The 108,812-nt window shown below is 42.7% G+C and overlaps 5 protein-coding genes, 1 long non-coding RNA gene, 1 other non-coding gene and 1 pseudogene across 20 annotated transcripts; 5 read left to right on the top strand and 3 right to left on the bottom strand.

Annotated features, from left to right (window-relative positions):
* Window positions 1–3,319: 3,319 nt before the first annotated feature.
* LOC144390872 (histone H3) lies at window positions 3,320–6,131 on the bottom strand. The gene has a single exon (XM_078097341.1). It carries the CDS (start codon window positions 3,746–3,748, stop codon window positions 3,338–3,340), a length of 411 nt encoding a protein of 136 aa, XP_077953467.1. The 5' UTR covers window positions 3,749–6,131; the 3' UTR covers window positions 3,320–3,337.
* Window positions 6,132–12,706: 6,575 nt separating this feature from the next.
* Window positions 12,707–12,778, top strand: trnap-agg (transfer RNA proline (anticodon AGG)). The gene has a single exon. It is a non-coding gene; the product is annotated as a tRNA-Pro (tRNA).
* Window positions 12,779–16,853: 4,075 nt separating this feature from the next.
* On the top strand, window positions 16,854–17,558 carry LOC120809745 (histone H1 pseudogene; annotated as a pseudogene). Its single transcript, XR_013454662.1, has one exon. The product of XR_013454662.1 is annotated as a histone H1 pseudogene (transcript).
* Window positions 17,559–20,183: 2,625 nt separating this feature from the next.
* Window positions 20,184–26,875, top strand: LOC120809573 (PSME3-interacting protein). Of its 2 annotated transcripts, XM_040163477.2 has the most exons (8): window positions 20,184–20,300; window positions 21,587–21,718; window positions 21,814–21,912; window positions 22,796–22,917; window positions 24,540–24,676; window positions 25,073–25,152; window positions 25,745–25,948; window positions 26,409–26,875. In XM_040163477.2, the coding sequence occupies exons 2-8, from the start codon at window positions 21,592–21,594 to the stop codon at window positions 26,411–26,413; spliced, it is 774 nt and encodes a 257-aa protein (XP_040019411.1). In that variant the 5' UTR covers window positions 20,184–20,300; window positions 21,587–21,591; the 3' UTR covers window positions 26,414–26,875. The 2 variants fall into 2 exon arrangements, with proteins under 2 accessions (XP_040019411.1, XP_040019408.1); XM_040163474.2 differs by lacking the exon at window positions 26,409–26,875 and having other exon boundaries at window positions 25,745–26,304.
* Window positions 26,876–30,167: 3,292 nt separating this feature from the next.
* Window positions 30,168–64,605, bottom strand: LOC120812454 (copine-2). 3 transcript variants are annotated; one of them, XM_078097342.1, is made up of 17 exons: window positions 64,365–64,593; window positions 63,826–64,006; window positions 62,405–62,605; window positions 52,463–52,642; window positions 52,234–52,308; window positions 51,936–52,007; window positions 51,342–51,425; window positions 51,089–51,178; window positions 50,609–50,707; window positions 49,438–49,524; window positions 47,810–47,869; window positions 41,406–41,539; window positions 39,952–40,006; window positions 39,477–39,528; window positions 37,398–37,531; window positions 32,633–32,869; window positions 30,168–31,400 (listed from the first exon to the last, which is right to left on the bottom strand). In XM_078097342.1, the coding sequence occupies exons 3-17, from the start codon at window positions 62,579–62,581 to the stop codon at window positions 31,293–31,295; spliced, it is 1,644 nt and encodes a 547-aa protein (XP_077953468.1). In that variant the 5' UTR covers window positions 62,582–62,605; window positions 63,826–64,006; window positions 64,365–64,593; the 3' UTR covers window positions 30,168–31,292. The 3 variants fall into 3 exon arrangements, with proteins under 3 accessions (XP_077953468.1, XP_040024355.1, XP_077953469.1); XM_040168421.2 differs by lacking the exon at window positions 63,826–64,006 and having other exon boundaries at window positions 64,365–64,605; XM_078097343.1 differs by lacking the exons at window positions 63,826–64,006; window positions 64,365–64,593 and having other exon boundaries at window positions 62,405–62,728.
* LOC120812457 (uncharacterized) lies at window positions 60,630–62,868 on the top strand. The gene is made up of 2 exons (XR_005710621.2): window positions 60,630–60,940; window positions 62,384–62,868. It is a non-coding gene; the product is annotated as an uncharacterized LOC120812457 (long non-coding RNA).
* A 1,240-nt stretch (window positions 64,606–65,845) lies between the features above and the next one.
* LOC120812456 (uncharacterized) lies at window positions 65,846–104,699 on the bottom strand. 10 transcript variants are annotated; one of them, XR_013454671.1, is made up of 9 exons: window positions 104,274–104,699; window positions 89,993–90,099; window positions 89,520–89,852; window positions 82,396–89,240; window positions 82,214–82,243; window positions 68,730–78,655; window positions 67,166–67,249; window positions 66,801–66,884; window positions 65,846–66,648 (listed from the first exon to the last, which is right to left on the bottom strand). XR_013454671.1 is itself a non-coding variant. In XM_078097344.1 (6 exons), exons 3-4 carry the CDS (start codon window positions 68,959–68,961, stop codon window positions 67,176–67,178), a joined length of 306 nt encoding a protein of 101 aa, XP_077953470.1. In that variant the 5' UTR covers window positions 68,962–78,655; window positions 82,214–82,243; window positions 82,396–84,490; the 3' UTR covers window positions 65,846–66,648; window positions 66,801–66,884; window positions 67,166–67,175. The 10 variants fall into 10 exon arrangements, 1 of the variants encoding a protein (XP_077953470.1); XR_013454669.1 differs by having other exon boundaries at window positions 82,396–89,852; XR_013454670.1 differs by lacking the exon at window positions 104,274–104,699 and having other exon boundaries at window positions 89,993–102,861.
* An 11-nt stretch (window positions 104,700–104,710) lies between these two features.
* On the top strand, window positions 104,711–108,612 carry LOC120812631 (cyclin-dependent kinase inhibitor 1B-like). The gene is made up of 2 exons (XM_040168761.2): window positions 104,711–105,589; window positions 106,878–108,612. The coding sequence occupies exons 1-2, from the start codon at window positions 105,145–105,147 to the stop codon at window positions 107,036–107,038; spliced, it is 606 nt and encodes a 201-aa protein (XP_040024695.1). The 5' UTR covers window positions 104,711–105,144; the 3' UTR covers window positions 107,039–108,612.
* Window positions 108,613–108,812: the final 200 nt, after the last annotated feature.

Genomic DNA, 108,812 nt, shown 5'->3' on the forward strand with positions numbered 1-108,812 from the left:
GTCTTGCTGGCCTATCACTGTAAGGAGCAAAAAGTATCACCACTTCAGCTTAAAAATGTGAAAAAGAAAACATAGGATTAAGGAGACAGTCTGTAAATACAGTAGCATGCTAGGCACACAAAGACAAAGCTTTTTCATTTAATATATGATGATCTTATAGAACATGATGCTTTGCTATACACAAAATTACCCAACAGTATGTACAGAAGTTAACATAAGCACAACCTTAAACATCTTATTTTATAAATGCAAAATACACATGAATGCAGCAAGAATATTCATCCCGAAATATTAGATATTAGATAAGATAACACTAACTGGGAACATTTAAATGTACAAGCAATGCTTTTAGCTGCCTATTTAACATTAGCTGATGATACTTGCAAACTTTTATTCAAGTAATGCTTGAATAAATGCTTTACTTTTGGAGAAGTATCACAGTGTAGAATTAGCACCTTTACTGCAGTAATATTGCAGGATCTGAATACTTCTTTCCCCACTGCTAGAAATTTCGTGTAACGCTAACATTAGTTTATCTTTGGTTGTGAGATCAGCGTTTGCAACTCATACTGTAACAATGTTATATCAAAACCTAGACTTTCAAACATCAATATGTAATTTATTAATATGTATTTGTGTCTAAATGACATAAAGCATATTTTCCTATTCTATTTTGCCTGGAAACGCTCGCGTCTCGCGTGAAAAATAGACGTCAGATTTATTTCAGGCAAAAGTGGATCTGTACCGTTATCGGCCTGAGGGGTTCTGACCCGTTTTAAATAGTTTATAACGTCATACAGACACATAGAAAAAACACACAAAGTTACTTGATTTAAACAGGCCGAGTAACGTGACGTTTACTATGCAGCCGCAAATGAGCTTGCTGAAAGTGTCTTGGATATCATTAATATTACTGGGAAAATCCTTAGCGCAAGCTAATAGCATAACGTTGTATAAAATGACTTTACTGTTTTTTCTGACAGTACCACTTTCACCTGCCGTTAAACTGTGCCGGGGAAACACAAGCAATCTCGGCGTCACTCGTGAAAATGGTAATAGCTAGCTGGTTGAAGTAACGTTAGCTCGCTATGTTAATGATACCACAATGTTTTGGACGTGTTTCTATTCTCTTCTTCTAACATACCCTTATATTTATAATTGAAATGTGTCAACCACACCCACATTTGACTTAGTACAATACTTCTATACTGAATATCCATGGACATTAAACTAGCTAGGCTAACGCTAATGTTAATTGTGTTAGCTACTTTCACCCTTTAACTTCGACTTTGTTTAACGTTACCTTGGACAGGGGTTATTGTGCTTGCGGTTCCCACTTCGGCAGCTCTAGGTGGTGTTTGGTTGTAGGTGGTGGTGGTGGTTTCCATCCCATCGAGGCGGTTGGCAGCCGCTCTCAATAAGTCTGAGATACTTTTCTCAGACATGAATGAACCAGTACCTTATTTGCTACTTTCACAGCCCTTTCACTGCCAGCCTTTGTTTGCACACGGCTCTGTTGTCTGTTCTGAATGTTAGATGTAGCCACGCCCCCTGATTTGCATATAAGAATGTGAAATGTAAAACGGCATTATGAAATAAGTCTCTGGAAATGAAAAACGGCATTATGTAATAAAAGTCTCTGGAAATGTAAAACGGCATTATGAAATAAAAGTCTCTGCAAATGTAAAACGGCATTAAAAATAAAAGACTCTGGAAATGAAAAGTGGCATTGTGAAATAAAGGTACCATGAAATGAAAAGTGGCATTATGAAATAAAAGACTGTGGAAATGAAAAGTGGCCTTATAAAATAAAAGTACCATGAAATGAAAAGTGGATATTTCATGTATTTATTCATTTATTTATGTATTTATTCATTTTTGACTAAAGAGCAGAAGCGCGTTCATTCCTTTTTAAACTCCCCGACGATAGATGGCGCTAAAGAGCGCATCCGTAAACCTCTTTACCCCAAAGAGTCGCGTTCATTCCTTTTTAAACTCCCCGACGATAGATGGCGCTAAAGAGCGCATCCGTAAACCTCTTTACCCCAAAGAGTCCCAAAGTTGGCAACGGAAGATTTTCAAACTGACAACCGCGGGAGAAACTCAGGAGGAGCAAAGATTAAGGTATGTTAATGACATGTGGTTCAATTTAGTACTCACTCTCTTAAACTTTAAATCTTGAAATATGTAGGGCAAGCAGGTTATGTCAGGACAAGATCATTGGTCAGCTGCCAGTGATGTGCTCATTGTACAAGTACGTTGGTATTGTATTCATATGGACACGTGGTAACAATTTGATCATAGCGTTCTGGTCACTGGTTATTTACAAGGAAGTCAGCCGTTTATAGAGAACGTGGGTGGCCCTTAAAAGGACCGTTTGTGTGTTGGTAACAGAAGTCGGGGTTTATCCTCCGAAGCCGTACAGGGTGCGTCCCTGTCTCTTCAGGGCATAGACCACATCCATGGCGGTCACCGTCTTCCTCTTGGCGTGCTCGGTGTAGGTGACGGCATCGCGGATCACGTTCTCCAGGAAGACCTTCAGCACACCGCGGGTCTCCTCGTAGATCAGACCGGAGATGCGTTTCACTCCGCCGCGGCGAGCCAGACGGCGGATGGCGGGCTTGGTGATTCCCTGGATGTTATCACGGAGGACTTTACGGTGACGCTTGGCGCCTCCTTTGCCGAGTCCTTTTCCTCCCTTCCCTCTTCCGCTCATGTTCACTGGTCGGTTTGGTACAAAGATGATGAACACGAGTCAGTTCACAGATATTTAAAGCCAGTCTGAGGACGTGATGGAAGACGAAGGCGGGGCTATAACGTGGTTCTGCAGCGCCTCCTGCTGAACGAATGTCTGTGTTTTGTTGTCTTCTGCAGGACCAAATAAATGCTGTAAAGATCAATATCTGAGTAGACTTTTGTGAATTTTGTGAACGGCAAGTTTTCAAAATTGCTTTTGAATAAAATATCGATGATGATCTTGATTTAACTCAAATCCATCAGCAGATATTCATTTGGAATTATGTTTATTCTTATTCGGTCTGATGATTTGTCGACTGGTTCACTGTAGTAACGTTAATGTAAATCAATCAATGTAAATGTAATGTAAATCAGACAACGGTCTTCTTCGCCAGAATACATACAACTTATTGTACAATGTGTTTAATCACATGTCACTTTGCACTGTGTCTTGACTGAGACAATTTACCAAAATCTAATCAATAGTGACTATTGTCACTATTATCATGAATTGATTATGGTCACGTTAAGGAATGAGTTCTTTACAGAGAGTGAGGTGGCTCTTAAAAGAGCCGTTGTGGTGTTAGTAGGAGCAGACTTTTCAAGCTCGCTCCCCGCGGATGCGACGGGCCAGCTGGATGTCTTTGGGCATGATGGTGACCCTCTTGGCGTGGATGGCGCACAGGTTGGTGTCCTCGAACAGGCCCACCAGGTAAGCCTCGCTGGACTCCTGCAGAGCCATAACAGCGGAGCTCTGGAAGCGCAGGTCGGTCTTGAAGTCCTGAGCGATTTCTCTCACCAGACGCTGGAAGGGCAGCTTGCGGATTAGCAGCTCCGTGGACTTCTGGTAGCGACGGATCTCCCTCAGGGCCACGGTACCGGGCCTGTAACGGTGAGGCTTCTTCACGCCGCCGGTGGCCGGGGCGCTCTTACGGGCGGCCTTGGTGGCCAGCTGCTTCCTTGGGGCTTTGCCTCCGGTGGACTTACGGGCGGTCTGCTTGGTTCGTGCCATGATTCACTAGTATCTCTGGTCGGAAGAAGTATGCAGGTCGGGAGGAGACGCGCTGCTATTTAAGCGGGGACCGGCTGTGGAGGGGTGACGCAGCTTCAGACCTCGGCTCCTGATTGGTGGAGGACTCCTCCTGGAGCTCAGCCGCGCCTCCACAAGAGAGTCTGCAATGCTCATTGGTGGAAATCTATTTCAAACTGTCCGCTGCGGGGCGGATTTCCTTCCTTTTTTGTTGAAAGAGCGAAATGAGTGACTGTCTCTCTCAATGCGTGACACTAGAGAGCCCTCTAGTAGTAAGATAAATACGGGCAAATCTATCACCCCACCACTTGGTGGAAGTGGAGACCCAGATAACAGTGTAATACCTCCATTTCATTTGTTTTACGATGGCTTCTAATATCTGGGAATCCAGTTTGATATTACCTCAAACATATGGTTGAGTTGAATCTGATTCTTATCCTTAAACTGGTTCAATTTGATCTATACAGTTAGAAACATGGCACGAGAAAGACAATATGCTTTGGTTTTGAATCATAAGGATGTTGGTCGTTGTCATTATCAAGTACAATGTTTTTAAACTGGGTGTTACACTGCAAATTCATTCAGCAAAATAAGAGCAAATCAACTTGATTTGTGAAGTATTGGAAGATTATCTAGCTATCTGACATCTTTGAGCTGTATTGTTAGTTTCAGGTTGAGCCCTGAAATGTCACCATGCTGTGGCCCTTCTCAAGCTTGACTAAGCAACAGCCAAACAGATATTTATTTATATACTTACATTTTGCAAAATGGTAATATGAAGAATAACGCAAAACAAGGGTTAATGGGTCAAATGGTTAACGGGTGTTTGAAAGTAAGCTGCAGAGTGATTGGACGAGGACGAGCATCAGGAGGACGAGCATCGGGAGGACGAGCATCGGGAGGACGAGCATCAGGAGGACGAGCACTAGCCCTCGGTGACTTGCTGCTGCTTGGAGGCATCCTGAGCCCAGTTCACATCGTGGTTCACGCAAATCTGCCTCCCTATGGCAGTTGTGCAAAAAAAACAAAGAAATCCATGGAAACAGTCATACATTCTTCCTTGAAATGTGATCAGTATTCACTGTTGTGGTGAGCTCGAGTAACAGAAACCAATGTCCAACATACACAAATGCCTTTACACCACAGCTGCTGTGGGTCTCCATGAAGGAGGCGATTTGTTTGTCCGGCACCCTTCCTGTAAAGTTTTCAAAGCAGAACGACGCAGGTGACATTTGTTATACTAGCTGGGCTGCAAAGACAAGAGAAAACCAGGATTGGTGTCAGAACACATGGAGACACATTTAATCAGGCTGCAACTACATCCATATTTATTACTTTTAATATCACTGGGTAGACATCTAGGAATGTATGTTACAACTATATACTATTCAAAAAAAAGTTCGTATGGTTTTTATGTAATCGTGTGTTCTAGTGAACGCTCTAAATTGCGTACTTTGACTTCACCTACAGTTAGAAAATTCAGTAACCCAAATGTATCTCAAAGAACTTGTTTAAGTCGTGATGGCAAAATAACTGTTTTTCTAAATACATTTTTTTTCTTTGAGGACAGAACAGAAGCGAGTTCAGCAGAGGTAATGGAGAAAAAAAATATTTGATTATATCTTTTCTCTGTTTAATAAAAAACAAACAAATTTCTGCATAGTAAATTAGCTAAATATTTAAGCCATTTGTCATAGACGTTAAATCCCACCGATGACATGTCCACTCTGTCTTTTGAGAGTTTTGGGGTTTTACCTATTTGGGTTATTATTATTATTCTCCCTATTGTATATTAGATATAAATACGCAGCATATCTAAATAGTATTTATTCAGTGTATTCTTATTAAGTGTGATCTAATATATTGGGTTAATTTATATATAATATAAACTTTATAAACTTTTTACTTGAAAGTGACATTAAAAGCAACGGATTTACAATAGAAATGTATGACACCATTAATAAATAAGAATGTAAATTGTTATTAAAATTACCGTTAACAGGATGGAAACCATTGGATAAGAGTCAACACTAAAATGCATTAATTAAATGATGGTTGTAGCTGGTTGTCATCTACGGTCCACTACGATTAGAGAGGTGTCGTTTGTGTTTTGACAACGTTTTATCTCATAATTTAGACCTTTTATCCCCTTTCTTCAGGGCGGAAATGGGCTTCTATAGTTCTGTGAACTCCAGCCAATCCAAAGACGGGGTTTGTTACCAATTAAATGTAGAGACCATGGTGACTGTCTCCGCCCCCTTACTGTCAAAAAGAACAACAGCAGAAAACACCTTCAAGCGCGAGACGGAGATTTGCTCACGGATGTTTGATTTACGCGTGAGCATCAACCTGATTTGGGCTCTCGAATTTTGACAGTGATTTGCCGCCATAGTTTAAGGATTCAAGTCTCTTTTGCTTCACTGGCACTAAGAAACGGCAAGAGCTAAAGCAAGCTAGCAATCAAGTTATCTTAAAACAGTAGAATCAACAACACATTTAGCAGACTTGCTTGGTTTAAAGAAAAGATACTTAGTCTTATTTCAGGTCGCCTGGATGTCTGAAGGCCTAATAGTCGAGATGAAGCCTTCAGAGCGATAAAGGAGAAACAAGGAGAGACCAGAGATGCACCAACGCAACTTGTGCCCAAGAGAGGAGCTGTGTCTGTTTGGAGGCTCTTTTGGAAAACCCGACGTAAGTTAGATCAGAAAACGATTTCTTGCAAAGCCTCTGGTGGCAACACTAGCAGCCACAACAAGCTATACCATACCGCACATCCCTACGTCCAGGACCCTGAAGCGAGCTAAAAAGAGCTTAACCGACCCCTCTCACCGCGGACAGAACCTGTTTGTGTCTCTTCCATCTGGCAGGAGGCTGAGGTCCATCAAGACTAAGACCTCCCGCCACACCAACAGTTTCTTCCCATCGGCAGTCGGGCTCATCAACAGAGCCGGTCCCCCACTGACTGACTCTGACATCCCACCGGTCACTCCCTTCAGACCCCACATGCACACACACACTTGTGACGTTCTATTTGCTGGTGCACCTTATTTCTAACTTTTTAAAACTTTATTTTTTAATTTAAATTCCTCTTGCACCACGTTGTCTTGTTATCATTGTCTTATTCTCCTATGTTGTGCACCAACCACCAAGTCAAATTCCTTGCATGTCTGATATAAATTGGTAATAAATGTTCCTGATTCCTGATAATATGAACCATATAGTTTGAGATTAAATTCCTCTCTACTGCCAGTCATTGACTTGAGCTTATTTGAATTTACGTTAAATAGACTGTTTTCAGCAGATGGAACAAAGCTGACGCCAAGTGGAGCTGATTGGCTGTTGCCCTGCGGACACGTAGTAACTATTCACTGTGTAATATCATTAATTACTATTTACTGTGTAACATCGTTGACTACTATTACTATAAGACATGCCAAAAATCTCAGATATTATTAAATGTTCTGTCTGTCCTTTAGCGATTGAAGTAGAACAATTATCAGATGTTGTCGACTAGTTACGTTAACGTGTGAGGTTAATAAAAAAGGGTTGGTTTTACGATGGTGTCTCTTGAGGTTCATCAATTAAGTCTGTGCAGAGCTGAGCCTTTTGCAACGCGACATACAACACAACAAATTATCACTCAAAATAAAGATGAATTATAACAAGTGTGTAAATGAAGTAGGAAATCATAACATTTTCATAGTGTGTGTAAAATACAAGGGACCATCTCAACCTAGGTGTCCACTCTTGCCAAGCATTAATATGAATGAGTAAATGCATATTTTGATTATACAAACCCTACAGGGAAGGAAAACTAAGCTTAACAAACCAAGGTAGTGGGAAATTTGTATCAATGGACCGAATATCTTTTGTGGGTTTTTTTAATGATGTTTTACGGCGATCGTCAACTGCAAATGCAGCTCTGCCCCTCTAAAGAGAGGGGAAGAGCTGTCAACTGATCACCGTCTGGTGGTGAGTCAGGTGAGACCTGGTAAACTCTTCGGCCATCTGCACAAACATTTAATAACTGGGTACATTCTAGATCCAAACAAAAGGGTTTGGTTACATTGGTCAAATTATTCATATGTGCTCTGAAAATTAAAAACAATTTATCGTTTCAAGTTCTGAGATTCGTTAGCTTGTCTTATGGCACTATAGTTGTTGAAAGCAGACTGTGTTGCTGAAATAAAAAATCAGCAAACTAAAAACTTATAACCCAGAAAACTAAGCCCTTAACTATAAAATCAAAAATTGTCATTTAATTAAATTAGTTAAAAAATAAGAATTTACATTCAAACTAAACAATAAAATCAATAAACTTAAAACATTAAACATTAAAAAAAAAGAAAAAGTTGATGCTGTCACTCCCTCTGTGACATCATCGGAATTGTCACTGACCAGAAGATCTGAGCCAGCAGGCGTAACCATGGAGATGATGATGTCAATGACATCAACGCCATCTGATTGGCTGGCACAGAGCTCACATCTTTCTAAGGTACAAGGTAACAGTCAGTTGGAGACCAGACAGCAAGAGATAAGGCTGCACCAGAGAGGCACTCCACACCAAATTGAAATACAATGGTCAAACTGGAGAAAAGTACTAAAGAAATGCCCCAGACTTCTACAGGGAGAGCATTTTCCAGTGCAATGGCTTTTTGGAAGAAGCCTCGTGCCAACAAAAAGGAAGATGAGCCAGGACCTTCCAAGCCAAGGGTGAGAAGTCTGCAGGAAGAGATTGCCATGGATAAACAGAAAGAAATCGCCATATCTGAGCAGCAGCAGATGGCCATGGCTGAACAGACCATCAAGAGTCCAGGGTCAGAAATCTCTGGTCTGAAGGAGAGTCTCAAGGAAATGTTTAAAGATCATGAGGCAAACATTCCGCTTCTGGTTAGTAAGGAGCTTGAGGTCCACTTCGCAGAGAAGACAGCCAAACTCTTCCAGGACCAGACAAAATGTAAGGAAGAGTACGAGATTCTCATGGGAGAACACAAGAACCTGCTTATTGCCCTCCACGCTGAGCAGGCCAAGACAAAGCAGCTGGAGGAAGATAAGAAGATCCTGGAGCAGAAAAATAGGGTTCTAGCGGCGGAAAACGTGGTTCTTGATGAGGCAAAGATGCTCCTGGGCCAGGAAAAGAGGGTTCTGGAGGGAGAAAAAATGGTCCTGGCCCAGGAAAAATGGGCTCTGGAGGAAGAAAAGATTGTCCTGGGGCAGGAAAAATGGGTTCTGGAGGAAGAAAAGATTGTCCTGGAGCAGGAAAAGATGGTCCTGGAGCAGGAAAAGATGGTCCTGGAGGAGGATAAGAACCTTCTGGTCGAGGATCAGAGGCTCCTGGAGGATATTTGCCTCCGAATGAAGAAAAGAATCCTAGGATTCTTTGGGAGGAGGATGGAAGACAGAGTCACAGAGATGGCAAAGATGAGGAGGAAGGCTTCTGGCGGTGGATTTTTCCACAGGCCCTTCAGGAGGTAGTTTCTCTGCCTCTGTTTTTCTCCCGGTACTCGGGTTTTTAAAAAAAGATGGTGAGAAGGAGGAGGTGGTGGTAGGAGGTGGTGGTAGCGGGTAGACGGAGTATCTGCCTCTATGTGTTTTTTTCTCCCGGTGCTCGGGTTTTTTTTTAAAAATGGTGGAGGAGACAGGGAGTGGGTTTGGCGTCAGGAGGTAGACGCCCTTGTGTTTCTCTATATGGTTTTCTCCCGGTGCTCGGGTTTTTAAAAAAAGATGGTGAGAAGGAGGAGGTGGTGGTAGGAGGTGGTGGTAGGAGGTAGACTTCTTATGTGTTTTTTTCTCCCGGTGCTCGGGTTTTTTTATGAAAGTGGTGGAGGAGACAGGGAGTGGGTTTGGCGTCAGGAGGTAGACGCCCTTGTGTTCCTCTAAGTGGTTTTCTCCCGGTGCTCGGGTTTAAAAAAAAAGAAAAGGCTGTCGTGAAGTGGAAAACATTAAATGAACGATGTCTGATCTGGTGCATATGTGTGTGATAAAACTCCTGGACTTGACCAATATCTATGTTGTAAATGGTTGTCTGAATGAAGGTCTACATGTTGTGGAGCATCTGGTTGTACATGGTACCAAATACAAAGTGTGCTTTAAAGAGTTCGTCAAAAGCTCCTAGGGTACTGGTTGACTTGCAAAGTATGACCTGCTTGTCCAGAATAATGAAGAACTCATGGATGGTGCTCCTCTTCATCCCAACAGCTAGAAGATACGGTTGAGTGGTGCATTTGATTGCATCAACATGTTCTTGAATACTTGTTCCGCTCTGAAGATAAAGAATAAGTCAAAATTAAAAATTGGAAAGTCACAGATTACAACGGTCCCAACGTCTTGTTGCCATCTGTAAAGATAATCCTCATAAGCAATGACATAAACCTTCTTGAACACGACAAGATGTTTCTCAGCATGGGCTGCAGGACACCTTGCCTGGTCTTCTCACACCTTGGCCAGTATTTGAGGTATTTAATGTATCACCGGCCCCTTTTTCAAATGACTTTTCAAGCTCGCTCCCCGCTGATACGGCGGGCCAGCTGGATGTCTTTGGGCATGATGGGCAACTACTCGTCCCTCCCTAACTGAGAGCAAAACACTCGACTAGATCTCGACTCTTTGCTGTCCTTGCGCCGAAATGGTGGAACGAGCTCTCTGAAGACACCAGGACCGCAGAGAGCCTTCACATCTTCCGCCGCAAACTAAAGACACACCTCTTCAGACTCTACCTCGACTAAAGACTAACAAATTATAGCACTTAAATTGTACTTGTAACGTCACTCATCTATAGCTAACTGTAAATTGGCTTATTTGAGGAAATTGCACTTTCTTGTTTCTTGTTCTCCTGAGTTTGTACCCTATGGTTGAATGCACTTATTGTACGTCGCTTTGGATAAAAGCGTCCGCTAAATGACATCCACTGAGAGATGTCAGTTAGACAGGCAGAGATCCGAGCCACCACCTGGGTGTCCGAGTGAGGGAAGGAGAGAATTAGTTGGGTGTCATCGGCATAGCTGTGGTAAGAGAAGCCATGCGAGCGAATGACAGCGCCAAGAGAGTTGGTGTAAAGCGAAAACAGGAGGGGACCCAGCACGGAACCCTGAGGAACTCCAGTAGTAAGAGGACAAGGTTCCGACACAGATCCTCGCCAGGTTACCCGGTAGGTGCGGCCGTCGAGATAGGACGAGAGAAGGGAGAGTGACCGGTCTGTAGTTGTTTTCTTCAGAAGGGTTGAGGGTAGGTTTCTTCAGGAGGGGGTTGACTCGTGCCTCCTACAGAGAATTGGGAAAACAGCCAGATAACAGAGCGTTGTTGATGAGACAGGTGAGGAACGGAAGAAGGTCAGGTGCGATAGATTGTAGAAGATGTGATGGAATGGGGTCAAGAGGGCAGGTGGTCGGACGGGCAGAGGTTACTAGGGTAAGAATTTGGTTGGGAGAGAGGGCAGTGAAAGAGGAAAGTGAGGGCGAAAGAGGTGAGGTCGGTGCGACGCGAGAAGTAGGAGGTGGGTTTGAGAAGGAGGAGCGTATGTCAGCTATTTTCTTGGTGAAGTAGTTGACAAAGTCTCCCGGAAGAAGGGTGGAGGGGGGAGGAGGGGTAGGGGGTTCGAGGAGATTGGGGAAGATCGAGAAGAGTTTTTTGGGGTTAGAAAATGACGATTCGATTTTGGATTGGTAGAAAGCGCTTTTGGCAGCAGAGATAGAAGCAGAAAACGAGGAGAGGAGAGATTGAAATTTAAGCAGGTCGTCAGGTCGTTTATATTTACGCCATCTCCTTTCCGATGCTCGCATGGTGGCTCTCATGGCACGGACCGGTTGAGACAGCCACGGAGCCGGAGGGGATTTGCCAGTCCGTCGTGTCGTAAGAGGGCAGAGAGAGTCTAGAGAGGAGGAAAGAGTTGAGAGGAGAGTCTCTGCAGCAGCGTTCGGATGCAAGAGTGTGAAGGAATCAGTTGAAGGGAGAGCTGATAGAACAGAGGATGCCAGCGAGGAGGGAGAGAGGGAGCGAATATTGCGACGAGCCGGTATAGAGTTAGTCAATGAGGGAGGTTTGTTAGTTATAGAGAGTGGAAGGGAGTAAGAGATGAAGAAGTGATCAGACACATGAAGTGGAGTTACAGAGAGGTTAGTGGTAGAGCAGTTTCTAGTAAAGATGTAGTCAAGGTGATTGCCGGCTTTGTGAGTAGGAGGAGAGGGACTGAGTGACAGAGCGAAGGAAGAAAGTAGGTGTAAGAGGTCAGATGACTTCTCCGTCTGGATGTTGAAGTCACCCAGGAGGATGAGCGGAGGTCCATTTTCGGGGAAGTTGGACAGGAGAATGTCCAGTTCTTCCAAGAAATGACCTAAGGAGGCTGGCGGACGGTAGAGGACAACGATGGTTAATTGTACCGGGTGAGTGACTGTTACAGCATGGAATTCAAAGGACAATGGGGTGGATGGTGCTAGAGGGTAGAAAGAAAAGCTCCATTTGGGTGAAATGAGTAGACCTGTGCCACCACCCCTACCAGTGGGCCTGGGAGTGTGGCTGAAGGAGAAGGCGGAGGAGAGAGCGGCTGGGGTGGATGTGTTCTCAGGTGTGATCCAGGTCTCGGTTAAGCTATCGTTTGAGTACACAGGCTGATGGAAAACAATGGAAACAGCAAGACTAATAACACAAAACATCGGGGACAGCCAGCAGGCCTATCAAACTCCCAAATATGTGATTTTTTTGACTTGACGTGTGTTTGAGTCACTCAAACACACTCACACTATGAGCTACGCATTTCATTTTATGACAATTTACAGGTAATAACCTCAGATTTGAGGCACCGCTCTACACGTGAAGTGCTGATGGTTAATTAAAAATGACCAGCAGAGGGAGCTCAATGACCTGATAAGATGTGCTTCTAAAAAATGCCACATCAGCACAGCAGAAGCTGAGTTTTTTCATCTGTAGGCTGTGACCAGTTTGCATGGCTCGTTGGTCTAGGGGTATGATTCTCGCTTAGGGTGCGAGAGGTCCCGGGTTCAAATCCCGGACGAGCCCTTACTTTTTTACTCATCTTTGTTTGTGCAGCCCAAAATTGTACATTACAAATTTGTCTCAGAGGGCTTTAGAGTCTGTACACATGCAACATCCTCTGTCCAGAAACCCTCACATTGGCACACTCCCTCAAAAAAAAAAAAAACAATGGTGGGGGAAAAAAACAAAACCTCAGGGAGAACAGCAGAGGATGGGATCCCTCTCCTGGGACAGACTACAAGGGATGTCCATCCATCTTCACACCGCTTATCCTGCACACAGGGTCGCTGGGGGGGCTGGAGTCTATCGCAGCCAACTTTGGGGCGAGAGACAGGGTACACCCTGGTCGCCAGCCAATTGCAGTGCTAACACAGGGACATACAACCATCCACACTGACACAGGGAATTTAGAGTTACCAATTAACGTCATCCCATGTCTTCAGACTGTGGGAGGAAGCCAGAGTACCTGGAGAAAACCCACGCAGACACAGGGTGAACATACAGCCTCCACACAGAAAGGCCACTGGGCAAAGTCAAACCCAGGACCTTCTTTCTGCAAGGTGATAGTGCTAACCACCACACCACCCAAATGTCATGAACAACATAAAATATTTACAATGCATTCAATTCCTAAGACATAAAAAAAACTCAAAATAATTTCAATCACAGGTCATACACCGATGTGAAATGAAGGGAAGACTTAACATCTATTGAATCTTGATGATTTTTTGGCATTAGCCAGAGCCAGGATGGAGCGAAATCAATCCAGCTGTACACAGCTGGAATAACTGCGCGTCCACGGGTTTCTTAAATAGACCACGGTATCGATCACAGATTTACTGATGAAATGGAGAAGCACGGCATATTTTTCACCGGCTGAGCAGCAACTAAGTATGGAAACTTATAGAGCTCCAAACTTTTCAAAAAAATCTTTTAGTGAGATTTTGTCGGGAGTGACCAAAATTTTGCCGCGCTCGCAGTCACGTGACTCAAATATCAGGGAATATGGAATTCATTTGGCGTTGTAGCCATGTTGTGCCCTGCAATCTAGTCGAATCGTTGATGAGGGCGGCCTACTGGAGATGGACAACATTGGTTACATTCTGAGAAGCAAAGACACAGCTGAAGGTAAAGCCCCAGGACATTTTGGTTTCAGTAGATGTTATTTCCTACATTCTAGTCGATTTTTGGGTGGTATGCTAAAGAATTGATTCTGATTCATCTGATCATGACTTGTAGGGCCTTCTAGACTTGAGCTGAACCTTCAGACAACTATTGTTGCGCCTTAATGACTGTCTATGTGCCACAATATGGCCTAATTATTAGACCTGTGTTTGAGATTTGACCCAGGTAAAAATGATTCAAGTAGGAAGTAAATAGGATTTGGGAACTTGGGAAATGGGAAAAACCATGTGGATACTTGTCTGATGCGGAACAATTTGGTATTGGATATTTTCAATTTCAATTTACAAATTAGGAAATATATATTGTGAAATATGTAGAAGGCAGTGTTGAGAAAGAAGTTCTTCAGAGGTAGTGAGGTGGCTCTTAAAAGAGCCGTTGTGTGAAAATCAGGCGGTTTAAGCTCGTTCCCCACCGATGCGACGGGCCAGCTGGATGTCTTTGGGCATGATGGTGACCCTCTAGGCGTGAATGGCGCACAGGTTGGTGTCCTCGAACAGGCAAAGACCCGCTCCTCTCGTGCTGGACTCCAGTTCCCAGTCGGTCGCGTCCACAGACATCTGCGCAAAGGGAACTATGCGCAGCGTGTCGGCGCAGGAGCCCCCGTCTACCTGGTGGCCGTGCTGGAGTACCTGACCGCTGAGATCCTGGAGCTGGCTGGAAACGCCGCCCGCGACAACAAGAAGACCCGCATCATCCCCCGTCACCTGCAGCTGGCTGTCCGCAACGACGAGGAGCTCAACAAGCTGCTGGGCGGAGTGACCATCGCTCAGGGCGGCGTGCTGCCCAACATCCAGGCGGTGCTGCTGCCCAAGAAGACCGAGAAGCCCGCCAAGAAGTAAAGCCGGAGACCTCCATCTACCACAAAGGCTCTTTTAAGAGCCAGCCACATGTCTGTAGAGAGCTTTGTTTCGTGTGTCTAATGGTATTGTGTATAACACTGGCCTGGTGAACCAGTAGTTATTTGCACATGTGGTAACATGTTAACTGGCTCCCTTGATGACCCTGATGTCATCAACGTGAGTGGTGTGAACCACAGATCCTTTTTAAAGTACTGATTACTGAAGAGTTCCACAGTCACGGTCCAAGATAACGTGTTTGTGGGCACCAACACATAACTCCCACATGAATATATCTATTCAAACAACTTATTCATGTAACCCAATATCTGAAATCAGCATAGGCTCAGAGGGTTTTGGAACTCGAGGTGTGTTTTTTGATGAGGCCTGTCCATGTGAGATGAGATATGCACTATTGTGTTGGTGTAATGTGTATTGGGACATAATAGTTGATTAGCAGAAATATTTTTTGACAAAATAAGATTTGGTACCAGAAGATGAGATGACCAGAGCAGAATCTGTATGTCAAGACTGAAGAGAGCGAAATAATCCGCTCCATCACCTTCTAAATCTATATAAATAAGGCCTGCTGGTTAAAATCCTGGACGATGTCAATAATACTTTGAGCCATCAGTCCGCTAAATATTTTTTTCAAAGTGAAATTGCAGATGCCGTTTGTCCTGTTCTCTTAAAGAAGCAATATGTACAGTAAACACATTGCAAGTACAGTCTCAATAACTGAAACTGAGAATTTGTAATTAAACATTTCATTTTCGGCAAATCATTGCACTTTATGTGTGAGAGAGAAACCTGACTTAATGTCAGTTTTTGTGTCTTTCTAAAACACTGTCATTGCAAACTTTACATGGAGCAATTTAATGTCATGTATTGATGAATAAGGATTTGAGTACAATATCAACGGAAGCCAACATCCACAAATTTAAAAAAAATAGGTTTTTTCTACGAAAATGAATTAGCATCATCTATTTAACATTTACAGTTCACTGTTTGGATTGACAGTGACAAATGAAACCTTTGGAAATGATTTAACGTATTGACAGAAAAATAAATGTTTTTATGTGCAGTAGTATAGTCTTGTTTGTAATGCTCAAATCCTTGACTATTCAAATCCAGTCAAAGTTGAAAAGGTTCTAGATTTAGTATAGTATGTGTTACTGGTTTGAACAGAATCAGTAGCAGTGTCATACAAAACTATTATTTTAAATTATTGTATAGTTGTAAATGATTGATTTTACTGCATCTTCTGTATGTATGCGAATTGTGTTGATGGTGCAACTATTGTGCTTATGTAATAAAAATAGAGGTCAAAAACACTTACAGGATTCTTAATAAAGCTCACAAGAACATCATGAAATTGATGATCCGAAATTTTTATCTCTAATATATGCTGACTTCATTCACCAACACAATATTGGTAATAGCTGTTACAATAACAATTACAACATTAAGCTTCTCAAGATTTTTCAGTATCAAAGCTTCAACATTTTCCGGTGTGTTTGATGATTAAAAGTTGTAAATATTCAAAATAAAACTTGTCAGCAGAGGACAAGTCCACGGTGAGCGGATCTCATTGGAAGTCTGAATGAACTGAATCATAAGCCACCATCATCAGTGTGTTTGCTGCTCCCGGAATAACTGCAGTTTATTACAAACTGATCAACATCCGATGGTTGTTTTCACCTTGAGACCCTGAATAAACATGTGGATCAGATGGAAAACGACTTTTGATGGCGATATGATGTTATTTAAATACTTTAAAGAGAGAAATGAGTGGGAAAAGCCGCTGATCACTGCTGTCCACGGCGCTGAGTAGGTGAGGTTTGGAGGCTCCTCAAACAAAACGCATCGATCATCAGAGCTCTACGTGACCTGAACACGAAGAGAAACTAGTCCGCTATCGGCTCCTCCACCTTCAGCCTCCAGCACCTGATGCACATTTAGTTTTTAGTCTTTAATCAGTGGAGAGAAAACACAAGTGACTCGACTTTCAGACTGCACGAGGAGCTCCGGGCTGGGTTGAGTCTCTACGGTTCTCATGGTGCGTTTAAGTGCAGTCCGCTGCTTTGAGCTCTTCATCAGTCTCACTCTCTCGAGTCCTCGACGATACAAACGCACAACAACGGGACAACATGGCAGAAGTAGCTCCAGCTCCAGCCGCCGCCGCGCCCAAAGCAGCCAAGAAGAAGGCGTCCAAGCCGAAGAAGGTCGGCCCCAGCGTCTCTGACCTCATCGTGAAAACTGTGGCCGCATCCAAGGAGCGGAGCGGCGTGTCTGCTGCCGCCGTCAAGAAGGCTCTGACCGCCGGAGGATACGATGTGGACAAGAACAAGGCCCGCGTCAAGACCGCCATCAAGAGCCTGGTGGCCAAGGGGACTCTGGTCCAGGTCAAGGGGATCGGGGCCTCCGGCTCCTTCAAGATGAGCAAGACCACCGCCGACAAACCGGCAAAGAAAGCCGCTCCTAAAGCCAAGAAGCCCGCGGCGAAGAAACCCGCAGCTGCCAAAAAGCCCAAAGCAGCGGCAGTGAAGAAAGTTGTAGCCGCTAAGTCACCGAAGAAGGCCAAGAAACCCGCAGCGGCCAAGAAGGTGGCCAAGAGCCCCAAGAAGGTAGCAAAGAGCCCCAAAAAGGTGGCCAAGAGCCCCAAGAAGGTGGTGAAAAAGGCCCCTGCAGCCAAGAAAACTCCAGTGAAGAAGGTCGCTAAGCCCAAAGCCAAGAAAGCAGCACCCAAGAAGAAGTAAACTGACCTCAGTCTGAAGAACCAACACCTCTATAAAAGGCTCTTTTAAGAGCCACCCACTCCTTCCTCAAAGAGCTTTTCCTTTATTAATACACAGCCACCCATGATTATTTTTGTTTTACCTTATTGGGAACAGTCCTAATAGTTACTTAGCTGAGCTTATTTTGCGGCTGTATGACTTTCATTTTAAATGTACAGGAAAAAGTTAATGTGAGAATCCACCTCAAGTAGAAAAATTCTTACTGGTCCAAAATAATTATAAACCAGTATAACTAATACTCTTGTATGAGCAAAGTCTAATCATGTACACACAAGTTGCTGCTCTGAGGTCTGTTTTAGGCTGTTAATTCTGAAAACATCACGGTCAAATTTAGTCAGTTATGCATTCACAGCTCTGCAAATGTTTGTGTTCTCTCAACTTGACTGACCAAGTTACACATCAAGGCTTCAGTGCTGGGACATCACAGGCTCCATGGGATTCTAAAGTAATATGGAATATACTGACAAAAAAAATATTTCCCAACAGACAAAAAAGCATGTCAATATTTACCTGCTGTGTTCTGTAATTTGTGTTAGCCATATAGACGTTCCTTTTGTGCGTTAAACATTTCAGTATTAAACTACTAAAATCCAAATGAAAGATTGCAGAGCAGTTATTTAATGTCCATTCACAATTACTGGCATTTTCTCATTTTCAACAGATGTTGAGGGGTAAACAATTGTGCTCTAATGGCGTTTGACAGTATAACAAACAAATATTTTGTGGACACATCGAAATGGTCTTTAGAAGAAGTGGGTGGCTCTTAAAAGAGCCTTTGTGTTGGTGGTCTACATCAGGTTTACTTGGAGCTGGTGTACTTGGTCACGGCCTTGGTTCCCTCAGACACGGCGTGCTTGGCCAGCTCGCCGGGCAGCAGCAGGCGCACAGCGGTCTGGATCTCCCTGGAGGTGATGGTGGAGCGCTTGTTGTAGTGAGCCAGGCGAGAGGCCTCACCGGCGATGCGCTCAAAGATGTCGCTCACGAACGAGTTCATGATGCCCATGGCCTTGGAGGAGATGCCGGTATCGGGGTGCACCTGCTTCATCACCTTGTACACGTAGATGGCGTAGCTCTCTTTCCTGGTCTTCCTCTTCTTCTTGCCGCTCTTGCTGACGGCCTTGGACACGGCTTTCTTGGAGCCCTTCTTGGGCGCTTTCACAACTTCAGGCATGATTGCTCGACTTTCACAAGCAGCTGATAAACCCCTGACATTTGGACAGTGGTTTTATATAGTATCTTTATGCAAATTAGACTGTGCTGTAGCTCAAACTGGATTGGTTGCCATGTGGGTACTGCGCCTGTGTCACAAACCTTGTCGCCAATCCGATTTCTTTACTCTCTGAGTGACTCAATTATTATACATAATAGAAGGTTTCGCAAAACATACTTCAGAAAACTAGTGGTAATCATTCAGAAATGGTCAGATGAGTGACGAGGGATTGACTGAAGGATAAAATAGATCCATACATAATTCTGACCTTCTCTTCAACTTCTCTGACTTATTTTTTTATCACATTAAATTCCCTTATATTAACAATAATAATCTTAATTGTTGGCCATGCTACATACAGATTAAAAACATGATTTGCCTTATAATGTGGGGTTCAATTGCTCTTGTATTGTTTCCTTTTTTGTAATATTCTTATTTTAATCTGATATACAAATTATTGATTTCATAAGTTTCTTATTTAACTGTGCAATGTTTCCTTGCTTCCTTCCACGCTTACATTCCCCTGGGGACAACTAACTTCTCCAACCTTGTTTTGGAAGACCGCTTTATTCTCTTTTAAGACTTCATGAACGCCTTTGATTTTAAAACAACAAAACAAAAACAGGAGTGTATCGTCAAAGACTTCCACCAGTTCAATTTTTCTACAGGAATACATAAGAGATATCATGTCTGATCACCGTCTCTTCTTGGTAAACCTATATGTCGCTTAGTCTTAAATATGATTAGAAACGGTCTATGGAAAAAAAATTAAACCCATACATTGATAGCAGCTTAAACTTGATACATTTTGGATCCTTAAATAAACATTACAACATAAATTCCCGAAGTTGTATAATGGTAGTGTCGTGGTTATTCAAATTCAATGGCAAAGTCACTCCAGTTATACTGGTATACGGCAGGAGATGTTTCTGTTTTTAGTGCTGTGCCATCTGAATGTTGAGGGTTTATGGAGTCGCTTTTTGTGATCCGAGGTCTGTTTGGCAAGATTGTTTTTTCCGTCACCAAGATGAAGAAATACTGAAAGGTTTTAGGTTTTGTTCAACCGTAGACGTTGTATTCTGTGAATATGTTCTGTTGTGTTATTTCTGTAGATTGCAACCCCAAAGTCTCTCTCACTATTTTTGGCCTAATCACTCATAAAATGTTCATAGCTAATGCAATGCAAAAAAACGTTTTTAACGACAAAGAAATATGCATTGTATTTCCTTGTTACATTAAAAGTAATACTATCTTGAAATTATTAATAATATTTTAAATGCCGTTATTTTTTGTTATTTATGTGTTTGAATATTCTTTCTGTAATCACAGGCCTTTTTTAAATATTCATCACTCGATGCCACTACCGCCGTCTTTGGCGACCACTGCGTTCACATTCAGCTGAAGAAAAGCAGGTAGGAACTAAAGCCGCGGTGCAAAAAGCGCGACGGTGTGTTTTCACCGTGACACAAAACGTCATCGATTTGGAGCATTGACATCATATCAACTAGCCGAGCTCGGTGAGTTGTTGTGAGACACAAATGATCCCGCTTGGTGTGAAATGGCCCCGCTGTGGAGCTCTAGCGTGCTCGGTCGTGCAGCAGGAACCGAATATCGTGTCGGGCCCCGGACGCGACGCGATATTCGGCTCTTGACCACGGTGACAGCCGTCAAACGTTAAAGAAGCTAAAGCTAGCCGGGCTCACCGGGCTCCTCCGGGGTGCACCGCTCGCGCCTCCACACGGAGCCAACAAGCCCGCCTGTCGTACCGCACAACGGTCGCTGTGTCGACGAGCCATAGCGGCGTCGTTAGCCGAGTGCGTCCTTGAATGGATCGACTTTAGCTGCCAGCGTTGTTCCCGTCGCCGTGGCTCGGCGGCGGGTTGAATCGGCAGGGCCGCCGATTGGAGCGGGACGCGTTGTTCCGTTTAACGTTCCCCGGATCGAACTCGACCGGCAGCTCGCGGTGAACCGGTGGCGCCGTCCTCGGTTTTTTTTTTCCTTCAGTCGTCGCCGTTGACGAAAAGTTCTTTTCAATTTCGATCGTCTCGGTTACTTGTGATGCTTAAAGATGACCACCAGAGAGAGACAAACCCTTAGCGTTGCATGTTGACTGTTTGGTCCAAAACGGATTTGAATCTCACGTTGCGTTGTGGTTCAGTAAAGTTTGACGTCACGTTGGATCTTTTACAAAGTCGCTCAAAAGAAAATCGCAACATAAACCCTAAATCGGTTTCCATGTCCATCTCAAAACACTGACACATTTATGACAAAGTGGCAGTTGGGGTCAGCAATTTGAGGAAATCAGGCTCTAATGGGGCGATTGTGTTTTTATTTAAAAAAAAATGCATACAAAGAAACATTACAGGGGCACCTGTGACATAAAAAGAAATTAATATGGCATTCACGAATAATACACTCCACTTGCAGTGATTAATTCACTCTATGTACAGTGCTGTCATAAATGATATGCTCCCTTCTGGTTTTTCCCCTTTTTTTTGCATATTTGTCATGCACAAATATTTCAGATCATCAATCTAATTTCTACGTTGGACCAAGATTATCCAATAAAATACCAACTGCATTTTTTTTTTTTTTACATGATTTCCTTTTTATTAAGAGAAAAAAAAAATGTTTTACTTTACTGGACAACATTGAAAAAAAGACATCCAGCGATAATGCAGATGCCCAGAGAAAAAAGCAACCAGTACACTATAAACGCTCAAAAGAAATAGACGTTGCAACAGCGCAACGGCTTTCTGCAGTCACACACTCAATAAGGTGTGTTCTTGTTTCTTTTGGTCAGTTGTAATGGAAGCAGGAGCTGTAACGGGCGTCGACCTCAGCAGGAAGTTCGTGTCGGAATCGGAGCTTGATGAGAAGAGGAAGAAGAGACAGGAGGAATGGGACAAAGTGAGGAAACCTGACGACCCAGAGGGTAAGACGAGCACACCACACACACACACACACACACACACACACGTTTTCATAACTTGGAAAGGTGCATGCACATTCTACTTTTTTACTCCTCAGAGGCCCCAGAGGAGGTGTATGACTCACGTTCCCTCTTTGAGCGATTGCAGGAGCAGAAAGACAAGAAACAGGAGGAATACGATGAGCAATTTAAATTCAGTAAGTTTTGTCTTTGTTATTTCTTTTATCGGGACCTTTGTCATCTGCTTTTGAATGAAGACATGTACCGTATATGTCCCACGAAAATCAGACGTACTAATAAGTATAATGAACGAAAAGTCAAATAATCCTTTTTTAAATGCACAATAGTCCAATTCAACATACTTCATATTCATGGATGGGTGCACGACATTCATTACGTAATTATGTTTTCTCACGATTAAAGACTTATATCCACCAATTTCTTACATTAAGGTCCATTCTATCGTAATGGTTAGCAGCATCCGCCTGCAAGAGCAGCGGTGAGGTGTCTTTCTGTCTTTTTACCTAAATAAGATTTTAAAGGATGGATTTTAACTTCTAATGGAGGATTAGAATGTACCTCACTGGTACATTAATGTAACACTGAGGCCATTTTTAAATATACCAGTAAGACTATAAGCATATATAATATTGTATATACTTATACCCCATTGGATGGAATTGTATTGACTTGTAAATAAAGAGCAAACGGGCAATTTCTGTGTAACATTCAATAATACCATCGTCTTTGCCACCGATCCGGATTTCCCGTGAGAGATGCAGCGAACGGTTTCATCATTCAATTGAAGCATTCGTAGTGGATTTTTTTCATATGGTACATACCAGTTGTCAGTACGTTTACCAATGTTTGACGCTCTCTGTGGGTGGAATCTACAGTAACATCCGTCGTAAGTCCCACCCCCTTTTGTCTTTAACCACAAAGCCCGGTTAGATTTCGTCTTGCTCAAAAGGTTGTTTTTTTGCGTGTGGATTTAAAGAAAGACTCTTTTGAATAATTTTCTGAAAAATGCAATCACTTTACACTCGCGTGTTGAGAGCCTGTTTGTTTCCATGGTGACAGGAAACATGGTTAGGGGATTGGACGAGGAGGAGACCAGCTTCCTGGACGAGGTCTCCCGGCAACAGTGCCTGGTGGAGAAGCAACGCAGAGATGAGGAGAAACAGGAACTGTTGGAATACAGAATATCCTTTTAATGTTTCGGTTTGAAACATAACATTTTAATTAGCAAGTATCGATTTTGTCATTAAATTAACACGTTGTATCCCAATTTAGTGAACATTCAGTGATTTTATTTTTTAGGTCAAAACGAGTATTAAGGATTATTTTGACGCATGGTCAAGTCTGGGAGATGTCGGTGCTACAACTTTTACCTTTTCAGTTTTTCTTTTTCAGTTCAAGACCTTCTGTTCCAGTTGTACTGAGCTCTACTAAGCTTTACTAACCCTCTAGAGTGAATTCGCAAAAAAGCAAGGCAACAACAGCCAAAGTGTCAAAATTGAGGGTTTAAAAAAAAAGAGTAAACAAACCTCTGTAACTGCATCCACTACTTATTTGCAGGCTTTAGCATGAATATATGAAGTATGTATAACTGAGTACTTTGCAGTCGCTAAAAGGGCTGCAGCGTAATTCTTTGGGCACTTACGCACCATCAATGTACATCCCCCTCAAACGCTCTGCTGAGGCACCTTCTGAGTAGTAAACCATTTACTTTACTTTTTTCTTGGATCCGGTGTGTTGGTTATTGTTTTCTGTTGAGCTTTTCATTTCCTTGTTTGTTGTAAGCTGATATATTTGCAATAAGCTAATATCAACAAATCTGTCCGCCTGGGCAACTCATCGGTCCATCTCTGCTGGCTAGATATGTGGGATGATTGCATTCTTAACAGTAGGATCTGATTAGCCAGTTGATTTGCCAACTGGAGAAAGCAGCTATGAGTGGGCACAATTGCTGAACAAGTCTTGGATGTGGTCAACGGGTTAAAAGTCAGCAACCAGCCTATTTTGTGCGGCCAATCCAATCTGGATCACTTCGCTGCATTACATAACCTCACGTTTTAGCCCCTAAAAGCAATATTGCGCGTATTTACCGAGGCCGCACTACCTAACTGCAAAGGTACTGTGCTTTACGACACTGTGTCTGTACCACATTATCTGAAGTGGCGTCCAGCCGTTAAGCTTGCTGGTTCGTGCTCTTTGTGCTTTTCTTCTGTTCCTCTCTGTCCTTGCGGACAGAAAGGTTTATGACGGACAGGTTTGTCTGCCGATGAAGAGAAAGGGTTGTCGTGGAAACTGCATCATAGGCTGGTAACTACGGTGACCATTTAATGGAGTTGCTGTGAACACAAAATACATGGACATACACACACACACATTAGGCATTAGTTATTGCAGTGCAAATTCATGACGGCTTGTCTATGCACCTCACGCATGTCTAATGCCTGATGTTTCCTGTTCATCTGACCCTTTTGTCTTGTCCCCTTGTGTCCTTAGTCTTTGTCTTTTTTGGTCCATTTTCCTCTGTCCCCGCATCTCGGCCCAATTTCATGTCTCCTGAGCTCCGTCCGTCCCCTGGTTTACCTTTGGGCTTCATATCTGTGCCACCTCCCTCTGCTTCTCTATATAAGTGCTTTTTTTTTTTTAAGCCTCTCAGAACTGTGTCGCTCCGTCCTGCACACCGATGTAGAGATGTAATGGCTCCCCCCTGAAGGGAGGAGATAACAGACCTGTTGAATAGACTACTCTGCTTGCCCCACCCTTTGCTCCACAACGCGCCCTCATTCTTTTATTCACCTTGACGTTGTACTGTCACAGCGCTGTGGTGAAGCAGGTGGCCACCAGAGAGCCTGAAAAGAAGGTGGCATCCAAACCTTCGGCAGCGGAGCAAAAGACCAGCCATCTGTCTCAGGCCCATTTATTGGCCGGAGCTGTCAAGAGACGCAGGTAGTCAGAAGTTAGAAGCTGGTTTTGTTTTGGAATAAATTCAGCACCGACGTGTGTCGTCTATATGAAATTTGTCGGTTGCCTATTTACACATCTACAAGACATTACCATCCATTTGAAGTTGTAAGAATGTTTGATATTCAGCATGTGGAATCTAATTTATAACAATTGTGAGCTCTTAGAAAAACACTGTTTGCATCTCTACGTCTAGCTATTATTGTGTTAAAGAGGAGCAGGACTTGCATAATGCGCCATAGTGAGTCAAATGTAATGTATAATGACAATATTGATGATAATTCTGTGTGTTTTGTGTATGCGATCCTGTTCACGTTGTACTCTGTCATTAGATCCATCCAGACCTAAAACTTCAATATCTCTTTGTTCTGTTTCACCCAGTTCCTCCCAGTCTTCAGACAGCAATAAGAAACAGAAGGTGGAAATCTCAAAAACAGCAGGAAATGGAGACAGACACACAGGTGGGTTGCAGCCTGAAGCTTGAAAGGTAGGAATTTGTGTCAGAAGTGGACAAATATTCACTTTCGCAGTTCATTGACAACTTGTGTAATGGCTCGATGATAGAGCTGCACAGCAGGAGGCTCCGGTAAGTCAAGGCTGACAAGCAGGGGACGACGTTGCAAAAATAAGTCAGATTTGTGGAAGACTGAGAAAATTACCCTAGTTTTCTTTTGGACTGCCCCCCAAATCCCTCTTCCAACATTGGCCAGTTCTAAATGAGTAAAAATCTGTATTTTTGTAGCTCCGCAGGTAACGGTTCAGCTATCTTTACGTTTGACTCTCTTTGCAGTGGAGGTGGTCGGGCTTTTCATGTGTTGACCAGCTAGCTGTTGGTTTGTCTGACGGCAATTTGGTGCAGGTAACATGTAGTATTACGGAGAGGTTCTGAAAGCAGTTTGACTGAAAATCCTGCTGGAAACAAGGCTGAAGAGAACGCTGAGTGGATGAAAATGTTGAGGGCGACGAATCACAAACGTTACATCTCTGACCGTCTTTAAAAGGACTCGCGCGGCGTGCGGGCCGCTGAGTCTGACACTATCTTGTGTTGTTCAGAACAGGAGGATGGAGCAGGCGCTGCAGGAGGAGCTAAAGATCCACAAACCGCCCCCTGCTTGACGGCGAAGACCACCTCGGATCCCCCGAGCGCCGGCCAAGGCGTGTTACACCTGCCGTCGGCAGCCGTGTGCGTGGGCGTCTTACCGGGACTCTGGGTTTATTCCGCCAGCAGCGACTCGGACAGCAGCTCGGACAGCGAAGGTAGCGTGGACGCAATCATGTTGCCGTATCCCCGGAACAGCAGGGCCTACAGATAGACAAACACCAGCATCCGCACACACACACACACACACAGTGAAGTACGTCTGTGCAGCTGCAGAATCGCTTGCAAATAGTCTGGAACGGTATCCTTACACAAGATATACACACACACACACAGATATATTCAAACTGCTACAAACATACCTGCAGGTCGCACAAGTTCTCTGTTATAGTCACACACTAGCCACCTGCACACTAAGCAAAGAGGATTCTATTTCCAGTTGTTTCAACCGGGGATTTGAAAGGTTGTTTTTGTCATCAGGCAAAGTTCAACCAGGAAATCTAATCTTGATAAATAGTAACATTAAGAACTGCTTGTATCTAATTGTTTTTTTCTTGGTATTGTGGCACTCAAACGTTATACCTCCACCCTTCCTTCCCTCGATCACGTCTCACACAGTTTAAGCCGAGCAACCAATCCCGCACTGACTACCCTGACGACATCCTGCCCCCCCCCCCTCACCCCACCCTCCCCTCCCTCCCCATCACCAAACCCTCCTCCCCACCCAACGCCGCAGCGGCTGCACGCTGTGCGGTTGGCTGAGGGGAACGTGATTGACATCTGTGGAGCACGGAAGAGGCGGCTTTAGACTGTGTGTCAAATGACTCGACGCCTTTTTTAGAAATCCACGACCAGGAGAGAGCCGACGCAGGACGCGCTTCGCTCTCCGTTTGGGTTAAATGCAAAGTCCGAATGGTTTGAAAAAAATCAACCTTTTAGTTGTGTGATGTAATGTCTTTTGTCACCAGTAGTTTGTTTTAAAGTCGCGTCGTGCTGGAAAGATGCAGGACTTTTTGCTCAGACATTGGAGCTTTATTTTGTTTGTTGAAGTCTGAGCAACGTGGAATAAAGATCTGTCCCTTGTACTGTGTTTGCCCTCTTTATTTGTGTCTATGTGAGACAGAAAAGCAAAGAATGTTAAACTATAGTGAAACCTTTACTGAATTAACAATTACGGATTCAAAATTGAATGCAGTTTTCATGTTTCTATTTGGTTTAGTTCTCACTAGGGGTCACGTCCCTTGGTTTCGGCGTGTGCTTTCTGCATCTCGTCACATTTACGGCATTTGGACACCAGTAACGAGCACCAGGAATGACTTCTTTTCATTTAAATGCACGCGGAACAGCTCGTCCAGGTGTTTGTGGTTTCACAGGTCTGATGTGTGGTTCAGAGCTACATGGATCACAAATTGGAATCAAACGTCAAAAGTGACGTGTGTGATTTGATTCTGGGATGTTTAGATTTTATTAAACCCGTAGTGATAGAAATTTGCGTCTGAAGCTTACTTTGGTAGTTGATTGAAATAGAAAAATATGGAGGCAATCCAGGTAAGATGATGAGATATTCAAGTCTGCACTGCTCAGGTAAATAATCACTGACAATGTTCGTAATCTTTAGCGGAGAAAATGTGTCAAAGCATCTTGCTAAAGCAATGAGAGTAATGAGCCTGGGAGATAATCTCAATCTGTGTGTATGGAGAGAAACATTTAGTTGGTTTGTCTGAGACGGTTCACTGACATCAGCAAGAGAGCCGTGGGTTGTTTGTGTTCCAAACTAGCGTTTTACATTATATTATTATTAACTTTCAAGCTGTTTTTTTTAGTCCTGTGCTATAATTGACATACCCTTCCAAAAGGTAAAAGATACAAGTAAACTAATAATAGTTACATTATTTATTATTAGTAATACACGAATGCCCAAAAACAACTACGATTATTTAAATATGAAATGATACAAACAGTAAAATTCTTTTGCTTCTCCTTGTGGTCGTTCTGCGCGTCTTTTTGTGTCAGTAAGTTTTTTTTATGAAGCTCGTTTCGGAAGCAAACCTGTTAAAGGGTCTTTACATGAAAAGTCGAGACACGTCTGGCACCTTGTGGATATTATCCAAGTCAGCTGTAGCTCTAGTAAATGGCAAAGAACTGCACGTTAAACATTTAACGGTCCACTGTGTCTCCTCACTCAAGTGTTTCTTGGAAACCATGTATTGTGTCCCTGACTCGGCAGGAACAGCCGACCCATGAACCTACTTTATAAAGAGGTAGTGATGTAAAAGGGTAGAAGGACCACCAGAGGCTCAACAGCCACACAAACAAGGTCACTGTTACTTCGGCCTACGTCTTTGTCACGAGGCTTTTTATACTTTAGTACTCTTGTCCTTCAGTCCGTCCCTAATAAAGGATGCACAGGTTAGTTACCGTACATTATATGCAGTTGGTTATAGTCAGTGGCAGCAAAGCCTCTGCTGGCCTAAACATCACAATATTGGTATTTCAATCAGGAGAGACTCATTTAATAGAATAATACTTTATTACACATCAAATACGAATTGTGCAACGTCTTTGTCGATTGGACTCCATCATGAAGTACTATCACCGAAGGCAGAAGGCAGGGATACTGAGGTCCAATAGGCCAAACTCCAGGGGGATTTGGGGTGATGGTGGTGGTGGTTAAAGGAATAGCAGCAACCTGATGATGAACCAGGAACAACGCCGACGCCGACTGGAGGTGACTGGTGTGGAGGAAGGTCGCATCAGCGACACACTGAAATGACAGCTGACAGCCAACAGAGAGGAGGACACTTTTAAACGTTTGACAGCAACTACGTGATTGGCTCCCGGGAAACCGTGTGTAGACTCTGATTGGTTACTAAAATGTGCCCCGCCCCTCGATCAGCTGATAGAGTAATTACCTGGGAGGCAACCAGAGTCCGACAGATTGTTAACGTCCCATGTTTCAGGGTTCGTGTGTTGCCAGGGTAACGAAGGCCAACGACCCGGTGGGGACTGGATGTCTCGGCTTAAGTAGCGTTGTAGGCGATGATCAGGGCCAGATGTGGATCAGGTGGGAGCGGTGCGCCGGTGATCCTGGAGTTCCCGCCTTGTACTCGTTGCCCAGCAACCGGAACAGGTACCAAACACAAACAGACATAAACAAGCAGGGAAAACCTACTCAAGGAGCTGGGATCGTGACAGCTACATTATAGCTTTTTCTGACGCGCTACTCAACGCCTTGTTTTCATTTTTGTTAACACAGTACCAACATCCTTGTTTGACTCTCTGTACTTTAATTTCTTGAGCTTTTAACTTTAAAAAATATATAAACTTCAAAATTACCGTTTCACTTTTTCTCACATGTTATAATGTGACTTGAAACCATATTTGAAATACTATTCTATGCGACAAACCAAAGTAGATAAATTCTTCAGGATTTTGACTTTTAATTTATCACATTAAAGTCTGAATTACAGCGGTGGAATCCATATATAAATGATCCGTCACTAAACATTTACGTGGCATAATACTTTATGATGTTTGTGTCTTTGTTTTCTCAGCCTTTTAGTGTTTGGCATTCTCACACACTGAGACCGCTCCAAAATGGATAATTTTGATAAATGTTAACACAAAATCATAATATGTCCTTGAGCATGCAGCCGTAACCACAAACTCCAAATATTATTATGTAGTTTCCTGCAGCCTATTTCTTTTTTTTTAGATTAGCTATAGACAACACAGACACCCACGATGCCACTAAGGCAGATTAACACAGCAAAGTGAGATATTACAGCAGTAGCAATTATCGATAAACACACACACACACACACAAGGAGCATCGAAAGATCCTCCAGGATTACCATAAAAACATAAAGGCCTTTCACACAGAACGATGTACCAAGCACATCCAATTTCATGGGTAGGAAACATTTAACCAGAGGTGTGCGATATACCCAAAAGACAAATAATACACACATAATTGTAAAAAAGAATATTCATTCAGCGCTAACTACAATCTAAATGCTGGTTTATTAAAGTATACGCTGTTACGATTCACATTTAATAAAATTATATAGTGTTTTTATTATTTGTTGAGGATGTTGCCAACTCATTTTTAGGGGAAGTTGTTACAGGCCGGTTGATTTGCTGCTAAATGACGTTGGGCTGCTATGTTTCATTACACATTCTGAGACCTGTGCCACTGCAGAAGAACATGTTCTATATTTCCACCTGTGAGAGACGCATCTTCCAGCAAATTCCACAAACAGATTTCTTTGCTTCGTGGTCGTTTGTGTCACCCGTGGTCATTTCACATCTCATTAAGGTTGTGTGTGCGTGCATTTGTGGTGTGCCGCTCTTATATCTACTGACGCAGAGAGAACATGAGCATTCCTTCAGTTTATTAACCTGAGTGTGCACATGGACACAACTTTAGAAAATGAACTGCAACACAATTAGTACAAAGATGCACAACAATACATATTAAAGTAGTTTAGATACATAATTCGGCACTGCATAAAAAGTACATTAAAACATGTCAGAAACATTGGCTTGAGAACATGAACAGCATCATATAAATATACATTTGATATGCATATATATATATATATATATATATATATATATATATATATATATATATATATATGTATATATATATGCATATCAGAAACTCCTCTTATGCCTCCAATCCTTAAAACGTAAACATCCTTCTCTGACACGACTGTCGTTGCTGTGATACACTTCCCTCCCTTCCCTCCAATCTCCTTAAATATTTACAAAATCTAATAAATACATCATTTGAAAAAACAAACATGCATCGGTGAACATCAGTTTGTAAACGGTGCGTAGATATCGGCATCATGCGGGATGGACTGAATCATGACAAACAGAAGGAAGCAAAATGGCCCCATTATCTAAAAGCCTGACGAGTTCACAAAGAGTCCCGAGTCCAAGTCAGTGCTACAGCCGCCAGCACGGCCTCGTCCTCCTCCGGTTCTCTCCTCTTGAATCAAACAAGCACAGTGGAGCGTTGAAACTCGCCCTTCACACAATTGGCTTTTTGACACTTGAAGAAATAGTGCTTAGTGTGTGTGTGTGTGTGTGTGTGTGTGTTTCTGCCACACGTGAACACAATAGCAAACAGCCTGAAACGGTGACCGTGAGACAAAGGGAAGGGATTCAACCGCTGACACGTTTCAGCTGAGAAGAGGATCTACACCAATAAGTTGTATGCATCACATGGTATCCATCACAACACACACATGCAAAAAAAGCGACAAAAAGAAAATCGTAAACAACTCGTAAACAAGATATTTGTAATTTCTCTTAGAAAAAGGCCAGTTCATAAACTTCCACATCACTCGGAGACACCTGCCCTCACTATAGACATGAAAGGTCTTTTAAACGTTATTTTTATGATGTCTTGGAAAGCTTTAAGAAACAGAGAACATCCTTCCCAATGGATCCAAACTGCATACTGACCAAACAACCTGTGACAACTTTGCATCACTTTGCCGCTGTGTTGGTGGGCGGTAGATTCCGCTGTTTAAAGTACTGGACGACCTGCTGAGGCAGCTCGGCTAGAACGGATTTAGCGAGGGTCTCCTTGGGTGCCTGCAAGAGAAAAAGGGCAAGACAGCAGATGTCTTTTATGTGCATTTTCATTTATACAAGAGTTAAGTAAAAATTAAGGCGGACAAATTGGTCAGTTTGTTGTCACTGTGGGGTATTTTGGTTCTGCTTTGAATGGCTTCTTCTGACCGTCTGTTTTTGTTTAGTCTTTACTGCAGTTGTGTAGTTCATGAACACTCATACACGGATTTGCGAATGATTGATTGCGTCTCGTCGTGATCTGGTCTAATGCATTCTACGTCAATAATTACTACCAACTTCACGAAGGGGATAACTCTGTTTCTGTGTTTCACTCTTCCTCCAACCTCCCACTACAAAGGAAGTCAGCTCGCCCACCCACGCACACACGATGTATACTAAAATGAACAGAAATGCAAAGTGAGTCCTTTGGTGCACTGACAACAAATGTGCACTTCCAACCTGCGTGCTTAGCTACAGCTTTTGAAATGCGCGTTATGTGCGCTCATGCTGACAGTGTCTCTGCGGCGTGTGAGATAACGAGGCACCTCTGCTCATCCAGCAGACCCTGTGTGGCGTCGTGTGAGCAGTTACAATTCGAGCAGCAACGGCCTGCCGTTGGGTAACACATTCGCACTCGGACAGCAGGACATTGTGTCATCTGGTGAAGCCTCCGGCGCAGAACTAAGATGGAGTCAAAATGACACTACAGCTGTAGGTAAATCCCGGCCACTGGCGACTGAAAGGTGTTCGAACTTCTGCTGAGGGCTGCATGGTTTTTAAACTGACTATCAGAAACCCTTATCTACGTTAACAGACAATTCCAAGCTGACCAGACTGGAGCAAATAAATATATAATATTTAGGAGCACTTGAATCAGAGTCTGGCACGGTTGTTTGCTTAAGTTGCTAGGCAACTGTAAATCAGATCAGATCTAACCACACTCACACAGTTGTGATGTATCAAAGATCGAACCCCATATCAGATTTGAGAAGAACAGAGAAAACACAACACCCCAGTTGTGTGTCTGTATATGTACAGTGTATTATAGTATAGGTGCTTTCTGTTAAAAAAGTTTTACATTTAAAGTTATGCACGGCATTTGGAAAGAAAAGACTTGACCAACAATTCAACTTCGTAATTGTTCCCTTAAAGTAAACTTCAACCGTGAATTGAAGCCGTTGTATTTCTTGTGCATGAGTGCATGATGGTTCCATGGAACATGCTGGGGTTTTTTTTTAGAGATCAGTACTCACATTTCGGAAATCTCTGAACGGGACAAACTGCACAATGTCGCGGACAGCCTCTTCTCCCGTGTTGGACCTTAAAACGCTGGCGTCTCCATCTAAGAACTCCATAGCAGCAAAGTCTGCGTTGCCCACACCGATGATGATGATGGACATGGGAAGCTTAGACGCCTGTACGATGGCGTGACGCGTCTCGTCCATATCGCTGATGACACCGTCGGTTATAATGAGGAGAGTGAAGTACTGCTGCAGAAAGAGAGAGAGAGAGAGGGAAATGAGGGTGAGAAGACACAAAAGGTTGTGACAAATGACCTGGAGGCGCCTGAATAGACTTGAGGAGAAATCTGCATGAAGAAAATAGACTGGGATAACAAGTGGCAATCATTGTAATTATGCTGTCAATAAGTGACATGCGGTTTTTTGGAGGCGGAGAAGGAGAGCTCGGTCAAAAGGGCGAGACAAAGGAGAAACGAAAAAGAAAAATACAATGGGGGACATTTCAGAGATTGTTAGTGACGGAGAAGAAGTGACAGAAAGTATTCAAGAACAAGAGAGAGCTTGATGAAGCTGAACGAGCAATGAAAAAATATATATATATATATATGCAGAATGAAAGCTTTTCTGCATCACGGCATGATGGGTTCCATTCATATAACAAAACGCACCATCTGCTCCTGGAAAAAAATGCCAGATGAATAAAAGAAAGGTGAAAAAAGAAAAAAGAAATATCGAATCATTTGCAGTGATGGGAAAGGGAGAGAGAGTATGCTTTGGCATAAGACAGAAATGTCCTGTTGCATGTTGGATCAATAAATCAGTGGCACCTCATGAATGCATAAAGGGGATCGGTCGCCACAACCTGGCAAAGTCTGGAGGTGGACTGTGCACATACTGTATATCAACCCAATGTCTATCAAATACACATAAATAAGATACATAACTGCGTGCATGAGATAGCAGGATTGTTACAATTGAACGTGTCGCTTGTCCAAATCAACAAATTTGACTCGTCAAAACATTCGCCAAGTGGGAAGCAGATCAGATCCAATTCTTAAAGCCAATTCCTTGCTTTATAGTACGATTGTTAAAGTAGTAATAATTTACTTTTGTCAATTTTGGGGAAGAAAAACACATATATTAGACATATTTTCTAGTTGTATGGTTTGCTTTTTAGCAAACACGATTCCTATTTTGTGTCCAATCAGCATGGAGCAGCATCGGCATCCGTCACAATGTTTCTGAACAGCTGTCACAACACGAGAGGTGAGGATGTTAACCTCCACATCTCCGCCTCAGAAGTATATATAAAATAAAATGTATAAAAGACAATGTGCAGTCTAGAGAGCACAAAAAATGAATTTTCATACATATAAGCAAACGGTACATTGTTCATACAGTATATTGATCAATATCTTTACAAAATGCACAGGCAATTATAAAGCTGCAGCCCTTCTGGAGAATCATTTTGATCCTTAAAAGTTTTCTGGAGTTGTTATAAATGGAAAAAAGCAATTTAGATACATATTATTTTTACATATAATCTTGACTTTAAAGAAAAAGAATCACAAATACATCCAACATTATCTACATATACATATATATATATATATACGTAGATACATTTTGCCACCTCTAATGATATTTTGAGCATAAACACAACAGGGGCATGAAGCAAGTTTAATTCAACGCAATAGTGAAAATTAACAGGGAAAACCAATTTTATACCCGATCCCAGAGGTGTGAAGTGAGTGGGTTAACCAGCTATCTGTCAGTATAGAGATGCACCATGACAAAGTCCCGCCCACACTGGAGGCAAAAACAATGAACAGCTCCTGACTTTGAATTATGCGAAGACTCCTTTTCACTTTTTGTCTGCTGGCGAACAACAGAATAATGCATGGAGGTCGCTATGGTGGCGCAAATCTCCATGAATATAATATGACTTCACTGGCCACGCAGTGTTCAATCAGCCAATCATTGCAAAGGAATTTGATATTGATCAGCTTATAAAAGACTTCACTGTACCAATGTTGCGCTTATTTCTGACCAGTTCCTTCCTGCGGCCACGTAAGGACATCGATAGCAAAGGGTTAAAAAGTTTTGTCGTAAAAAAGGCTGAACTAGTTATGTGGTCCGTCTCACAGGAGGCACACAAACACGTGCGCACACGCGCACAAAGGAGGTGCCTTGGTTACTGCTCACTAGAATGCGAATTGTCATCCTATGATAACAACAACAAACACCAGGACACACGCTGACATTAATCGGAACATAATCACACTTTTGTGTTACACACACACCGACACACAACACACAGGGAGGGCTCTAATGCCTGTCTCTTTAATGTGCTAACGGCTCTTCGGAGAATTATTATAACGCGGATAGAGAGGGTCGCTCGCACACTGGAACGCGCTCTGACTGCACGGACGGTGTTTGTACACAGCGACACATTGTGCCGTCCCAGGTTCCCTCATTATCTGAGGAACAAGACGATCGAGGCTGAGCAACCGCCGATTTGTGCTGCCTTCCTACCTAACCACTTGGCCCAACACACACACACACACACACACACACACACACACACACACACACCTGTCTAACGACCACCACAGCATGTGGTCCACACACTCTTTCACATCTCCTTCCTATGTTCCACCGCTGTTTGAACTCACTGTAATATGAAACGAGAAAGACGACTGCAATCATCCCCTTACAGAAACAAAGGATTCTGGCACACCAACACACAGACGGGCACAATCCTTTGTGTATTTCGCTCATGTGTTTGTTCTCCATCGAGTGACAGGATACAATTAGGGACAAAAAGCCCCGTGGGAGCATAATGATACCCAGCCACGGCGCTCTCTGTGGACGTGTCACTGGATACGGCACATACGAGAGGGCAAAATGTAGCATGTGCTAAAAGTTTGGAATGTCGGAAGCTCGTTGCCGATTTCACACATCTGTGCATTTTTTGGCATGGAAAACTCGGCAAAATGGCTGCTGTTTGAAGGGCCTATCGTCCATTTGAGACTTTATTTCAATGGGGACGCTGCTTATGATTATTACCAACAGCCACGCTGGGGTCTACGTGAACGCGTCAGACCGTTTGAAACATTCTTGGCCACAATATGATAAAACCGTTTGAAAATACTCCAAACACAAATTGTGCACACGGCGGGGCATTTGTAATATTTTTCAGCAAACGGCCACCCGCCTTCTTACATTGGCTCCCACAGCTTCTTGTCGCTTTTGAATGACGTTGGGGGGATTTAGGGGGGTTGAATTTCAAGGGCAGACGTCATTCTCGAGCGTCATTTACCCTCTACCCATTTTGGCTCCTGAGAGGCCGAGGACCATGTCGATCAATTCGGCCTGGCTTTAGTCGTATCCCAATGCGATCAGACGATTCAACAAAGTGGTTGAAAGGGGATTGAATGGAGTTAATGTGAAAGAGAAATAGTAAGTATGAGACAGAGGATGCTCTTCCGTTATGCTGTTTAGCCCAATAATGCGGGAGATGCCTGTTCAGTGACTCAGCGGAGGTGTGATGGAGAAGAAGAGAGGACAGAAGTTGTCACTCCAGTCTGTCACCTTGCTGCCTGCCACTCTGGTCAATATAACAGGACTCAGAGCCAACAGATGCACACACTTCTTTCTCCAGTCAGTCATCAGAGTGGATTATTTTAGTAATGAGTGAGAACTGGCCTGCCAGGCACACACTGCTCACTACTTGACGTGTAGGTGAACAACAACCATAAAGAGCAGTGATGAAAGAAAAAACAGAATCCTCAATGGAAATGCTTGGGTGAAAGTACACAATAGGAACAGCAAAACACTGTTCGAAAGTGGCCACTGGACAGGTTCATGCTACAGCGTATAACCGAGTAAGCTAAATATCAGGAAATGGAAGCGAATACATAAGTGGGGGGACCAGGTAAAGCTGTAGGAGCTGTTCGATTGCATTGAGAAAGGCAGCGAATCCTGTGAACAGATGAAATGAAAGAGCGGAATGAAGTATTAAATAATATGCAAAATGTCAGATCATTGTTTGAGGAGCTGTAGTCTTTGAGCAACAAGAGCAGTAGGTGAATTATAACTATAGGGATATAGAATAGTCTTAAGATGCTGTAATGATATTTAGAAATAATTTGATGAATCCTGCTATAAGTCAGACAAACTTGTAGATACAAGCCTATCTCGTGTATTGTAGGTACATGCGTTAAATTAATTCATTTATTTGTGTGAATAAAATCAGGTAGCAGCCAAGTAACAAATACACCTTACAGCAGCTCCATTAATCGGCTACTATTTTCACTATTGATTAATTTGTCTTTTCTTGCAGAAAAAAAATGTGATATCAGGCACTTAAATGACCGTTTTGGACTTCTTTAAATAAAAACTGTAATTTTTTCTGATTGGTGGAAAAAAAACGAATGGAAAAAGTGCAACACATTATACAAAAAAATAGATACCCCCATCAAGAAGCAGCTGTACAAATGAATGAATCCAATGTTTAGCTAAATGGAAAACGGATATATATTCCCATCCATCTTTGGACTTTTGCAACCACGCTATCACAGCGAGGCTGACAGATTGCGATAAATGGCTTAAGTTTAAGCATTCAATACGGGTTGTAGCGAGGACTGGAATAAAGCCAGCAGATTTGCAAAATGTTTTACACGCCGCATTTTCCCCTTTTGTCTCGTGATTCTTGTCTGTAGTACACAGATTTGACTGAAGAATAATTAAAACTTGGAAAGTTATGGCCACCTACCGCTGCTTTCTCTTGTTGAAGTGCCTGCGCAGCAAAACGTGCTACATGGCTGATGATCGGCGCAAAGTTGGTCGGGCCGTAGAAACGAATGTGAGGGAGACAGGCGGAGTAGGCCTCGGCGATACCCTCCACACCTGCACAGAGAAACGCACAGATTGAATATGAATGTCCATGAAAATGGATGAGATGTGATGAGGGCAGATGAGAAACATCTCCAAACTCACGTGAGATATTTTCCACCGACTAATGCAAATCATTGTTTCACATCAGCAGTTCTATTTTCCATTCTGATCAGCTTAGCCAGACAACCAGACAATTAGACGCGTGAATGAGTCTATTTTCCTCCTTATTCAGTCAAGTGTGTGTTTTATTGTTCTTGTTTTGAAGGGAACTGGGAAGCAGACATTTCAGCTTCAATATTGGTTCCAGTTATTTTATTTTAATTTGAAACATGTTCTCTTCATTATGTAGCTGTAATGCTGTCTTACGTATTTTGTAGAGGAGCAGTTTAAAAAGCTTAAAAAGAAAGGACGTTTGTGGAGGCACATGCTTTAATAACAACATGCTGTACATCTACGAAGCATAAACTCCTGCCTCCGTCAGGCTGAAATATGTGTGGCACATCTATTTTCCGGGTCTCACAGTTGTTCGAGTCATTTGCATTCGTCAATTAACACATTTGCGCATTTCAAATGCTTATGTTGCGTTAACTGAATTAAAAGGGAGTGCTCACTTTGTGGTTTCTTTGAAATAAGGTGTAAGATACTGTTGATTTACAGATCTGTTGAAATGCAGAGAGGATGTAGGAAAATAAATATTTGTCACAGTATATATTTAAAAGTGACTTTTTACCTCCAAGCCGCTAAGTGAGGCTCCTCATCATAACAAAGGTAACATCTAATTAGCCTACAATCTTTTCCAACATGGCTACATTTGTTAAGCATGCTGGCGTCTTCATTTGCTAGATCACGAAACAAAACATACAGACATACAGTCTTTTTTTCACTTCATCAGGTGAATGTTATTTAATGGAATGTTGTAAGACTCACGCAACAATATCATTTAATCTCTTTACTCCCACCCCAGTTTTCTATAAAGACAGATCAATGCTGCTGGGGTGATATATGTTGTAGGCCAACCCAGATGTACTTATTCCCTCAAATAAAAAAAGCTAGTGGGATTTGGAGAGTTACAAAAAGTCAGCCATGTGGGAAGTTTCTGTACACTTTGAAAAAAATATAATTGCCAGACATAAAAAGCTAATGTTGGACTAGAAAATTGTATAAGAGTAGGTTCAATGTAGGGACGTCCCCACAAAGCTAAAGGCAGACCAGTGTTCAACGTGTTAATGTGTCCCTGCAGCCCCAGTACTCCCATTTAGTCGTTTGCTAGGGACCACCTTTCTTAAGACAAGTAAAAGCTTCAAAATTCCCAAGAGGGGTATTCTGGGTACTGGAGCATTTCATATCATAGATATGAAAACCATAAAATCAAGTTGTGTTAAACAGAGACCTTATTTCGGTCTTTTCACTAAACACGTAAAAAGAAACCCATTAACAGAAGTCAAAATATGCAAATCTTTTTCTGGGTTTTGGGACTCATTCCTGCAGCACTTTAGTGGACCATGTTGTGTTATTGGAATGTGCATCTGGATATAAAGTGAACATGCACTCTGGCAAGCAAGAAGGTCCTGGGTTCGATTCCGCCCAGTGGCCTTTCTGTGTGGAGTCTGCATGTTCTCCCCGTGTCTGCGTGGGTTCTCTCCGGGTTCTCCGGCTTCCTCCCACAGTCCAAAGACATGCTCTGGGGATCAGGTTAATTGGGGACTTTAAATTGCCCGTAGATGTGTGAATGTGAGTGTGAATGGTTGTTTGTCTCTGTGTTGCCCTGCGATTGGCTGGCGACCAATCCAGGATGTACCCTGTCTATCGCCCGAAGTTGGCTGGGATGGACTCCAGCCCCCCCGCGACCCTGTGTGCAGGATAAGCGGTTTGACAATGGATGGATGGATGGATGTACTCTGGATACAGTGCATTCATATTTTCACCTATAGCTGCAAGGTCCTGTGCACTAACTCACCTGAGCAGAAGGGGTTGGTGGGGTCAAAGTTGATGGCAAATTCGTGTGACACCTGAAAAGACAAGAAACCCATTAAACAAATGGTATATTCTTCTTTCACTACACTGTAGAATATTGTTCGCGGAGATACTCTCCACCGCTCCAAAACTCTCGTTCTCTCTCTCTCTGTGTAATGTTCTCTTTCCTTTGTCCTTTTCATCAGCTCATTGCCATGGCAACACAGATGGGTTGACAATTGCGTAATCATGTGAATATGCATGTGTAATGCTTGCAGTTTTACCCGTGTGTGTGTGTGTGTGTTTAAGTTCACACACAACAAACCATCCACCTCTCTCTGTGTCACACACATACATAAAGTACTGTACACATGTATATGTATCACTATACTATACATATTTGTGTCTAGCACACATGCATAGACACACACAACATTAACAACACTAACAACAACACAAACAAACATATACACACATACCTTCCAGTCCGGAGGGAGTTGAGCTCCGAATCCCAGGGCAGGAAACATTTTGTCGCTGAGGTAGAAACCATGACAACAGATGAAAACGTTAGTTAAACCATTTTCCCTTTTTTCTCATCCAAATTCAACCAGCTGGATTTAGATGGCAGAGGAAATCCAGTGACCTTTTGAACAAAGAAGCGAGCAAAAAAAAAATAGCTAAGAGCTGTGAGTAAGAGCTGTCAGCGATGATGTCATATTGCTTCTCACTAAGAGAAGCGCCCTCTTTCTCAAGGGAAGGATACAGAAAAAAGGATGTTATCTTGTTTTACTCTCTGTTAGGACGAGAACATATTTACATTACCTCACAAAACGCCATAAAAATCTAATGTGGTCGTCAGTATGTTCTCAGAGACACAAACTTGGACTTCATTTTGAACAAAAATTAAAAATAGATGGCTGCTTGTCAGTAGACGATTTCCTAATTTGTCAATCCAGCGACAAAAATTCCACTGACAAATTGAACATTTTTCCTGGATTCACAACTGTGGAGGTTGCGACTTAAGGGGTGCCAAGTAGTTAGGAATCCAATCTAATCTCAACCAATCGTCTCTTCCTCAAACAGCTACACAGGGCGGGTTGCGATGAAGAAGAGTGGGATTTATTATTACACGGCGCGGTCACATGGGAATTCATCGTCCATTTTATTCTAAATGAGAAATTTTACCCAAATGAAAATCATTGAAACTAGCGATTGAGAACCGTAACCTCATGATTAACTGAGGTAATTGTTGGAAAAATGCCATAATGTTCCACTTTAGTACGACGGAGACGTCTGTGCTCTTTCAGAGGCACATGGTGTTCCGGGTCATCGGATAATCAAGATGTTTTGTGCTTCGATGTTTAATCTTGTGGTGCCAAAGATGATCGTCCGAGGTCGACTGCCATCATTTCAGCATCTTCCAACTATGTAGACTTGGCGCATGACTTGCATGTGTGTCAAACATTAAATATCCTGTTTTGATGATTTTACACGGGTGTCGAGTGAGACTTTTTCTAACAGTAATGAATCAAGTAAAAAGTAGGGTAATTTTATCTCGTACCCTTTTATAATCAGACTTCCGTTTGCATCTGTGGGGTCACTTCTTGCTGTGCATTTGAAAGAATGCAAGTTTAAAATGCTTCTGCATTGGGCTAACTTTAAAGCCCGGGACGCCATCGACTACAGATCCATGCATTTACTCTCCTACAATCCAATTGTACTCAAACCAGTTTGAACTGAATGTAAAGAGATGTTTGAGTAATGGCGTCTTGGGCAGAAAATAAAGTTGTGTGTTGCAATCTGAGCTTCATTCTGCTTTGTAATATATCCGTATATATCAGTGTCCATATTTTAGTTTTTACTATAATAACAGATTATTACTACTGGAGCTTACTTTTTTTAGATAACTGACTTAATAGAAGAAGATACTCACGTATCATAGTCCTGTATAATTTGTCCCACAGCTAAAATGGCAGCGAGATACTCGTTGCTGCCCAGTGGGTTGATGTAGTGGAGGGAGGACGGCTCTCGAGGGTTCCCATTAGATGCAGTGAAGTCTATACCGACCTGTGGAAATACAGAGAAGAGGCACATTCAAAATCATGTTAGAAACCTGTTGTGGTGTCATACTTTAATTAGCTCAAGATACTGGTGTGGGTCATAATCGGTTTTGTTTTTTCCTCCTCCTCCACAAATAACAAAGCAAAATCACCTCAATAATGGAGCGTCAATGAGAAAACAAACAGCTGCAAACACACAGGACTGAATGTACGATTTCTCTTTTGACATCAGATAGAAACGTCTCAGGAGAAGCCAAGCTTTATTGTTTTCCTTCTTTGCGGTCAACTCACATGGGAATGTTGAGGACAAAAGGATTGATCTGGTTACAAGATAAGCTGTTTGATTTCTAACATTTGATTTGGTTTGACTACTTTCCATTGTGATGGAAAATGACTGAGACCAAGAATGAAGTTATATTAGTCAGAGGAAAAGTACCAGAAGGGGAATCATTAGAAGCTAGAGGATTGACCCTCAATTCATGAAGGGCCATCATAATAAAGTATATCGACCATAACTTCTACAGGACTGGTGTCAATTATTGATCCGCTTGCCAGTTGATCATCTGTAGAGAACTGAATTTCAAAGGCTTCTGTGAAGTTTTATGACCCTCTACCCTTGCGTTGGCTTTTTCATTGTATAATGATGTGCTCACTGCACAAACCGCCTCTAATTGCAAGAATAAACGCATAAACATCGTTTGGGGTTTTCACATTCTTTATTTCTACCATCTCCCCAGGACTCAAAGGCAAACTTTGACCCTGATTCGTCATTTTCACCACAACATTCGCTAATGTTGGATGAGGAATGTAATGGTTGCTCTCAATGTGACGGAGTCGGATACTCAATCTTCAGATTTATTCCTTGCAGGACGGAGATACGTAATTCTGTTGTCTATGTTCGTCATTCTTTGTAAACTTGACATTTTAGATATTTTTCCAGTGAGATATTATTGACTTTATATAAAGTGACATTTTTGACTGAAATGATTGAGCTAGGTCATATTTAAGATGTTATATTCTACGTTGGTTGTGAGTTTACAGAAAACACGGAAATGCAAAGCTAATGTACAATCAACACTTTCTATTTGTATCTATTGCTAACACATATTGCCATTTGCGGATTTTCTTCATGCTGATATGTTTTAATAAGTCTGAGGTGAAACATCTCATTATCTTAGAGTGAGAGAAGTGTTTATTTTGATAAAAAGTCAGCAGGGACGCACCTTGTCTGAGTGCCATTTGCTATGATTTACTAGATATTGCAATTTGCTTTACAACCCTACAAGTGCACATGCTGCTGCTGTTGCTTTTACAGTTTAGACTTTCAACCAAGTGAATTAATTTTACGTATTACACATTCTAATTTTACTCTTAAAGATCACCAATACGCACGGCTGTAAATATTGAAAATATTGTAGCGCAGCTGTGTCTAACAATGATAAGATGTCCCTTGAACCACACCGATGACCACATACTGTACATCCAAAGAGAAACGCATGATCCCAAAATACACAGGCAAAAACACACACACTCACACGCCCCCATGGAGTCACACAGCCAAACATTACACGCGATTGAGAGTGACAAGAATATCCTCAGGCAGTGAATAGCGGCCTGCGTGCTGACAAGAACCCAACCCAGAAACTCTGCCTCCTTCCATTCGGCTTAAGGATGATCTAAAGCATCTCCTTCTTTCTTATTTAGTTTGGAGATATAACACGGCAATGTTCTGGTTCTACGGGGACAACACCCGAGGAAAGAAAGAAGCGGGAACAGAGCAAAGGTATTAGATCATTGCGGGAAAGGAAATTGGGCAAATGAAGTAAAGAATGGAAGGAGAGAGAGAGAGAGGAAACATACAGAACAACAGGAGCAGCCGGAGGGACGGACACAGAGATGCAGTGCGACAGAAATAGGGTGTTGCTAGATACTTAGTACAGCATGTGTGTTAAATAAAACACATGTGGCATTCTACACAAACTCTAGGGCAAGAAAATCCCTCTCGCCATTCCTGAGAGAACGCCTTCACAAGAAGGGACCGGATGCAGTGTCAGTCCAGCCTAAATTAACGTTTAAAGACACTAGAGTCCTGTAGATTTCCTTTTACTTGTTGTGGATCATTCTCATGTATTCATGGTTGACAGAACAGTTATTCTACAACCCGCTGACAAGGTTCCAAAGCTGAAATCATTTAATGGGGGGGAGGGATGTCGAATCGGCACTTAAAGGCTCTGTTTAGGACCTCTCCTTTCTAAAACACTGCTCAAAGCAACGTATATTAAAAAGGATCTATACAGGGATATTGCAGAGGTTACTGTACAGAACAAACCAATAATTGCATTTCTGTTTTTAAATATGCAAGAATCAGCAATGAAAACAACATTAGTTGATAATGTCGATTGTGGCTCTAAATACTCCTGTAATTATCTCCTTTTTTTGTTTTTTTATCTTCAAATAAATTGTTGTCTCTAGCGCTTCAATCCATAACACTGAACTGCATGCGTGAATGTGTGTACTGCTGACGATGACATGATTGTATGTTTCATTCAATCTGGTGATTTGTTTGAGCAACTTCAATTTCGTCCATTAATTTGTTCATATTATGAAAATAAAATCATGTCTGCCAGATTTGACCGATGACGGCGGACAAACTTCTACGTCATTGTTAATCCAATGACCTTTGCGGGGAGAGATATTGTGATTTTGATGGGTGTGAATTTGACAGTGGGAGTGGCACCGTCCTGTTTCCAACGTGTTCATTGCCCCAAGCTATTAGTAATTGCTAACACAGAAATAGACACAACACAACCTGACAAACACGCAGTTTCAACGAGCGAATGCTCAGAATTAAAATGAAGACGGGGCGACGGAGCAGAATCTTATTTCTGTGCATTTCATATCATCGATGTGACAGAAAACGTCTCTGGCTGAAACACATTGGAAGGATTCCACTACTTCCGCATTACTGTCACATAATTGACGCGACGACAATCACATTGAAGTCTTGTCAGCTGTGGCTTGTCAAGTATCGGCCAATTCTCACTGCAGGACTTCTCAGGCTCATTTGCACTCAGCAGCCACGGAGCTGGATGGAGGAGAGTGTGTCGGAGTGTGAACGTTTGCTGGAGTAACTGTGTCTCACTCTAAGGTGTTTCCAGTGACGACCATGAGCTGCTGTCTTCTGCCAGACGTCTATTTATGGTTATTGACATTTGTTCTTGTGTATTATTGGGTCATGCGTTTTAAACGGAACAATAAAAATCCTATTATAGTTATAGTTCTATGCAGTGATATGAGGTATAACATTGATCCTTTTGTAATGTTTTACTGTCCCACATTGTTGGATCATATCTCAAAAAGGGACTTCGACTTTAGATAAGATAAATGTATTTGATGTTGATGTTAAAGTATATTAAGAAATGTAATTATCATATTTCATATGATAAATAAATCATAAATAATTATTATTATTTGCAGTAAATAGTTTCCCAGATTTTTCAATCCGGTTGTGTTTTACTTTGCCACTGAAGCAAACCTTCCAAATCACAAAACAATAAAAGAATAGTTACAGAAATCTTGTGTTGTGAGTGAAGGGAAAGCGTTTAAAACTTTACAGCTAATTATTGACCTTCATATATTTTCAAAACCAACTATGATGATTGTTATTTAATGTTCATTTCCACAGCACGACTTCAGTCAGTAACACAACGTAGGACCACGACGTAAATACTCCACTTCTCACCCGCTATTCCAACGGTGTTGATTCTGCTCTGCGGGTTTTAATTAAAAGTCAACACTTCCTGCACGGATTACATAGTCACCCACTCATGAAGCAAAATCAAAAGGCATCGAAAGGCATAAACCTTTCAAAGCTTTTAATGTAAAACATAAAAAAATGAGAAATTACTTAATTGGCAGTAGTTTAGCGGTGATCAAAAAAAACAACAAGTGACTGCAATCAATTAATGTGAGACAACCGAGGATCAAGAGACAGATGAAAAAAAGGACCATTTGTTTGAGGCACTCCGCTCAACGTGGCCCTGGATGACATCAAACATAAGATATGAATAATATCGCAAATTCCGTTGAGACGAGTCTTCCACAAACAGCCCATCAGCAGCAGCAGGCTGTGTCTTTGTGCCGGAGTGTGTTACGGAGAAACGCTGCTCTCCCTCCTGCCCCAAGGAAAGACTTTCCCTTCCCGGAGATTAGGATTAGAGCCACGCTAAGTCTGATTGAACAGAGCAAAATGGCTCTTTCCGCATGCGTGTGTGTGTGTGTTTGTGCAAGGCGGCTCCTCGCTGGATGTGCGTGTATATAAAACTTGCGCGTGCACACATGTGGCAGTGCGTACGAGAGGGGAAGACGTCAGCGGTGAGCATCTGCGTCAGATTACGTGTGCATTGTGCGCGTCTAAATCTGTCGGCATGTGTAAGCAGGGAAGGCGCGCGTTTGAAGATATTGTGTATTGGTGCGCGCACGCAGAGTAGAAACCGTGCACACGGTGCAGAGGCACGTGTGACAAAACGTCTGCGTGATGAAGATACCGCGTGTGGATTTGTGTGCCAAAATCGTGGTTTGGTAGTTTGCATGTAAAGCTGGTGAAGCGTGTTTTAGTGAAAGCAGCTGTGTGACGAGGATGTTATATGTCTGTGCTTACATGTGTGTGTGTGTAAATTAGTTTGTAAGCATAATGTAAGAGGAATCTGTGTTAAGACTGAATTAGGTGTGTGTGTGTGTGTGTGTGTGTGTGTGTGTGTGTGTGTGTGTGTGTGTGTGTGTGTGTGTGTCCATCAGTGAAAGAGCTGCAGGTCTGTGACAAAAGGCAAAGATTTTGAGGGAGCAGTGAGGATTTAAGAACGTCCCGTTCTGCCTTAAATATGCTATTGAAAGTCTGAACATGAACATAAATTAATAGAATAAAAAAAAAGCCTCTGAAGCGAGAGTTCTTTGGTCTCAATAGAACAGGCAAATATTCCCATTGCACTGGAATTGTGATCCTAAATACAATCAAAGTCCTGGGACAAACAATCTGCCAAAAACTCCCAACACCCGTTCTACAAATTCTACAATATTTACCACCTAATGTCCTTACATTTCAAGGGCCATCACTGTTGGACAAAGTCAATACTCCACACTGGTTTTAAACTGGTCATCACCAGCTGACCACATGGACCAAAGGAATTACTACCGAATTTAAGTGGGATCAGTTGGCATTTAGCTGTGATTAACCAATCATTGGATTGGGGATTAATTAGAGCAGATAAATGCGAAATGTAATCCATGTCATTTTCGCACCAACCTCTTTAAATGCCGTCTCTTGCTCACAGTGCACCGACATGCACACTGCTCCGTTGAGAGACATCCACAGCATGGCTCTAGGGTTGCAATAAATGGGCGATTCCTGTTTAACTGTTCAATTGTCCTTTTTGTTTTTGTATGTCTCATTAATTTAAATAACAAAAATTACTTACTCAAATAAGTTAAAATAAGAAATCACTAATTGATCCCGATGCCAACAATGTCATCAACAGCAAAAAGTGTGTGCAAAACCTTTTGCTTTAAAGCCACATTTCTAAAGTTTTAATAAGGTGGAAATCGCAGGCTGTCATCGACGCTTGTCTAGATCTGTGTGTGTGTGTGTGTGTGTTTGCAGTCAACCTCCACGCAACGACTCTGTTGTACGATCTGGTGCATGGTTCTAGCTTGCAAAGCTGGGCAACTGTTGCAGAGATAGAGAAAAGACAGAAAAAGATGGACGCTGTGCACATATGTAGCATGTAGCTGGGAGTCTGTGTGCTACGGGAACAGTGAGACGGGTGATTGTATTTTGTAGAAAACCCATTGACACAACTTGCCGCATGTGTGAATGTCTGTGATTGGCTGGTACAAATCAGGAATCACCTAGTGACACACACAGTCTCTCCTATCAGCAGACCAAAATATAGTATAGTGGTGAAATATCTTTCTTTTTCTGTCTCCATACGTTAATCTTAATTTATTTGACATTTCAAAAAGCACATTTTGCACATTCATAGCTTTTTTTCTCCTTTTGATCTTTCACAACACCCCATTACCCTTCTCCTCTCTACACCACTCATTCATTTTGTCCATCACATTTTTCCTTTCAGTATGTAAATTAACATCATCCAACTGTAACCCCAGGAGATGAAAATAGAAAATTTGCTTTTTCAAAAGCGAGGCATGCAGAAACATGTATCGCATTACCACGTCATCGCAGATGTAATAAAAACCGGCAGGCTAATATAATACTTACCGTGAACATCAGCTGGCATCCTCCAAGTATGTAGTCCAGAAAAGTGTAGTCCCTTGTAATCTAGAAACACCAGTCGGAAGAGTAAGAAAACACTTATTTTAAGAAGTATGAATGTTCAACATCAGCTGAAATGTCATGTGGATCTCACCAGCTTTAAACACTATTAATTGTGCTCCAAATATATGTTGTTATCCATTTGCATGAAGGGATAGTTTACTTTTTTGAAGTGGGTTTGTATGAGTATTTATACACAGCAGATTCATTGGCATTATTTGAGCAACGGTCAGTGATTCCATTTAAAAGCAAAAATTAAGGAAAAGGGCAAAGATGTGATAAAAGGCGCATAGCTAATACAACGCTTCCAGTGTGAAGAAGAAGACTTGAGTACGGCTCCAGGACCTAACGTACCATAATTGAGTTCAGCTTCAAGTAAAGTCAAACGGCTGTTTTTGTCAATGGAGTCTGGAAGCTTAGAAAAGAACGTCAATGGGTTCAGTTTTCAATCCGAAACATCTGCACGACAGCAAAGTAAAGCAGAGAAAATGTTTTACGATTTATTTCAAACTGGATAATTTTGGTTTCTTTGTAGGTCGCTGACATATAGGTTTTACCGTTGACCTCACCCAGAAGAGCACATTTGTTTGCCTTTGTGCCGGTACATTAAGCTTTCTTTTCATGACCAGCATTATTTTTTGAAATGACAAAACAACTCTTATATTTTTCTGAGTCAAGGTAATCTCAAAGGAGCACTAATTATCGTCTTGTTCCAACGCAATTTCCACTCCACTTACAATCAATATTTAGCAAGGATTTACTGTCATTAGTCTAATCCCTGCCAACAGCAAACAAATATAATTACTGTATTAGCCGAGCATGTGCTGGTTGTGTACGCGTAAACTGCTGTATGTGTCTATGAACATGGCAGTACGGAGGCTTGTTCATTGTTGTGAGCATGAAAAGAGGAAGGAAAATAATCAATTACGAAAGCTTGTCATTGTATGCGCACGGCTCGAATGTCATCGCAATGGGAAGCTAAAGGAAAGTGTTGAAGCTTAATGTGTCCTCGGCGGGGCTCAAAGTTACCACACAAAATAGAAATTCTGAGAGACTTACTGACACCCAATAGGAAGTGTAAGTTGATCAAAAGCTCAATCAAATGTTCTATTGAGTCCATATAGCAGGATGTGTCATTATGAGGTGGCGATTCTTTTCTCCCTTCAGCTCAGAATTTGAATGGATTTGATAAATCCTACTCATGATAAAAAGATGATAGGAGTTTTTAGGTATTTTAAACCAGCCTTTATTACTTTTGAAATTAAAAATAAATTTAGAGCTCATACAAGTCTAAGAAAATTAATTGGCAACTAAAATTGAAGGCATGAAACTGGGACAACGCCGTGTCAATTTTTGGAGCGATTTTTTTACATGGGAAATGTGCGTCGCACACCTGATTCCACAGGTGTGGGTTCCAGGCTAAGTATAGCAGCGAGAACACAAACATCAGTCTCATGCTGTACACTGCCCCAATACCAGCAGCCATCATTCAGATGCAGAAGATTAGGATCGCGGAGCCAAAATGAATGCTGCTGAAAAAGGACAAGATCATCCGTCCATCCAGGCATCCTTACTTTACACATCTTGACAATGATGAAGCCAGAGTTCTTATAATTCTTCTTCTTTTTCTGTTTCTTGGGGTTGATGCAGTCAAACTCTACCTAAAAAGACAAACATGTTATTACAGAGAATAAAGGTGATCAGTATCAGAAAAGACAACATTAGAAAGAAGAGAAATGAACGGACTGCTGAGAAGCTGTGATTTGAATCTGCATGTATTCCACACACCCCCTGCAATAATTATAAATTGAAAATGTAAGCAAACTATTCTATAGTGGTTTAGTTAGTATTCAGTCCATATGCAAACCCACTTTTCAATCAAAAAGACTGTTCGTCAGTACCAGAGAGAAAAAGTCCCACAAACACACATTAGATGGCAATTTGATGAAAAGATCATTTAAGACATGCACGCACACACACACACACACACTCACACACTCACACTACACATGCCTCGAGTCAACTAGTGATTCATATGACAGGTAGCTCTAAATGCCCTGTCGCGTTCCTGGGGCTCAGCTAAAGGCTGCTTTACATCTCAAAAGCACTTCTCATTTTCTCATCCTTCTTTTCTCTCTCTCTCTCTCAACCCCCCATCTCGTTATTTTGCATGTGTGTGTCTGTGCGTGGTTGAGTCCCTACATCGTTACCACACATGAAGAGACCCAGTGGGAGAAGAAGTCATGAGGCTTCCTTGGCACATGCACACACTCAGTTTCACAAATAAACACACACACACACACACACAAATATTTCCTGTATATCGATTCAGTCAATTTAGTGCAGCTAGCGAAAATAAGATTATTATCTATTGGTGCATGATTCTCCAATACCATTCTCAATATCATTGCATAGCACTGAAAAAATGTTACAGCTAACAAGCAGGTAATCAACGATTTCTTGCAATTAAATAGAATTACATACGGTCACGGTTTGTTTCCTGTCTTTCAAGCCAATTCCCTCGTTCCTGCACCCTTCTATTGTCATTTTCCACCCGCCAAATACATAGAACCTTCCTTCCTCCTCACCTGACTACCCCACCTATCCGCTCTGCCCGACCTTCCTCAACCACCTCACGTGTGTTTGATTCCTTCATCTGTGTATCGGTCTAATCCCTGTCGCCTGTGGCAGGTGTTATTTTGAACAAAGAAACACACAATCAAAATAATGTCAAACATATTTTACCTCCACTGAGTTCTGGGCTTCACTCATCTTGGCCACCGTGGTTTGAAACTCCCCAATGAAGTCATGGCCTCCATCGTTGTCGTAGTCGTAACACAGGACCTGTTGTTGTGTAGAATACAGCATATGATGTCATCTCCTTCCCCATGTTATAACCAACTGGGTTAGCTTGTTTTGCTTACTTTTTGACAGTCAGGAGGGTTATTTCCTTCGTATTTTTACCTCTTTACTCTTCCCCATGTAGCTCATCAACTCTCTATCCCAAATGTTAAGTTGTATCAACATCAATATTGATAGATTGTTTTATGGATTTGGACCTAATTATTTACTATTTAGCAACGTATAATGACCAATGTGATCACACTGTTATGTATTGGTTACCAGTGTATTAACATTCTAGATATTTGTTCTATGGTACATTTCCACCGCTAAGAGATGATGAATTAGAAATTCACACCAGTTTGCAACAGATGAAATTCTAACCTTGATGTTTCTGTCCACCTCTCCGTTGCAGAGAGAAATTAGCGGCACGGTGAAAGATTTCCACGCAGGATCCAAAGTGTTCTTTATGACCTGATATCGCAGATAAAAAAGAAGGCAGCTAATCATTGAAATTCACAGCAGCAGATCTATAATGCAGTTGTAAACACAGCGGAATTACCAACACGTGTTTCTTTCACCCTTCATTACAGTTACAGAGTATGCCCTTGACAATGACCACTCATGGTTGAGTCACCTCAGTCCTGTGCACCAGCATCCATTTGCTGTCTTCTCCCTGTTTGTGAAACTCCAGGTAGGGGTCTGACTTCCCAAAGAAATCCTGCACAAAACAGAGAGATTTAGTCACTTAAAGTTCGGTTTTATCCTAAATAATTCATATACATATCCAGAATATAGCTTGTAGCAGCAACACCATTTTTCTTTGTTTTATTTTATTAATGTATTTACTAAAACAGGTGTTCTGCAGTTCTGCATTGACTCTGCACAGCTGGCACACATCAGCATTAGTTCCAAATCCAAGTTCAAACTGTGCTGTTTCTGACCCGCTGTCATTTTTACCTTTACTGTAAACCATAAACCTACCCAATAGATTCAAAATTGAGAAAAAACTAAAGATAAAATAAAAATCCTGCATGGTTTTCCTTTCCAACTACGTGTGCACCGATGAGTTGGCAAATGTGAAGGATATAAAAAAACATGAACTGTTTATTTGTGAGTTTACTGGGCTTTGCTTTGTGCATTCTAAAGCAATATGTGTCTCTCTCATGCACAGTGTGCGCGCGTTCTTCCGTGCACGCTTCAGTGTAAGCTAGTGGGTCCAACTGCCTACCTTTTTATCCAGTTTACGCCCACTCAGGGTCAAAGTGATGATTCTGTTGTCAGACAGCTCCTGAGCTGTTATCTAAAATAAAATTACAGGACAACATTAGCTGCAGCAAAAATACTATTAGCTGTAACACTCACTATCAACACTCACATGGACGACAACAATCACAACATCAACAGCAAATTCATCAACACTTCCATCATCATTGACAATTGCAAAGGGCCCATTATAGCAAACAGCAGCGATTACGTCGACATGACCAACACCCATTGATAATATGATTCAATATTAATATTCTCACCGTAATGGATCCTTTCCCAGCTGGTTTCCCATTGGCTAATACCAACGGTCTGTGGAGTTTCTTATTAGACACAATCTGATTGACAATTAGAGAAGGACAGACAGGACGGGAATGAGGGTCGGGGACTATAGGCCACATGAGGTCAATGCATTTCATAGAAACTTGTACTCTGCCATCCTACTTAAAACAAAACTAACTTTGAACTGAGAAATGAGAAATCCTTCCATACCACCCCTAGCGTGCAAACGAACTCTCCCAGGAAGTCATGTTCGTAGAGCTGTGTGGCACACTTGTCTTCATCGAACATGGCAAAGCGAAGCTTCTGGATTTGCTCGAAATGGTAGTCCACGTGAAACTTTACCCCAAACACTGGGTTCAAGTTGTTCACTGCTGTTTCAGTGCGACTGAGCTAAAAGACAAGAAGGAAGGACAAATAGGTTTGAAACAAACAAAATAAACACAAGTGGATTCTAGCGGCCGTGTTCACTGAAAAGGAGCCTATGATGGGTGTGTTTTATCAATTTTAATTGAATCTGGCATTTTTAAATCAAATAGTTTGTTCAGATGCACAATGGTGAACTGTGTGTGGCATCTCATATTAAGATATTATGTTTAAATGTAAAACACAGTAACTTGGTATATTATCATTTGCAGCTTTCTCTCTGACTCCTTTTTCTCCTCCATCTCTCATACATTGTGATAAATGGACTTACATAAGTCTCTGGCTGCTATTTGTATCTAACACGGCTGGATTCAACTTTCTCACTTTATCATGAGGAATGAAATACAAGCGGAAAAAGGGATGAAATAGATTAGGCGATAAATGAATGTTGTTGTTGTTGTTGTTACAATGTTGTTTTTAATCAATGTTTTGGGTTTTTTAAACACAAAACTACAGACATTTGATCATCTTGGAGGCAGAACTTGGTGGAACATGTTGAACAGGCAACTCTTCCAGCTAGCTTAGCCTAGCAGCTAGCTTAGCATAGCGGTGCTTTAAGTGGTTTGCCACTCACCCCCCTCCTGTTTGACACATAGAGGGTGCTGCCCACTTCTCCGCTCTATGTCGTGCCTCTGTTTGTTTTACAGCCAACGCAAAAAGCCCTCTCCATCTTTAACTACCATCTTGCTTTCTCCGATGTAACTTACTTTACTCCCGGTTTACTTTCGGAAGTAAACAGACGTATGTTAACTACATTCAAAACATTTTGTCGCATTAATCTCGGCCACATTAATCGCATAGATTAACGCATTTATGTTGACAGTTCTAGAATATATAACTGTCCTTAAATACTTCACTATGCAATGTAACGCAGAAGGTGGCCAGTGCTGCTTCCAGTGATACTGCATGCATAACTATATAAAAAGTGTCAACAGCTCAAAGTAAAATGCAGTATCCTAAGGATATTACAAAGCTACCAACTCTCATGGTATCTCACTCTCAGCTGGTCTTGAAAGCTTGTTTCGTTTTCATTTCAAATAAGAAACGGTATATATATAATGCAGCACCAGAGTAAATACAATATATACTGTACATATCAGACATAAAATAATTTGGGAAAATATCTCAAGGGATCGGATCTGAGTTGTTATACAGTCGAACATCTTTCTAAAGAAGATGAAGAGGAGCAGCTGCAGTTTGTGTTAATGCTGAACTTTACTGGATTACACTGACAGGTGTACATCTAATTTGTAATCATATTGGATGGAACAAAGTCAAGTCAAGTCAAGTCATTTTATTTTGTATAGCCCAGAATCGCAAATTACAAATTTGCCTCAGAGGGCTTTACAGTCTGTACACATACGACATCCTCTGCCCCGAAACCCACCATCGGCACAGGAAAAACTCCCCAAAAAATGAAAAAACCCTTACAAGAGGGAAAAAAGGGAAGAAACCTTAGGGAGAACGTCAGAGGAGGGATCCCACTCCCGGGATGGACAGACTACAATGGATGCCATGTGTACAGAATGAACAATGTATAATACATGCAATTCCTATGACAGAAATGATTCAAGTAATTGTGAGTAGTAAGCCAGGCGCACAGCAGGACCACTGCAGAGGCAACCACCATCAGATAGAACCACCATCCACAGAATCCTGTGGGGAGGGAGAGCACAGAGATTTTAGGAGAGGGTAATGTCGGTTTATGAGTAAAGTAATATGATTAATATCTAAAATAATGATGATGATGATGATGATGATGGCAGCAGCAGGCGTCAGCATGGCCACGGTAGGTGTCAGGACCAGGGTCCCGAAGGAACCACGATCTATGGAGACCTGATAGGGGCGAAAGCACAAAAAAAAACTCCCGGAAAGAAGCTGAATTAGTCATGTGCATTAATAAAACTTGAATTATGGTAGAAAGAGAGCGTGAGAGAGGAGCTCGGTGTGTCCTAAGAATTCCCCCGGCATTCTAAGCCTATAGCAGCTTAACTAAGGGCTGGTCCGGACTAACCTGAGCCAGCCCTAACTATAGGCAGAATCAAAGAGGAACGTTTTAAGTTTTACTTTAAAAGAGCTGACCGAATCTGCCCCCCGGACTGAAAGTGGAACCTGGTTCCACAAAAGAGGAGCTTGATAACTGAAGGCTCTGGCCCCCAGCCTACTTTTTAAAACCATAGGAACAACAAGTAACCCAGCATCTATGGAGCGCAGTTGCCTTGTAGGGCAATACGGTGTTACAAGCTCTTGAAGATACAACGGTGCCTCACCAGCAAGTGCCTTGTAGGTGAGGAGAAGTACCTTAAAATCTATTCTTGATTTAACAGGGAGCCAGTGCAGAGAAGTTAATACAGGAGTGATATGATCCCTTTACTTAGTTCTTGTTAATACACGTGCTGCAGCATTCTGAATCAGCTGGAGAGGCTTAAGAGATTTACAAGAGCAGCCTGATAACAAAGAATTACAGTAGTCCAGTCTGGAAGTGACAAACGCATGAACTAATTTTTCTGCATCACTTTGAGACAGGAAGTTCCTGATTTTTGATATGTTACGTAGATGGAAATAGGCAGTCCTTGAAGTCTTCTTTATATGCGAGTTGAAGGTCATATCCTGGTCGAAGAGAACTAATAAGGGGGTGAACATTTAATTCAGGCCTGTTGTATTACATCACACTGAATTAGCTTTTTAATGGTTTCATAAAGTAAGAGGAGGTTGGATATAGCAACAATAATTAATCAGATAATATTTTACTGGATAGTAACACATTCCACACACACACACACACACACACACACACACACACACACACACCGTTTGTCTTGTTATTACTCAAACATACTTGTACAGTTAAATTTATAGACTTCACTATAAATTAAATTGAAAATGTACCTGAACCTCATTGGTGTTTTTACATTAATATTGATTATCCTCATGGTATTTTATGTATATAATATAGTGATCAATGAGGCTATATACTGTAAGATAGGTGATCATTAACGTCATAGTATTTAATATCTATGATACAGTGATCAATCAACCTTGCCCACCGATCTTAGCCGAAAATGGCTAACCAGTTTCTGATCTGCATCTGATACCTCAGATACCTTTAGTTAATTTTGTCATGTGTTGATCCATTTTATTGGTTAAAAAACAGACACTGTTTAAGCACTTTATTTGTTGAACTTTCTTGTTTGATGGAACGTGTGGTGGGAGGCTTTTAATAATGAAAAATATTTCTCCCCAACTTATCTTTTTTGCATAAATCATTAAGTGCTCTTAAGAATACAATTATTAAGAATATAGTTTAGGTTTCAGTTAAGAATTAGTTGAATACCGTTAGTACCGTAGTCAAATCTCAAACACAGATCTAATAATTAGGCTATATTGTGGTACATAGACAGTCATTGAGGTACAACAATAGTTTTCTGGTTAAATGTTCAGCACAAGTCTAGAAGGCCCCACAAGTCATGATCAGATGAACATGAATCAGAATAATTTTTTTAGCATACCACCCAAAAATTGACTAGAATGTAGGAAATAATATCTACTTAAACCAAAATGTCCTGGGGGTGGACCTTCAGCTGTGTCTTTGCTTCACAGAATGTAACCAATGTTTTCCAACTCCAGCAGGCCGCCCCTATCAACGACTTTGGGCCCCACAAACCACCAGATAGCAACATGGCTATACGGTCAAATTAATTCCAATCCCCTGATTTTTGAGCCACCAACGTGTGTGGTTGCGTACATGGCAAGATTTAGGTTTCTTGAAAAGTTGGCAGCACTGATATCAATAAAGAAAAATGAATTTAGTATTTGTAGTAATACAGAAAAATCAATTCAGTATTTGTAGGCTTTTCAAAAGTCGTGTATTTAGATTCCAGTAAGGCTTGGCCTTACCAGGCCTGAAACCTTCTGAGTGCTACAGTTCTTCACTAAGGCCTTACAAGTCCACACAAGAGTCCACAGCTCACGGCTCTGTGAGGCTGTAATTTTATTAATATATCCACAGTGCTTGTATCGACAGTAGTCTTTCCCCAAACAGCAGAGTTTCAAAGTTTTCACTGTTTTAAGATGCTTTAAATTAAAATGTTCTGTTTGCTCTTGCCTTTATTTGAACCAGATTCAAGGATTTTGGAAACTGCAATGCATCTTTTTTAGCTTGTTTATCATTTCAATTTCTGTCTGACGTTTCAATCAAGGTGCTTGATTGTTTTTAAATTTCCTTTGATTTTGCCTTCTTTTGATGGTTTTAATGGTTTTAGGTGAACTTTGTATTGCGTTGTTGTTGAAATGTGCTATAAAAATAAACTACCTTTCCCTTACTATGTAGATCTCAATGATGATTTGATGTCTGTAGAGCCTCTGAGTATTCTGAAAAGCGCTCTGTAAATAATATATTGTTATCATTAATAGGATGTTGACCGTATGAAAAATCTGACAAAGTAACCAAAAGTAAATACAATCACTCCTGAGGGTAATCCAACAATTGTCGAGGGCTGTTGGTCTCTTCCCAAACTAATTACCAACTTTGTAGCAGTCATTCATCTGCATGTAGATAATTCAAAAAACAGGATTATTAGGACTTTTCAACATCCTCAAATACCTTTCCCAGGTGAATCCAGTAGTAGGTTTTCAGTAGTGAAACCTGATGACCCCAAAAAATAACCCAGTCAGCACACAGACACATCTGTGGGTGTCTGTAACAGCCCTTTCAGTGTCACTTTATTTGCCCCGGCTCCTCCAAGCCGAGTGGTTGGATGACTAATATTCAATGGCTGACTTACTTTCCAGTCTGACTCACCCTGAACTGACTGCTCAGTGTGTTTATCCTCCATTAGACAAGGTCACTCCATGTCTAGCTAGCCTGTCACCACTTCTGAACCTAAGTGAAGATAAATTTGTATATGGTCATTGGACTGATAATCTATAAATGGTGGCCATCCAATGTCAATAACAATTATAACTGTGTTGCTGATTAACACTAGTTTGTTGTCATATAATAATACAGTGTTTAGTGACGCGGCAGTTAAGTGCTTGGAGATAAGTGTTGATAAATTTAAGGGTGCTCATATTTACAACTTCCCACAAAAAGGGCCACCTCATTGGTTGATGACACCAATGATGGTGATTTTGTAGGCTCACCACTTTGTTCCCTACCAAATTCAAAATAGCCGCCGGATGGATTGCTGTGACATTTTGTGTAAACATGCATCGGCCCAAGAGGATAAATTAACATCAGGTCCAAGTTTCACTGTGCATTTTTGATTCATCAAACCCCAGTTTGTCGGAATGAGTCCGCATTTGAAAATCACATTCTTAAGAATGTGGAAGAAGAAAATAATTTTACAGTATTAGATACATCTGTGCCTTCTATGAATGATTTTATCTAAGATATCTCGGTTTCTCTAAATAGGGATTGTTCTTTCTAAAGAAGAGGAGAGACAGGCTGTAGACCTACAGAGCTGCAGAGCGGAAAGAGTTTTAACTTGATCAGTTCTTACGGCACTTATCCATCTGTCTGATGCATGGGAAGGGAGCAGAGAGTACGATCGCACTTTTTGGCTTGAAAACTGCTATTGGTGGTGAATCAGACCCTTGTGCCACTTTCTTATTTCATGCATGTTTTATTATTGCAGAATTTAGACAGAATAGAAGGCAACACAACAGGCAATTGAAAAAGTATTTTTTTCTCTTAATACAAAGGGTGGAATATTAACAATATGAACAGGATGTAAAAAAAATAGCTTTTTAAGTAGGTATTCATGTACGTTACTGCAGGATATGATTATGTGAGTGTTTTAAGACGGATGAATAAACATAACAAAAGCTTTTGACATCTGCCAATTTGTATACTTTGCTACTGTGCTCTGACATCTTCTTTATGGACACATAATGGCACCCAGTTTGTGGACTTCTTTGGCTATTTCTTCCATTTTGAAATAGCCACTTCCACTTTAAATCCCGGTACTAAACTCGTGGTCTATTTAAGCTGCTCCAATTAAAATGTTCATGTTAAAAATGCATTAGATCAATGTGTGTAACGGGAAAGGTGAGGCTTGGAGTGACAAACAAGCAGCTCTATGGAGTATTTTAGCTTCTTTCATGTTGTTGTTTTGCTTTAAGACATGCAACTTTACTTCTTTCCGTTTACTCCCACCACTTTTATTGACCTAATTTTCAGCGGTACCTTCCAATGAGGAAACGCTCATATATATCCTTTATACTCTACCCACCCAGCATCAAACAGGCAAATTCAGCAGGAAAGAATCTGCTCAAGCACTAAACAAGCAGCACTTTTCAGGGTTGGGGCGTATTGAAGCCGCTCCAGCTTTAGCTTTTATCCTAATCTCCCATCGTGGTTTCCTTCCTTCCCCTCTTTACACTTCTTGTTCTTTCCCACGTCCCTTTCTATCCCCGTCTACCTCGACTCGTTCTCAAATCGCTCATTCCATTGCAAATTTTTCCTTCATCCTCTGTTCCCCTCCAGCCTTTTCTCATCTGGCTCTCTCACACCTACTCTCGGCAGCACTTAGCCCTCTTACCCGCTCTCTTTGCCCCTGATGAGCCCAGCTGCTTCTCGCACCTCTGGCTCACAGACAGACGGACACAGAGGGACAACCAGAGAACGGAGAGGGGAGAAGAGAGAAGGACAAAGCTAACATAAGGGTAATCAGAGGAAGTGAGAAAGCCGGGCTGTGAAAGAAATGTGACAGCTGTGGATAATATCAGAGAAAAAGGTTCGGGCCTATTTCCCCTCCTCCATCGTTCCCTAACTCCAGTACCACAAGTTGTTGTTTCCCTTCCCGTTGCCATAGTAGCCGTTGGCAATTTCACATTGGAGCCACGTACCCTGCTGACCGTCAACTGGTTACAAATCCGAGGCACTCGCCTACACACACACACACACACACACACCAGCCAGTTTGCCCTGTTGACCAGCTGTTTGCTGCAGAGAAGCCTTGAGGCAGCAGCCTACACACAGCAGAACCTCATTACCATGTTTCTCTTTGGCAGCAGCAACTTAGTGCTCGTGTTTTTATTTCTCCACACAGTCGTAGATGCTGTGTTAGGTCACTCGTTCACGTCACATATTGCTGTGAAGGACTGGGAGAAGATCTCCCCAAACGAGAGACACGCCACAGTGTAAAGTGGTATGTTAATACAATTAAGTTAAGTTAGTGAAGAGGGAAAATAAATGTTTTCTCAGCCACTTACACATCCTCAAGTGGATGCACTAGTTTAATGGAGCCAAATGCTGAGCAAAGTGCACTCTGACATCCCAGAACGTTGCTTGTTTGAGCTTTCTTCTCAACCAAAGAGACACTGTGCTGCTCAGACACCAAGTTAATAACAGTGCTGTAAAAGAAAGCAAAGATTTAGCTCCCATCTATAATAACGATATACTTGAATTTTAGAAGGAATACATTTCATTTCTTGTATAAAAACGTTTTTTTCATGTAATCGAACTTGTCCTTCTCTAACAGGTCCAGAAAGGGCAGTGAGTGCAATACTCTGCAATCTTTTCAGCAGAAGTAAGCGTTCAGGATTAACAATCAAGCCCATTGTGTGCTATTGAGCAGTTTACATGAAACACATATTGAACAAAATAATAAGGTTTAGCTGGGTCACCTAAAGAGAGATGCTGAATATATGCTAATTCGTACAAACCAAGGGCGTAACCACTAGGGGTGTAACGATTCATTCACTGAATCGATTGATCGATTTATATTCCTGCGATCCAACTGAATCGATCTGTGCTCCGCAAATCGGCATTCCGGACGACATATATCGATTACAAATCGATTGAAATGGTACATAATCGATTGTATCGATACTTGGAAACTGCACATTGGATTTAAGTACAAAAACGTTGTGGATGCGTGTTTGTGTGTTTGTTTTTTAGCACTTTAGACGCGTTAAACGTTACTCGATTCAGTCTGCCTGTCTGTGACGTCATCAGTACGCACCGGCAGCCGCGCGAAACTCTGAACAACAACAAAACACAGCGTCGAGGAGACGACTGCGAGCGAGACATTTACAAACCAACTTATCGATCCAGCGCGTGGAAACATTTTGGCTTTTGCAAACACGGAGGTGTTCTAAATAAGTCGGTCGCTGTTTGTAGAATATGTAGAAGACAAATTTTTAAAAAAACACGGAAACGCGGCGAATCTTTCCGGCCATCTACTGAGGCGCCGTGGGATTAAACAACGCCGACAGTCAGGACCTCTAGCAGCGTCACCGCTGCAGCAGCAGCAGCAGCAGGTAACTGCAGCTCTGCAGACACCTCAGGCCTCGCCAGCACCAAACTCAACATCACAGCAACAAGTTTATCTGTAAAGACGTGCGACCCCACAATGTGGTTGAAAATCCGGGGTTCTGTGAATTGATCCAAACATTGTGTAATTATTGTGTAATGTGGGGGTCGTCGTGGCGGTGGGGGGTAGAGCGGGTGCGCTGGGAACCGCAAGGTTGGTGGTTCGAGTCCTGGCTGCCCCATGTCTCAAGTCGAAGTGTCCCTGAGCAAGACACCTAACCCCTAATTGCTCCCCGGGCAAAAAAATGTAAAAAGCCATGGGTTTAAAGTGTAATGTAAGTCGCTTTGGATAAAATGTAATGTTTACATTGAAAATGGCACTTGATTCAAATAAAAGGTTAATACATTTGCCATTAATTGTTGTTTGCTGGTTTATAATATCCATAATTAATTTAAACCTGATTTCCTTACAAGAAACAACAGGGATCTCACAAACTTTGCCTGCACTGTCCAGTAAAGTTACTGAATCGATTTCAAGTCAATGTATCGAATCGAATCGTTCTAAATTAACCCAGATCGTCCATGAATCGAATCGGCAACCGTGAATCGTGATTCGAATCGAATCGTTGTTAAAATTAATCGCTACACCCCTAGTAACCACGCATCCTTTGGGGGGGGGGGGGTCGTGTCCCACCCCCAATATTGAGAAAAAAACAATCTGTCCCCCCCAATATACAGCAGAAAATATGTAAAATATATGTTTCCTTTCTCTTATGAACCGTTGGATAAACCCCCCCGTCGGCCGTCCAGCGGACCCACCCAATGTCTAAACCACGGTTACACCCTTAGTACAAACCATAGATCAATACAGACTTATATAGATCTATCAGAATTGAGCTTGTAGTGGCCCATCATGGAACCTGCTGTAGGACCGTGCGTAATTAACTTGGCAGCCGTAATGACGCCTGTGGAGTGCAAGAGCAACGTTTGAAGAACGTTCACCAGTCCTGCTGGGCTCGGCACGCAGGGGCTCATGCCAGATGGTCAAGACATCATGAGTTTGGATCTGGCTCATAACATTTACTGTGTACAAGGCAAAGCACACAACAAACAAAACGAGTTGGACGTGACCCTGAAAGCACATCTGACGTTTATAGAAATCTTCATCCTATTTTAAATCTTATTTTATTTTTTGCCTCCCTTTTGGCTTCTTGTCTCCACTTCCCTGAATAAACAGCATGGAGAAGCACCAAAGATGGGTTTGACTCCTAATGATCCAAACAATATATTACCCACGTTCAGCCTTTTCCCTCCAACCTGCCATTTGCCTTCCTGTGAGGATTCCTCTCCCTTTACCGCCTGCTTTAAAAAAACAAAACATGCCCTTTTGTCGCTCTCTTTCACCAGCCCATCTCTTCATCTTATTATCTTATTATCTCTCCATCTGTCAGCTTTTCTCCATCCATCCTTACCTCCACCCAGTTTCCGTCAACCTCATGGAAGAGAACACAGAAGGGGTCGGACTTGGAGGCTACATCTCGGTCCAGCAGGCTCGCTGCGGTGACGGACAGCTCCACCCGGGTGACGCAGTGCTGAGGTCCGACACTGCGCGGCGGGCCATCAGTGGTGGAGCCCAGGGTGTAGGCCATGGTCTGGGGTCACAATGATATGTCCTGGAATGCAGAGGAATTTAAGTGTGTGTGTGTGTGTGTCTTCCACTGACAGAAGGCAAAATGATGAATTTCAGAAAAATACAATTGGAGAGGAGAATAAGCCGCTACCAACACGACGGGTGTCAATATCTGTTGCCAGGCAGATTGCGTATTTCCCAACAGAAATCAGTTTACAGAGGGAGATACACATGAAGATATCAATTTAATGTTTAATCACTTTAGAAGTATGTGTAACATAAAAAAAGATTAAAAAGTGCACAACCTCTAATGGCTTCAGTTAATGAGAGTAATGCTGCCGCCTTGCTTGAAATACAGGATTTAAACACAGCTGTAAACATACGCAGAATGAAAGGCCCTGTAATGCACATTGACCTTGTTGTAGAATCTCTCTCTTACACACGCACACACACACACACACAGACAGGCGCACAAAAACAACAAAATCACTGCAAACATAAAAGCGTCCAACATGGAGACGCCGCATGGAAGGGAAAAAAAAGGCGAGAAAACATGCATTTATTTTTGTGTAAGAAAAACATGTCAGAACATGCTGTTCCCTGTAATAACTCACATTTCGAATGATTTCAGAGAGGCATTAAGGACAGAAAAACCACAGAGCACCTTGTGTCCATCTGGGTGGTTTTGTTCTCTGAGCGGCAAGCTAAAAGGATGCTGTCTGTTGCTAAGATACTAATGTGTCATAACCAGCGTGCTCCTGCCGGTCTACTCCTATGATGTCACTGGTAGTGGTGATGTACTGAAAATACTTTGTTTTGTTTTCTTTCTTTCATTTTCTCACTCGGGGGTGAAAGGCCATCTGACATGGCTGAACATGGTTGTATCGATTAAAGATCCCACTGCCTTTTTTCCCTTTTTATGAGCTCATGAAAAAAAAAAAAAAGACACAAAATGTCTGTTAGCACCCGTCGTTAAAAAGCGCCACTTACAGAAATTACACAGTATGTTGTAATTGACCATTACAGCTGTTTTCAATATGTCTACTTCTCAACTTCTCTAGCGTGTTCGTCAGTCTTGTGTTTTACTTTGATCAGGGGTGTTACCTAAAATAATGAAGAGAGAAAAAAGAAAACCTGTCTTCAAATAGCGATCCCAAAGCGGCAGATGTCACCTCGGCTTGGAACCGCCTCGTGTGTTTTTGTTTGCGTGCACTGCAGGTACGCGTGGACGACACAGCAGCAGGAGGAGGCGGATGCACAAACCTGACTGATCCGTTGGGGCCTCTGGGTCGCACTGACCCTGCTGAAGACGTTCAAACCCCGCCGTCAGTCACACTTCACATCCACACCTCAGTCCCCTCTCTGCAGGAGGTCACAACTGAGCAGAGGGAGCGAGCGGAGTGCGACCGGTTGACGAGCAGAAGAGCACGGAAGCCGCGTAATCCTAGTTTATAGCAGTGAGACCTGCACGGTCATTAGGTCTGATTACACGTCCTGTCTGCCATGAAGCGTGAGGTTGAAGGGGCCAATGGAACGGATGTGCAACACGTAAACACTAATCATTTAGAGGCCTGTCAATTCAAATTGAAAACAGATCAATACAGCAAAGCCGCAACTCACTTTCACACTTGCACAAAGATAAAATGGATAAACATTACAACGGGCTTGACACTTAAAGTCATTTGTACTGGCGTGTCATAGCGGCGCCTCGGTATCGATCCATCAACAAACACCAGCTCCTGTCAATCGTCTACTAATCAATACCAAAGATGAACGAAAATGAAAACTGATGGCACACTTACCTCAAAGAAATGACGTCCAACTTCTTCTTGTCGCTTGTCAGTATGCAATTTCTTTAATTACCCTGCTTAGTGAGGAGAAATAAAAGGCCCCAAAGCTTTTGTTTTTCTACCAAAGGGTAAGAACTGAAGTTACAGTTGCCATTCTTTATCCCGTGAATCCTGCGAGGCGCAACAGTGTGTGAACGTAAATCATCCTCTCAGCCACCTGGACTCTGTTCTCTGCGCTGATGGACCGAGATGCGTCAAGCTGACGGTGCTATCGCACTACCGGAAGTACCGAGAGCTCTCCTTACAAAATAAAAGCGTCAAGGCGAATCAGAGCGCTTCTGTTTAGGATAATGTTTCGTGTAATTAGAACCGGAAACCGTGTTAATATTTCCGGGAGACATGGCACTCCCATGTGTTATGTTAATTACCAGCATACTATAAATTAGAGCAGCTTTTCTATTTCTGTAATGTGCATTTTGTATTTTATAGTCTAATAAGGGGAATCTATTGATATAATGTTCCTCTGTCACCCTTTTGTGGTTAAAACAGGTACTACGACCTAAATGTGTTCTATTTATTACAGCTACCCGTGGTGTAAAAAGCATTAAGCTATTTCACTTAACAGTCTCAGCATTAACCACAACATTTTAAAAAACGGATGCAAATACTGAAAAAACAAATTTTAATTGGACCGTTTAGTGTTTTTTTTCTACATGGATTATTATCATAGCCCATTGTTGGATTACTGTTTATGCTGTTTGATTGGGAGGCTACTTTATCGTTGTTGAGGCAATAAGGTTGCAGTGTTTTTACAATATTGTAATTTATTTGATTAATTGAATCTATGAATCCACAACAGTTATATGTTCTATTTGTCAAGATCGAGGCATAAGTTGCAAAGATATCAAGACCTTTGTTCCCAAAAAACTGCATCCTATATTGGTCACTATACAACTCAGTTTTTCAAATCATACATGGTCACTTTGTAGCAGGATTTCTGCTTTAGTTTGAAGTCAAAGTAACCTTTTTGACACCACTGGGTAGTTGCTATATTTCATAACTTTGAAAGGCTCCCTCCAGAGCCACAGACCACGATACAGCTGTTCCTCTGGCTGGTGAGTGAGCTGAACTTCATGACTGAAAATAAGTGGAGTACTTTAATAGAGGAGAGGAGCAGACTGCACCTCATTGAGGGAACTGAAGTCCTGTGACTGAGTCTCAAGTTTGTCACTGACGGGCGCAGCTGCTGTTTCAGCTGCTCCTGTCGATATAAATATGAGCCAGTTATGAAACACCCTTTGTGCTGAGTTTAGGAAATGTACTTATGTACTTGATACCAGGTTCTATTAAATTGTTTTTTCAGGAAAAAATACATTAGCAAGTTATGTAAAGACACAACTTAAGAGGATATTGGGTTGTGTTTGTATAACATTTTTTAGGTAAAAGTTAAGAAAGAAAGAAGGTGTAAAAAAAGGCCATCACTCAATTTAGTCTTTATTTTTTGAATAATTTAATGTCAAGCAAGATTTGCCATGTTAGAGGTCGAGGCTGCTCCGAAACCTTAAAGCCAAACCCCCCCTAAAGAAGATTATCTACAGTCCCAAACACATCTCGGCCCCTGCTCATTCAAATCCTGTGTCCTTGTAAAAACAGTTCTGTCAGTTTAAATAACGTCTAATTATTAATTCATCAAAATGTCGGAAGAAATAAATACGCAGTTTGGATAGAGACCACAACCTAAAATGATGGTTAGAGAACATTTACTGTAATTTTATGATTTGTTGTGTTTTCACTTATGTGGCCTCTAATTATTGTTAACACATTACGGTGCAAAATAATGAAAAGTCTGCATACCTGCTTTCTCAAATGGAAGTTACTGGAATCGTGGCCCTTTAGGTTCATAGTGTACAAAGAGGAGGGCAGTGTGTACAAAGCCCACAGCAAACAGACTGGAATGGTCGGGCCAAAAATAATTGTGTTGTTTCATCTTAACATTATTTACATTTAGGCAAAATGTCAAAAGCGTTCGCGGTTCACCACACAGTGGTCTTTAAGCCTTCTATTACACACGCCTGCTGCTGCAGTCCTCACATGCACAACCGATTGAAGGTATTCATACACATCGTGTGACATGATCATGACGTAATCATTTGCTATAAAATCATTCCTCATACTTCCATGTGGTCGCAGTTCAGGGGAAACATTCAAAGCATGTTAGGTGGAGGAGAAGTTCAGTCTCCTTTCCTTCAGACTGAGCGTCTGGGCCTCAATAGCGGAGACGTTGTTCCTCCACAACCTGAAAAGCACAGGGGTGGTTGTGATGGTGGTTAAATTCTCATTGTTTCTATATAACTATGTGTAGTTGATTTGAAGCATTACGATGGCTGTTACAAGACACTAACCGTATGTGGAAAAACAAAGAGGGAGACACCATGACAGAAAGTTTACCTGATCATCTGCAGAGCAGGACACGGCTGTAGAGCTTTAACCAAGGCCTCCGCTCCAGAGACACTGATGGCGTTTGACTCCAGACTGGGAGAAATCAAAAACATACTGAACGCACGTACCGTTTAATTGCCTCATAGTGTTAAGTGTGTGGGGATCAAGTAGGTCAACTACAGAGGAATGTAATTTAAACCCAAAAGGAGCCCATTTCATATATGACAATGCCTGACAATGAAAGCCTGATTTTAGGAAACCAAAATCTCAAAACTAATCTCTATTATCAAAAGCTCCGACTAAATACAATACTGAAAACAACTAAAACTGGTGTGTGTGTGTGTGTGTGTGTGTGTGTGTGTTCAAACACTCACTCTATTCTCCTCAGCTTCTGACAGAGAGGCATAACTCGGACCAGCTCCAGTGCCACTTTATCCCCACAATTATTCCATCCGAGACTAGAAAAAGAAAAATACATAGCTGTGTGGCATCTCACAGGACAATCAATCCCTCTTAACATTCAGCTCAGAGCTGACAAACTTGTCATTTTAAATCATACATGAACATGAAATCCATCATGTTTATGTCCCATAGACAGCGCCAAGAAGGTGACGGCTCGCTGTAATAGGCAAATGCACTCAGGGTAGATCAATAATAATCAGACAGCTGTTTTCCAAATTGGCATATTTTTTTATATGATCTCAATACCAAAAAGAAGTATGAAAACTCCTTTAGAAAATACCTCTAAAAAAGCTTCTAAAAGTCTTTTTTGCCCAAAAAAGAGTTGAGATTGTAGTTATTGGTTAGTTACGGCCTATTTCTTTAAAAGCACATGAAAATAATTGGCACCAAACATTCATTTGGTAGAGATCATTGCTATTGTTTCTATGTTACTATTGTTTTTATTACATTTTGCTAAAACGCAGAGAAATCCAAGGGTTTCACTCGGCACTATATTAAACACAGACGGCTGACTGCTGCTGCCAACGTTGTTGGGATTGTATGTCGTAGTGAAAGCAGGGAGCTACAACATTAGTCTTGGATGGTTTGCATTGTGTTACTGATCCCAACAAGGTCCACACAGTTGACACTATTTGCCACAGGTCAACAGTGCAAATGGAATAGACAAAGCTGACCAGTTGAAAGGCTAAACACTCGAGTGCTGAAACCCTGCTGATTTACTCGACTGTGGTACATCTACATGCAGGGACTCATGTTGTTTGTTGCCACCAGGGCTAAAACTAACAATTATTTTGATTAAATTGATTAATATATTTTTTGGGATTAAAAAAACAACATTATTAATTTCCAACCTTTATTCAAAAACAGAACTGACAGTGCAAATTCATAGTTTAAAAAATCTTCAGAAAGTGCACAAACAGGTTATAATATTTTTTATGAATGGACTTCAGCCCAATATATAGGCTTTTTTTAAAATAAAGTGCACAAAAAACGTATATGTTTAAAGGGACCTCAGCTGAACAATACATAATTTATATATATATCTAAAAAAAAATACAAAACAGTAAACGTCAGAACTTGTGGTAGCAACCAGTGGTAGCAGGCCACAGAGATTTTTTTTTCTCCAGAATCCAATCATTTTGTTTTGAAAAACAACCAGATTCTTTACATACATCACTCTTTACACATTTTTTTTTGTCGTGCGGTCCGTGAGGCTAAAAAAGTTGGGGGCCGCTGCTCTACACTACTCACAGACGCACACGCTAACAAACTCTCACACTCAACGCTCTGCGTTGAAATTTGTTGCCGACTCTTAATAGCAAATTCATTTTATCGATTCGTTGTTGCAGCCCTAGATGCCACTATGCTACACAGTTGTTTTGCAATCCTTTAAAAATAAATTAGAGGGGTTCCTGTAATATTTGTCTTTCTCATTATTTACAACACATGTATTATAGGATCCTTTTTTCATCTTACCCCACATCCTGTAAGAGGGGACAGGGATGGTGTTGAAGGCAGAGCTGAAGTCCACAAACAGGATCCTAGCGTAGGTTCCTCTGGAGTCCAGATGCTGGAGGATGTAGTGGAGGGCCATGTTGACAGCATCGTCCACAGACCTGTTGGCTCTGTAGGCGAACTGCAGGGGGTCCAGGAGGGGGTCGGTGAGGGATTTCAGGTCGGTCAGGACTAGCCGTTCAAAAGACTTCATGACTACAGAGGTCAGGGCGACAGGCCTGTAGTCATTGAGTCCTGTGATCCAGGGCTTCTTGGGAACAGGGATGATGGTGGAAGCCTTGAGGCAAGCTGGTACGTGGCATGTCTCTAGGGAGGTGTTGAAGATGTCAGTGAACACCGGAGACAGCTGGTCAGCACAATGCTTCAGGGTGTGAGGGGAGACGGAGTCCGGACCGGCTGCCTTACGGGGATTTTGTTTTTTAAAGAGCCGGCTAACGTCTCTCTCCAGAATAGAGAGGGTCGTTGCTGGGGGGGAGGGGAAGGTGATATAGATGAAGAGGCGTGAGCACCTGATGGGCTGGGGGAGGGAGGGGAGGGGGACTGCAGCAGGTTGGTGGAGCTGTGGTGGATGGGATCAGGACATTGTCTTTCGAATCTGCAGTAGAACTCATTCAGCTCGTCTGCCAGGCGGAGGTCATCCATGGAGTGGGGGTTTTTTGGCTTGTAGTTGGTGAGGTGTTTGAGGCCTCTCCAGACCGAAGCAGAGTCACTTGCTGAGAACTGTTGTTTGAGTTTCTCAGAGTACAGTCGTTTAGTATCTCTCACCGCCTTGCTAAACTTGTATTTTGCCTCTGTGTACTGTACAAGTCTTTGTCCCCACTCCTAAATGCCTGATCCTTCTGCAGGCGTAGTGAGTTCTGCTGTGAACCAGGGTTTGTCGTTGTTGTAACTCACCCTGGTGCATGATGGTACACAGCTGTCCTCACAGAAACCGATGTAGGAAGTTACAGCTCTGTGAACTCATCCAGACTGTCAGTAGCAGTCCTGAAAACATCCCAGTCTGTGCAGTCAAAGCACGCCCGAAGATCCTCCAGCGCCTCACTGGTCCACTTCTTGAATTCCCTCACCACAGGTTTGCAGAGCTTTAGTTTCTGCCTGTATGCAGGAATCAGATGGACCATGACGTGGTCAGAGTGTCCCAGTGCAGCACGAGGGACGGCGTGATAAGCCCTGCTTACTGTGGTGTAACAGTGATCCAGCGTGTTCTCCTCTCTGGTGGGCATTTAATAAACTGTCTGTATTTAGAAAATGCAAGATGGCGCCGTTGATGGCCGCCTCGGTGCTTCGGTGCGCTTCGTTTTTTGTTGTTTTTGTTGTTAATTACGTTTGCTGCTGCGATTCCCGGAGCTCTTCCACCAAAGATGAGCTCTTCAAAATCCGTGGAACAACTCCAGCGGAGTTACTTCCAATTTTCCTGCTTTCTTCCGTGGAATTACTGGACATTCTAGTCAAAGGTGCGCTCACCTTTCGTCACGTGGTGAGACGCCGTCGGAGAGGAAAACGGGCCGGCTCGCTGGTGAGACTCCGCAGGCGGGGTTCTCGCACTCCGCTGCCAGGCATCTTTCTCTCCAACGTGCGCTCACTGTGCAACAAACTGGACGAAATTCAGTTGCTGATGAGGAGAGACAGAGACTTCTCTACATCCTCCGTCTTGTGCTTCACGGAGACGTGGCTCTGCGGATCGATACCGGACTCCGCGCTCCAGCTGGCGGCTTCCAGCTGCTCCGAGCGGACCGCGACACGGAGCTCTCCGGCAAGACGAAGGGTGGAGGAATCTGCTTCTACTTCAACAACAGCTGGTGCAACGACGTAATGGTGATCCTACAACACTGTTCTCCTGATCTGGAAACTTTCTTCATCAACTGCAAACCCTTTTATTCCCCCCGTGAGTTCGCTTCATTCATCCTGGTCGGTGTTTACATGCCGCCGGCGGGCAACGTGCACGAGGCTCAGCGGACACTCGCCGACCAGATACGGCGTGTGGAGCGGACCAACCCGGACTCTTTAGTTATTGTCCCCGGGGACTTTAACAAAGGAAATCTTACAGTAAATAAGTATGTCAAATTACAAGGAGTTTGGCTCAGCTTCGCTGGCCACACTCAATAATAATAAGGCAAGGCAATTTTATTTGTATAGCGCTTTTCATACACAAGGCAGACTCAAAGTGCTTCACATACAATAAAGTGAAATAAAATGCAGGAATTAAAAGACAATTAAAAACAGCAAATAAAATTATAAATTAAAATCTTGTTTAAATTGTTTAATTAAAGGCAGAGGTTAAAAGTGCAATGTAGGTCAAATTTAGCAGAAGGCGAAGCTGAACATTTTGAACAGACTGAAACTGAACAGTTTTCAGTCTTGTTTTAAACGTGGTCAGAGTTGGGGCAAGTGTTAAATCTTCAGGAAGTTTATTCCAGCTGTTTGTTGCGTAGTAACTAAATGATGCTTTCCCATGATTTGTATTTACTCTGACAGTTTTTTTTGGAAGACCTGCAAGGAGACCATTACAATAGTCCAGCCTACTAGTTATAAAGGCATGTACAAGTGTTTCTAAGTCTTGAGCTGACATGAGCCCTCTAAGTCGTGCTACATTTTTGAGGTGGTAGTAGGCCGATTTTGTTACTGATTTGATGTGACTCTCCAAGTGTAAATCTGAATCCATAATAACCCTCAGATTTCTGGCTTTATTTGATGTTTTCAGGGACAGAGAGTGAAGGTGTTGGGTTACTTTAAACCTTTCTTTTTTAGCACCAAATACAATGATCTCAGTTTTGTCTTCATTTAGTTGTAGAAAATTTTGACACATCCGGTCTTTGATCTGCTCAATGCACTGGCACAGAAGATCTATGGGGCGATAGTCGTTTGGTGAAAGCGCTACATAGATTTGGGGGTCATCAGCGCAATAAGTATGTGAGATAATAAGGAGTTTGGCTCAGCTTCGCTTGCCACACTCAATATTAAATATGTTAACCCATTGATTAATAATAAAAAGAACAATCATTCTAAAATCACGGTTTAATCGTTCATGAACTTTTGATCGATCTGTTAAACAAATCTTTATTTTCTTTGTGTTTAATCCTTTTTTTCTTTTAATTGGTTATACTTTGTATGAACAGGTGGGAAATGTTGGAAAAACTGCAAATAATGTGTGTCATGATATCAATAAGGCTGTACTACTCAAGGTTTTTGCTACCCTCAGCTGGCAGACATCTTTTCTGCAGAGATTAAGGGCGCTGGCCTCGGTAGGGACATTCTGTCCCGTGAGGGTAAACAATAAGTCCTCTGTACGTGCGTAACCATCCCCATGTTGTTATGCCATGCCTGCAGTATATATTCCTGCTCTAATGATGAAAACTTTTTAGCAGGCTTGGCACATGACTTGTATGTGTGTCAACTCTGTCTCCTGTTTGCAAACACTAAATAACCTGTTTTGATGATTTTACGCCGGTGTGGAGTGAGAATTTTTCAGAAAAATTCAAAGGTTGTCAGACAATGGTCCAAGAAGAGAGGGTTCTGTGGAAAGATTGTTAAATGTTCAATCCCAATCCCATACAAAAGAATCAAGTTGAGGGTGTGATTAAAACAGTGAGTTGGTTTATTTACACTCTGACAGAAACCAATAGAATCTTAACAATGAAAGAAATGAAGTACCAAGGCTGTTGTTGTCGACATCCACATAAATGTTAAAATCACCCAGTAGTTACTTTGTCCGTTTTAAGGACCAAACTCGATCAAACAAGAACTGTGAAAATTCAGAGAGAAATTCTGAATAAGGACCTGGGGCCCTGTACATCTTCAGTAAGACAAATATATCAAGACAAATATATCAACATGGTGAACTGATATTAGTTCATTTTCTAAAACAGCTTTAGATGACAGAAATCTAATATTCAAAAGTCCCCCTTTAATTCTTCTATTTTGTTGCGCTGCTGCATTATTAGTTTTAACTTTGATTACTCTGATGTTTACAGTTCAGATGTGCTCGAGGGAGATTTGTAACACTGATGTGCTTGATCCTTGTGACTGATCTTGAAATCAAGCACATACAAGTTATTGGCTTCAGAAAGGAGGTTGTTGGAAGCAATGCACTGTAAAATGTAATAAGTTGACTTTACTTGAAAAAAGTCAGGAAACCGATTGCCTCAAAATTTCTAAAAAAAGTAGCTCATCAATTTTAATTTGACATTACTAAAAATAAATGAGTTTAGGCATGTTGCCGATAAATAATCAGTTCAATTAACTTATAAATCTAAGTGACATTAACTTAAGAATGATGAACTATGTCAACAATAAATAATCAGTTCAGATAATATAAAGGTCTGAGTTAAGTTAATTTAATATTATTGATTATGTTGACAATAAAAAGTCAGTTCAGAGAACTTAAAGATTAGTGTTATATTAAGTAAGCAGTACTGATTAGAAAAAGTTAACTTTACTAGTCCAACCAGTCTCTTTACTCGAAAATAATCAGGAAACTGATTGCCTTAAAAAATTTAAGTAAGCTGAACTACAAAATGTAAGTTGTTAAAACAAAGACAGGATAGTTTTTCAAGGTTTTGTCATCACATTTTATCAAAAAACATAAAATTGATATGTTTTGGAACGCAGTTATTCAAGTCTAACAGTATGCATACGTTTCACAAAGTAAGGAAAACAATGAAAAAATACAGATTTCTCTGCTTCCGTTTAGTGCTATGGCCATTAAAAGACATTACATGTCAATTAGCTGACGCTTTTATCCAAAGCGACTTACAATAAATGCATTCAACCATAGGGTACAAACTCAGAAGAACAAGAAAATGCAATTTCCTCAAATAAGCCAATTTACAATTTGCTATAGATTATAAGTACAATTTAAGTGCTACAATTTGTTAGTCTTTTAGTCGAGGTAGAGTCTGAAGAGGTGTGTCTTTAGTTTGCGGCGGAAGATGTGAAGGCTCTCTGCGGTCCTGGTGTCTTCAGAGAGCTCGTTCCACCATTTCGGAGCAAGGACAGCAAAGAGTTGTGATCTAGTCGAGTGTTTTGCTCTCAGTGAGGGAGGGACGAGCAGTTTTGCAGGTGCAGAGCGGAGAGTGCGGGTCGGGATGTAGGGTTTCACCATGTCCTGGATGTAAGCTGGACCCGATCCATTCACAGCATGGTAGGTGAGCACCAATGTTTTGAACTGGATGCGGGCAGCCACCGGTAGCCAGTGAAGAGAGCGGAGGAGTGGAGTAGTGTGGGAGAATTTTGGAAGGTTAATGACCAGTCGAGCTGCTGCATTCTGGATGAGCTGCAGAGGTCGAATGGCAGTAGCAGGGAGATCTGCCAGGAGGGAGTTGCAGTAGTCCAGGCGTGAGATGACAAGAGCCTGAATCAGTACCTGGGCAGCCTTCTGAGTGAGAAGAGGACGTATTCTCCTGATGTTGTAGAGAGTGTATCTACAGGATCGTGTTGTCGCAGTAATGTTGGGAGTCAGGGAGAGTTGGCTGTCGATTGTGACGCCGAGGTTCCTAGCGCTTAAAGTGGGCGTTAACAGGGAGTTGCCAAAGTTGACAGTCAAGTCCTGGGTCGGAGAGTCTTCTTCCTGAAAAGAGAAGTAGTTCAGTCTTGTCGGGGTTGATTTTCGGATGGTGGGCGGACATCCTCTGAGAGATGTCAGTCAGGCAAAGATCCTTCCCGCCACCTTGGTGTCCGAGGGAGGGAAGGAGAGAATTAGTTGGGTGTCATCGGCATAGCTGTGGTAGGAGAAGCGATGCGAGCGAATGAGTTGGTGTAGACCAAGAAGAGAAGGGGACCCAGGACGGAACCCTGAGGAACTCCCGTAGTAAGAGGACAAGATTCCGACACAGATCCTCGCCAGGTTACCCGGTAGGTGCGGCCGTCGAGGTAGGACGAGAGAAGGGAGAGAGCAGAGCCTGAGACACTAAGTTCCTGAAGAGAGGAAATAAGGATCTGGTGGTTGACTATGTCAAATGCAACAGAGAGGTCCAGAAGGATGAGGACAGAGGAGAGAGAGGCGGCTCTAGCAGTGTGGAGTTGCTCTGAGACAGCAAGGAGAGCAGTCTCTGTGGAATGGCCTGCCTTGAAGCCTGACTGGTGGGGGTCAAGGAGGTTGTTATGGTGGAGATAGGAGGAGAGTTGGTTAAAAATCGCACGTTCAAGAGTTTTGGACAAAAGGGAAGAAGAGAGACCGGTCTGTAGTTGTTTTCTTCAGAAGGGTTGAGGGTAGGTTTCTTTAGGAGAGGGTTAACTCTTGCCTACTTCAGAGAATTGGGGAAAACAGCCAGATAACAGAGCATTGTTGATGAGACAGGTGAGGAAAGGAAGAAGGTCAGGTGCGATAGATTGTAGAAGATGTGATGGAATGGGGTCAAGAGGGCAGGTGGTCGGACGGGCAGAGGTTACTAGGGTAAGAATTTGGTTAGGAGACAAGGGGGTGAAAGAGGAAAGTGAGGGTGATAGAGGTGAAGCCAGTGGGATGCAAGAAGTATGAGGTGGGTTTGAGAAAGTATGTCAGCTATTTTCTTGGTAAAGTAGTTGACAAAGTCACCCGGAAGAAGGGTGGAGGGGGGAGGAGGACCAGGGGGTTCGAGGAGGTTGGAGAAGATCGAAAAGAGTTTTTTGGGGTTAGAAAATGAAGATTCGATTCTGGATTGGTAGAAAGAGCTTTTGGCAGCAGAGATAGAAGCAGAAAAAGAGGAGAGAAGAGATTGAAATTCAAGGAGGTCGTCAGGTCGTTTATATTTACGCCATCTCCTTTCCGATGCACATTACACCACACTCAAAAAAGTAAAGCAGCTGTTTAGCATATAAAATACCAATTGAACTGTAAAACAATAGGCAATTAACCAAATAAATCATACAAAATGCTACAAACTTCTTTATGATTTCAATGGTGACTATGGTGTGTAACAAACATACACAAACGGTGTACAAACGGTCAACTGCACAGATGACAATAAAAACATTTTCCATAGTAAACAGTCCATGCGCAAAACTTCCTCACTGCATTAACAGATTTTTCAGTGACTGGAGTTTTGGTTTTAGGGATTTCAGTCCTAGTGATAGGAGCACTCTTTGAATGAACTGAAAGGTGTTCTTCAGTGGCTGTGGGTACTCCAAATTCAGGGCGTAAATAAGCTCGGGTGTGTTGAGCCATTTTTCTAGACTTGCACACCGAACAAACACCGACGACGCGCTTTCTGCTCCGCTGATGGGAGCGCGCCGACGCATCCGTGCAGCGCGATACCGAGCGCGTTGTAAATGTGTCTATGGACAGGAAAGGGAACCTTACATTACTGTTGTGTTCTGGCGCCCCTCTTTTTCAATTGTAGTCTCCCAATTTTTTTGTCGTGAGAAATCGGAGGTGTGGCGTGAGAGCACGTGAAACCGATCAAGTGCGTGGGTTTCACGGCCAATGCGTGAGAGTTGGCAGCCCAGGCTATGGGCAAAGACTGGGCGGAGCTTGAGAGTGCACGTTATGATGAGCAAGTGCAGAGAATCTTGTCAGAATTTGACAGGCGCTTCACTGACTTTGCATCTATTGAGCCTGTTGTCAGCTATCTCTGTTTTCCATTTGGGGAAATTGTAGATGTGGATGGTATAACGTGCAAAGTGGCATTACTCTTCAACCTGGATAGCTGTGCTATTGAGAATGAGATCCTCACACTGAAGAATGACATTGAGCTCAAATCCAGAGCAACACCTAACATGAATGTCCAATTCTGGAATCTAATGCAGAAAGAGAAGTACCCCAACCTCAGACAAACTGCAGAGAATTTGACTGCACTTTTTGGATCAACATATTTGTGTGAGTCTGCCTTTTCACATATGAAAATCATCAAGTCAAAATGCAGATCCTGATGACAACCTTGCAGTCTGCTTACGGCTGGCACTCAGCTCTTACTGTCCGGACTATGAGAGACTAGCTCTGGTATTTGTATGTGTCTCAGGTGCGGCCATCTTTGGAGGTCTTTTGAGCGTGGAATGTTACCTCTATGAACAGGCAGGCTTCTTTGAGTAAAAATCTCAGGCAGGTCACAAAAGCTGTCAGAATCCAACCTGGAGACTTCCAAGTCTGACAATTTGTAACTGTCCACCACTTTCTCTTGCCCCATAGTTCTAAGGAGGATTCCGAGCTTCTTTCCTGTCAGATTGAGCCGGTCCATGATCCGCTCTGTACAAAATGAGGCGGTACTCCCCGGATCCAGAAACGCATACGTGACCAAGGTCTCTCGTCCCCTTTTGGATTTCACCTGAACAGGCAAGATAGAAAGTGTACAGTCCTGCTTACCGGCCCCAGTCAAGCCACTGGACTGATCAGACACCACAGCGCCTTTTCTGGCTGGTTCAAAGCCACCATTGGCCTGAGTCGAACTCTTTTGTTTTGCTTTGGGATGGAAATGCAACAACGTGGGGTGCCTATAATCGCATACTCTACATATTAGACGTTTTCTGCAATCTTTACTCCCAACCCAATCTTCGACTGTGCCCAACGCACAGACATCTAAAGCACATATGGTTCTCCTTCAAAAAGGACAATTTTCCATCTTGTGTCTTTTTATCTAAATAAAGACAAACATCCAACGAATGTCCAGCTCCACAAAACAAACAGACTTTCACAAGCGAGTTCTTTTCTATTTTGTTGCCAGACTCCACTTTCTTCCCAGCAGGTGTTACAGTAGTGGCAAAACTACTACTAACCAGTTTGAGAGTGCAACTTGACCAATTCCTTTCTTCCTGTCACAGGTGTATCTTGTATATTTCCAAAAAGAGGGTCACTTGCTATCTTGACTTGCCTCTCAACAAACTCCACAATGTCCGAAAATGTAGCTCTACGGCGAAACTTCTCCTGAATATCACCGGCCACACTTCTCCAATGATCCCGCGACTTATAAGGCAGCTTTTTCACAATGGTTTGCATATTCGTAGGTACATTCAGATCATTTACGGCGGTCCCCATGGAGTTGCAACATTCCTGTAACATTAGACTATACGCCTGCAAAGCCTTGATATCTTCAGCTTTAACCATCGGCCATGAAAGCACCTTCTCCATGTAAGCGGAGGCTATTTTGAATGGATCGCCAAAATGTTCTTGAAGTAGTGACTTTGCCTTAGTGTATCCACGAGACAGGGGCAGATGTTGACAGCTACGGACCAAATCCCTGGGCTGACCTCTCGTATACTGCTCGAGGTAATACAAACCGTCCTTTTGACTTTGTGTTCTAGCTTCAATGGTGTGTTCAAATCCTCTTATGAAGGTTTGATACTCCATCGGAAACATGTAGGTCTCGCTTAGTTAAGAGAAAAATTGACTATTGTTCAACCAATAAAGATGTAATTTTATTTTGTCTTTCCAGAACTGAGAAAACGCTGATCAGAATTATTCACTGTTACGGGTGCAGCTCCAGATTGAATGTGGGTAACTGGTGGATGAAAAGCACCTCCTTGAAGAGTGGACATACCAACCCCAGTCGCAGCAGCGGGCTGAGAAAGCAAAGCAGACGGTCCGGCCCCAGTCACAGCAGCAGGTGGCTCCATTCTGTTGTGTGTCTTAGGCCTCACAGCCGAATAACCCGAAAGCAACGCTTCACCTCCAGACTCCGCAGGTTGGGTGTTGAACTCAGGAACAAATTGTGCAGTGTCAGGTCTTAACTGTGTTCCTTTTCCTCTTTCCAAATAGGAGTTCATCCCATCTGATTTTACAGAAACATTAGACACACAAGATCCTTCTGCAGCCTTCAACACACTCACTTTAGCCGTAGACGCTGCCAGCTCCATGTCCAGGTCCAGCTCCTCCTTCCTCTTCCTCAATAGTCCCTGCTGTTCTTCCAGGGCATGTTTCTGACTCAGCATTCTTTGACGAGCCATCAGAGCAGCTGTCTCAGCCTCAGCCCTTAATCTGGCTGATGAAGTAGTGGACATAGATTTACTTATTACTGTACTGCGGCTCTTTGACTTCACTGATACATTAGAAACACTGTCAATCGGTCTAATGTCATCTACTGCAATTTCTACAATACATGCCTCATCATTGGGAACGGATCCTAAACATGGTGAAACAACACACTCTTCTGGTGTGTCTGGCACCTCAAGCAGCCATTTATTTGTCTCCTCTACAAAAGCAATTGTATGCTCTTCAATACTGACAAACCAAGCATTTTGTTTTTCCTGTTCTTCAGGTGGGAGCATAGGAACCACATCACCATGAAGATGACTTGCTTGTTTAAAGAAGCTCGATAAATTTTCAAGACATGACCGTATTTCTTCGGCATTATCCACACTTGCATTAGGCCTTTCATTTCTCTTATTGCACATTTAATCTTTCTTATTTTTACTTGCCGTTATTCTTGGAGCTTTTCCAATTTATACTCAAAAGCTTTGGGTGTAAGAGTTATTTGTCTTTTTTCAACTTGGCTGGTATCATTCAACTCCATTTTTCATTTACAAAAGAAAATCCAATAAATCACAAAAATATTTGCAAATGACACCGAAACACAGCGCTCTTTTGTAATTTGTTTCCACATTTCCACATGAAAATAGTACAGTGCATTGTTTTGATTCCCCCTAACTTCCACCGAGGCTAAGCTAAACTCGACCCTAGTCTTCTGTGCGTACTAGCGGTGGGTAAATTCTCTGATGACTTTGCAGTGGTAGGGTGTATAAGGGATGGACGGGAGGAGGAGTACAGGGCAATAGTGGAGGACTTTGTGGTGTGGGCGGGCAGAAATCACCTGCTCCTGAACGTGGCCAAGACTAGAGAGATGGTGGTCGACTTCGGGAGGAAGACGACGGCTCCGCTACCGCTGAGGGTTCTGGGAGAGGAGGTGGCCATGGTCGAGGACTACAAGTACCTGGGTGTCTCCATCGACAACAGACTGAACTGGAAGATCAACATCAACGCCGTCTACAGGAAGGCGATGAGTCGACTCTTTTTCCTGAGGAAGCTTCGATCCTTCCATGTGTGCAGCAAGATCTTGGAGATGTTCTATCAGTCTGTTGTGGCCAGTGCTTTGTACTTCGCCGTGGTCTGCTGGGGGAGCAGCCTTGGAGCCGGTGACACCAACAGACTTAACAAACTTGTTAAGAAGGCCGGCTCCATCATTGGCTGCAAACAGGACAGCTTGGAAAAGGTGTTGGAGGGGAGGTCATTGAAGAAACTGTTATCCATATTGGATGATCCTGACCACCCCCTCCACCACCTGCTACAGGGACAGCGGAGCACGTTCTCCAACAGACTCCTTTAGCTCCGCTGTCACAAGGACCGATACAGGAGATCATTCCTGCCCAGTGCAATAACACTCTACAATAAATCATCCCTGGCTAAATAATGACAATAATAACCCTGTACTGCTGTGATGTTGCTGCTCTGCCTCTTCTCCTTTTACAAATTATTATTATTGTCTCTTTTGGAAGGTTATTCTTTTGTTTCAGTTTTAGTTTATTTAATTTAATAATAATTTCTATCTTATTATATTGTATATAATGTGTATCTTTTTATTCTATTTTCTTCCCTGTCGAACCAGACTAACCGTCTTAGAACCAGAACTACGGCGGCACTCCCAAGCGCAATGCTTCACCCGCTTGACGCACGAACAAAAACACTACAAAAGGTCCCAAAACAAACAAACCAGTACAGCGGCTTTTGGATAGTTTTTGTTGTGTATAAGCCGCTATAATATGTCTAAAGAAAGTTTGTGGGAGCTCGAAAATGTATTGTCGCGATAACACTGGATGTTTGAGATCGCTCTCAAAGTTGTAAACGATAGACGTGAACGCTCATTCGACTCGCGTAAAGCCCATTCATTCACAAATTTGCTGCTACTATGCCTTTTGTAATCACAGGTACATGTACACGTTTATAAGCATTGTGCATTGTTTGTCAAAGACTGATTGTATTCCCCGCTAGGCGTAGTGGTACTTTCGCATAAGGTGAGTGTACTGGTTTGTTTGTTTTGGGACCTTTTGTAGTGTTTTTTTTCGTGGGTCAAGCGGGTGAAGCATTGCGCTTGAGAGTGCCGCCGTAGTTCTGGTTCTAAGACGGTTAGTCTGGTTCGAGACTATCGGTATTTAGGTACATAAATACCCACCGCTAGTATGCACAGAAGACTAGGGTTGAGTTTAGCTTAGCCTCGGTGGAAGTTAGGGGGAATCAAAACAATGCACTGTACTATTTTCATGTGGAAATACAAGTTACTAAAGAGCACTGTGTTTCGGTGTCATTTGCAAATGAGGTCACACCACACGCGCACATATCAACCATGTAGAAGGAAAGAAGAAATAATACAAAAGAATAATCAAACCCAATGTATGGCTCCTACAAACACCACACAGTTTGTGTTTCTTTCTTGAAGTGCCCACGGGATTTGCAATCTCAAAATCATCAATGTAAAGACGCAAGACAACCCTTAGGGTCTCAGTCTTTAAAAAATGGTTTCCTTGATAGAGAGTGCCATCTCTATATGTGTTAAATCCATCACCGCTGTCATTGTGAGTCAGAAGCTTTTCTAGAACATCAGCCCCGTTTAACACTTTTTGTATCATTTTCAAAATTGGCACATAAGTGAGAGACTCTGATTCTCTCTCAAGCCTGTATTCAACTGGCATGACTATCAGAAATTCTTTCTGAAAATATAATTTTCTTTTACTGGCCGTAGAGAGTGCCTTGCCCGCATCGGCAAGAACAGGTTATTCTCTTTGACTGCAGTCGCAATTTCTATCACAACTGAATCTGCATCACCAATGCCATGTTTATTGAGAATTCCGTGAATGGCATTACGCAAAAGGGGTTCTGTGAGAAGAGCAATCTGATTCAGTTGTTGGATTAGCTCTTGTACTGCCATATCAGATATATGCAAGACAGCCTGCAGTTTAAGAAAGAGTGAGGCTAAATTATGCTCCAGTTGGGGCTGTAAACGATCCAGATTTTCAATTTCTGCCTCCTCCTCATTTTCCTCTTGGACAAAATCTGTATGATCATTAGAACGAGACTCCTGATCTTGTACCACATCTGGATCTGAATTGTGAGGCGTTACGGGTACGGCAATGTCAGACCTCCACTGCCTCTGACTGGGAAGTCCATGTTGTTTACATTTATGGGCATTAAATGTTGAATAGACATTGGTCCCAAAGGTGCAGTTTTTATATGGACACTGAACAGTTTCCTGCCTTTTCAAATGTTGACGAAAGTGGGTTAAAAAACGTTGTTCGGCGCTGGGCTCTTCAAAGCTGCAAACAGGGCAATGGAATATTACTGGGATTTCTTCAGCTCCACTCATCTGCCCATTACGATCTTCATGGGAGTGAATTCTTGTTAAATGCACTTAAATTAAAGGACTTGAATGAACACAAACAATCTGTGTGGAGGCATGGAATTGGAGTCAATCTGGTATAGCTTCCAGGTTTTAAGCGGTAGTGTTGGAATAGTTGAGTCCTCGTTTTGGAAGAAAACAAGCAGTACTTACACTTCCAGTTCATTGCCGGGTTTGCAAAGCCTACAAAAGAAACAATAAAAGCAATCAGTCAAACTGCAAATAAGAATGAATGTTGGCAGGGAGCTTAAAGCTTCCTTCGTGCTTCTGGTTATATTGTGCGTAAGTAGTAGTAAATATTCTAACACTTTTTTTGACGTTTAAAAAAAATGTACCGTAAGTCTTGGGCCGTGTTGGGAACTCTTGGGCCGTGTTGGGATACGATGCCCCTCTCCCTGTGGCCAAGAGCTACGCCATCACACCGTTGTTGTTAAATTATTCCTCGTTCAGCTGAACCTAACATTACATTTGATCTTCATGCAATGACAAACGTGACCCGTAATGCAGGGCACGAGCGATAGCCATGGTTATTAATAACCGTTACTGTCCGTTAGGACGTAACGTTAAATAAATGCTTTGGTTACATCAAAAATAATAAAGCTAAGTGAAACGTGACGTTACATTTTAAGTGTACTGTTACTTATAAATTAACGTTAAATGGGTACAGGCTTATTATCTTGTTTCCTGATGAGGTTGCATCTTCGACAACCATGTTTTACCGCACCGTTGAAGATTGTGAGCCAACAACTTAAACTAGCTAGCTTAAATGTTAGCTACAAGCTAGCTTAACTGTTAGCTTTTAAAATCGAAGACATAAAGCTAACCTCCAAACACTAACTTAGCTTAACTAATAGATAAGGTTAAAGAGACGACTACGTGACTAAATGGCCAGTAAACGGTAACATTTGATCATGAAACGTTATGTGAACATAGCTGAAACTTACCGTCTGAACCGAGCAGCTCTTTCTTCCTGCTTCCCGCAAGCATTTGCCACTCCGCCTCAAAGGAAATAACGTCTTCGGTGGTCAAGTGCGCATGCGTATCATAGTCGAGTGGTGCCGAGTGCCCCCGAGTTTCTCCGGGCTCTTTTAAGTAAGGTTTACTTGAGATGATACGTTTCAGAACTTAAATCCGCAGAAAGTGTACTTTACTAAGTTTTCTTCATTCAGTATGGTCAACAAATTAAGCAGAAATGAGTTAAGGGCAATCATTTTTTTAAGTAAGGTCAACAATTACATTTAACAATGTGGGTGATTATTTGCTGCTGGCAACACTGCTATTTGTTCAGCTGAAAATACATCAGACACGCCGGGGAAGCACGTTAAGCTGTAGCTACACTGCAGGTCAAGGTCTCACAGCAGCTGTGTCATTTCTCCATATCAGCTCAGCCCCTGTTGACTGACTTGATTGTTTTCCTGTTGGGAGAATAAGACGTGTTTTAGAAGCCTGAGTGTCGTTCATTTTATTGTTTATCCGCCTCAGCCAGAACTCACCAGCTGCTTCACGGCCTGTCTCTCTATAATGTGGGTCTTCACTGCAGTGGATAAGCGTAACACGGGGGTCATGGGAGGGGGGGGGGGGGGGGGGGGGGTTGAACGTGCTAAGCAACTGTGCAGAAATCCATCCCCTCATGCATCCCTCCCTGTGATTGCTGGTGCAGACTTGGTAGCGTATAAGTGTCTGATGGGTTTTTTATCAATTTTGATGTTGAGAGATTAAACTCCAGTGGTATTAGCTGTCCTCACATGCCTGCCGTCCGCCCTTATGTCTGAGATTTCAAAGTCTGTGTGTCGACATTGCTACGGCATCGCTATGGCGACACTGGTGGCGTTTGATTAGTAGTCTTTTGTCAGTGTAACAGAAAGTAATGCACAAACTCTCCATTGATACATCACGTCAACATGCTGTTACACAAACATTCACATCGGAGCAGGAGCGGTCTATGGTGTGAGTCTGTGCATTGGTGTAAGGACGGTTTAATGTTAAGTATTCACACTGATCAAAGGTTTCTTTCTTTTCACAGGGCACCAATGCATACGACTTATGGAGACTGAAACCCAGTGGCTGTAAAATAATAGGTTATCACAAAAGTCAAAGTACATTTGTTTAGCTTCTCCGTCCTTTTAGGATCTGTGTAAATAATGTTTTCCTGTTTGTTTGAAAAATTGTATTGGTTGGGAGGTGGGATAGTCCTATCAAACATCAGGAGAGTGGGGCTGGAGAGAGAGGAAGAAAAAGGAAAACAGGAAGTGACGTTGGGGAGTCGAGAGTGATGGAGTTTTTTTTATGAGGGGCCGTTTAGGACTTTAGGATGTTGAGATGAGGCTGACCGGTGCTGGAGGAGTCTGACGGTCCCGTTAACTAGACCTCACATCTCCAACATCCTCGGAGCAAATTGTCACAAATGTGAGGGGTGGGACCTTAGGACCTGGGAGCCTCAGCATAGAGCGGGAGGCTTAAACTCAAGGAGAGCCTCTCCATATAAAGGAGATCCCATGAGAGTTGAGCAACTCACGTTTGTTCTCGTTGTCCGGCATGTGCTGAAGTCTGGGTGCTTTGTTTGTTGCTCGCCAGTACCGTGCGGGTGAGCAGACTGTACTAAGGAGGTAGGTTGTGCAATTTTAATCTACATCCTGTAGGCCATGGGTAAATTAATATAATGTTCTTTTCTATGGTAGAAGGTCAGACCTGAACCAGACCTGGTGAGCCCAGGGTCTTACCTGCTGGTGCACAGGTGCATTGGGCCAAGGAGGTAGGAAGTTGGGCTTGCAAGCACATTATGCGTTTTGTAATGAGAAGGATGATGGATACTTGGTGATTAATGGCTGTTTTGTGCATTTCAGGCTGAACTGGTGACACGCAGTGGTCAGCAGGACAGCCACTGCTGTTTTTCTCAGACCATAGTTTTAGTTTAGATTATGCTCAAGTGCCTCCATCTTGCTCCCTCTATTTATAGAAATAACACACTGATATTGTGCCCTTTTGATGACCGTTGCTTCCCCCTTCCCCACTTCTATTGTGTTGTGTCTTTTAACCAGGATCAGTAATCGTATTTTAGTGTGTTGGTTTGTAGTGTTGCTTATTTTAGCCTTTCTTAACAGTGTGCAGTGTTTTTATTGTTGTTGTGTCAAGTGTCATTGTGCCCCCGGTCAATCACTACTGGTATAAATTATTTGGATGTGGTTTTATAAAGTTATTGTTTAAATAAAAGTGATATTGCATTGTACACGCAGAAGCCTCTGTCTGTCTATGATCTACCTCGTATGGGGTTTTGGCCAATAAGATAATTGAATTCAGGGTCTCTCCCCTCCAAAGAGAGTGGCGTTGTAACGTCTGGATACTATTCCCAAAGTATTTTAAGTGTCCATTAGGTCACACAAAGGCTGAATGTTGATAAACCGACCGCAGAAATGTTGCTTAAACAACTAATTTCCAGTCTGAAAAAGTCCTAAAATTACATTCCGTCACTTAAATGTGGTAGTATTTATAAACTTGTATATAAAGATGGGCGAGTCCGGACTTAAAATCATATTGAGGAAGAGTGTAAGATTGTCGCTTTTCGCTGTTCAAAACCTCTTTGCTTCCGACTTCTGGTATAACTGAGATGCTTCCGTATGCAAGTGAGATTTCACTCACATACACCAGTGAGATGCGCACGAGTGTTTCATTAGAGTGTCTCAGAAGTTAAGCCCTAAATGGCCCCTCATATGTTTTCGCGGAGGGTTTTTGAGGTGTTTTGGTGGAGTTGATGACGGAACTCGGGGAGAGTTCCGCGAGAGGAGAAAACGAGCGGCGGCAAGAGCGAGTGGAAGAAGAGTTGAGCGGTGCGTTGTAAGGATCGAGGAGAAAGAGGGCAACCCGGGCAGTAGCCAACCCGGACACTCAGTCCACGCTCGCCCCCAGGACTCTGAGACCAGACCTAAGCCAGCGGGTAACGGCTGGGACGACTCCCCCACTCCCGCCTTGCCAACACTGTAAGGACGACGAGTGAGGTGTTTTTTTTGTTGGCACAAAGCCGGCGTTTTTGTTCCCCATCGCTCTCCCGCAAACAGGCCTGCACCGGTCAGCGGACAACTATATTGTACCACTCTATGTATGTAGTAGTTATTTACCTGCAGGCTTATTGTGTCTGTTGTATTGTGTGTCATTGTGAATATTTGCTGTTATCTACATCACACTCCAAGTAATTGGTTTATTGCTATATGTGGTTTTGAGCTGTTTGACGGGTATTATAAAGTGCTTAAATAATATGGTTAGCAGAGTGCTGTAACCTAGGACAGAGGTCTCCAACAGGGGTCCGCGGAGGTACTGCAGGGGAGTAGTAGTTACGAATTCGGGCAGCGCAGTCCAAATAGCCAGGACAGCTAGAGGGCACTACATATATTATTTCAACATCAATAAAGTTGGCATTTCTCAATGGGCATTGCACGTCTTTGCAATTTTTAAGCCTTTGTCACAAAATGAGAGCAATTCGAGGAGGAAATTAAATATGGGTCGCTGAATGGAAATTGATAAGATGTTTTAAAAAGAAAGAAAACTAATTCATAGTCATTAGTTGTGTTCTAAAATCCAAGCTTAACTGCTTCATCTGGACTGCCTGGATGAGATTCCTGATATCTTTTTTTATAGACTGAAACAAAATGTGAAATTACAAGAATTTGTCACAAGCTATTCTTGCATACTCACATTTTCCCCATCCTCAATCCAAATACACAATTAAAAGATAGTTGAACTTAAGTTTAGAAGCCAGTGCAGGCGCCCAATTTCAAATCAGATGATTGTGCCACATGTTGGGTCAATAAGAACCTTTTGCTCGGAACCTCATTGCGGAGAGGTTCCGTTTTCAGAAACGTGATCAAAAGGAAGGAGAATCAGTAACTGATTACTTAGTGGCGAAGTATTGTGAGTATGAAGCTCATTTGGATGAAGCTTTGTGAGTGAATTGGCCTCTGAGTCAATTCAAAGAAAATTGCTAGCAGGGAAAGAGCTAACATTTGCACAAGCATGTGAGATCGCATTGACAATGGAAATGGCATCCAAGAATTCTCTGGAAATCTTAGGAAAATCACAGAATACAGCTGTAAATGAAGTTTCTAAATTTAAGTTGGTAAGCAGAGGAAAGTGGCAGTTTAGAAGTGGAAATGAGAGCCCAACCCAGGAGTTTGATCAGAAGCCGGACAGTGAACAGAGATGCTACCGTTGTGGGGGAGGGAGACACTCATCCCAGGAGTGCCGATTCAAAAATGAGAGATGTCATGCGTGTTCCAAGACAGGGCATATTTCCAGAGCGTGTCGGAAATAAGAGACAGACCGCCAGGGCCCAGTATGTGGAAACTGAGGATCTGAGTGTAGGTGGAGAAGATTCGGAGTCTTTACAGTCTACATGGCATCCAGTGGGGATGGAGGCATTAAAGTAAATGTGAAAGTGGGTGATGAGGACATTAGCATGCAGCTGGATACAGGTACCGAATATATATGGAGTTGTGTTTAATAAAATATATAATTAATTACTTCACCTAATTACTTCACCCAAAGAAAACAAAAAACTTGCAATCTCTGTGTGAGCGAGTGAGGAGCCGGATTTTCTCCCGCACCCTGCCCAGTGGCTCAAGAAAATCTGTCACTACACCCCTTCTTGACTATGTTCAGGTCCCAGTGCAGTATGGTGATCAGAAAGAGACGTTTCCTCTCATCATACTGAAAGGAAATAGTTCTGCTCTCTTTGGCTGAAATTGGTTGGAGAAGCTAAAGCTGGATTGGAAAAACATCTTCACGCTGGCGACCCGGAATTGCAAACACTGCTTCAACGCCACTCACAGGTGTTTTCTGAGGAGGTCAGGTCCATAGAAGATTTCAGGGCAACCATAAGAATGCGGCCTGGACCCCAACCAGTCTTTTGCAAAGCCCGCCCTGTGCCATATTCACTGAAAGAGGCTCTAGAAAAAGAACTGGATAGGTTGGAAAAAGAGGGAATTGTTTCCAAAAAGTTGATCGAAGTCAATGGGGGGCCCCGATTGTGGTGGTACCAAAGGCTGATAAATTCATCCACATCCGTGGGGACTACAAGGTCACGATAAATAGCCAATTGGAAGTAGAGACATACCCCCTGCCCAACGCTGAAGATTTATTTGCAACCCTAGCTGGGGGGACATGGTTCTCAAAGTTAGATCTTTCCCATGCTTACCAGCAATTGAGATTGGATAAAGATTTTAACCATAAATACCCACAGAGGATGTACCGCTACCATCGCCTTAGCTATGGGGTTGCCAGCGCACCATCAATTTTTCAGTCAGTGATGGATCAAGTTCTGCAAGGCCAAGAAGGCGTGACTTGTTTTTTGGATGACATCTTAATCACAGCCAACACTAAAGCCCTGCACTTGGAAAGACTGGAAGCAGTGTTGGGCTGTCCGGCGCGTTATGGCTTGAGAGCAAGTTGGCCAAATGCAGATTTTTGCAGACGAGTGTGGAGTGTTTGGGGCGTCAGATATACCATGAAGGCCTACACCCCACACAGCAAAAAGTGGAGGCAATGTGAATGCCCCAAAGCCCACAAATGTCTCAAGAGTTTTATTTGGGACTGTTGAACTATTATGGCCATTTTCTGAAGAGCTTGTCCAGTGTGTTACAGCCATTGCATGTGTAACCCCTCCCCTGCAACTGTCGCTTAGAGACAGTGCAGAACAAAATGAGAGCAATTCGAGGAGGAAATTAAATATGGGTCGCTGAATGGAAATTCAGCGAATATAGGGGGATATTCAAATTCAATCCAGGTTCGATGAGGAGACTAGTGAGTATTCAATTGCAAACAGGAAATGTCCACCCCAAATTACGCTTAACACAACAGATTTATTTATAACACAATTAGACAATCATTTCTGCAGCAAATGCACGATTCCATACATCAAAAGAATGTCCAAGCAGGTAATATAAAAAATAAAGAAAACCTCTGAGATCTCAGGAATAAGTTTGATTCGGAAAAAACGTGTAAAAGAAGGAGTATTGTCCAAAAAAGAGTGTCCTACCACCCTTCTGTTCACAACCAAAGTCAAGTCAAAGGGACTCCAGGCGCACTGTGACGTCCGATGTGAGGGTCCTCTTGGTGGTGGATGGATGAAGATGTGGTGGCAGACCGGACCGTACTTCTGGTTCCAGTGATGGAGCTATCCAAAAAATACAGCCTATGCACACGTGCAGGACAACAATTCAATACCGATCCAACTAGGCCTGCAAGCCGCATGGCTAAAACATCACACACAATATAACAAGTAATTACCATTAGCAGCTCAGGTCATTCAATTATATCCATTACACATTCATAAATGTACCGTTGTACCCCTTTCTAATTCCCTTCCTGACTGGTTTTAATACAGTAGACAACTTTACAAAAAAACAAAATATCGTTGAGCATTCTTGCTAACACAGCTAACGGTAAACGCATCGAACTTCAGTCAACTCACCAGGATATCAAATGTTCAAAGGTTTTATCATCTTCCCCAAAACTCCCGACGTTGAATGGCTCATGGCTCAATACTTAAATTAAAGTTGCTAATTTTTCTGCTCACTCTTAACTTACTCCTATCTATATAGAGACAGATGATCACTTAAATAAATCTCCGTGCATGGGGTGACAAAGATTGACTATTAAGGAAAAGATGAACTCTTTTCCTGGTTAGACAGGGAAAATGTTACGATTTATCTAATTTACTTATGAACAGTTTTCAAACCCTGGTTACACATGCTCTACTAAAGAGGGAGGAAAAGTGGAGCTGGACACCGGCATGTGAGGAAGCCTTCAAGAAAGGAAAAGAGATCTTACTGAGCAGCACTGTCCTGGTTCATTATGACACAAAGAAGCCGTTGAGATTAGCATGTGACGCATCCCCCTACGGCAATGCATTGCATTTATGCACAGTAATAACCTCTACTTTACCCAGCCTCCTGTTTGACGTTAGCTGCCTGCTGTCTGGTGCCTCTCCCTCGGCCTCGTTCTCTGCTCTCACCGGGATTACCCGTTGCCGGCCAAACGCCCGCATTCTTCTGTTAAGCATTAAGAGACTTTTTGTTTTTGTTCATTAAAACAGACTTTACCTTCCCTTGCGTTTGGGTCCTCTCTCCTTCACAACCACACCAGATGTAGTCAAAAGGAAATAAATATTAAAAAAATGTAAATGTTGATGGCACCCACCCAGTGTTATTGTTTGTTCATATAATCGCATACCCATTGATTCGTTCTCGAAGTAGAGACCGTGACCAGTGCGACAAGTGATCTTAGTCCATATTGGCTTAGCTGCACTAAAATGGGAAGCCGTTGTATCACTTATTGGCATTTTATTAGTAGAATAATAAATACCAACACTACTACTTTTAAAGGCCGTATTGTATTGTCACATATTGGCAAATTATAAAACAAATTTGGCAAATAAAACGGCAACTGTCGAGGCACCACTGGCGCAAAGTTGAGGCAGCTGTCGTGAAGTCGAGGCAACTGCCTCGTGAAGTCGTGGCAAGTGCCTCGGAGTCGAACCTCGGCACCGCAACTTTTTTTTCTGATTTGACTACACTAATATACAGTTGACTTAATGAAAAGGAAAAATTCTTCGGATTCCAATTTATTTCTCCAAATACCTGATGCTTCATAATAATTCCCACCATTTTGCAGCAAAAACAACGTTTGACTGCAGTGTCAAAGAGGGTAAAAAACGTTAGCCTGGGGTGGAAATCTCTCAACGGCCATGATAATCAAAAGCTCTTTCATAGTGCTCATCTAGGGAGTCACTGTCTTGAGGAGTCCAAGGTCAGAGGAAAAGCAGAAAGTGTAAACCAGGCAGACCCAGGGCTGATAAGGATGAGACCACACATTGAATGATTGGATCTTGTGTTGTGGCGAGAGGACCTGCTCCTCCTCGACGCCAGTTTAGGGCCAATAGAAATATTTCCTTTCATATCTAACAAGAAATACAAAATGTAATGTTTTTCCTTATGTTAGTCAGTTGGTCTTCCGGCCTGCGCTTATACTTGTGATCTGACAAATAAATCTACCAGAACAAGTTGTTTGGCCGAATTTTGTTCGTGATCTTTCAGCCAAGGGTTGTTTTTATGTATTCCATGTCAGACTGAGAGTCAGGTTATGTTTTTTGTCTTTTTTGTAGAGACCTTCAATTGCACGCATGTCTGTGTTTTACTGACTTTGAAGCCATTTAGACATGAGCTTTCCATCGCCTTTTTTTCGCGGACATATTTGTCCCGTATTTTCCTCCACAACTTTGTGGATCTCCCTCCATGAATCGGAGGCCATCCGCGCGTCCTCATACGCCAATGACGGGTTGTAGAAGTGGTCATATTTATGGATTTCTTCCGACAAAATCTCTTCAATCTGATTTTATTCTCTTGCGTCTGCGTATCTTTGCGTTTCTCTGAAAGTGCAGAAGCATAAAATAGGCTTCACTCCATGTGCAGCCCCGGTGTGCTGGAGGCTCTGTGCGGAGAACGAACCCTGTGTGGAACTCAACTCCGCCTCAGTGTTTCTGTCCCCACTTGGGCCAACATGGTCCATAGCGAGGACCTGACGTCACGTCACTAACGTCATGGCGTTCTAAAGGAGTCTTTCCCGGATAACGCGGACCAGCTCCCACGGTTGCTCCAGTCCGGCGCTCAGACCGTGTACTGCGGCTTTGACCCCACGGCCGATAGCCTACATGTGGGCAACTTGCTTGCCATCGTCGGCCTCTTGCACTTCAGCAGCGCCGGGCACCACTGCCCTGAATCTGTATAACCTACCATGCAGGTTTTTTTATTATAGTAAAATAAATTTCAACACATCTAAGCATATGATTTCTACTCCCTCAACCCAAATTAAAATGTATGTCAAAATAACGTTAACTTAACAAAACAAAGTCTAGGTTCAAAACAAAGGGAAAAATCATTATCCAAATGGGGAGAGAAAAGATTGGTATGAGTTGGGTAACTAAACAAAGGTAGGCTAGGTGACTTCTCCAGAGGCAGTCGCTCCCCTGGAGGAAGGACTGTGGCGAGGGGAAATCCAGAGTTTTATCCTCTCCATAATTGAGAGGCAATCAGGGAACAGGGGTGTGCAATCTCCCACGCTCTCCCTGGAAAACACCGCCACCAGCAGCCGAGCAGATGAAGGGCGGGGTCGTAACAGTATCCATATATTACAACAGTAACTTGGTTACAAACTCTGTTCCCACGTTAAAGTTTTTAGTTAAAATTTGATTAAAAGCAAACATACTTTTGAGCTAGCGGTGACGAGGTGTACGGCCTCACCATCCCGCTGGTGACCAGCTTGGCCAGGGACAAGCTGGGGAAGAAGGCAGGCAATGCGTGGTGGCTCAACAGAGACAAGATGTCTCCCTGTTACGGGTGGTCTCTCTCTCTCTCTCTCTCTCTCTCTCTCTCTCTCTCTCTCTCTCTCTCTCTCTCTCTCTCGCAAGACCTGAAGTTATCCCGTTGATGGTTGCTAGTACACCCGTCCCCTGATCTATCTTAAGTGAAGGCATTCTGTGCAGTCCCAGGAAGCTCAGGTGTATTGTTTGTTTTCTTTACCCTTACGTTCTTGAAGCTGTTCAGCTTCCTGCCTGTGGCGGAGGTGGAGAGGCTGATGGAGCAGCAGAGGGACAACCCAGGGAAAAGCCTCGCAAACAAGCGGTACGGGGGATGATCCACCTGTACAATACCCAAAACGGTCATATTCTGTATCATTGCTGCAGGTGCATCGACGCACTTTAAAACAGCAGCGTGCAGGCCCTGGAGGAAATGAGAGACGATGAGCTTCAGGAGCTTTTCAGGGAGCCACCCTTCCACGAGCTGCTGCTGGAGCCGATTATCACGGTGATAGACGCCTGCCGCCGGGTCAACGGCATCCCAGAGGTTAGGTCCTGTCGGTTAAAATCTTCAGCCCAAAGTAAGTAAGGTAATGCTGCTGAGATGCATTGAGATGAGCAACTCTCTCTGCAAGAGATCTATAGTTGATTAGCCATGCTTTAAAAAAGCCTGTTTGGCTATAAATCCCAAGCGGGAACACAAAAGCAAGGTACAAAACTGTGTCAAGTGTCAGGATCTCCGATCCCCACGAGTTGGTTGATGACAAGGATCCAGCACGTTGACCAATTAAAGTCAAAAAGTTAACATTTATTTAGAAGAGAAAAAGATTACATGAGCAATTCTCCGCAGATATCTGTCTCTAACTATTGCTTGCAAGCAGGAGGTCAAACACACCAGCACGTATTCCAGCGTTCTGTGTAATGGCGTCTCCGAGCAGTAAAAAGGTTTTATACACATGAAGACCATCCTCAGTGCCAGTTTATGAGAAGCCACAAATCAAGTTGAGATAAGAACTCAGGTGAAGATGAGGGTAAATGCCTCCCTGATCGAGGGTCTGTGAGAGCAAGTTAACCCCCTTGTCCAGACACAGCTGCAAACCCTAAATCTTTCTGTCTCTGCACATCAGGGTCAAACACTTGAGACCTGGCTTTTAGCACCAGACAAATGTTTACAACATGTTTTACCACTACATGCATCTCACACAAGCGACATCTCCAACAAAGGTAGGAGAGGACCATCGTAAGCTATGTACAAAGACAAAAGCACCATGGATCGTCAAAGCAACCCTGTGTTATGTTCCCTGCTAGGCAACATAACAAAAACAAACGAGATGGAAAATAAGGAACGTAGCAGCCAATAGTAAATAATTTATTGTTCTTGAACATGGTGGCAGCCAAACCAGCCACATGCTTCTTTTCCTCTCCCAATCCGCCCCTGGATGATGGGTTTTAAAGGGGCCGGCTCTGATGGTGCACCCAATCAGTCTGCCGGGCTGCCTGCAAAACACATGAGAAACCTTTCTCAATAGAGAAACAAAGAACAAAAATATAGATAGTTTTTTCCTTTTCTCAACTGTCTGTTTCTTTTTGAGTGCACTCTTTATCTATTATCGTTGGTGCGCTTTGGTTGGAGCTCATTATGGAAACCTCTTATCGTACCTCCATGGGTATGTGGAATCAGCAGGGCCAGGCAACAATTTACGAACCCCTCGCTCGTTGTGAGCAGCCGTCTCCGACCACAGCAGCTGGCAGCGACAGACCTCCGTCCCTTAGCACCACCGACACGTCCTCTCGCAGCGTTAGCCTAGCTCCCGCCAGCTACTGGAACCGAAATTGCCTTGTGCTCACCAAAACACAAACGGTGGTGTGGAGTCCGACTCACACACACTCCGAACACGTTGGTCAACTACTGTTCGTCACTGATATTACTCCACACTGATGGGACACGCAGTCTCGGAGACTCAGCTCATCGCCACGTGTGGCTTCTTTTTTCTTCTTCCTTCCTCTTCCCGGGTCTCTCCCGGAAGTCTCAACACTCTAAAGTCATGAACTCACGCAAGTAACAGAATAACTTTTAAGTCACTCATTTTAAACATAAATTGTTTATACATTTTAACATCTTGATATCAAAAAGTTATTTATGTAAATTTGAACTACATTTTATCTTTAACTTATTCCTATGAAAATAATAAATTAAATACCACTGATATTTATCAGAATATTACATATGGGAAGAAAGATACAGGCCACCAACAATGGTCAGGGATGTAACACCATGCAGCTGGTGTCACAATGTCAAAAACCGTCAGAGAAGCCTGAACATTTGAGTCCCTAAAAGTATGGTAACTTTGACATATTAATACATTAAGAGTTCTTGGAAGAACTGTACATTCTCCTGTCCAACTTCCCTGAAAATGGCCCTCCACTCATCCTCCTGGGTGACTTCAACATCCAGAGAAGTCATCTGACCTCTTACACCTACTTTCTTCTCTCGCTCTGTCACTCAGTCCCTCTCCTCCTACTCACAAAGCCTTTCTTTACTAGAAACTGCTCTACCACTAACCTCTCTGTAACTCCGCTTCATGTGTCTGACCACTTCTTCATCTCCCACTGTCTATAACTAACGACCCTCCTCCATTGACTGACTCTGTACCTGCTGGTTGCAATATTCGCTCCCTCTCTCCCTCCTCGCTGGCATCCTCTGTTCTATCAGCTCTCCCTTCCACCGACACCTTCTCACTCTTGCATCCGAACGCTGCTGCTGAGACTCTCCTCTCAACTCTTTCCTCCTCTCTAGACTCTCTCTGCCCTCTAACGACCCGACGGGTCGGCAAATCCCCTCCGGCTCCGTGGCTGTCTCAACCGGTGCCATGAGAGCCACCATGCGAGCATCGGAAGGGAGATGGCGTAAATAAAAACGACCTGACGACCTGCTTGAATTTCAATCTCTTCTCTCTTTTTCTGCTTCTATCTCTGCTGCCAAAAGCTCTTTCTACCAATCCAGAATCAAATCCTCATTTTCTAACCCCCAAAAACTCTTTTTCGATCTTCTCCAACCTCTTCGAACCCCCTAGTCCTCCTCCCCCCTCCCGCCTTCTTCTGGGTGAGTTTGTCAACTACTTCACCAAGAAAATAGCTGACATACGCTCCTCTTTCTCAAACCCACCTCCTACTTATTGCGTCCCACTGGCTTCACCTCTATTGTAAGATACGTGTTCAAGATTTGGAGCCTGGTCGGGGTTATCAAAAATTCAGCCGAACGACTTCTCTCGTACTGGGAGATTTATTTGTCAGATCACAGGTCAAGTATCAGCGCTGCAAAGGCAGGAGCAGTTCAGGCAGCACACAGGCCGGAAGAACAACCAACTAACATCATGTTAGAACATCATGTGCAAGAACATCATGTTTTATAACCCTTGAAAGACAGAGAAAGAAAGATTTCTATTGGCCCTAAACTGGCGTAGAGGAGGACCTTCCACCTCCCGCATCTAAAGATCCGGTCCAATGTCCGGACTCCTGACTTAACGTAAACATCAGCGAACAGAGTAAATGGTAATGGTAAATGGCCTGTACTTGTATAGCGCTTTTCTAGTCTTCTGACCACTCAAAGCGCTTTAACACTATATGACATCATTCACCCATTCACACCCATTCACACACTGATGACATGAGAACCATACACAGTGACACCTGCCATCAGTAACTACCATTCACACACTGTAGTCGCAGCTACAGGAGCAATGTTGGGTTAAGTGTCTTGCCCAAGGACACAACGACATGCGGGTTAGCCAGGCCTGGGATCGAACCCACAACCCTCTGATTGGAGGACGACCGTGCTCCCCACTCACCCACAGTCGCCCACAGAGTGTGTATGTTAAATAGTGTTGGTGTGTCTCTAAACCCCCCTTTGGCTGGCAAATCTACTCGTTGACCTGCAGACCTTGCATTCCTCAGCCAGGACAGAAACTGACTCCCCATCCTGTCAGACTCGTGTCTGCCTGCTCGGCACATCCTGCTTCCCCCCTTACCTAACTCTTAAATTAAGACAAGACAGCGAACCCCCAACTAAGCCCATGAAAAGAACTTTTGATTATTACTATCGCCCTCACTTTCCTCTTTCACCCCCCTGTCTCCTAACCAAATTCTTACCCTAGTAACCTCTGCCCGTCCGACCACCTGCCTTCTTGATCCCATTCCATCACATCTTCTACAATCTATCGCACCTGACCTTCTTCCTTTCCTCACCTGTCTCATCAACAATGCTCTGTTATCTGGCTTTTTTCCCAATTCTCTGAAGGAGGCTAGAGTTAACCCTCTCCTGAAGAAACCCACCCTCAACCCTTCTGAATAAAAACAACTACAGACCGGTCTCTCTTCTTCCCTTTTTGTCCAAAACTCTTGAACGTACTATCTTTAACCAACTCTCCTCTTATCTCCACCATAACAACCTCCTTGACCCCCACCATTCAGGCTTCAAGGCAGGCCATTCCACAGAGACTGCTCTCCTTACTGTCTCAGAGCAACTCCACACTGCTAGAGCCGCCTCTCTCTCCTCTGTCCTCATCCTTCTGGACCTCTCTGCTGCATATGACACAGTCAACCACCAGATCCTTATTTCCTCCCTTCAGGAACTTGGTGTCTCACACCTTCAGAAAGGATGTGTTAAAATCATACACACTTCGTGTGTTAGTACTAATAGAATAGAATAGAAGTACTTTATTGATCCCCTAGGGGAAATTCAAGATCCAGGTAGCTCCTGACAATATACAAACATAATATACACATACAATTAAACTACTAAAAAGGATTATCAAAGAAAAATTAAAGTTAAAACACACATTAAGAGTTCAGGCTGGGGGTGGAGAGAGGGAGGGGTGGGGTTTGTGCAAAGTGGGGGGGTGGAGGGGGTTGGCTAACATAGCCAATAGTCAGGGGGAGAGGGGTTGTGCAGAGATATACACTCACCTAAAGGATTATTAGGAACACCATTCTAATACTGTGTTTGACCCCCTTTCGCCTTCAGAACTGCCTAAAGTCTACGTGGCATTGATTCAACAAGGTACTGAAAGCGTTCTTTAGATATTGATAGGATAGCATCTTGCAGTTGATGGAGATTTGTGGGATGCACATCCAGGGCACGAAGCTCCCGTTCCACCATATCCCAAAGATGCTCTATTGGGTTGAGATCTGGTGACTGTGGGAGCCATTTTAGTACAGTGAACTCATTGTCATGTTCAAGAAACCAATTTGAAATTATTCGAGCTTTGTGACACGGTGCATCATCCTGCTGGAAGTAGCCATCAGAGGATGAGTACATGGTGCCATAAAGGCATGGACATGGTCAGAAACAATGCTCAGGTTGGCCGTGGCATTTAAACGATGCCCAATTGGCACTAAGGGGCCTAAAGTGTGCCAAGAAAACATCCCCCACACCATTACACCACCACCACCAGCCTGCAGAGTGGTAACAAGGCATGACGGATCCATGTTCTCATTCTGTTTACGCCAAATTCTGACTCTACCATCTGAATGTTTCAACAGAAATCTAGACTCATCAGACCAGGCAACATTTTTCCAGTCTTCAACTGTCCAATTTTGGTGAGCTCTTGCAAATTGTAGCCTCTTTTTCCTATTTGTAGTGGAGATGAGTGGTCCCCGGTGGGGTCTTCTGCTGTTGTAGCCCATCCGCCTCACGGTTGTGCGTGTTGTGGCTTCACAAATGCTTTGCTGCATACCTCGGTTGTAACGAGTGGTTATTTCAGTCAAAGTTGCTCTTCTATCAGCTTGAATCAGTCGGCCCATTCTCCTCTGACCTCTAGCATTAACAAGGCATTTCCGCCCACAGGACTGCCGCATACTGGATGTTTTTCCCTTTTCACACCATTCTTTGTAAACCCTTGACATGGTTGTGTGTGAAAATCCAAGTAACTGAGCAGATTGTGAAATACTCAGACCGGCCCATCTGGCACCAACAACCATGCCACGCTCAAAATTGCTTAAATCACCTTTCTTTCCCATTCTGACATTCAGTTTGGAGTTCAGGAGATTGTCTTGACCAGGACCACACCCCTAAATGCATTGAAGCAATTGCCATGTGATTGGTTGATTAGATAATTGCATTAATGAGAAATTTAACAGCTTCCTAATAATCCTTTAAGTCAGTGTATATATTGTTACTGAATTATCCATTGTCTGTTTAAAAATGATACAAATTATACAAATATTTCACAGGAGTCACTAACATATCCTATGTTAAATGATTGTTCAATTGAGTTGCGCTCTGCAACTGCTTTGCGTCACAAAAACTACTCCACACTCCAGTCCAGCAGGTGGCGGTACTGCGCCTATAAGCTGGTTTGTCAACTGCCACTAACTTCTAAAGAAGAAGAAGACGTAAGTTCGATCCTATGACTGACAGTGAGTTGCTGAGGCAAGGAAAAACGAAGACGGGTAACGGTAAGTTAGTCATCAATACGATTAATGCTGTTGAAATGTGTTTGTGAAATGTAGAAAGAGTTTTCGAAAATGTAATAACTTAACATGTAACTACCGTTAATAAATAACTTTAGCGACAACATTAATGTTAAACATCAATATATTGTTACTGCTATCTCTAAGTTGGCGTTACGTTACTAGCTAACGTTAGCTTGTGTCCTGTGTTTATGTTGCCTGTGAAATATGGACTGAGCTGAAGTTATATTATTATATGAGTCTATAATATAGACCCATATAATAATATAACGTCAGCATATAGACTCTATATCTTATCTGATGCAGTTAACATTGAGTGATGGATGCAGTCAAGGGTGAAAGTTGGCTCGTCGCCCGCCAGCCCTGATTCTTTTTAAAGTAAATGTGATATTGAGCTAACAATGCTAACACATTAATAGTTCAGTAATGTCGCCGACATATATTTCGTTCCTCAAATGGTTGATTAAACAAAATCAATGTTTCTGGTTGGACCAATATATATATTTATGTATATACTGTTATGCAGGTTAGTGTTATATTTTCAAAAGAATTAACGTTAGCGTGCTAAAGACGGGAAAATTAATAGTTGGGCGGTGTGGGGGAGGGGTATTTCAGACTTTTTCAGGAGGGGAAGGCTCGCAGGGCTGACTTCATCTCCGGCTTCGATATCCAGCAGTCACTCGACTTCCTCGCTCTCACCGAGACCTGGATCACACCTGAGAACACATCCACCCCAGCCGCTCTCTCCTCCGCCTTCTCCTTCAGCCACACTCCCAGGCCCACTGATAGGGGTGGTGCCACAGGTCTACTCATTTCACCCAAATGGAGCTTTTCTCTTTACCCTCTACCACCATCCACCCCATTGTCCTTTGAATTCCATGCTGTAACAGTCACTCACCCGGTACAATTAACCATCGTTGTCCTCTACCGTCCGCCAGGCTCCTTAGGTAATTTCTTGGAAGAACTGGACATTCTCGTGTCTAATTTCCCCGAAAATGGACCTCCGCTCATCCTCCTGGGTGACTTCAACATCCAGACAGAGAAGTCATCTGACCTCTTACACCTACTTTCTTCCTTCGCTCTGTCACTCAGTCCCTCTCCTCCTACTCACAAAGCCTGCAATCACCTTGACTACATCTTTACTAGAAACTGCTCTACCACTAACCTCTCTGTAACTCCACTTCATGTGTCTGATCACTTCTCCATCTCTTACTCGCTTCCACTCTCTATAACTAACAAACCTCCCTCATTGACTAACTCTGTACCGGCTCGTCGCAATATTCGCTCCCTCTCTCCCTCCTCGCTGGCATCCTATGTTCTATCAGCTCTCCCTTCAACTGATTCCTTCTTCCGTTCCTCACCTGTCTCATCAACAACGCTCTGTTATCTGTCTGTTTTCCCAATTCTCTGAAGGAGGCAAGAGTCAACCCCCTCCTGAAGAAACCTACCCTCAACCCTTCTGAAGAAAACAACTACAGACCGGTCTCTCTTCTTCCCTTTTTGTCCAAAACCCTTGAACGTGCTATCTTTAATCAACTCTCCTCTTATCTCCACTGTAACAACCTCCTTGACCCTCACCAGCCAGTTTCAAGGCAGGCCACTCCACAGAGACTGCTCTACTTGCTCTCTCAGAGCAACTCCACACTGCTAGAGCCGCCTCTCTCTCCTCTGTCCTCATCCTTCTGGACCTCTCTGCTGCCTTTGACACGGTCAACCACCAGATCCTCATTTCCTCCCTTCAGGAACTTGGTGTCACAGGCTCTGCTCTCTCCCTTCTCTCGTCCTACCTCGACGGCCGCACCTACCGGGTAACCTGGCGAGGATCTGTGTCGAAACCTTGTCCTCTTACTACTGGAGTTCCTCAGGGTTCCATGCTGGGTCCCCTCCTGTTCTCGCTTTACACCAACTCTCTTGGCGCTGTCATTCGCTCGCATGGCTTCTCTTACCACAGATATGCCGATGACACCCAACTAATTCTCTCCTTCCCTCACTCGGACACCCAGGTGGCGGCTCGGATCTCTGCCTGTCTAACTGACATCTCTCAGTGGATGTCCGCCCACCATCTGAAAATCAACCCCCGACAAGACTGAACTACTTATCTTTCCCGGAAAAGATTCGCTTATCCAGGACCTGAGAGTCAACTTTGGAAACTCCGTACTAACGGCCACTTTGACCGCTAAGAACCTCGGCGTCACACTCGACAGCCAACTCTCCCTGACTCCCAACATCACCGCGACAACGCGATCATGTAGATACACGCTCTACAACATCAGGAGAATACGTCCCCTTCTCACTCAGAAGGCAGCGCAGGTACTGATTCAGGCTCTTGTCATCTCACGCCTGGACTACTGCAACTCGCTCCTGCAGGTCTCCCTGCCACCGCCATTCGACCTCTGCAGCTCATTCAGAATGCAGCAGCTCGACTGGTCTTCAACCTTCCGAAATTCTCCCACACTACTCCACTCCTCCGCTCTCTTCACTGGCTACCAGTGGCCGCCCGCATCCAGTTCAAAACATTGGTGCTCACGTACCATGCTGTGAATGGATCGGGTCCAGCTTACATCCAGGATATGGTCAAACCCTACATCCCAAGCCGCACTCTCCGCTCTGCATCTGCAAAACTACTCGTCCCTCCCTCACTGAGAGCAAAACACTCGACTAGATCTCGACTCTTTGCTGTCCTTGCGCCGAAATGGTGGAACGAGCTCTCTGAAGACACCAGGACCGCAGAGAGCCTTCACATCTTCCGCCGCAAACTAAAGACACACCTCTTTAGACACTACCTCGACTAAAGACTAACAAATTGTAGCACTTAAATTGTACTTGTAACGTCACTCATCTATAGCAAATTGTAAATTGGCTTATTGGAGGAAATTGCAGTTTCTTGTTTCTTGTTCTCCTGAGTTTGTACCCTATGGTTGAATGCACTTATTGTACGTCGCTTTGGATTAAAGCGTCCGCTAAATGACATGTAATGGGAAGCGCCCACCGATCATAATGGTAGGGGAAACACTGGTATGTCCAATTTGGTAAAAAAATACTATTTCTGTGCAGTTTCCTAATTGAAGGCCAAGGGTTATTTGCTCATATTTAATCCAATTCACCAACAGCCGTTTTGTTCTTTTACAGCATTCAAATGGAAGGGAGTGAGGCTCCCAAGACACTAACAAAAGTGTTCCTAGATGGGACAGAGATATGCAAGAAGATGCTTCAACTGCCCTCTATTGCAGACATTCTTGATGCCTGCAAAAGTTCATTAACTTGCAATGCAGAATGTGATAGACTTCTAAAATGTATCACAGATTTTAATGAATACATTGACATGGACATCAATGGCAATGTCGGAAACTTAGACAAATATCACATTTTGTTCAAGTCAACCAAGCCAAAACACCCTCGGAAACAGTTGGTATGTACATTTAATAGTCCTGGGAAAACTCAATTAATAATTTGTTTCTATTTTATAGACTACTTTGGCTGCCAAGGAACTAACCCAGTAGATAAGCATGGTTGTCTACACCATTACTGAGCAAAAGTTGTAGGATGTAAAAAGTCAAAAAAAGATGATAAAATACATAATGAGACCTTAGATCCTGATGTCTCAGTAGACCTTTTACATACAAATAGTTATGTACACAGTGATCGAAGTTGGAATATTGTAAGATTGTTGGAAAATGTAATGTATAGGTGCGGTACTAGTGTGCAGCTGTGAGGTGAGAATCTTATGCATAATGGAACTCTATCATCTTAGTGATTTATATTGTTTCTGATCAATCACTGACATTTTCTTTTGAAGGCTGAACCACGGGATACAGATGCAGCTGGTCCAAGTGGTCAATTGAAGGTATGTTTCTTGAAAGATGCATAGATATACTAGTATTAATAAATATTGGATTGATATTTGTGCAAATGGTATTGAATTGCATTAAATAAGATTTAACTGTTGAATAATTTATCTTGCTCATGAAAGCATTTTGGATCTATTCTGCTCCATAGTGTAAGGCAGTGAACACTATCTGCCTCCACAGAATAGTCAAGGAGAAAATGATGGTGCGCATGGATTTAATGCAGCCAGTCTGACAGCACTCCTTGAGAGGAAGGCCCCAAGTGTACTGGCCGAATATGAAAAATCAGGAACACTCTCTGTGACCTCCAGAAAACTTATTGTGAAGATAGGTGTCAGTGATCTGGTGGAGCGAAGGGGATTGTGAGTTAATTCTAAGAGTATGAATATAGAAATCTTGCTTTATTATCAACCCATTTAAGCCATTGCTCACAATTTAAAACAGTAGTTCATACTTCTGAAATTGTGCAGCACATATTTAGGTTAACTAATGTGACTTGTTAAATCAGTTAAATTAATCACGGTGAAATCACTCATGAATGCATTGCAACAAAAATATGTGTTCTCTATAAAAGCCTTGTATAGTTTTCTAATTTTTCTGGCCTTAATTCTACATTTTTCTTTCAGTTACCCTTCAAGTGCTGACAAACAGAATTTGGCTAAAAGCTTAATAACAGTCTTCCCATCACCGGAGATCAAGATACAAGAAGAGAATGAAGGATTTGGAAGTATAAACAAATGTCTTACAGTAAAATACCTTTTGCATTATATTTGCTGGGTATTAATACCCAATGATTAGTAAATTGGTATTGGGTAGCAAGTATATTGTCTGAAATATAAGTTCATATTAAGGCAAGAATAGCATGGGACTCTCAAAAAGAATTGTGGAGTCATCCTTTTATTGAAAGAAAAATCCCTTTTTAATTTAACTGCATCCAGAAGCACTTTTATGACCCGGTGTCGCAAGCGTGGCAGGTCTAGTAATCCCTCTGGAGTTAGTGTAACACTAGAAGTGATTGCTGATGGGGAAGAAGAGTCCATCAAGGAGTAGATAACCTCTACCAAAAGGATGAGACCATCTCCTGAGAACATTGCATCTATCAAAATGGGCATGGAGAAAACCTTCACCAACCGAAGACTCTGGATTACAAACAAGTCACCAAACGTGGCTGAGGTTTTTAGGTGTTACAGCAGAAGACCACCTAAAAATGGCATTTAAATATATTGTGTAACACAAATTTTACCAATATACTTTCCCTATACATTCCCACGGGTGCTCTGTCATTTAACATACTGTATTTTCCGCACTATAAGACGCACTTAAAATCCTTAATTTTCTCAAAAAACGACAACAACAACGTTTTATAATCCGGAGCGCATTATATATGGATCAATTGGTTGATCCACACTGGTTGTACACGGCGCTCAAGGCGCTCTGTCAAAATGTTTCAGAATGAATAAACAATAATAATAAATATGTTTCGGTACGACTACCGAAACTGCAAAGCCGCACTGCTTGCAGCATAATGGTAACCACCGATACTGTGCTCACTTACAGTTAGGGTGACCAGACGTCCACTTTTCCCCAGACATGTCCTCTTTTTTGAGACCTAAAAAATGCGTCCGGCAGAGATTCCAAAAACGTCCTGGATTTTGCTTCGTCGGATATTTGTGGTTCTCTGGGTCTTTCACAAACTAGTTATTCCGCCCTTACAAGTTTTGGACATGGTATCTCTCTTAGTTCCACCTTCTTTCGCGAGCTCTGACTGTAGAGAGAACAGTCATTGGTCGACTAATCTCAACGTTGCCAGATAAACAATAATTATCCTCCAAATACGACCATTTTGAGCCTTTGGTACGATACTTCACCATTTCCAATCTGCCCTGGCCTCCGGGAACTAGCTGGTCTACCTTAAGAAGTGGGCGGGTCTTAAGCACGTTTACCAATGAGGCGCTTTCTCCGCATTTAAATCGCTTTGTGTTTGTCAACCCCCCCCCCCCCCTTTGCTTACCCCGCCCCCCACCCCAGTCAGGCTCCACTCTCAATCCCGAGTAGCGCTACCTCTCTCAATCGCCATATTGGGTACTGAGGTCGGTCCGCACTTGCTCTCGCTTGCGGGACGAGTTCGACGCGAGCGTCTTCGGTTCCCGGGCTTCTTAGGCTTCGGAAGAGCAGTGGCGACCGCCCCCCTTCGAGCCCCTACCCACGCACGCGCAGTTTACTCATGGCTTAAGTCCTTTTACGCTCGCTTTGGATCCCGTGCAGCGTCGAGGAGACACCCGCTGTTCACCGAGCGCTGGCTCGCATTGGTGTGGTTTAGTTTTTTCTCGTGAAAACTGGACGTCCTCGCCTGTTTGCAAGAAAACCAAATTCCGCATTTCTTTTTTTTTTTGGTGGAGGGGGGCCGGGCAGGTGGGGGGGGGGAAATGTCAGATGTTCGACTATCCAACGGGAGCCCGACTCTGGAGCGGACGGACTCCCGGGTGTCGGATCACCCGAAGCCGTCGGCTTGCAGGATCCTCTTCGGCCGGGCGGATCACGTAGGGTTAAAGAGGGAATTAACGGGACATTTCCGGGAGATGGAAGAGGTCGCTTCCGCCAAGTGGGGCTTCGATTTCGCCAATCACAGGCCGCTGGTCCACGGGAGGATCAAGTGGGAGCTGGTGGACTGCAGAGACGTCCCGGATTTCTACAACAAGCCGCCGCGGAGGGAGAAGAAGGGCGTCTGCTCCGCCGGGAATAACAAGGTGGATCTAAACGGGAATCATAGTTGCGTGGTGCTGGCTTCGAGCGAGGACACCGAGCGGTCCGATGGACACATGGAATGCACGGAACAGTGCACCGGAATGAGGAAAAGACCGGCGTGTCACGGTGAGTTCCTGGCTTCGTAACCAAATGAACACCAAGAAAAAACAGTCCCAAGAGGCAAACGTGAGCACCGCGGACGGTAAGGGGACCACTCTGGCTGTGGTGCAACTTTATTTATGTATAATTAACCAGTTAAGAGTCCGTTTAGAGAAGTGTGCCCTAGCTGTAGAATCTGAATGGAACATTTGATCATATATTTGAAGATGCCAATGCGATCAGGTGGTGCTTTTAACGGATCCCATTTGCCGGTGTATAGTTCTTGTAATTATTTTAACTCTTATTCAATTTAGTTGCCTATTAGATGAGCTTTTCATTCAACCATGGGCAATTCGTTGAGTTTTGTAGTAAAAGTGGTAGTGTGAGTAAATGCCCGATGCTGGTCCACTTAAACAAAGATTTTAAGAAACAGTAAAAAATATATAATAAAGGGGTAAAAAACGTGCACTTTTTTTCTTTTTCCTTTTTTTAATACAGCCGCTGCCTTCCTTGAGTTTGACTAAACTGTAACCAACAGGTCTGCGGAACAACAGCGTAGTAACACGTCAGCAGCCACAGCCCTCTGAGCGGGGACGGGAAGGGGCAGGGTGGTGCAGTCACACGCAGGCTAATCTTACAAACGCACACACAACAACGCGTATACGCACGTCAGTCCCGCCGGCGCAGAGTGTGCAGAAGAGCGCAGCTCTGACACCCAAGTGCGCCAAAGGGGAGGGAGAATACAGGCACAGGATCTGCAGGCTCGTGGCGGGACCCAAAACTCCACCTTTTCATGGCATTTTTTAATCCATATCTGGAAGGTGAAGGTTTTTTTGGAGGGGTGTAATGCAAACTTTTTTCTTTTGCACACTGAAAATGTGTGATGAAACAAGTCTATAGCTATGTGAAAAATACCCAATATACCTTTACTTGAAAGTTTTTGCATTATGTAGCTCCCTTGTAAAAAAATATTATTATACTGTACATTTAAAATGGAAGTTGAAGTAATCACCCTAACCCCGTCTGCTATTTTTACACCTGGAATAACTGATGAACTTCTGATGGTGGAATATGAACGATTAGCTGAACCTGTAACTCTGTGTTTTCAGTTTGTGGAGTCTTTTTGCTTTTCTGACAGTCCTCCTTTTTGTCAAAGCGCACAAGGACATAGCGTTCATGTGTTGAGGAGAACACTCGCAAGCTCAAAGGATTCTATTCTCACTCATTTGCAAACCTTTTTCTGTAGCTGTGCAACCATGCCGACTCTTATTTTATGTTTTGTTTTTTTCCCCTCTTTCATCAAATTGTCCCACAGAGCCGAAGTATTTCCCCGTTTCAAGTTTGAAACCTCAGTTTTGGTGGATTTTGGAGAAGGAACTACGCAGCATCAGAAACATATCAACCCTCCTGAAGACGGGGGAGGATGCTGTTGAAGCACTGAAAAGAAACACTAGACAAGTTGTGGCACTCAATTAAAAAGTTACTGCCTCCAGAAGCAGTCAATGTAGCAGTGTGCAATTAGATTTAATTTCCTTTTTGTTCTTTTTTTTCCTACATGTGTGTAAATAAATATGCATGTTATATTTCTTTCCATATGTAGCACATAAGGGAAAACATTATTTGAACACTAATCCTTTATGTAAAAAGGTGTGAGCTTTGATATGACTTGAAGAATTTGCAGTGTAGTTTGATGCATGCTTCCAAAATGCTTCGAAGTCACCAATGGAATATGATCAACTTCCTTCTCGAGATCTCTCGCACACCTCTGTCACTTTGCGGTGCCGTTTGATTTGGAGTTGTGAGGTACTCAGATATTGAAGGACAAATACCGTACAGACTGCACAGGTTGTGTTATTAAGTCATCCTCTCTGTGACGTTATTCTTTTCTCTCCTGAAAGTTTTTTGTGGAAAGGGTTCAAATGTACTACAATACCAAATCCATGGCTGCCTCAATTGACTTTGACTTTTTGACAGCTGCAAGAGGAGGCAGCTGGTGATTTTCTTTGATATACTGGACATCTCGGCGTACAACGCCTTTTGTCATCTGGATGGCATTGAACCCAGAGTGGAACAGAGGGAAGCTCCAAAGGACACGCCTCTTTCTCGAGGAACTTGGAAGGAGGATTCAGGAGGACAATGCTGGTGCCCCATCCACCCAACCTACAGAACCATGAACAACTTTGTGTCATTTGTAAATTTGTTGAATTTTGTCCACTCATATCTTGATTTATTATTGTGTTATACATGTGTTATAACAAAGTTAAAGGGCAAATATTAACCATATTTGCTGTCTATATTGCTTCTAATTGGGATGAAGAAAACCTCTGTTGAGTATTTTAACATAAAATTGATTGTGTTTAATTAAAACCCCCAAAATACAGAGGGTCCAACAGACCCACAACACCTGCTGAGTAACAAAAAAATGACTACCATACAAGAGTTAATTCAAAAGACCAGCTTACACCTGGAGAGACAACTTCTCAGAAATGCAGTCACCATGCCCGGGTATTTTTGTAAAAACTTTGCAATGTACCTATGTACATCATTTTTTTAAAACACTGAGAAATTATACTAACTTATTTATGTCAATTTTTTTTATGTAGAATTAAAAAAATAGGTTTTTGATTTCAGTTATCCAAAGTATTTTACATGTACTTTATTATAATTGTGTAATTTTGCAAAAGAATATTTTTGGTGGTTTTTTTCCCCTTTTCAATGTGGTTGCAAACTGACCCTGGTAAAATATTTGATGTGCATTTTATAATGTGTGGTTATAAAATGTGTTGCAATCAATTAAAAAGAGGGGGCGTGGTGTGTGTATATTAGCGTGTGTCTGTTCACCTGTGGGGCTCGGCGGATTGTTTGGAGCATGGCTGCAGGGTGAGCATGGGACAAAAACTATCTTTTGACCGTCATCGTCACCGGCTCTGGGGTAATTATTGTCATAACAAAGTTTCATGCACTGTTGATCCTCTGAAAGACATCTATCGAGGAAGTGATTGGCGTGCTTCTGCTGGTGAGCCAGGAGTAATAAACATGACCATAAAATACTTCAGTGCGACGCGTCTTGATTATAAATCTCCTCATGTCTTAGCCTTCTGCGGCTTTTGATAGTTTTTGTTGTGTATAAGCCGCTACAATTTGTCAAAAGATAAGTTTTGTGGAAGCGCAAAAATGTATTGTCGTGATAACGCTGGATGTTTGACATAGCTTTCAAAGTTGTAGACGATAGACGTGAACGCTCATTCGA

Source organism: Gasterosteus aculeatus, chromosome Y (assembly GCF_964276395.1).
Source record: "Gasterosteus aculeatus chromosome Y, fGasAcu3.hap1.1, whole genome shotgun sequence".
Taxonomy (NCBI): domain Eukaryota; kingdom Metazoa; phylum Chordata; class Actinopteri; order Perciformes; family Gasterosteidae; genus Gasterosteus; species Gasterosteus aculeatus.

Coding starts and splice junctions, on each gene's coding strand:
- LOC144390872 (XM_078097341.1), bottom strand. CDS start 3,748: ATGGCACGAACCAAGCAGACCGCCCGTAAGTCCACCGGAGGCAAAGCC.
- LOC120809573 (XM_040163474.2), top strand. CDS start 21,592: ATGGAAGCAGGAGCTGTAACGGGCGTCGACCTCAGCAGGAAGTTCGTG. Junction 21,719..21,813: donor GAAACCTGACGACCCAGAGG/GTAAGACGAGCA, acceptor TTTACTCCTCAG/AGGCCCCAGAGGAGGTGTAT. Junction 24,677..25,072: donor GGAGCTGTCAAGAGACGCAG/GTAGTCAGAAGT, acceptor TGTTTCACCCAG/TTCCTCCCAGTCTTCAGACA.
- LOC120812454 (XM_040168421.2), bottom strand. CDS start 62,581: ATGGCCTACACCCTGGGCTCCACCACTGATGGCCCGCCGCGCAGTGTC. Junction 41,540..47,809: donor GATGCCAGCTGATGTTCACG/GTAAGTATTATA, acceptor GTATTTCCACAG/GTCGGTATAGACTTCACTGC. Junction 39,529..39,951: donor AACTCCCTCCGGACTGGAAG/GTATGTGTGTAT, acceptor TTGTCTTTTCAG/GTGTCACACGAATTTGCCAT.
- LOC120812456 (XM_078097344.1), bottom strand. CDS start 68,961: ATGAAGTCTTTTGAACGGCTAGTCCTGACCGACCTGAAATCCCTCACC. Junction 67,250..68,729: donor CCCCTCTTACAGGATGTGGG/GTAAGATGAAAA, acceptor TTCTTTTTCTAG/TCTCGGATGGAATAATTGTG.
- LOC120812631 (XM_040168761.2), top strand. CDS start 105,145: ATGTCAGATGTTCGACTATCCAACGGGAGCCCGACTCTGGAGCGGACG. Junction 105,590..106,877: donor GAAAAGACCGGCGTGTCACG/GTGAGTTCCTGG, acceptor ATTGTCCCACAG/AGCCGAAGTATTTCCCCGTT.